This window comes from Myripristis murdjan, chromosome 24, assembly GCF_902150065.1.
Source record: "Myripristis murdjan chromosome 24, fMyrMur1.1, whole genome shotgun sequence".
In the NCBI taxonomy this organism is placed as follows: domain Eukaryota; kingdom Metazoa; phylum Chordata; class Actinopteri; order Holocentriformes; family Holocentridae; genus Myripristis; species Myripristis murdjan.
The window spans coordinates 25,644,487-25,769,486 of NC_044003.1; the positions used below are offsets into that span (position 1 = coordinate 25,644,487).

At 40.8% G+C, this 125,000-nt stretch overlaps 2 protein-coding genes across 6 annotated transcripts in view; one reads left to right on the forward strand and one right to left on the reverse strand.

Annotated features, from left to right (window-relative positions):
- Positions 1 to 29,365: 29,365 nt before the first annotated feature.
- epb41l2 (erythrocyte membrane protein band 4.1 like 2) lies at positions 29,366 to 91,476 on the reverse strand. 5 transcript variants are annotated; one of them, XM_030047516.1, is made up of 25 exons: positions 91,320 to 91,476; positions 71,821 to 72,056; positions 71,380 to 71,568; positions 69,268 to 69,516; positions 64,598 to 64,702; positions 64,335 to 64,377; positions 59,562 to 59,637; positions 59,264 to 59,360; positions 58,975 to 59,099; positions 58,075 to 58,162; positions 54,260 to 54,412; positions 53,936 to 54,033; positions 53,519 to 53,691; positions 51,907 to 52,001; positions 46,757 to 46,807; positions 46,513 to 46,545; positions 45,501 to 45,560; positions 43,425 to 43,598; positions 40,132 to 40,200; positions 39,002 to 39,667; positions 37,066 to 37,194; positions 36,578 to 36,676; positions 36,175 to 36,255; positions 34,438 to 34,552; positions 29,366 to 33,951 (listed from the first exon to the last, which is right to left on the reverse strand). In XM_030047516.1, the coding sequence occupies exons 2-24, from the start codon at positions 72,040 to 72,042 to the stop codon at positions 34,448 to 34,450; spliced, it is 3,180 nt and encodes a 1,059-aa protein (XP_029903376.1). In that variant the 5' UTR covers positions 72,043 to 72,056; positions 91,320 to 91,476; the 3' UTR covers positions 29,366 to 33,951; positions 34,438 to 34,447. The 5 variants fall into 5 exon arrangements, with proteins under 5 accessions (XP_029903376.1, XP_029903377.1, XP_029903378.1 ...); XM_030047517.1 differs by lacking the exon at positions 45,501 to 45,560; XM_030047518.1 differs by lacking the exon at positions 40,132 to 40,200.
- Positions 91,477 to 102,305: 10,829 nt separating this feature from the next.
- LOC115355886 (inositol-trisphosphate 3-kinase B-like) overlaps positions 102,306 to 125,000 on the forward strand; it is a 36,465-nt gene continuing 13,770 nt past the window's right edge. The window contains exons 1-6 of the mRNA XM_030046810.1: positions 102,306 to 102,860; positions 107,816 to 107,992; positions 108,889 to 109,054; positions 109,399 to 109,677; positions 110,543 to 111,004; positions 111,068 to 111,550. Coding sequence (XP_029902670.1) covers positions 107,946 to 107,992; positions 108,889 to 109,054; positions 109,399 to 109,677; positions 110,543 to 111,004; positions 111,068 to 111,550 — 1,437 coding nt within the window. The 5' untranslated portion in view covers positions 102,306 to 102,860; positions 107,816 to 107,945. The remainder of the gene's footprint in view (positions 102,861 to 107,815; positions 107,993 to 108,888; positions 109,055 to 109,398; positions 109,678 to 110,542; positions 111,005 to 111,067; positions 111,551 to 125,000) is intronic.

Genomic DNA, 125,000 nt, shown 5'->3' on the forward strand with positions numbered 1-125,000 from the left:
CCCGTGGGCGCAAATTTAGGGGGGGTCATGGTGGACAAGTCCCCACCAATATTTATAAAAGATAAATTTGTCCCCCCCCAAAAAATATCATGAGATACAAACCCCTCACTAATACAGGTAATATAACAATACAGAGTGGCAAAACACACTCATAATTGTTTTCCAAAAAAGCCTTACACCCCTATGCTTGGACCATACCATTTTTACTTTGGCACCTCTCTTGACCCCCTGACCCCCCGCTAAATGTGTCCCCCCCAATGTCTAAGAGAAATTTGCACCGCTGCCACCGCCTCATGTCGTAAAGCTCTTGATCTGACCGACACAGCACCATGCATTTTGAATAACTACACAGAAATGATGGTCTTTTTTGCTCATGCAGGTCATATGGATACATCAGTATGAAGGTGAGACTCTTTCACAACCAGTTAAAAACTCTAAATGCTTTAAAAAAAAAACAACAACAACAACTCTATTTTTAAAAATAACACAGTGTCCACAGTTACCGTCACTGTGGATTATACATCTATTTCACATTTATGAATGCATCTGTTTTTCAATCTGTCGCATGGCGTGACTTTTGCACAAGGTGGGGCGAAGGCCAAAGGCAGCTCTGTGTATTTGGGCTGTTCATTTGCACTAACAGCTCGGCTAGCAGCCTCTAAATGATTAAAAAAGTATCTTTTGTTGGCCACTTACCAGCTGCTTCCACTTTACACTTATCACCACAGCACAAACAAAGGACTCCGGACATTCAACAACACCGAAAACAATACATCCCTGTGGCAGAAAATCATCCGATACCATCCAGCACTGTTTGGGCATAAATGTTCCCGTCCCAGATCCAGTTATTTGCAGCGTGCAGTGTCAACCAATCGGGGGCCACCAAGAAAAGCTGCACATATTACACACATACCACCATCAGATGGAGAAAAGTACACTCTTTGGCACGCAGACAAAAACTGCGGGCGGCGCTTTCTCATTAGTCATCGCATGTTTCTGCACTCATGTATGATTTATGTGAGAGTAACAACTGAAATTGATTCACACTCACAAGACAATAACAAGAGCTGTTTTTCATTGCAGTACATATTTCACAATTGGAAATGCAGGAGCGCCGGCGCCCTATAGTGCCCTTAATGAACCACGCGTCCCTTGTTTTTAACCGCTGATAGTTTTATTGTCGCTGAACTCTCTGGATGCGTACGCACACTAAGTGGCCACTTCATTACTTGGTGCTCCTCTCCAGCAGACATGAGTCATGTGGCTGTGACTCAGTGCACAAAGTACGCAGGCAGGGTCGAGAGGCGCAGTTGCTATTTAGCTAAACCAGCGAGTGTGATTTATGTGACTATCGGTGGTACCAAACACACCAGTTCAAGCATCTCAGAAACGGCTGACCTTCTTAAATTATCGGCCACTATACTGTCTGTCTGGTGTTTACTGCGAATAGTGGGGGGAAAAAAAAACACACACACACACAAAACATCCAGGCGGCAGCAGATCCTGAGGGAGAAAATGCCCTGTTGATGGGAAAGGTCAGAGGAGAATGGTGAGATTTTTATTCAAGCTTACAGGCGAGCCACAAAGTGTGCAAACAATATTTTAGCACAACGACGGTTTGCAGAAGAGGGCAAAAGTCAGCCAACCTTGAAGCAGCAGGAGACCGTGAAGAAAACGAGGCAGCAAAGAGCGCATGTCCAGCCCCCCAACCCCTCACCTGATTCAAATCCCACTTGTATGTGGATTCAAATGCAATTCAAATCATATTTCTTGACTCAGTTTGAAAGGTCAGATTGGTTTCATGTTTTATGTTTCATGTTTTTTTTTTTTTTTTTAAATCTCAGTATATCCCACATATCCCTACCAGTCATCACTTCTCTGACATCTGATCTGCATTATATCCACAGATATTTTTTTGCACATTGCGCTGTCCAGATGTACCATCATGTGCAGGCAGATGGGAGCATCTGAGTAGCAGCAGCACTGGGAGTCGTAGTTGTAGTTGTTGTAGTGGTTGTGGTAGGAATATTTCATGCTGAAGTTTCTAATCCGGGAGCGGCGGGAAAGGGGACACACCCCAAATCAAAGACTCCTCCACTGTTTGGACCACCACAGGGAATATGTTTCTGCTGGTTGTATGTGTGAATTAAAGTTCAACAAACATGAACTCTCACCTTAGAATATGGATCCAGTCGGCGCAAAACGTATCTGGGGGCGTTTTGCATTTCGTTTTGTCATTTGCACTGATTTTCAACTGAAATGTATGGGAAATGCAGCAAATTTCATCATGTTTATTGCTGATCTGACCTCACCTTTCCCTTGCTTGCTTTTATGATTTTATGTTTCTTCTATGTTCTGATGTCTTTTATCCCTATGTACAGCACTTTGGTCAACCTGGTTGTTTTAAGTGTGCTTTATAAATAAATTTGGATTTGGATTGGATTGGATTGCTTTGCTGATAATTTTTAAAGTGGCAAAAAACTGTCTGTATTATTCCTGTAGTATTTATATAATATATATATCAAAACACATTTGTTCACTTTTAACTTGAGGTTTGGTGGCAGACTAAAGTTCGGATTTGAGGTTTGCCATGTGATCTGAATAAAATCTCGGCAAGTTAACCAAAAGCGATTGACTAAAGAGGAAAGGAAGAGGAAAATATGCCACCTTGTCCAATGAGGACAAAGATATACTGTATATTCAGTATACACATATGTTTCCACAAATCCACAAAATTCTGTACTTTGCACTTACATTGGAAAAAATAAGGGATCCAGAACTTCGGGATGCTAAACGAAGTTTGTAGGAGAAAAAAAAAAAGACAGGAAAAAAACTTGACAGCGTGCCTCGCCCTTCACCGCAAGAATTAAGTGTGCAGATGAGAGGCTAGCGAGGTTTTGTCCCAAATATGTGCGATACTTCTATTCTGAGATCAGAGGAAATTCAATTTAAGTTGATTAGGGTGTGACGATAATGACTCTGTTCCATGTGGAAATATAAATAATTAATATGTGGTGTGATTAAGCACGGCTGTAAAACTCTGCGCCGAGTTTGCCTTTGCGCTGACGGAGAAAGGCACGGAGATTTAGAGGATGAGATTGGATTGAATTTGTCTCAATTAGTCAAACAGACCAGAGAGAGGAGTGAGGGGTAGAGGCAAGGCAGAATGATCGAGAGAGAGAGAGAGAGAGAGAGAGAGAGATATTTCTAGCTGTTTGCAATAATTGGTTCACTTGGGAGAAAGATTGTTCACCCCGAGCCACACACACATTACAATAACTCTAAGTGCTTCTAAATGCTAACAGAGGTGTCCTTGGGTTGAATCCAACAATTAGCTCTCTGGGACACACCTCACACACACATTCCACAGTCCAGACACACACACACACACACACACACACAGTCACACACAAACACAAGGATTGCTGATCTAAATACAACAGCCAAAGACTCTCACACACGCATACACACACACACACACCAGTGTTTGCTTACCTCAGCAAGAACATAACCACAAGGGGCAATGGCAAATCAAAAAGCAATACACAAACCAGTAGATGCCTAATGTTTGGAGTGATTTCATCAGAACTAAACAAAACAAAAAAAACAAAACAAAAAAAAAAACATCAGGTTTCACTTTAATATGCATTAGAGCCAAAGCAAGACAGAGACCAACGTCAAACCAAAAACCAAACCACCTATACACACTGCGCACAAAACAGAAAGACTAAATATGGCCTAAAACAAATTATGATTATCTATGAGCTGCAGGCTGAATTGCAATTTGATCGCCACTGGAGATAAAATTTCTCATTTCCTTGTGACAAGGCCAGGGATGATGTCAAACCGGAGGAGCGCCAGGCCTACGCAAAGAGAATGCACTCCTGAGGAAAAACAGTTGTTGGCCACCTCTATCTTGTTGTAGACAGAGTGTTTTCTGGAGGAGGGGGGGGGGGGGGTGGCAAGTCATGATTTTCACTGGGATGTTTTGACACTTGTAGAGCCATTGTGTTCTGGTTTACATGTGGGAGGATTGTGGTTTCATACTTTTATATATATAGAGAGAGTGATGTTTGTTTCCAAGCAACTTTTTTCTCTTCAGTAAGGATTTTTGAATGTCAGCACACAAATGATCTGGCACTATATATTCCAAAAATGAATACATCAACTACAGTTCTCATAATAAGTGGCAAAACCAGAGGTCAAAGTGCTATAACAGCCAATACAACTGGGCAAATTAGCTCCATTTGGGCGTCCCACTCCAGTGGAAACAGTGTAGGTTCACATTTAATGGAAATATGGCTGATCGCATAGGAACCAGGGCCGGTTAGGTGACTGAGAGCTGTAGTGCTGTTTTCAGGTCTGTGGTCAGTGTGGGAAATGTGGATGTCAGGTCATACCCACAACACGTGTGTGTTCCTGGAAGTGCCCTGCGTTTAGCCACACAGAAACCATGGACAGAGCATTAGAGAGGTGAAAGGCTTCACTGCTGACTCTGTTTTAGATGTGACTTCTAAATAGATTTTGCGCACATTTGAGTTGGAAAGCAGTTCAGTTTCAGCAAAACAAACGGATGAATGGATCAAATTTGGATTCATTTAAAGCAACATTAAGGAACACTATGGGAATGTTTTGTAGTATAAAAACCAAAATGTGAGAGCCATCACTGTGGCCCTTTTCTTATTCTTACTTTCTTATTTCAAGTCAAAATGTCTTATTTCTAGTCAAAATATCACATTACACTTAAAATAAGATACGATCACCTAATAAATAACTTGTTTTTAGACAATTTTCACTTGTTTCAAGTGAATTTTCACTTGTTCCACTGGCAAATTTTGCCAATGAAACAAGCAAATTTTTACTTGTTGCAAGTAAATTTTCACTTGCAACAAGTGAAAACAAAAACAAATATTCTTGGTAAGATTTTGAGGTTTTGCAGTGACAGTTTATAGCCAGCCTGTTATTTCTTGGTTTTAGCTTTCTAAATTTCTGTATCAGCCCAAGAAATAAGCTCCTCTTCTGTGTCCTTGTCAAAAACTTCTCTGAAACCGTGCATTCTGCAAATAAATGTATCCACAGTTCAGGGAAGTGCCTGATGAATGAGCAAAGCAGAAAGAGGTTATTCAAAGCAGCTTACCTTGAAGCTGGTTGCAAATTTGCAAACTTTACAGTCTCCCAGAGAATTTATTTCTCTTAACTTTTTCCAACTATAGGGCATAATGTTCTGTGTTGAACCCTAAAGACTTTGAGAACAAACAGCTGCAGCTGATGTTGAGTTTGGCTGCTTGTCTAAAGAAGTCACAGTACTTCTTATATACAGCAAGACGCCCTTCCTCCACAAAGACTGGGACTGCAGGACAGATTGTGTGACATCATGTGACAACTTCCAGCAACTTTTTGCTTATTTAAACTGCCATTATGCTGTTATTTTCTTTGTAAAAGACCTGATAACACTGTAAACGCCCTGCCTTGGCATCAGCAAGTAACATCCATGTGAGTCTCCATTGCTAGCTAGGCCTTTTTGGAAGATACTTCAAAGCAAATGTTTTTCAGGCAAATGTTTATTTTTTTATTGCGCAATAAAAAAAGGAAAGATAAATCTTTCAAGCACATGAATTTAAAACTGCTGAGGAAAAAAAAAACTTTTCTCTAGGTTGTTATAAGCAAGATTCACTAAAAAAAAAATTCCAGGCATAATTTTCACCAGCTGAGTCATTTCTTGTAGCTTTTAAAACCCTGATGAGATGCATTAGAGGTCGTGTAAAGTTCATTTTGAAGAAAGTAATGACCACGTGGAGGCCTACCTGAGTCGGAGTCAGACTATTCTCTCTCTCTATAAAAACTAAACACTGCTAATAAGTTGACATGATAATAACATATTTGACTTACAGCTGATCAATTTCTTTACCTGTTGCTTTAATAATGTGGTACAGGGAACAGAAAAGGCATTTAGTAGGAATGTTATGGCATCCACACACACACACACACAGTTTTTCTCTTTCTCTTTCAGACACACAAGCAAACACACGGCTCCACTTTCACTGGCATAATAATGCATATTTGATCTGAAGTCACAGAGTCATGAATTATGCAGACAGAACAGCCTACACAAGACTTAAAAGCTGTGTGCGTCAGAGAGTGCGGGAGAGACGCCGAGAGATTGACATATAGACACGGCAAGCCATCAACACTTTTGTCACGAACAAGAGAGGAGTTTTAGGCCACTTTCCCGGTGGCTCCGCCGGCGAAGATGCAAACCGCGTAACTGATGTGTTCTGGGTTTGAATCGGATGCCAGACCCTTTGTCACAATGTTGTTCTGCTTCCTCCTCCCCCCCTTTTGTGTCTCTCTTCATTGTAATCGATCTAATAAGGCACACACAATACATGCCTACATAAATAATCTGTGGGACTGATACAGATGAAATGTAGGTTACAGGACAATACCTTGCAGAGCAGTCACTCTGTGTGCATGTGAGCATCTTGTGTATTGGTACTGTCCCTGCATGGTGGCTTTCAACTGCCCATGCAAAGACACACACACACACACACACAAAAAAAAAAATATTTGAGTAGGTTTTGCACAAGAAAGTAGAATACTCAATATAAAATGCATGGGAAAGTCTGACAGCTGAACAAGCCGAGGGACATAAAACATCGGGTATATAGCAGGTAAATGTCATCCAGAGGTGAAGAAGAGTTCTACTTTAAAACACGGTGTGCCCATATTGTAAATAAATAACTAAATAAGACAACTTTACCCCAGACGTCATCATTCAACAGCTCTAAATTACAGTAGCTCCGGTCTGTAAGTAGTCATCATCAGTAGCATCAGTCACTTTGAGAGTTCTCACTTGTTATGCTTGGTGAGTATCTCACAAATGAAATCTATTCCTCACAGTTAAAATTATTCTCGCTGCAAAATTATAAGTTTCTAAGCAGAAACTATATATCTCCAAGCTTTTTTACCGGAACTAACTGTCTCCCATGTGAAGAAAATGTTTTAATGATCCTGAGACCAGCCAAAAACCATTCATTATGTATTGTAGGATTTCAAAAAAATACTATGTGGGAAAATCAATTTTATTTATTCATGAAAAGATGATCTTAGCTGATCTTATTATCCACCGGAGCGCTCCTCATAAGGTGTTGAAACATGGGTGGCACTTTTAAGCAGGAAAGTCGAGATGGCGATAATAAAGAGGATGATACTGCGTTTTGGATGGACAGGGATTTGCAAGTGGGATTAAATCGATGACGACAATAGTGGGCTGAAAGAAAACTGTCGAATAAAAACACTGCTGGCAGACGTGCACACACCTGAAGTCAGTTTTACTCGTATTTATGTGTGGAACGGTGTTGTCTTAATTTGAAGTTATGTTAAACTGACAATGATAGCTACCATGGACACTAATTAACATTTGTGTCCAGTGTTTGGAAAGTTATGTTCGAGTACTTTTGAAGTTACCTACTTGAAAGTGAGTTTTTTTAATTCTGAAATTTGGTGATGTAATCACTACGGTTGAGAAAGAAAACCTGACTAATTGCACTACCAACTTAAAAGTCATTGCAGGCAGGAAAACTCTCACTTGAATGTAATGAACAACTCAGACTGAGCAAATGTTTTCAGTGTTTATTGACAGCAAATGATAATGTGCTTTGAATCAATTTATTCTCCGTTGTTGGGGTGCTTTCACACCTGGCGTGTGTGGAGCCGTTGTTTCAAAAACAGGAACATTTCCCTCCAAAGATCGGTTTGTTTGGGTCAAGAAAGGCTGGTCTCGGGCCGCTTCCAGTCAAACCCTGGAGCGGTTTAGTTGTATGGGAGCGTAATTTTTAGGAAACTGGGTTGCAACCACACACACACACACACACACACACAAACCAGAGAGCTGATGATCTCTAAAGGTCAGAGCAGAGTTAAAATACATTGATGTCGTTACAAATCTCTCTGTGGGAAAACAAAAGAGCCCTGAGGAAAATCCTTCAAGTAAGATTTCTGACCAATGAGAGAATGGCGTTTGTTCACAATTTTGGACGGCTGTCGAGTGTTGCCATGTGAACACAAACAAAGCAAGGGACAAATGCAACAATTGTATCTGGTTCGGAGGCTAACTCTGAACCAGAAACAAAGATTTCTTTTACTTTTTGCATCATGGATTCAAATAAAGAGGTAATGAAAGTAATGTGTTCAAAAACAATGATTAACTGAGTACTATATTGAAAACACAAACAAGTTACTGGATACTGCAAAAAGTAATCTGATTACTGTAACTCGTCATTTAGCCAACACTGGTGTGTCATCAAGTGAATTTCAGGCAATTATCATTTTTCCTGCAAAGCTGACATTTGTCTTCATCATAACCAAGAGACACCAGCTAAGACAATGTCAGCAGTGCAGTGGAAATATCTTTCTACCGAGAGACACTAAATGACAACGGTCATAAACACTCAGTGCTCCTGATGCTCGTGTCACCACTCTGACACTCTTATGTTAGTATCATGAACACGACTTCAAATAAAGTGCTACCCATATCCGTGTACAGGATGACACACATTTGTATGACTTTAATGAATATGAATACAATATGAACATATAACCTCTATGAAGAGAGTCTCTCTAGAAACAATAGCATATATTAATACTTTTCTGAGTATATTTCATTAATGAATTAGATGCAGTCCCACAGCTTATATGGACTGGCTAGTTTATATATGTATATAAGCACATTTTTCCCATAATTATAATTTCTTGTAGTAGTTTCAGATGTAAACAGTAACATCAGTAGTAGTAGTAACAGCAGTGGCAGCAGTCGCTCTGGTTGCTAGTAGTAATTAAGTATTTCTATAGCATGGGGCCAACAGTGATCATATTAAGATTTTGAGATTTTGACCAAACTATATTCAAACTATTTTTGAGCATTTTGGAATATTAGGCTGGAAATCCCACAAATTAATTTCTCAGCAACTTCTTTTCTATAGTCTGATGTAGAAAATGTAAATGTAGAAAATGCTCATTCATTATTGCTCAGCAAAACATGCAGTTTTTAATTCTAATAAACCTGTAACAGTAAGTTCAAGCTGTGCCCTTATCTCTAACCGTGGCCTGCTGACGTCTGCTCTCGCCTGTATTTTCTCTACTGCATCCCTCCTTCCTTTTGCTCTCTCCTCCTTGTTCCTTCTTTCTCTTGTCCGCTTCATCCCTCCATCCCATCTCCCTCTGCCTTGTTCTCTCTTACCTAAACCTTTTTCTGTACTCATCCTCCTGCAGATTTTCTCCTCATTTTTTTTCTCTTTTGCCTCTCTTTTTACTAATTTTCTCTCCTTCCCACTCTGTCTGCCTCTCTCCACGTCATCCCTCCTCCCGCCCTGTATGTCACTGCTTTCCTTCCTAAAATCCTCTATCTCTCCTCTGTAAATCCCCTCTCAAATTAGTAATAAATGAAACACAGAGGATTAGAGACACTGTGATCCTCCATTTAATCCACCATGTATCCTTAAAGGGATACCTTCATTAGAAGGATACCTTCACATTTGTCCTCGCTTGCGGTTATTGAATGAGATACGCTAACCATGTTAACAAGGTATTTTTAGGGAAACTCAAGGGCAAACGTACAAGATGTGCATGATGTTACGAAGGGAAAAAAGCACTTTAACTTAAAATATCCCAAACTAAAACGTCATCATCCATTTTACCTGTTGCATCCTGACACTTAAAAGAAACTCAAAAACAAACAGATGAATGGATGAAGTCTCAAATCTATTCTCTATACTATGTATACTCTCAAACTTATAGTGGTCATACAGTGGCGGATCAGTGGGGCACAGCCTAAGATTCTTATTTCTGCCAGTCAGAGATGACTAGTGGGAAAAAACTGAACTTCATTAGTCGTAGGGTCAGTAAACAGCATTCAGCATGTTTATGAAGGCAGCTGGTCTGGAGGCAAAAGCCCTGTTTAGTTTTACAGGGGGGCATCAGGTTTGACAGTGATTGTTACTAACATTTTGACTGCTAGTGGATACCATAGGCGATATTTGATTTTTTTCAGTTTTTTTTTTTTTCAGTTGAGTTCTCTTTGAGCACAACCAATATACCTTTCACAGGAATATGTAGGCTACATAGACATGTAAACAGTCTCTCATCAGTTTAAATAGCTAAGACTAACAGCACTGCCTCTTGGGAGTCTATCTTCAAATGTGGGGAAAAGCAAAAGAAAAAACCCCTAAAGCTGCTGTACTGACAGCTTCAGGTAGCCACTCCCATCTCTATAATACTGGGAAGAAAATACTAAGAGTCTGATCCTGTATGTGTACAGGTACATGAAACTACAACATACTATGTCAGCAGTTAAAACTCAAAGTCCTAATAGGGCTGAAGAGGCTAACATTGGTGAGTCTAAGACCCCTTTTCCACCAAGGGAGCTGCTCCCAGAACACAGGAACCCTCGCCCCTTGGTTGAGCTCCTGGGCCACAAAATGCTTCCTGCGACTCTGAGTTCCTGAGGACCGTCAGGATGGAGTTTAGTGCTGAACATCCCAGATTGGTTCAGCATATGCACTGTGTACACCTTAGGCTCAGAGGTGCAACCCGTGCTGTTTTTAACAACATACAAAGACAGTTAAAAGGCCCTTCTATCAAGAGATCGCCCAGCTAGTGAACGAAATGAAAACACACAAGAGCTCAGGGTCCTTGCTTTGCCCTGGCACCCCTTTTCCAAGAGTAACAACCAGGAACTTTGGCCCAGGAATGTTTTGGTGGAAAGGGGGCAAAATAGTCCCTGAATGGAGAGTTCATCAGCTGCTGTTTAGGAAACAATTTAGGATCTCGCCTGTAAGTTTCCATTCATCATATCATGTGGGTGAAATGTCCATATCTGACAGCAGCATTTCAATAGATGAACAGGGCAGAATGAGTTTAGACTGAACAGCTCAGTTTTTATATGAAAAACCTTGCCAGTAGTGAAGCCTTGACACTGCAGCTCCTATCAGCAGCCATTTGGAAACTGCCATTTACAAGCCACCCAGCACACATCCGACGCAGTTTTTCACTTCCTCCGGTGTGTTTCTGATTTTCAAAATTAAAAGAAAGTGTCACGCAGGTTAGAGAGATGAAAGCGCAGGGAAGGAAAAGACTCAGAAATTGGATGAAAGAAATGACTGAAAGGGTGAAGGGAGACGGGGAGAGAGAGAGAGAGAGTTAGAGAGAGAAAGACAGAGAGAGAGAGACGAGAACTAATCCCCTTTTCCATCTTCCTGCTTCCCGCTCCCTTTATCCCTGCTGTCTTTCATTGTATCGTCCTCAGCCTCGGCGCCAAGCCCCTTCCTCTCTCTCCATTTCTCAGCCTCCTCCTCCCAACTCTGAGGTTAAATGACCCCACTCAGTATAAGAGCACCATCAGGGGGATGAGATAACCTTTCATTCTATCCTTTTAATCTCTCTCTCTCTTTCATGTACACACACACACACACACACACTTTATCTCTGAGTCCCCTTCTATTCCTCCTTTCTCCCTTTCTGCCAGTCTCTGTCTGCGTGTGTGTGTGTGTGTGTGTCTGTGTGCGTTTGTGTGTGTATGAATTTAAGCGTCTCAGGTTTCAATCCCAATAATTAATAGAGACTTCAATTACAAGCCCCCCTTCCGCGCTTCTTCTCTCCCCGCCTGAGATGAAAAAAAAAAAAAGCAGGGATGAATATTACATTAAAACTGTAAGTTGTTTTCATCACCGCCTCGTCTTTATTCCCTCCCCAGGAGGTGATTATTATTTCTGGTCACGCAGGTGTGGGATGGCTCAGGAAAGTGCTTGTGTCAGAAACAAATTTGATTTTCATCATGTCTCATCATATCGTTGTGTCCTTATCTCTGGGCAGCAGTGAAAGACTTTGGCTGTGCTGTTGGACTGGCGGTCAGCTCCCCGGTGCGAGTGTGTGCACACACACGCATAACCTTGTACCCGCAGCCGCCCCCACAGCCAACCCTGCAACTGCTCCCCAAGGCTGCCGCTTTAAATAAGAATGTGTTTCACGTCGCCTGGTTAAAGGAAGACTGAAACAGCTCCCTCAGTGCACTTCTGAGCTTCGACTTGAACGTGTTTGATTTATCTTTAGCGGAGGGACGAGGTGGATCTGTGGTGTTGCTTGTCTGTATTTTTAGAGAGATAGACTGATGGACAGACAGACAGACAGACAGACAGACAGGGATGTCTACACATAAATACATGTGTGTGGGCAGGAAGGTAATTGGCAGAACACACTGTCTCCCTCACATGTTAAAAAGATCCTCATGATCTCGGTATTCAGATTCAATATAATTGGGCAGCAAAGGAGAAACCAGCCACTTCTTCTCGGTTCCTATTATTAAGATCTCCATTGTAAGTGGGTATTGTAGATATGCAATTTAGCCAGCAATTAAGTTTATTAAAGACTGGGTAACTTTTTTTTTTTGTTGTGTTTTGTTTTGGGCCAACATGACAGGATAATGTTCCCTGCCAACAATAACGGAAGTGAAATATAGAGCAAATATGCAGGAGGATGTCTGTGTATGAAATGCCACACGTTGTGACACTAAAGGCTTTAAGACCAACAGCAAGATTTCACCACGATGTTCTTCCTCGAACAGCTCATCCATTTGAGCCGTGCGCTCACTGGCAATATTGTGTGTTTGATATGTTTCAAATGGCTGCCCATTTGTCTCCGTCTTGCTGATGACGTTTTGTCAAACACATCTCCACTTGGAAGCCCGTGACCGTCGCTCTCCTTGAGGACTGTAATTCATCACCGGGATTACGGCGGTGTAACCATGTCCGGAATGCAGATTAAAGGATGCAATAGTCATGTTGTTAAAGTAGCCTCAGCTTTGATGTTTGCCTCTGCGCACACACACACACACACACACACACACACACACACACATGTTTAAATCCTCTAGAGTACACATACTCAACTAGTGCACGCACCACAAATGCAAATACACATACGCACATCAGTGATTGGCTGATGAGGACCCTCACTGTGTGGAGCGTGGACCGCAAAGCATGTGATTGGCTACTCTTACGTAACAACTTCGCTGTCCCTGATGCTAACTCGTTACCATGGCAACAGAATTAGCTGCTGGACCCCTTTCTCTCTGCGTCCCTCTCTCTCTCTCTCTCTCCCTCTCCTCACCTTTGTTCCAGCGTCTCTCTCCCAGTTTGAACACAATCTAAATGGGCTTCATTGAAATGAAATATGCAGGTGCTCGCTCTCCCTCTCTCTCTCGTCTTCCTCCTTGACTTCCTCTCTGCCACCCCTTCCCTTTCCCCTCACTCAATCTCTCATTCCCTCGGGTCTCTTTCATCACTTCTTTTTAGTCACTTCCGCCCACCAGGTCTCTCCACCACTGACATCTCTCTCTCTCTCTCTCTGTCTTTCTTTGTCTGGCCTTCTTTCTCCCCACTCCTCTCTTCCTCATCCGTCAGTCCATTTTTCTTTGAACAGATTAACAGTTTCATTCCTTTCTGTTGTCGTTCGCTCTCTCCCTCTCCACCTCCCTCGCTCATTCTGTCTCTCATGTACGTCAAACCGGCCCCACACCAAAGCAGATGAATGATGGAGTGATCGCCCGTACGTCTCTCTGTCGCGTGGCCTCTTGCTTCCTCTCTTTCTGGTCAATCCCTCGGCTTGACCGAGCGACATAAATTAACAGATTAATTGGCAAATCTCTCCGTCTGTTGTCTGATCCTCATCTTTCTCATCCTTCACCCTTCTCTCGCTCGGTCCCTGTCTTGCGCTTCCACCCACCTCCCCTCAGTCTTTCAACACCTCTCCGAGCATGTTCGTCTCTAATTCTTTCTTCGTGTTGTCTGTTATGCATCTCTCTTCGCCTCTCTCCCCTCCTCTTTGTCGGCCCACGTCTTTCCAAACAACAAATTACTTATAGACTGATCAATAATCTATCGACTAATCGATAGATTCATCTCTATTCCTCCTGCGCGTTGCTTATTCTGTTTCTTTTCCCAAGTCCCTGTCAAGCCACCTCTTCCCAACCACTCCAGACTAATTAACTGCACATTAATTAACAACAAATTAATCTGCTATTATCTCATTGTCCTTCTCCTTCATGCCAGCTTTGCCTTCATGTATCAGAATGTGTGTGTGTGTGTGTGTGTGTGTGTGTGTGTACACGTGTGTGTGAGGGAGGGAGAGAAAGAGAGAGAGTGAGGAGTCGTACGCATACATATGTATCTGTGTGTTCGGGCCCTGCAGGATGAATAATCTGCAGGATTTCCTGGAGGAGTAAACTGATTTCCTCCTTTCTCCACACCGCGTCTCCATGTCCAACCACCCTCTCGCTCGCTCCCTCTTTCCATGCCCATTTTTCCTCCTCACAAATTTGAAAATTATTTCCGCTTTCTTGCATCTTGCTCGTCCCCTCACGACGCTCGACAGAAAATCTTCATCAGCAGTAATGCGCGGAGGCACGGGCAGATCGCGCGTGTTGGGAAAACATTGGCGCTTTAAGACGAGGGCGAATGCAGGGTGTGAAAGTACAGACTTCAAACGGAACAGGCGAACAATTCCATGTCAGTCAGCATTACAGACGTAGAGAAGCGGGCCTGATCGTGCCTAAGCCAAGGATCCATTTCACAGGGGCATTATTACACCCCGCAGAAGATCCATCCCAGGAATTATGGGGTGTCAAGGCATTAGCATTTTATCAACAGCATTGATGCAGCAAAAAAACACTGTAGAGAAGATGGAAATTACGCAAAAGAAGGAAAGTGGGTGCATCGCACTCTTTTGTTGTGATCGCCGGCTTCTCACTACATTAAGTCACAATCGCAAAATATGCAACTCCAAGCAAAGTTTGGGTTTTGCCATAAGCTCATTAACATAGCAGCGAACATGACAGCATCTATACAGCAAGGGACCCTTTACAGTACATACAGTGCACCAATTAATTTGCCTCATGACCTACATAAACGGTTTTAAAGCAGTATGTTCTGGTAAGGGTGGACAAATGCAATGGCACAAACACAGCAGACCTTTTTCACAGCCGCCCCTTGACATGAACAGCAGGTAAACCCAGATGTTGACATTAATGACATTAATTAAGATTCTCTTCCATTTAGGTCTCACAGAGCCGGGGTCCTGCTAATATTCACGCTGGCAACACCTGGGTTTATCTGCCAATTTATGTCAAAATAGCCACTGTGAAAAAGTTATCTCGACAACATGGTTAATTATGGAAATTTAGCGCGTGCAGTGACGCTGGATTTCAGTGCTGCTTTTTTTTTCATCGCTCATCTTGAGTTACTGCTACACAAACGGAAATAATATAGGTTTTGTGATGCTTAGTTCCTGTTTACACTTGGTTTCAATGTAAGTTAAGGCTGAGTCCTTATCGCAGCGGTCCAGGTTTGATTCTGAGCCCTCGGCTGCGTGTCTCCCCCCCCTCTCCCCCCTGCCTTTCCTGCCTCTCTCTACTATCACTATCAAATAAAGTGGAAAAAAATGTATATATATCTTAAAAACTATTAGCAAGAGTTACATTCTTAGGGTCGAGAAGTTTGAAGGGTCAGGTGTTGTTTTAGGCCTATCTATCACTTGACTAAGATTAACAGGCCTATATTTGCTTGAGGGTAAGTCCAACCAAGAGTGAATGTTACAGTTGCAGGCCAATTCAGCCCAGCTTAGCCAATAGCCATACTGCCAAAAGGTGAACAGTAACATGTCATCGAGATTATTACAGGACATGGATGATGTTGTCAGGACTGCATTTCCCCATCTTGCACTGGGACCAGTACAGTATTCCTGCTTGAAATTGGATTTTTCACCCAGTTTTCTCTGAGTTTAGACTCTGTAAGTACCCTTCCATGGCAAATTGAACAACTTTCCGGTGACTTCCTCATGAAACTAGGTCCGTTTATCCTGAGCACATAAACCTTGTCTGACCTAGCAACAGTAACTAAGGGGGACGGGGCTTAGGACCAGTCAGTCGTAGCAGTTCAGTTCATAGAGAGCTTAAGTCTTAGGCTGTAACCAGAAATACTACCACTTTGGTCATGTATGCTGATGATTCCACATTTATAAGACTCCACCATCTTCATTGTTGGTGCCAAACAGATGAAAGCCTGATGTTTTTGTGCTGGTCTGCCGACTGTCAGCCCCTCGGGACTTTCTGTCTCTGAGGCATTTATTGACAACACCATCCAAGTCACCGGGCTTCTAAGGTTTCTCTGTTGTTTTTCTGGCTTTCCTCCGTGTGTTCACCACTCATCTATCTCTCATGGAATCCCCCCTTTACCAGTGTGGCTGTTTGTAGGCAAATGTCACACATCTTACATAACACCGTAAATACAGAATCTCATTAACAAGACCCCGGTAACTATAGCAACGAGCATCATCAACGACCCTCGGTACAAGTTATGCTAAAAAGGCCAAGAGGTTGCCATGACAACTGGAAGGAAAACAAGGAGCGAGAGAGAGAGAGAAAGTTGGAGCTCGTTTCATGACACAAATATACACACAACAAGGAGAACGGCAGACACGCATAAACACATCTGTAATAAAAAAGGAAAATGAGCTTCTTGATTTTACTTTTCCATTTCTGTTCTCCTTCTTTTATTATCAGTCGGGGCTCTAAGTCCATCCAACAACAAACAAACAGGCAATCAGCCAATAAAGCTGTTCCTTTCTGTCAATTCAGGCAGTGGATTTTATATTACCTGGATATGTATGTGTTGCTTTCCTTTACTCTCTCTTTTTTATTTTTCTTTCTCTCTCTATTACACTCTCTGTCTTTCAAAGTGTCTCTTTAAGATTGAATTTTTAGTGCATTAATGTACTGCAAGACCTCATTCGACCTGTTCTCTCTTAAGCCTGTGCTTTAGGAACCAATTCTCAAAAAAATTTATCATAGGCTCACAGGACCCCATGTATTCCCTGCGGCCCGTCTGGGCCTGGTACATCTGACAGGCTCCTGCCACCTGTGTGTGCTAATTAGAAAATGAAACAGCAAGGAAAGTGTCTCCCCTCATCTTTTAATAATGCACTGCACCAGAGAGAGATATTAAATTTTACAAACATACAGATCATTAATTACAGGGGGGAAAAACAGTTCACAACGGCGACCTTATATCTCTGTCGAAAACAATAATGAGAGCCAAGATTTCAGATACATGTAGCTAATGCATATGAGTCACAAGAATAACGAGCAAAATTAGGAGCAAATCAAAGCAAAACCCCACGCCAACACTCATGCAGAGTGTCACCAGGAGAGGAGTGGCTATTCATATGGAAACGGTTGCTACTGAATTAAAACATGCAACTGAAAAACAGAAGTCAAAATACTCTGGTTGCAAAATGACCAAATAATTCAAATTTAATATGACCTTATAGTTTCCAGATTTTTATATACTGTGCTCCCTCCTCTCTCCTCCTGTCGCTTTCTGCAGGTATTTCCATGCTGCGGAGTCTAGATCTGTGATTACAAGCCAACTACTGCCGCCATGATCCTACTCAACACCACTTCTGCAATTATTATTAGTGCAATTATTATTAGTGCAATCATTATTATTATTATTAGTAGTAGTAGTAGTAGTAGTAGTAGTAGTAGTATTCCGTCTTGCTATGATTAGTCCTTTTATCATTATCATTATTATTACTTAATATTACTATACATTTCTATGTGGAACTTGCATCATACTATGTTCCTTTTCCTCCAGCTCTCTCTTTTCCTCTCTCTCTCTTTACCCTTCCGGTCGAGGCAGATGGCTGCCCACCCAAAGTTGGGCTGTGCAGGTTCTCTACCAATTAAAAGGGCTTTTCCTCGCCACTGTTGCCAAGTGCGTGCTCACTGGGGAGATTTTGGTTCAGGGCATGAGCCAGAATTTGCTGGGCCTCTGTAAAGTGCCTTAATTGAGGTAACTTGATGAGATGAGTACGATTTGACACTACGAATAAAACTGAATTGAACTGAATTGAATATATATGCCACCATCCACATCAGAGATATGGTCCCTAAAAAGTCCTATCTCTGCGGAACAGCATGATGATTCAGTGTTAATGTGCACAAAATTATATAACAATAATAGAACAAGTTGTTTATTTTATGACCATCGATGTGGCTCAGTAATTACATAATCTGTAGAAAACGATTTTTTTGAAAAGCCGTAAACAGTGATTAACTGAAGGGATGAAAGTGAAGTGACTTTACTGACAGTACAAATAAACTGCCCTAAACAGGTAACAGTTAAAAAATGGCATATATAATTTAATCCATAAATCATTTGCACCGTGAAAGGATGAGATCAGATCAAATCAGAATAAAACTAGGCTCTGCGTGGTTTCCCCCTGTTTGTGAGGATGTGAGATGACTGGGTGAGAGACAGACAGACAGAGAGAGAGACAGACAGACAGAGAAGGTTAACTGTTTTTTTATTCTCACTCTGATGGATGAAACAGAAGACCCGTTCCCGCAGCTCTGACAACACACATGCAATCATCCACCCACACAACAAACCCACATCAAACAACATAAATACACACATTTACTCTTAGCAAAGTGGATGTTGCCTGTCCCACAGCTACACAAGCAGACAATAGAGAGCCTGACACAGGTCCATGGGCTTTAAAGTTTGCGTTTCTGCGATTTGGTGTTTAGTTTAAAATCCCAATGGAAAATATTAATGGGACTACCTTAAATGCCAACAAGTAGTTGTGCTACACAGATTTCTGAGTTTTACCGGTGACAGTACACTATATTTTGCTCCCAGTGAAATAAAATGCATCAACGTCTCCTTTGTGAATTTTTGCGCCTCAGTTACACCACTTTATATATCACTATTTTGAAACTATTTTGAAAAGAAGACAACAGTCAGCTATAGTTGGTCTGTTGTAGTAACCTAAACAAAACACTGTCGGCGCTATTTTAATCATCTAAGTGCACTGAAGAGCATGGCACAAGTGCATTTAGGGTGCATCCAAGTCCACTTTCTCTATTTTAACGGTGGAAAAAAGGGTCACTGTGCCAGCTGCATGTTTCAGTGGGATGGGAGTTCCATCTCCCCTTCCCTTTAAAAGCCATGTGCGCTTGCACCTTGGTGGATTGCTATTATAGTGGTGCATTTTCCAGGTAAGAAGGAAGGCTTGTCTGCAGAGGAAACATCTGCTCGTGCGCTCTCACTTGGTGCACAAGCAGCTCTGACTGTCTTTGGCAAAGTAGGATTCCACCAAAGCTCCCTGAGGTGAAGCAGGCGTCCCTGTGTGTGTAAAGGCATCCCTGTGTGTGGAACAAGCACAGTGTGCACTCGTTGTGCACCCGCCTATGTAGACACACATTATTATCTTGATAATGCATCCTGAAAATAACAGTGAAAACTACACCACTGACTTCAGATCTGAGTTTTGTTGGTCAATTGCAAAGTCACTTTCAACTGTCTCAAGATGACAATGCACCAAAAGTGTCCCTGACCACAGCTCATTTTAACACCAACATGCCCGTGGGCAGACTCAAGTGCATTTGCTGCTTCCTAAGGTGGGCGATGGATGGGGAAATGACAGCTGCACCAGTTGGTAACTAGCAAAGATGCTTGTTTGGGGCTTGGCACTGCTTTTGCCGGGTGTAACATAGGGCCTTATAGTCATTTGATGCCACACTGTGGAAATGTGGATAATCTGAATGCACAAAGGTCAGGAGAGTCACTTCTGGCGACAAAAACGTGCTTAAAACACAGAAATCATACATAAACGAGAACAGGCCATCAAACACACTGACTGGATTTCTTTTGGTGAAAACATAAGTGTCTGTCTGTATGACTCATACTGTCAAAAAACAAATGTAAAGAACACGGTGGTGCTTACATTAAACCTTGTACTTCCGCATTAATGTACGTTTCGTTGAATTCCCATTCACAGGGTTCTCCCTACACCCAACCAATGAAAGTGCGGCATTGCGTAGACTTGATGATGTTGAGATCCTTGGGGATGTACATGACAGACAACATGAGGACACTTTTCCACCCAAAATATACACCAAGCAGCATCATTTTACCTGCAGTCACTGTCAAAGTCACATCAGAGTCCCTGACAGCTGTAACTCCCCAAGCTATTGGCGGTTTGGTATTTATTTTGGGTTTTACCGAGTGCAGCACTAGAGACTGTTAGCCTATCATGACGCCTATCAGCCGACTCTTCACTGAAGACAGTGAATAGTTGGTAGGTGTTGTGATATTATTTACAAAATGCAGTGTCTTGTGGCTGCATTGCATCATGGTCCATTGAGGCTCCTGTCTCCTTGGATGATGAAATGTCGGTGCAAAATGAAGAAGAAGTCCTTTTTCTTTTGATTGACGAGTTGACACCAGAACCTGACGTTCTAGGTAACTCTGTGCTATTTGACTGAATTGGGGCGATGCCGGGAATATCTCATCGTGACATCATATCAGGTACATCGTCACCACATCGCCTCACTTCATTGTGTCACCTGTCCGCTGGGAGCCAACAAATTGGCCCCAGAAATGCATGAAGCATCAGCAGTAACTCATGTGTTTTTGATAAAATCCTGAAATGTTTTTGTGGGGTGGATTTTCACTTTTTCAGGGGAGAGGAGGACCAGTACCAGGCTCAGGAACATTACTTTGAAGACGCAAGAAGCAGCACACACACACACACAACCTGTTTTACACTTTCATTTGGCGTTTCATGTTCTAATATCTTGATCTGACGTGAGGTTGCAAACTCAGTAAAGAGATGACATTTACCAAAATTAATTAGACCTTTGTAGCTGTGCTGTTATTGGCCTCTGCCTGCTTCGTCGTCATGTCCACACAGTACAAATGATTGTTTGGCAAAAATCTCTTGTGTTTAAATATCTCAGGAAAACCTGAAAAGCTGGTATCTTGCCTGTTAGCAATTTTACACCATTTGTCATATGTACCTGATATTAAATGTACCTTTGATGTTGTTCTGCCCATGTTTTACACTGGACAGCCGTTGTCCACTCTGGAACAGTAAAGCTGACTCCTCCTAATACTACAGTGCAGCTTCTGAGAAGTGACGATGTCATTTACCAACTCAAGAAAATGATCAACCCCAAAGCAAATGGCTCCATACAACGACGTAAATCAATACAAAAGTGCAAAATGGAAATCTTTACAATTATGATTCAGACCAAAGGAAACAAACAACACATCCTGAGACACTGAGCTGAGACAACACAGTCAGCCTGATACTCTGGCATCTTTATCAGGCTTCCTGTTGTTATACACAGGGCTGCTATAGGGCTTCCACATTACAGGAAGATGTGGAATTCATATCAGCAAATTCACAGTTTTGTACATGTATGATAGAGTCCAGACTAAGAGCAACAACAATGAATACTGACTGACAAAAAAAAAAAAAAAAAACAGCTTAAAAAAGATCCTGTAATTTGTTTTTATGTTAATTTGTTCTGTTAAAGTTCAGCTTTAAATATTTTATGCATATATGAACTTGTTAGGCTCATTTTCTCTTCATTCTAATTAATATTCATGAGTGCTTTGGCAATAAACAAAATACACAAGAGAAAATAAGAGACAGAGCAATGTGACTGAGTGTCTTGTTGGCTGTGCACAAACTTTGAAGCAGTAAAGGCCAAAAAAAAAAAAAAAAGACAGTCTTATCACTTTTGTCATTTGTCCAAGACCAGAGGAAGCTTAAGTACCGATTCACATCTCCTCCGAGGCATCGGGGGAACGATTTAATCCGATCCAGAGGAAACATTTAACCGGAGCTGAGGCTGCGAAGACGAGATTTTCCAAGAGATTCTGAATTAGAGGTTCACTTCCCTTTTCCACAAGAGGCACTTAAATGTTTCATCACTTTTCTACCATAAATAATGAAGAGCTCTACATTTTGTCCGTGCGTGCATTTCTCATTTGCAGCGCATTTCTTTATTGCCGTGACTGTTGTCAGTTCGGTGCATGGGTTTTGTTGCTGGCTCGGGTTTTTTTTTTCCAGTTTGCAGCTGATGATGTGCTTTCTCTCGTAGTTTCTCAGTTCAGTTACAAAGACGCTTTTTAGCATGGATATCATCTCAAATGTGTGTAAATTTAAATGTAGACAAATGATCAACACAATAGGTCTATAAGAATTCATCTGGGTGAACACACACAAACACACACACCAGAGTTCAACGCTGATTTAAGTAGCCCCCTCATTTCCCTGATCAAAGAACACACACATACAGAGCACACACACAGAGTACCCCCCACCCACACTCACTCACTCACTCACTCACATAGAATCAGGTACACACACATGCACACAACAGACAGCACTCACTAGTGTGCAAATTCTCCAGAAATAGCCTCACTGTGTCGTAATCAATCAGAAAACACACTCGAATACAAGAGCACAACACACACACACACACACAGGCCTCTAAATTTAGGTCCATTATCTCCTAATCAATCAGACCAGCAGTTGAGAAAATCAATGGCTCTGATGTTGATGACATCATCACCCGATCAATCAGCTGGCACCTCTCACCAGCCACTGTTTACTGGCCTCACATCAACACCTACAGCCGGCTTTGTTTAAACTTTAAGCCTCCACACAGGGAGCAGACCTGCCTCGGAATCGCCTCAAGAAAGCAGCGCTGGTTTGTTTCAATGAGCCGGAGTCGCAGTGTCAGTCACTGCGTCTCCCCAGCCGGGCCCTCCGCACGGCATCGCAGAGGCTGATTCTGAGTGAGGGAGTGTCAGATGACGCCAGGAGCACGGAGAGATCATCCTCAGAGCTGTGCCGCACTCTCTCTGTTTCTAGTCAGTGTCAGTCGTTAGCTGGGAGATCTAATTCTCCTCTGCGGCTCTGTCATGACTTCCGTGGTGGTGGAAGGCAGATTTATGTTGTGTTTTAGTGCTCTGGAAACATGACGTGAGAAATGTAATTACAGAGCCCCTCCGATGGCTCTGTAACAGTCTGTCTCAGCACATGAAATGAAGCAGGCACTCAAAAAAAAAAAATTTTACTCGTTCGGTTTTTTAGTTTGATTATTTGTTTGTTTTTCTTCAACTTTGAAGACTTTCAGCACTGCCCCACCCACCCACCTACCCACCCACCCTTTATTGTGATAATGCAGTCGAGGTTCATGCGATCAATTGTTTCTCAAGGCCGTGATAATCCTGCTGCAGACGTCACGGCAGCTGAACGGTGATTTAATCAATACCACCACGGATCAAAAAGGTATTATTATTTGTAAGTGTGAATGCTGGTGAACAAACAGGACAGACAAAGACAGAGAGAAAAAAATGGAATGTATTTTCAATTGAGAGGGAGCAGCTGTTAAAGAGAGACACAAGATACCTGCAGGAACTGAGTGTGTGTGTGTCTGTTTGTGTGTGTTTTATGACACAGAAAGTATGAGGGGTTAAGGATCAACAATCCAAATGTCTGCCCCAACGCACACACACACACACACACACACACACACACACACACACACACACACACACACACACACACACCCACACACACACAGAAACCAATCTGGCACCAATGTCCATCTTTCCAGGTTTTTCATTCTATTGAGGACATTGAACCCGCAGAGAGCCCCACACTATCTCTCACTTATACAAACAAACACACACACACATACACACACACACACACACACACACACACACACACACACACACACAGAGGCCTGTATGGCTAATCTTCTTAGTAATCACAAGGTTTGACTGTTGGAACAGAACAAAGTTCATATCAACAACAGTAGCGGTGTTTCTACACATGACAGAGAGACAGAGGGAAGGAGAGAGAGAGAGAAAGAGAAGTAAGGAAAAGAGATAAAGAGGTAGACACTCACTCAAGAGACAGAGAGGACATTACAAAGAGTCCCAGCTTTTACTTGTGTGACTGGACACTGGAAGCTGCTCCCCTCTTGACTGGACATGCTCTTTTTTCTTATGCTCTAATCTGTGGTTCTCCCTTTGAGTTTCACCTCTAAAGCCTCATGTTATTGACACCGCTTGGCTCAAATGTTGAATCTGCACATCAAAGCCGGGTACATTTTACTCACCATGATTAGCGGTGGAACGTAAAAACTTTGGGAACTCGCCTAGCAAGGCTATTCAAAATCCATGGCACCTCCATTTACCTCCATTTAAACTCTGGATACTGAAGACAATTCTGCCTCACTGAGGACGCTCTGGGAGGAAAAATTACTCACTACCGCGGTGACAATATTTGTCAGCCATCTGCCGCCCATCTCCACAGATCTTCAATCAAATTCTGCACATTTGGGAGCCTCAAAACGGTAAGTAGACAGACCTCCCTCTGTTTCTGCCATGACTTCAGCTCCAGCCTGATTTGGGGATGAACAGTTGAGCAAAAGATTATTGAAATCACAACATGGCCAAGTGCAACATCCAAATCGCTGCAGCAATTTTTTGATAAAGGTAAAATCTTTTTTCTTTTTTTTTTTTTTTTTTTTTAAATATCATTATAAATAAAGTTACAGTCCCGAGATGCCCTAGCCAACAAATTCTATTTTTCAGATGTAAGAAAACAAGTTTCTCTAGTACAGAGCCCAGCGAAAATCACATCGTGATCATTTTATTTTCTTTCCAGTGAAAATGAAATGTGATGTAGTTCTAACCCACGAAAACGGCGAAACATATCAAAAAATGGAATATGTGTTTTTATACCATATCACTGAGCCCTTGCCTGATTTGTGTTATAAGTGCAGATATTTTGGATGTGTGTACAACTGCTCCTTTTATGTCATTTATCCGGTCCACATCCTGGCCGGTGAGGATAATTTTGGGAGACTCGTGGGCCTGCAGGGTGTGTTTTCACACCTGCTGTCGTTAACGCACGAAGGAAACCGGGACGGAAATCAAGACGGACACATATGAGTTGGACTTGTCAGTCAAAACTACGACAACCATTATGGTTGTTATTATGGTGGTTATTATGGTTCATGAGGACACAGTGTTCTCATTATTTTAGCCCTCCTCAGTACCTCACTCAAGTGTTGCAATGAGCCACAGTTTTTTCGCCATAAATCAGGATAAACAAGATGACAGTTAAACGAATGCAAGCTGCGGCTACACTACCTCGCCTGTCCCAATTTGGATAAAGTGCCGAGGGGAAAGTTTGTTTTGTAGTTTTGCCGGGATCATGGCCACCTGAGCAAATCCAGCCACCGACCAACATTTCGGCCCCCACCTCTCCCATCCGTTTGACAATCGACTCATTCTATCAGCGCCAGAGTTCAGCACTCCTTTCTGTCTCTATTTTGCTGAAAACCAAAGTGAATTAACTGTTAGTGTACTCGAATCACTCTACTTGACTTAGAGTGCCACAACACCTCCTTACAAAGACTTCTGTTTCTGAGGACCACTGTCGAAATCTGCTTTCAAAAGTCAGTGCTGCTGGGGTCACTTATGAGTTGCACCCGTCTCACTGCCTCTGCCCTCCTCTTACCTTAATTTCTCTTCTTGGCCTGCTCCGATCTATTCTCCATTGTACCTCTCACATGCTCCTCTCTCTAACAATCTCTTCTGGGAGGTGCAGCGAGACCCCAGAACAGAGCCACACCGCCAATTATAATTTCCTGCAGATGGCAATAAAGTTTTCTCTGACTAAAGTGGTCCTGACTGAGCGGCTGATACATATACCGACGTTTTTGTACAAACTGGAGTACAAATGCAGGTGTAAAGCTCATTCGGCTTTCCAAATGGGCTTTTGTTAAGATAATGAAGTGTTTTGTGACCATGTTGGTTTTGCTCTGTTCCTAATTTGACAGTTGTATGCCGTCGCACACCCCTAGAGAAAAAGGCCACAAAAATATCATCAGCGCTAACTTATTACTTTATAAAGCTTGCATCGCCAGATCATGAGTCTGCTGATATGCTCGTCCGTTTCTCCTCCTCCATATTTCCTTTCCTCCCTCAAGAGCCAGCTCACCTCTGATCTCCTCCTTTACTACTCACCTTTCTTTCCCTTTGACCCCTCCTCAGCCACCGTGACTCCTTTGCTCATCTCGCCATTGTAACTCCCTCTCCAGACTATTTCTTATCTCTATAGTGTTTGTTCATTTTTTACCTCCTGTCGAAAAGAAGAACTGTTAAATTACACCGTTCAACAGTTTCACAAAATATGCACTTTTCATAACCGTGCACCTCCTCTCTCCTCCTCCTCTGCTTGCTCTCTCCCATGCAGGAGCTGGATGGAGGTGCTAAGCGGTCCCTGGGCTGATCTCGCTCTCCTCCTCCGACAGACAGTCACACAGGCAGAGAGGGAGACAGACAGCTCCCTGCCTGTCTACCTGCTGGGCTTGGTGCTGTTCCTGTCTGTCTGCCTGCTCCTGCTACAGCTGACAGTCTACCTCAGCTGGAAATTCAGAGAGGGTAGGCACTTCATTAACTTTTCACGTCGAGCCCGTGTCTGGACCTCTTGCTACATTATATTTACTATGCCGCTGTAAATGGATAGACAGCAGTAAAGCCAGCAGTAAAGATTTGCATACTGCGAGGGTCATTCATTCTATAAATATTAAGTAGGCACCATATTGTCAGGCACTATGCATAAAAAAAAAAAGAAAAAGCTGCAGCTAAAGAAACTCAGTCATGTCCAGGACTGGGCTGCAGCCATCCCATATCCCATCTGCACACAGATTACCATCAGTGTCCTGCAGGGGCCTTATATTTGCACTATCTTTCTAACAACAACTGACAGCTACTGTCTCTCCCATGTAGAAAAAAATGTTTCTGAACAATGGAGCCAAGCTGCATCATAAATAATGCATGAGTGAAAAACATAGGTGACAACAGCATCCAGAGGGGAAAGCAAATGATTTTCTGCCCACCTTAAAAAAAAAAAAAAAAAAAAAATTCCTCTTCTGGGATGAAGCAAAGTTTCTGCAGGAGCCTGAAGATGCACATTCCTCATGTAGGGTTTCGAGACATTAACAGAGTGTCATACACAACATGTTAAGGCCTCATCATCTACAGCACGGTGATTCTTTCATAAGCTGCCATCTAAAAATTCTTGAGTTGGAGATTTTAATGCAAGTAATAAGATTAGAAGCTGTGCCCTCAAATGTCATTTGCTGCATAAATCATTTTAAATCTACGGCCGCCTGATCCCACAAAACAGCACAGAGAAATCTTCTACCCATCTATAGCTGCAGCTTTCACTATCCAGCTGAAACACTGTGATGTTTTCCCAACCATGACTCTGCTGCTTGATACGTGACAAAACTGGAGACACCGCTGAAGTCGGCTCACCAGAAGTGATCATTTGGACACGTTTATCAACCACAAATTTGAAGCGACGGAAATTTCTTTTGACAAAATGCATGGAACGCTTGTTGACGACTCCCTAATTCCCAATGGGTGTGCTCATGGTAATGGTGTATTACCTGGAGGAACAGTGCTGGCTGGCTGAAAGCCACTGGGAGTGAGATTGCTTTATCTTAAAATGAAAGTAAGTCGTCATCAAGAGTAACTGGCTAATTAAATGCGGTCGGTATTCCAAAAATTGAATCTTAAATACAATGGCACCCAATGGGTGGAGCACAGAAAACCCTGGAACTCAGCAATTACATTTAATCACGGAGTAATTTTGCATGCAAAGTATGCCTGCTATGCACAGGGTTTAAGGCAAGAAGAATGAAAATCCTTAGCCTGAAATGTTGTCAAGGGGTAAATGTGGACACCGTATTAATTTAAGAATTTTATGAATCTGAAACAGCTGTATGCCTGAAGTCAGGCACAGATCTATAAAGCGTGTGATACAGTGATTTGGTCTGTAGTATTAAATCTGAGCTCCCTCTCAGTGATGTGTCTGACATGACTCAACCTCCTGAGAGGACCTCTGACAAACCAACAGCATCCAATACCTTTCTCAAGTTTTACATCAGAAATAGGTCTACATGTAACAGACAAAATGGTCCAACTATCATAAAAAAAACATTGTCTTTTCCCTGCCACTATGGTAACAAACATCAGTGGCAGCATAGCCTGTAAACAATGCAGCCTCCCTGCAGAAATTTAAGGCTTTAGTTACACTAAAGCCTTTAATCACCAGAGAGGCGGGGGTATTGTTTTATTATTTTATTGTGTCAAGCACTATGTTTTACATGGATTTGTATGAAAAGTTCAAATAAATAAAGTCTGTTTGATTGATTGAAGAAGTAGTAAACCAGCCATGGTATGCCAAAAGGCCTTTCATAGTGGAGCTTTTTAGCTTTCATGGGTTAAATTAGGTGACGCTAAATCTGCAGGTGCTCTATGTTATAGTTTCAGCTAACTGGGTGCTAGCTCTCTGATAGCTCCATGTCAATAAAGGGTCATGCCCAACAATTTCAGCAAGTTTTACATCTTGTCCAACTTCGACTACTAGAAGTTTTGGTTTTCTTTCTCAACGGTAATTTTTTTCTAAGCCTATGGTATAAACAATATAGCTGATTGGCTGGAAGGCCCACTTTGAACATGAGAGAGTTTGTGTGTCATTCTGAATGAATCTTCTGTCCCTAGAGGACATGCTTTTTGTTTTATACCACATTTATTCTTTTGTTTATGTTAAGCTCGCCTGTGTTTTTTCCTCCAGTTGAGGCTGAGCTGTCGGAGTTTCAGCAGGACGGCGGCGCCATCTACAGGCCAGCACACAGAAGCACACCACCAAGACGGAGGAGCATCGGCGCACACTCACACACCTGACAGGACGAACACACACACAGGGGAAGGACACACTTCACCAGACAAAGACAGACCTGGCAACATGGACAAACTGCTGAACTTGTCCTGTGCTCCTATAGCCAGAGCTAGCATGAGCTCCTGTTGTCTATTTGGAACATTTTTATTGGCCACCCAGTGACCCTGGGCTGCTGGGACGGACTCCTCACTGGAAGATGAAACATTTTCACCAGGCATTTTCTCTGTGGCTGCTAACACCATATTGAGGGTGCTCTAAAAAAAAAAAAGTGTATGTTGCACTTTAGCTTATGCATTGTGACTGGCCAGCTAAAATCCAAAAGTAGAGCAAAATCCCTGTCATCAAACTGATGTTTCAACTGTGCCTCCTAAAAAGCCAAAGGAAAAGCCTGAGGAATCAGTCAGTATTAGAAACACTTATTTTTGAATACAGCTACACAACTCTGATCTTCTCTGCAGGTTTTTTAAGAATACACTCTGTCTTTTAGGTTTTTGTGTTTCTGTGCTTTTATTAAACTTGTGACAAGACGCCCAGATACCAAATAGTATTGTGACTGGATCGTAACTACGCTGAAATTTCAAAGGCCACAATTCCTTGTGCAGCAAGATGGAGACTGCTGTAATGCTGCCACTTTTTCCCATTTCAATCACTGAATGAGGCAAATAAATGAAACCATCATCAGTTTCAGAGTATAACAATCCTTTATTTAAACAGTGTTACACAGGGAAGGAGTGGCTGTGTGTGTGGGGAGTGGGGGTGGGGCACACGACACAATTAAGAAGCTAGATAGAAAACACCTACTGGTGATCATTGGCAGACTGAGGAAACCCTGGGGCAGGCTGCTACCGGGCCACTCTGGAGCCGATTGGCCAGAGCTTCCCATATTAGCCAATGAGGGTGGTTAGTTTCCCAAATTCCGTTTGTACAGAGTTGTTTTGTTGAAGTTAGTCGTACGATGTGCACAGAATATGTATAAATTATAAAATTAAATTACACTGTCTCGTCCAGGCGTACTGTGGTACAAAGCTTAAGATAGAACTGCAAGAAACAAATGTAAGAACATAACTATTTCGATTACCATTCGCTTTTTAAAATTTTTTACTACTTCCTCTAAAGCCAGAGCCATAGATAGAGAGAGCGTGACATGGTTGTGAAAGGAGTAGCAGCTGAATACGTTAAGGGCACCATGGTGTTACCCCCTTCTATAAATAAGAAGTGTTGGCTACAAATATTTAACAGTGCTCTCCATAATGTCATCAAGTTGAGATCCCTGACATTTTTATAATCAGCTGGCATAGAATCATCAGTTACTTATCCATGGAGCAACATCATGGAGCTGAGCGGGCAACCAGTCAGTGTGTCTACGCATGGCTCTGTTTTATCTTTCATTTCTTAAGAGTCGTCTTTAACTTCAGTAAAAGTTTTCTTGAGGTTGTGATAGAAACCTCAAGATGATTTAGAGAGAGAGAGAGAAAAAAGCCACTAATATTTTGAATCACCTGCCCTCAGGGCCCCAAAGCTCCTGTGACTGCTTCAACCAGAGCTGAAGCCCCGTGACAGAGGTAACGCCTGAGGCTACAAGTACAAACAGGAAACGGTGGCAGAAATTTGATTCATAGTGGTGTTCCTTTTTCTTAAGTTGTCAAAAAAAAAAACAAAAAAAAAAAACACTCTGAAATATATTAAAAATATCCAAGAGGGGGCACAACAAATCCCACCTTTCAACAACTAGTTCAGTTTCACAGAGAAAGGACAACAAATAAAGTTTGTAAGACTGAAAAAAAAAGACAAAACAAAAGAAAACATCTCTACAAATATAGGTTCTTTTTTTGTGATATAACCGATGCTTTTGGAAAGAGTTTTTGGAACAGCGAAAGCTCCCAAGCTGCCTAGTGTTGCACGGTTTTGTTTGTTTTCCGTTACTTTTCTTTTGTCTCTTTGTAAAGGGGGGGTTTACACGTGAGTGCTCCCCCCTCTGGAATGTCACATAACTGCATAGTAGAGGTCAGACCAGTGTTTCCCAATAGAAAGCCTGTGACAGACAGAAACCCTGACCCGTCTGGAGAGGCCAAAGTCCAGACAATAACATTTCAAATTGGAGGAAATATTCAGAGAAATAAGTATTATCAGTCCATAGCTATTACATATATCAAGTTATTAAGAAATGGCCTTAAATTTAAGAATTTTTGACAGTAGATTACTAAGAGTGAATAGCAGTGTTATGTGGGAAATGTGCACCAAGTTAAAAAAAAAAAAAAAAAAATCTGTTCTTTACTCCAATTCAAAATGCTATGATCTCTACTTTCTAACATGGTCCAGCCAGACAAGAGGGTGCTGACAAATTTCGGCAGGCCCAAACGGACCTATTTATACATTTATCTGTGGCACTTTTTTGCTAAGAATCAGTTGAATTCCGTGGAATGTGTTTACTTTTTTTTTTCCTTTTTCTTTTTTTTTTTTTTTGGCTGCTAACGATTAAAAAAAAAAAAAATCTGTGTCAACTAAATACATTAGACCAAGTAAATTCCCCTTAATCTAACAAATTTAATGCCACATTCACTTACACAAGACCATTTTTTTAAACTTTTTTTTTTTTTTTTTTTTTTTTAAACCGTACCATTTTCAGCGATATAGGAGACAGAAAATGAATAAAACGCCAACAGATTCCATTTGGGGCTTTCAAGAGCACTTCAAACCCTCTTAGATACACTTCCCTTTAGGTTGTGTTTTTACTGTCATGCTGTAACTGTTGCAAAGTTCATTTCAGTTTTGCTGCGGTGAAAACGGTTCGGAATATAGCTTGATTGAACAGTTTCAGAGTGCTGTGCCTTTGTTGGAGAGTGAAGTTTACCATGTTGTTTTTCACATTTAAACAGGCCAAAAACACATGAAATGACACAACTGTTGCAGAGTACTCGGCTGCAGTGAAACAGTTACAACACAGCCAGCGTCAGGTCAAATATGAATCTTGACATACTGTACTAAGATGAGCCCAGATAGCCTTTTTACCTACACACACTCAAACCAATCAACACAGTGGCCATCTATCTGGACTTGCTCAAGAGATTCCTGCAAGGTAGTGCTGCAGGTCGATATAACAGATTGAACCCCAAGATAGTTGGGAGTGATGAAGACGTGCTAAATTCAAGCCCAGACAGTCTGGTACCTAGCAGGGTTTGTGGTTCTGCTCATTTAGCTGATCTGGTATGAAGCTGGAAGTGAAATCAGATAGTGAACTATGATGACACACAGGCTCTGATGCAGAGGGGCGGCAGAAAGGCAGAAGTGAGAAATTTTCATGAAGGGTCCAGACTCCAGACCGATTTCATGAGTGTTTTGCAGTCATTTAGATTTGCCTCCCCTGTCTCCATTTCAGCTCCAGTTTTGGTTCCAGTGAAGGTTTAAGCATAAAACCATAGCTGAATAGTTTTAATGACAAAAGCACTAAATTACAAAAATTGCCCTAGTCCTATTGGTGTTTTGGTGGGAAAATCAAAATGATACTGTAGCGCAAATGTCATTTTTGTAAAAATTCAACCGTTTTAATTCAGTACAGGTGAAAAGTAACATGTGAAGCAGCCCCTTGCCATAGTGTGAAACCTCAATTTCTTTTTCCACTCCTGAGTAGAGTGTGTCACTGGTACTGTGGATCAACCAAACAGCGCCATCTCTATCTCCCAGTCACCCACCAGTTTACTGGTCCTCTCTCCCAATTGAAATTAAAAAAAAAAAAAAAAAAAATGCTTACTGCTCCCTTGCTTTCCCTGTGGCCCAACAGGAATGGTTAGTGTCGTACAGTGGGTGGGCCCAGGGAAAGCGCTTGACCAATGAAATGCTGTCTATTGCTCCCATTAACAAATAACTTTCAGCTTGACTGTACAGAAAGTTGTATACACCAGCTCTGAAGTCGATTCATTTTTAGTTCAAATGGTTTTGTTATAGTACAAAAGAATTCTAAAAGTAAATTAAAACTCTTTAATCCTGACACCAACGATGGAGCAGTCGCTGACAAATAAATAATCAATTAATTGTATTTGTAAATTAATATCAACTTCATTGGCTTGATCAAGGATTCTTTTTTCAAATGGGTAAAAATTTCTTTTAGAGTTAAAATGTGAACTGAAAATGAATTCTTTCCAGCTGCTAGTAAACACACAAGGAATGTGGATGAATAAGAACTATTTTAAAAAAACAAATTCTCAAAAACCTGGTTGATTGGTTTTCCAGCAGTCCTTTAACGACAGCTCCCTTATTTCTGTAATTACAGTGTAAATACAAAATAACAAAATGTTTTAACATTTGAATTTGACACAACTGGTTCTCCCTGTGATTCATGTGACCAGGACTGTTTTCTTACTAGTCAGGTTGTTGGATTTGGTCACATCTTCAAAAAGGAGGTCAATCCAAATGCCCAAAACCACTGTGAGTGTCCTTGTTTCTTTCTTGCTTATTGTTTCTGCAAAACAATAATTTGTCAATATTGCGTTAGATTTTGACACAGTCTACTTACACCATATTAAGTAAGGAAGGGAGCTGGAATTCTAAGGACTGCTGTTTTTTTTTTTTTTTTTTTTTGTTAAGGATGCACAGATATCACCTTTCACCACTGATACAGATTCCAAATACTAGACTTCAAGCACTGTTCAATATCAAATACCAATGTTATGTCACGTTATGTCTACTAGACAATACGGAACAGAACAACATTAGTCTGATGTCAAACATCAAGATAATTTGCTGGTACTGGATTTTAGTATAGGTGAAAAAACAAAATCAATACAATAAAACTGGGTAGCAGTACACCCTATCCCATCTCATACCAGGAATGTATCAGTGCATCCCTACAAGTTTAATCATAGCAATAAAGGACAGATACACTATCTTCTATTTTTTTTTTCTTTTTTCTTTTGCAAAACAAACAACGAAAGAAAAAGCACTAGTAAAAAAAAAAATGAAAACACGCTACAAATGTTAAGCTAACAAAGTGGTTCTTTTTTCCTTCAGAAAGAGTGAGGACATGTTTTTTTTTTCTTCATTTTGGAGTGAGGGGTTTAGATGCACCACTGATGCATGAAGAGGACTGACTGGGAAGAGACGGCCTCTCTCCCTCCTCTCGTTGACTTATACTCTTCCATCCTTTCCTCCTCTCTTCTGATGCTCCTGTCTTCCCTCCTCTTCTCCTCCTCAGTCAGTCAAGTATGGTTGTCGTAGGGTGATGAAGGTCGTTCAGCGTCAACAAAGAAAGCCATCACGATGGGCCCTTCAGCTCTGGACACGAGGAAAGACATGAGGGCAGTGAGACGGGCTGTGTGGGGATTTCTCTTTTTACCACCCACAGCATTTGGGTAGTCAAATGATTTTTACACACTTGTCCATTTTGCATTATGGCATAATTTCCAGTCTATCTCCTGGCACCCCATTAAAATGGGGCTGGATGGGTATTCATTTGGGGAGCTCAAACCATCAAAACTTTACATGTTGTGAGTTTCATTGGGAACTATTTTCTGTTCCTATCCGCTTCATATCTGCTTTCCTATGCTCTCTTATCCTTTTTTCCTCAGAATTTCCCTCTTAGTACCTGTGTGATAATGGCTGGCAGTTTTCCTGTTTTTATGTGTGGAAGCACTTGTTCCGACTGTTCCTCTATTAACCTGCCAATGTCACTGATGAAGACCTCAACTTGTACTTTAGCACTACAAATAATAATACTATCAATAGTGTGACTATTATCATTATTATCGTTATTTTTATTACCTGAGTTCAGTCAATCCTCCTCCTCAGCCAGCTCAGTTTCTTTATGAACCACCACTCTGGTGACAGACATGTCAGGGTGTTGCTCTTTTGCCTCCTTAATGGCCTGGGCCAATGCCTGCAGTACCAATGGGCAACCACACAGTGGCAGCACCATGTAGAGCAGGTGGTGGAGGGGCAGGGAGAAGGAAGGGAAGTGAAACAAAAAATAAAATAAGAAGCACAAAGAAACGACCAGAATGCTGGATTTACTAACAGCCTTTTCCACTTGTGCTGCTTTACATCTCCAACTGAAAAACTGAATGTTATGTGGCCTATATGGAAATCTGAGGCATCAAGTGGAAAAAAGGCATCACATTTCCAGCTCCATGTGATCCAAATCAGTTTTTTTCATAACTGATTTAACACAAAGAAGCCATCAAACTGTAAAAAGGTAAACTGACTGTTTACCTTTTCCCTGGTGTAAATCCAGCCAGACAGAACAGACACGCAAATCAAATAAACCAATGGCTCCTGTCACACAAAGATCCAGACCATGGCAAAATATATTTTACTTTTTCATATATTTGAGCTATTTGAGGGGCACCATATCTCTTGACGTTATAATCCTCACGCTTTCACTTGTCACAGCCGCCATCTGTGGTGAGTTTACACTAACCATGTTGCATCCCTGTCTACAAGTATTTAGTTTAATCTGAAATGGGACGCCAACTGACACAAGTGAAAGGCATCGATTACACAGCTTCACTTGAAATAATATATCAGGCACCCATCACAGTCTTTCAAATATCTGAAATGTTATTTTACCAGGTCTGCAAACAATTTCACATAGACAGATTTACATAGATTTTTAAATCAAATAAAATTTTCAACCATCTGTGGCTCAGGTATAATTTTTTAAGAGCTGGTTTAGCATGTAGAATTCATCAGATCTGAGACACCATAAGTTCAAAATTTGATTTTCCGTTCCTGTGGAAATCCAGACATTCCAAGACAAAGACAGCAAATCAAACTAAACAATGGCAGAGGAACTACGGAAAACAGACAAGAATAGCATGGTTATTAAAAACAAACAAACAAAAAAGGACGGATGACATTGACATGACTAAAAATATAGAAGGATGGATGAACTGAGGGAGAGATGGACGGAGCAGATGGCAGCCAAGGGGTGGGATCTACTCTGGGATTGATAGATCAAAGATGTCTCTACTGAGGAATGAATAAACTGACTGTACGAGCACACTGTGAGCAACACGATCAACAAGTCTCCTGAAACCCCATCATTTTCCTGCAGTGCTGGGCGATGCTTTACTCATGTTCCATGAGTAAAGCATCTGTTGGGCAATTGCAAAGCGGGTAATAAAGTGATTATAGTCAACCAATGCTTCCAAGAATTCAATAACCTTTATATTCAAGATTATGGAACGTGATCTTAACAAAACAAGATGAATTTTGCCGGCATCCTTGGGTTGCTGGAAAACCAAAGAGCCATTTTTCTGCTAGATTTGTTTCAGGTTATTTTCAGCTCATGCTATCTAATTAGTGCTTGCCAGCTATATTAAGTTGCTGAAACAACATAATGTTGTGAGAGGGAAAAAAAAATACAAAATGTACTTTTTGAAAACTCTAGATTACTGTGTTGCACACAACTGGTCAGAATGGAGTGATCAATCAACCGAGCTGCTCAGAGCGTGAACGCCCGGTGTGGGTGTGGGATCTGCTATGTGACTGGCAGCTGACCTGATCGTGGTCAATGTCAGCGTCTCCGGTAATGACGATGCGTTTCTCAATCCTTGTCTCTGATAGGCCACCCTTTAACGTCTGGAATTAAAAAAAAAAAACAACAAAAGCCCTTTAATGCCTGGCATAAAATAACTGGTTTGTTCTAGATGCAGAGAGCCTGTATGGGTGCTAACTGATTAGTGTTATCATTCTGTCTTTTTTTTAAAGAATCAATAGTCCTCAATTCTTAGTTTTAAAAAAGGCTCACACCAGGAACACCTTAGCATGTCAACAAATATTATGAGTCTGACAAATATTTATGTAACTGAAAAAAAGTACATCGCTGTGCAATGTGTGTGACATTAGCACACATTAGAGATACGCAAGAGGTGAGTGTGTATTTGTATGTGTGTATACATACCTTGGTAATGTGTGTGGTTGTAGTTGTACACAGAGATTCAGAGGTGATTGTCTGAGCAGTCATTAAAACGCCAGGTTCACCGTCCGCACTACCATCCAGCTAAAAACAAAGCGAGACAGAAAGAGAGAGCACATTGCACATTATCACTGGCGCATCCTTGTTAGAAATTTAATACTGGAAATAATCACACAGTATATTGTCCTGAATTCCCATCCACTTTAGTTTGTTGAATTGTTATGTTCTATACTAGCTCTGTTACTGTGAGCAGGGCAAGAAATCAACTTCCATTGTTGTTAGAAGAGAAGTTAAAAAAACAAAACAAAAAAAAAAACCATTAACATTAATAAGGCTTACAATAATGGTGGAGTAAAAATTTCTTGTATATGATGGAAAAGACATGGAAAATTTTCATTTCATCATTTCCATCAAAACTACAAACTTATCAGATTGTATGATTTGGCAATGAAGCTAGTCTTTCAAACATGTACCTGTGCAGCTTCGTATGTGATGGTCTTGGTTTCCGTATGGACGATGGGCACTTCTTTTGTTGCTATCTCAGTTTTCTGGGCTGCAAACGTGTCTGATATGGTTACCATCTCCGTTTTTACCACTGGTGGCTGAGGGGTGGGGAGAGAGAGAAGTGAGGTGGAAGAAAACAGGGTTAAGATATCACAAACACAACCTGGGCAGACGGCGAAACACAAATACCCACAAAATCTGAGATCTGTTTGGGATTCAAATTCATTTTCAAGTCAATCAATGCAAGAAGTAGGTTTATGATTTAATTTAACAATCAGAAAATTTTTAGAAGTCACTGAGTGTTTTCTTTTCTGCAAATTAATTGCAATTTCAATTTACATTTTGAATTGATTGCATTGAAAAGAAGCTGAGCCAGCTGAGCCATACACGCGGGCATACACACAGCAGTCGTGACAGTCCATGCATGCAAACAAGCTCCTGAACGCATGCAAGTCAACATCACATACAGACACACAATATAAACATGTCGTGATAAAACAGTGCAATGCCTGTTCAACTACATGAGCAACCCAACATGCAAGAAAAATGCACACCACATTACAATGGCTACACAAAACAAAACGTAACGCAAAACAAGAGCCACAACTACACCAGCAGCGCACACCACTACAGAGACATCTTTGGTGCTGTCATGCAAAAGTACAAACAGTACAGACATGCATAAACCATGGCCCAATAAAACAAGCAATACTTAAATGACTGCCAAACAAAATGTCATTTGACATGCAAATAACATGCAAGAGATAACATTCAAATGAGCAGGTGGCAATTCAGGAAGTGGCTGGTTGGCAATGATGATTTCTACAACACTGTTACTATGGTGACTGTGACGAGCCAATTAAAAACCAACAGAATGGAAAGCATCACTGCCAAACACCAGGACGGCACACAAACACACACCAACACCAATGGTGAAAAGTGGCATGCAGAGCAAAAAGCAAATATACATCTAAAAGCATCATGCATTTCCCACTTATGCCCCATTTAAACTTCCAAACACAGACGTAAAGGACTAAAATCCATGCAGCAAGAGAGGGAGAAGATGTGTGTATGGTAATACATGGGCAGAACCAAAATGGAGGCAGTAACAGCAACACACCAAACTATGAGGGGTGGAAGTGGATTAGGTATGTTGATAATGGTGAAATTAAAATATACACATATGATGAAAAACAAACTCATCATCAATGGTATGATATATGTAAGGTATGGTAATTTCACACCAACACCAACACACCAAGTCACCAACACAAAGGTGTATCAAAAACTGCATTGTCAAACGATTCTTCTCGCTTTGCCCTTTTAAAAACGCCATAGAGGGTCTTACAGGTATGGGTAAAGCTTTGGGGACTAGCTGTTCAGGCGTAGGGATAAAGGGCTCTGACACTGTTTGGTATCAGTGCTGTCGTGTGAAAACCTTAGGGGCACTTTCCGCCTTGTTAATTTCCTACTTCTAATTAAAAGCTTACAAAACAGCAATGTGTGAGTTCATTCCATAATGACAGTACACTCTAAAATTTGAAAACGACATGGGTGTCTGTGAGTTTGCCACAAAGCTCAACTTAGTCTGTCTTTATGGATATGGACAACTCCTCCCTAAAGCTAAAAATCAAAGCTTTGGCAAACCAGCCATTCGAGGTACATAGAAAATTGTTTTGGGGGGATTTTTAAGCATTTTAGAGTTTTCACACAACAGATATGAGTGTCAGGGACTAATACACGGTAGACTGATATGAAATGAACACGCGGGGCTAGATATTCACACAAGCAGGAAGGAAACCCATATTCTGGTAAGCAGGAAGGAAAAAGTAGGTGTGTCTACAGTTGGTAGGAGGGATCAAAGCCCAGCGAAGCTCCGTGATTGGCCCAGAAGAAAAAAATTACCTCAGAGCAACAAATAACCTGTGGGCGTGGTTCTGCCTCAGCCAACGAGGTTTCTCCATTCATTTTTGGCTCCTTCTCTTCCTCTGCCAAAGCAACCAACGCAGCTGTTCCCTCCTCAGAGAGGGTGTGGCCATTGGGGGTTTCGTCAGGTGTCACCATTGGATCTTCTGTGCTTTCCTCTGTCTCTCTCTCTTCTGCTCTCTCCTCCTCCTCTGCGCGTTCCTTTTTCCCTCTCTCCTCCTCTCTCCTGGACTCCTCTGCTTCTGCAGCAGCTGCCTCTGCAGACTGGCTGGCTACAGTGGGAAGGGAAGCAGCGTCTGGGGTTGAGTAGGAGTTCTCCACCTTCATATCCTCTTCTCTCTTCTCTTCTTCTATCTCCTCCTCCTTCTCTTCTGGAATTTGTGTGTGAGAAATGGATGCAGCGACATTTGGATGGTACTCTGCTTCTTCCTCACTTTCACTTTCTGAGGAAATGCTCTCTTGCTTGCCTGCCTTTGCTTCCTCCAGTGCCACTGCCTCCTCTGCAGCCTTCACCTCCTGCTCCCTCACCTCCTGCTGAACAGGTGGGGTGACAGGGGGGGCCATGGTAACTGTGACATGTCCGGGTTTGGTTGCCTTGGAAACCTCTTGGATGACAACGGTTTCTTCGATTTCAACTTCAGTCGTCTATACACGCACATACACACGCACACACATATGTGCAAGCGCACACACACACAAAGATGTACACACACATACACGACACACGTGTGGAGAAAAAAACAAAAACAAAAGAGTAACATGACCACAGAACATAAAGTAAATTAAATGAAACAAGTTTGACTGAAGAGAAATTAACACGAGACCAAAATCCAGAATGAAGGCATGGAAAAGTCAGTTTAAATGACTGGATGTTCATCTGTGGACAAAGAAGGAAAATGAAGTGAGAAAGCAGAGGGAGGAACAATCAGTGAGACGGAGCAAATGAAGAAAGTCTGAGATAGATCTTTGCAAGCATGGATGGCTGGAATGAAAAAAAGAAAAAAATGAAGGCTTTCAAGTTGGCAGATGACAATGAATGGAGGGATGAGAAAGCATGGATGAAATGAGGAATGAATGAATAGATGGAGTTATAGGGAATATAGGACCACCTTTCCAGGTTCTTTGGTATCAGAGTTCGTATTATCGGCAGCAGCTGCTTCCGTTTGGGCCACACTCACCTGCATGACAAAGAAGTTACCATGACAACTGTCAATCACACATCATAAGCAACATTATAGCTGTCAGAACTTACTCTCACCATAGCAATAGTTTCTGTGATGCCTGTTACCATACCATGTGGAAGGGTGTGGTATTTAGTTGGGTGAAGGGTAAGGAAAGTCTCTGTGGAATGTGCTATACGTTGTTCTCTCTTTTTCTCTGTCTGTCTGTCTCTCTCATGCATAATCAAGTTCATTTCCATATAGTTGTTAACATGGATACAAGCAAGTTCACTGCAGCAGGCAATAGGAGAGACAAGATAAAAGAGAAGCGAGGAGAACAATGATAAAAGATGAATGGCAGATGAATGTTCACATCACCAGCCTATCTTAAGGACACAGAATTTAATGCACACATCTCATGTGATGCAATGCAAATTATCATATTGGGTTTAGTTAACTGCAAAATGCAGACCTTCAAGTCTTGTATTCCATTTTAAAAATCATATATACACACTACACCAGTGGCAAAAGGTACAACTCTGTGCCTTGTCTCCTTGCAGCGCATAAATATTCAAAAAAGCTTGTGGTCTAAAAATCTGTGGTACAAAATCTTGAAACAAGGGTCTTGTCTCCTTTTAAGATTTCATCAATTTCTGTTTTCAGAAAAAAATAGGATTAAGTAAGGATTTAAGTGTGAAGACATGAACAAATAAATTAGGTGATACTTTTTAAAGCATGCTGCTAACATCCTCCTCATTATTTTCAGCAGACCTGTTTTTTACAGTGTTCACTTGTCCTGAAGGTGGTGATGAGGGACAGATTAATGAATGAGGCAGACTGTCACATTTGCATAAAATCCACACATAACACTCACAGCAGCAAACAAACCAAGTAGATAACATTCATGGCATTCACAGTTGTTAGTTGCTTCAGACTGGCTTTACTATGGCCATTTGGCATTCATAATGCATTCAAGATTAATGCTGCCTAAGGAGAATACAAAATGGATTTAAAGGAAATATTACCATTCATCCAGCATTCACAACATTCACAGACAGTAGGCATAACTATGGGCAGCTAGTGCAGTCTGTAAAAATGCACCTTGAAGCATTATAAATAGTGGAAGCATTACATGAAGTCAGTTTACTTTCAGTGTCACCACATTTTATGCAGTAGATTTTCTTCAAAATGTAACAAAGCAGAACAACCTTCTTTTCTCTCTGCACAGCAACCTTTCTATGTCCATTTAGTAAAATAAAGGCAATCTACTGACAAATAAATCAGGAGATGCGAGTCTTTAACTTTGCATGTATTGGAATGAAAGTAAACTGTCTCATAAATGTTTCTGCAAACAGCAGTAGCACCTCAGTGGCAGAGAGCTTGGTTGTAGGGGAAATAACAGCCACTAGCGGTTCAGTTGTACTGCAGACGGTAGTAGTAGAAGTAGTAGTAGTAGTAGCAGCAGATGAACATGTGGACATAACAGCGTCTAGTGGTGGTTCAGAGGTACTGGAGGCAGCCACATCAGCTGAACAAATGCCAAAGCCTGAGTTTCTACTGAACAGAATGGAAGCGATCTCCTCCTCAAGGCTCTACACACACGCACGCACGCACGCACGCACGCACGCACGCACGCACAGATGCATGCACGCACGTCCACACACAGTTACAGCACAGAAAACAGAAAAATAGAGACAGAGGCAGAGGAAGTCACTAAGCAGATAAACACATCATTAAAGAACTACAACAAAAAACTAAGCTGATATATTTCAATCATCACTCATCACACAGGTGGGTGAAGGGTCAAAGAGAGAGAATGGCTTAGACTTTGAACTTTGAACACTGTCTGCTGTCATTTACTGTGTTTGTTATTCATATTTGACCAATCAGATTTGCATTTTGTGAACCAATCACTGCACTGCATCCACATTTTAAACTGCTCCGTGCTCCACTGCCATTGGCTGTTGTTTCGGTGCTGTCACGTCCTGCCTCTACCCCACCTCCTGTGTTGATATCAACGTGGTATCAAATATGCCCCCCTTCACAGTCCTCTCACCACCACAACCACCACCACCACGACCACCACCACCAATGTCTACGCCAATTAACTAGAGCTTTAGCTGTGCTTTCCCCTCATTTAAAAATAACCATTATTATAATTATCATTATCGTTGTCATTGTTGACGTTTGTTGTCGTTGTTATGTTATGTGTTGTTAAGCTTATTTTTTATAGTAAAACATTATTTTCACAGTCTTTCCTGATTGAAATATCTCTTAAACCAAACATATCTGCACACAACTGTGCAGTTTTGATTTATATGTGATGATATTTGAAATAAGTCAACTTCATTTTTTCAGAAAGTGGCCATTTGACACTACACGTGACATCACACATTCTAATGCACAAATGCAACAGTCATGGAGTGTAGAACAGACAATGGCCACGCTGTGCCTGTGTATTAATGTGCTAACAGTCTAGTAAAACTGTTAATGAGAGACTATCCCCCGCTGTGTGATTAAAAAAAGGACTATGAGAAGAACAACAAGGAAACCGGAATAAAACAACACATATCTGCACAGAAGACAGCAGAGCAGAAAACAGTATTGCAGTACGGCAGAAATGAACAGTGCATAACAGAATACAAGCCACAAAAGAACTGAAAGGTGATGTGTGTCCAGCTGAAAGGAGGAGTGAACAGTTAGAGCGGCAGGGAAAGTCAGCTCAGTGTGTTGAAAAACACACTGAGCTGACTTGAAACAGAAGACACTGAAACAGAGGTACCATCTAAAGTGCTGTACGATTCAAATTTTCCATCAAGAAAAAATGTTTTCCCATTCAGGATGCAGAGCAAAGACCTGATCTTGACAAACTGAAAAAAACATTGTGATGAGCAGTGAAAATTCATGGTGATTAAAATGTGAAACACAGCATAACGTAAAAGTGTGACCAATAAAATTCAACATGAAGTCATGAAAACTCAGCTCTGGTAAAAGCATCAAATAGATGAGAGAACAGAAGAGCAGAAGAGGAGAAGTAAGCACACTCCTTGCTGTACAGACCATCTTTCTGACATTAAAAAGCAGCAGCTTTAGAGCACTGTGATGTTCTGCATGAGGGCATTTCACCTCAAGAAAGTGGGGTTGTGTATGAGTACAGTTATTTAGTGAAATGCCCTCTTGAATTCATGTTTATTCTTTTTTCTCTAGGCGACAAGACGGATGAAACACCCAGACTGACGTACCACTTGTTGCTGTTGCTGCTGAATACGTAGCGTCGTAGCGGGAGAGGAGGTGAGACGCTTCTCCCACTGGTTGGGCTGAGGAGGAGAGGGAGGTGGCGCCTCCATAAAGGAGCGTTTTAGCTGGCTAATGCTAGCCTGGTGTTTCAGGACCTCTTCCTGGGTCTTATCATGGTCCTAATGGGGAGGAGGAGGAGGGAAGGGGCATGGGGGGGATAAGGGAAGGGGTGGGGAGGTAAATGAGGGATGGAGAGTGCAAGAGATGAGTAGGGATAAATGAAGGAAGGTGGATAGTAGGAATAAAGGAGACAGGTTACAAAACGGGAGGAAAACAGGAGAGTGGAGTATGGAGGAAAAAGGTGGGGAAAGAGGGCAGACAGAGTACAGAGAGGAAAGAGAGGAAAATGAGAAAGGAAAGGAAAGTTAAAAAGTTGGGGAAGAGGGAGACCAGAATGAAGAGAGAGGGGAAGAGGGAGAAAAGGATGAAGGAGGAGGGGGTAAGAGAAGGACAGAAGGAAAAAGAGGATAATGGGCAAGAGAGGAAATAGACATATAGAAAGGGAGAAAGGAAAAGAAAAGGAAGGAAGGGATAGAGGAGGGAGGGGACAAACTCGGTTCAACAGGTCACAAGAACATTAGTCTGTCAATCAGGAGGAAAACAAGATGGGAGCCAAGCCTCACTGGAGTAATATTCTTTGAGCTAAGTTTTGTTAAAGGGGCTTTACAAAAATGAATTTCACTTAAAATGGAACTCATATGGTTATTATGGCCAAGTGCTGTAACCAGAAATTGTTTAGCAAGGCTGCAGTGAAACAGGGCTTCTCCACCGTGTAGAAGAGTTTTAAAGTTTATTATAATGGGCCAGAACAGCGGGGCAGACAACAGAACATGGTACTGATAGTGCTCTCCCTTCTCTCCTTCACTCAAAAGCTCCATCTCACTGTCTCTCTTTTGCTCTGTTTACTTCATTATAACAGTCCATTTCTCATTTGCACTTTTTCCTTTCTCAGCAAGTATATTTGCCTCTCTCTAACTAATCTCTATCTGTCTCTCTACTTGTTCCCCATCTTTTTACAACCTTCCCTCTTCTTCACCTACCTGCTTGTCTACAAAAATGTATGTCGTCTAGTCACCGCAATAAATTTCATAAGGTTATTGTGTACTGTAGGTAATTAAATGAATCAGATTTCTTATATATTGTGGTCTCAGTAGCAGGATCAATGAGATATTCCTCAGAAAATGTGTTACTAGTGACAATGATGATACTCAGAAAATGTATGTATAGAGATAAATACGGCAGAATCACTGTTAATGGGCCTATCTGCTTGTTGGTTGTGTGGAATTAACTTGGCCTGTAGTTTTATTTTTCTCTTATGGTGAACCAAATTTTGAGGAGGATTTTCTGTGCATGTTACTATGTTAGTAAGTTCTAGTAATTCATAATATGTATTATATTGGTTTTAATGACAACCAATGCACTAACATCACTATCAGTCTCATGTTCCATCAAGGGATCTGTTGTTGTTTTAGTAAGTTATCCAACCACACATCAAACAACACTGGCAGCCAATCACAGCCAGCCAGAAAAAAGAAGAAAGCTCCTTATATGGGTTAGGGAGGCAGGATTAGTCAGGTTAGACACAGCTGTCTGCCAAATAATCCAACAATAATCAAACCAATAAGCGATTGAGAACACATCAAGTTCACAAAAATTCTGCATTCAACATGCACAGAGCATGCAAAAAAGTCTGCTCACATGCACGCTTGCACACACCATCAGGGCTGGTGTCAATTCACAAAATTACCTCCTCATATCAAAGGTTTCTCAGTAATACCGGAATTACTAACAATTTCTGCAATTGGCTGAACTGATAGTGAATTGAATCTAGCCTTGACACCCACACACACCCACACACACACACACACCCACAGGCATGCACACAGAGTCTGAGAGTGCGAGAGGGCAGCAGATTTGTACAGTATAGTTCAGAGGAAGTTGTAGTTCTGATGGCGCTGGAGTACACAGAAAAGATGTAGTTTGTATTTTCGGCCATCAGAAGACGCTAGTACATTACCAACCTCCAACATTAAATTACTGTGTCTCACATAAATATTGTCCCCATGCACTCTCAATGGACTCTGGAAGGCAGACACACAGCACAAAATAAAATACAGGAAATAAAATTTAAAAAATGTTAACAGTAAACCTCAAAATAAAAAAAATGAAAAATCAATTAAAAATGCATGAAAGAAATAAACTGATAACATAAAATACATAATCAATTAAAAATGCCAAACAGGCATGTGGTGAGGGGTCCAAAATGTATAACTGTGATACAGGCAGCAATATGGGTACAAGCACAAAACACAGATGCCTTACAGTCATAAACAAAAAACAAACCCTATTTTGAATATTACTCAGTAAGGCTGATTCAAGTGTGCCAGTGCTTGTACTCATGTTATCAAATGCATTAAAAGATCACAACACCAACACACATACACACAAACCAACAAACACCAAAGAGCTATTAACAAAACCTCCCAACCAGTGGTTGGAACCACAAAAATGAACCAGAAAACCATACTGAAAGAGTGACACTATGAAACCACGAAACCATAAGCCAAAGCAGAGCAACTGAAAGTGAACATTGTGGGTAAAATTGCCCATTCAGGATCATTTTTTTTCCACCACTACTGTTACAAACCCAATCTGCAATCTGAGCATAAAACACAGTGTGACACTGTAGCCCTGCCATCAAAAAACAATTCACAAGATTGAAGATATCTTTTAATCTCAAACTGATTCATTAAGCTTTTGATACAATGGCAGTATGAGGCTGCTATTTTGAATGTACTTTGTAGCTGCAAGATTTGTAACAATGAGCTGAGTGAATCTTCAGAAAATCCAGACTGGGTCTATAACCAGTAGTTAGGAAATTTCAAAGCTGACTTCACAGCATCATGTACAGGCAACTTCACCCTGGAATCAAAACAAAAATCAGTGAACCACTCCCAACGAACCAGGGCAGAGCAAATCAAATGATTGACAGACCAATACACGACCACATAACAAACGAGAGAGTATGTGAACCTGAGACAGGACAGGCTCGGTGGGTCCATGGGACTGTTGTCGGTGTAAAGTCAGAGAGAGTAAAGTTAGGTTAGGGTTACTGCACGTGTGCTCCACAACGCTGCAAAATTTGTTCCTGTCAATATTCCTAAAACTTGGTACTATTTTTCAGTTCTTAGCAAGTGTCATCTTTGATCATTCCATCTTTATTTTCCCAAGAATCTGAAAAGCATGCTGGGCAAAGAAAGGTATCAACCCTACAGACCTGTGTGGGCGTGGCCTCCACATCACCAAGGCTTAACTCCACCTCCTGAACCTTCAAGGTCGTAGTCATGGCGATGGTAATCGCAACAAAATGGGGAGTAGGGGTATGGAGAAAGAAAATGTGAAATGGATGATGGGAAATTCCGTTTTTTTCCCAGCAGCCTTGGTGGTAGGGAAGTACTGTTGTTCATGTAACCATTGCACCCCACCCACAGGAAAATTTACTCATGACAGGAAACTGAGATGTGAAGGACTATAATGGTAGACAACAGCTGCTACTGACTGCTCTGCTAAATATGTAGATATTAAGATTCACAATCTATGTCACAGCATATGATTCTTATACAGTGCTTTTTCATGCAGATGCATTTACAATTTCCCTGAACAATTCTGTGTGTACAGCATCTCTTACTGGAAAAAATATACACAAGTGTATAATCACACAATAACAGTCAATAACTACACTATACCACTGACTGCTCTACAGTAAACCACGTTCAAAACCAAGTCAATTTCAAAGCACCTACAACATGGAGTTAGCAAGTAACTTGTTACAACTTCTGTACAGACTGAACTTGTGTACATTTCAAAAGTACAGATGCTACTTTTTAAGTCTGTATTATTTTTTAACTTATTTTAAAATATATACGCTAGCAAAGCTTTTTGTCATTTGCAAGGATGAAGCCAAATGGAAAGATTACAGAATTAAGTTCTCAGTATAAAAAAGTTTTTTGTGAGCAACTCTCACTTTTACTTTAGTAGTTTTCTATAGTTAATTACTCTAACTTCGGTAAAAATTACCTCTGGCATAGGTGGATCAGCTTGCATAAAATGTGCCAACAGTGTTTCCAACTTTACTTTAATAGACTATCACTGCTGAGCTAGAAAATACAATTTGTATCTCTTATTTGCTTGAACGTGTGTGCCATTTTGCATCCCCAATTGACATCCCATCACACTATTTTCCTTAAAAACTTGCTGAAGACTAAGGGTTAGGGGTTGACAAGCGGGGCACCTAAACTTTAAGGATCAGGGGTAAGTGTAACACTGTTTATTTTTATAGTGATAAGCATGAGCTGTAATATATCCGACAGGGTTTAACTAGTATGCATCTATCTGTCTGTATAGCCGTAATATCTTCTACTCTAGAAGTCAATATTCACTGCTAACCTTTATCTTGTCTGCACTACAAAGGTAAAGTACAGTAACTGTTGTTGAAACTTGACTTATTGACAGTCACATATAATTTGTCATGTACACAATGTAATGCTACTTTGTTTTAAGACAGGGCCACTGGACAGACACACACTTTGACCAGTAAGAAAATTACTGTTGACTAACTTATTGTTTGGAACAACAAAAGATGGCCATTCTCAAAACAGCGTTTTCCTCATTGGTAGCTACTGTATCTCACCTTTATAAGGCAGCTATAGAAACAAAATTAACTCTATGCAACTCTGGCATTGCTTTACACCAACTCTATGTTTTATAATTCTATGAAAATCTACCAAAATTTTATATTTCATCACTGCAAGCTGTTTAAATCTTTTCTGTATTTCATATTGGTTGATACTTTTTCAACTCCACTTTAGATTTTAAAACTCTGTTTAGTCTTAATTAGCTATTCTACTCTGTCACCTTTATATACAAACAACACAGTGGGGTTGGCAAAGTGCAAGGGTGGCAAGAAGGAAAAAAAAACACCAGGGAAGGACAGTCTCTCACATACACAGACACACAAGTTTAAGGAGGGAGGGGTAAAGGAGGGGTGATGAGAATGGAGACAGGGGTTGTGAGTGTGTTTTCATGCAGCAGGATCGCACATCTCTTGCGTCCAGCTAGCACTTGTGTGACTGTAGTGTCTTATGCGTGGTGGGGTGTGTGTGGGTGTGAGAGGAGAAGGCTGCTCACTAAAACCAGAGCTTGAGCGATCCACAGATTGATCATTTAGCGTCTTGGTAACAAACATTGGCAGAACTGCCCTTTGCTGACTGGACACCATATTCTCTAGGTAGCAGAGGGTCAAGCCGAGGGGGGTGGCTAAAATCAGTGCTAAGGCTAAAGACTGGCTTGCAGTCAGCATCACAACCAGTAGGAAGAGAACTAAGAGACAGGGCAGGAACAAGGGGGAAGGATTTAGGAGGTAGCGATGCACTGATGAGGTTAGAAGAGGGAGAGAGAGGGAGGAGAGAGAGGAGAGAGAAGAATGACATGGAATAGAAAAGAAATAGGAGAAAGAGGAGAGGGAGGGGACAGAAGAGAGAGAGAAAAAGGAGAAGAAAGAAGAAAGCTTGGGAAGGGAGGTGAGAGAACAGAGTGAGGGGAAAAGTAGATGTGTAGGGTGAAAAGAAAAAGCACGAACCAAGGTGATAAATTTAGTGGGCAGATAGTGGGTAAAGAATGCCATTGAGCCTGTGAATTTCACAGCTAAAGCATTAACAATTTGATCCATTAATTTGGAAGCTGAGATGTTAAAAAAGGTAAATTTGGAGGTGCTGAAAGTAGAATTTTTTAACTTTCCTGCAAGCTTAGAAACCAGCATGGGCACAGTGAGAGTAAAAATGCTCCATGTCTTTGTTAGACATGAAACCAGCTTTGAAAGTAGGGTTTCTTTCTGGCCTGACAGGGACAAAAAACACAAAAGGAGAGAAACATATTTAACCACGGCTCTCAGAGAGAACCAGCTCAGCCAGTTTGGAGGTGGTGCTGTTGCTCTGGTTTCAGACTGGCAGTTCAGCTCCTCTCCTAAAAGCTCTGAGCTGCAGGTATGGAGCACATGAGGGGAACTTGTGACTGAGTCCTGAGGGCTTTGTGTTGGGTGTTCAGTGTTTGTGAACTGCAGATCAGAAAATGTGGAAGAGCTTGAGGTGTTTGAGGAAAGGGCCCATGGTGCGGGCGAGGTGATCATATCATCGATGACGTCATCATCTTCTGAGATGTCTGACAAGCCGTGGTCGAGCTCGGAGATGGAGTCAAGGGAAGGAGGGATGGAGGAGAGTGAGGATGAGGAGGAGAAGGACAGAGGGAACATGAAGATAGACTGATGGAGGAGAGTGGAAAAGGAAAAAGGAGTAGGTTGTGCATTCAGCAAGAGAGCAAGCAGAGATTGAGAGAGAGTGTGGGGAGTGTTGGGGAGCAAAGACAGGAAAACGCAAACATACATATATTGTGCAGGCGAGTAGCAAAGAAGTGAAACGAGTCAAACGGCAACTCAAAACAATCCAAGCAATGCGCACAAAAGAAAAACATCATTGAATTTTTCATTTTTGTGAAAAGATGAAAACATGAGGGCATGCAGGAAGGGAGTGAGAGAAAGAAAGTAAAAAATGGAGTGTGCCAGAAAAAAAGAGAGAGGGAGAGAGTCACGTTAGTCAGTGAAACACCACAACATACCACAATACAGTAGGTAAAAAATTTAACATAGCGGGGTAGAGCATAGTGCAGAATACAATATGCATATAGGTGTGTGCCAGAAAAACAGGGTGCCACCATCAAAAGGAGGAAGTCAGTTCCACAGTGCTAGGAGGTGAGCGAGGAGGAGAGGAGAAAAGGGGAGAAAGGAGTGAGGCGAGGAAGATGGAGCAGGAATAAGGGAGGCATGCGTCACATAATACTCTGTATTTATACATACTCCAATGCTAGGCACAGATAACAGCTTGGTTTAGCAGCGGACACAGTCCCACCAGTGAGCACTCAGTCTCGCTAGAGGACATCACCAAAGGGACATAAGAGTCACACCGAGAGTGGGGGACAAGTCTGTCCACTGGACAGAGTTAAACACTGGAGCACAGAGTCTCACCAAAAGACACCAAGTCACACCATCTCAAATCCCCCATGATGACACACAGAAATACTTGGCTACCTGTAGCTAATTGCTTTAGCAAAAAGTCTCTGCTAAGTAACAAGTTAGTTGTAGCTGCAAATGCTAAGTTAAAATCCATAGAAACCCATGGCAGTAATCACCCTTGCTTTCATTAACTATGCACAAAGTAAGGATTTCAACAAAGCCTACAGAGAAAGAAAGCCGAACCATGGCCATCAACTGGTGTGAAACAGAAAAGAGTGCAGTACAGTCTTTTGACCAACTGGGGCAGTGCTGAGCATTTGCTAAACAGAGTAGCATATATGGTGATCAATGGAACTAAAAACCAAAAAAATGATCACTACTTTTGATTCCAAATATTCATCAGTAGCTGGACTGTTAGTCACTGTTACACAGCCCAATATTTACAATGAAGACATAATTATGGCAATTTCAGAAGATTTCCATCACATTGAGGCTATGTGGTGTTAACTTGTTATATAACCAGAAAAACGGTTCAAGCTATCTATGCACATTGAAATGTGCATCTTCTTAAACTGCAACACCAAGGCACAGGAAATAAAATTATCATAATTAGAGAGCTGATTTTCTGGAAAAGTCCCATTTACCGCTGTTTATTTGGCTTTGTTAAGCCCATTTTTTTGTGCTCTACATCGCCCCCTGGAGGTGGCCTCACATATTCTTGTACTGTACGTAGAATATCTCCTAATGACTAACTGGTATTACCAGGACATCTTACACACACATGCGCGCACACACACACTGAAGAAGACAAAAACCAATGATGAGCACAAGTGTCTCTTGTTCCTTGTGGTCCACCTAGTAAAGAAAGTTAGATGTCTAAAGAAACCTGTGAGAAGCAGAAATATTTATGCAGAGAGAACAGGTTTCTCATCTTCCACATCCACCTAAGGCTGTCAGAAACCACCACAGGGAGGCACTGTAGGCCCCACAATACACAATTCACTTGTCCCCTAAAGTATACACACATTAACATGCTCTACATCCATGAAAAAGCAAGTTACAATGGATCAGTTCTGTTTATACAAAGACATGGATACAAAAGTACGCTATCAAGTGCTTCTGTAGATTGGACATGGTAACAGACTGAGGTCCACAGCTGGACAGGACTTTCATCTTTCCAATACCCACACACAGTTTCTCCCTCTCTCTGACACACAAATGTACAAAAAAAATCTCCAGCAGGTAAATATGGACAAATATGGACTCTACAAGACAATAAAACAAACAGACATCAAACATCATTTCACTCTTTCTCTGTTTTACTCTCTCTCATCTTTGCCTTTCACACACACATGCAAACACACCTTAGAGTCAGATGGCAGCTCCAGGTTGGGCTCGCGTCCATTCTCAGCAGAGGAGGCCAGGTCCCTGCCAGCCTCAGTTATGCTAATCACTGGTGCTAAGAAAAGAGAAATGATACAAAAAATACAAAGAGAAGTTTCAACTTTTGAGCATTTTAAGATAAAAACTATGTATATTGGCCATTTGACTATGCAATATCAATGGTCTGGCATAAACCTCTCTCTGTGAGTGGTGTCAGTAGAGTGCGGAATGTTATAGCAAAATGGCAAAAGTGGGGGCATATGGGACTGATTGCTGCTTTCATGCGCAGCCTTATCTTGACATGACCCTTTGTTGACACAGGGGTCATGTGTAAATGTTAGCTAAAGTTGTTATGCACACATTCCACAGCTCAAGTAGTGGTAACATTACCAGTAATTTTCTGTAACGACTGTATGTGTGAACATAACCATAACATTATAAGATGTAAAACTCTGATTGGTTTTGGTGATGACCATAAGTAGGAAAGGAAAACAATCCACTACACACAGAAACATTTTGAAGAAAGATTGGCAAAACCATTGAATTTGAGAGACGTGGAAATAAGGCATGTGCTCAGTGCCCAGGCAGGCAAAGACATTTACAGACTTGGATACAAAGGCTGGATGTTGCTTCTGAGTAATTCCATGATATTACCACAGAGGAGTGTAATGGTATGCCCTGTATTGTGTGACAAACTGCCACCTGTACCAGTAAATTTAGCACAGCAATTTCATGGTATTCATGGTCAGTGACAATAAATTAAAAAGGGTGAGGAGTTGTAGTGGAATAGTACGCCCAGCAGGGGGCAATGTTACACAGCTGGGAAATGTGTTCCAGTGTTTGACAGGGATGAAACAGATGTGTGGCACAGCTGCACCAAAGTGGCATCTGTGGACCAAATCTGGATCAGTTTGGAAAAAAAAAAAAAAAAAAAAAAAATTGCTCAAGCATTTCAAAGAGAATGAAATATTATGTAACAGAATATGCTGACTTAATAGTGTTAATGTGGGGGAAAATGTTTCCAAACACATTATATAAAAATAGTTATATAAAAATAAGATAACATTTTTACTTGATGCCCTCCTAAATAAGGACTTCCCTCATGTCCTGTTCTCATGTCCACAGTACATTTTGTATCATCGATGCCAAAGAAGTTTGACCATCCTTGCTACAGTTTTCTGGTCTGTTCCCTGTCATGTTGTGCATGTTGTTTTTTTGTTGTTTGTTTTTATTGTATGGGTCACTTTCTCTTAGATACCATACACATCCTTCCTCCTCTCGGACTCTCTCTCTCTATCTCTCTAACTGTGACAGGAAACATATGTTTCAGCTATTTCCTGTATCTGGTCAGACAACATCGCTCTCTCTCTCTCTCCCTCTCTCCCTATCTCTCTCACTCTCTCTCTCTCTCTCTCACACACACACACACACACACACACACACACACACACACACACACAAATCCCAGGCATTCTCTCCATCTATAATCCCACCTCCTTTCCTCAGTCTATCCATTCTATTTGTGTCTGTGAGTGTCTGTGAGTGTGCGTGCCTGTGTGTGCCTGTGTGTGTGCCTGTGTGAGTGTGAGTTACCTCCATCCAGACTGCGGCTGATGCGTTTCGATGATGTACGTTCAAAGGTAGGTGCAGGTCGGTCTATGAGTGAACTGGCCTGGCGGGTCTGGGTCTGGGTTCGTCCGCTGTAGCGGAACTTGGAGCCCAAAGTCAAGAAGCGGGCCTTGGTAGGAGGTTCTGGTGTGTTTAACCTGGAGGGAGAGCAGGGGAGAGAAAGTGCCAGAGTGGCAGTCACATTTTTGTGTGCACTACAAGAGGTAAAGGTTTCCAGGCATTTCCTCTTCCAACAGGATATTAAAGTTTGCTCCTCTCCCTCCCTCTGTCTGTCTATCACATGTTATATTACACTGAAAATGCCACAGCATAAATTGTTGGATAAATTCTTTTAATATTAAAAACTACTGATTTTGTTTTTCCAACAATCAATATATCTACCTGAAGAAACTGTGATTCTCCACACAAACTTTCCACAGCCTTTTGGCAGACCGGTGATTGGGGAGCTTAAATCCGACCGTGCTCTCAAACTGCTCCGCCTGTCAGAGATGCAACAAATAAACACAAACAGGAGATATCAGCATTGATTACACAGCCAGATCAAAAAAAAAAAAAAAAAAAAAAAAAAAAGTTTTGTATCAAACTGCACATTTTATGTGTACTTTGTATGTTAGATTATTCTACAGATGTTGCATGTGTCTATGACAGCTCAATGTGTATGCATTTGGTCTGTATCAACCTGTTTATGTGTGTATGTGTGTGTACCTCTCCTGGTCTGATCTTGATATAGAAGTTGTTCCTCTTGTATGAAATCTTGAGTATTTTGGGCCAGGCAAAACGATTAATCCGAAGTCTGTCTTTGTAGACCAACAGGCCGTTGGCACACACACCTAGCATGATGTCCACACCTTCAGAATCCTGTGACACACACACACACACGCTGACTGATTCAAATGTACATCTCAACCATTTTACAATGCAATTATTATCCAACTATTTCCTGCTTCATCATTTGTACAAACTCTAAATAGAATCATGTCAGTGGACTTCCAATTAAAAAGAATTGCGTTGTTAAAAACCATGAAACTTTTGAGTCAAACTGAAGGGTCAGGACACCATTCAATGTCTTAAAGACCACATGAAATGGAAACTTACTTTATTGATTTGATGCATTTCCTAATAAAACAGGATGTCTGGGTGGGATAAAGCCTAACTCTAACCCAAGATGATATCAGTTTGAAGGGATAGATGGATGTGAGAGGATGCTTAAAGATTTGTTATGGTTTTAATGGTTGAAATTTTAATCGCCACCCACTAGTGCAGGATGATGTCACTATTTAAAATTCTCTGTTTTACGGGAAGTAGAATTCATGTGAGGTAATTTCATGGGGACTTTATAAGTGATACATATCTCGGAAAAATATTGGATTTTATTTTGGACTTTGCAAAACATCATCTTGCCCAGAGATACAGTAATTAATACAATATACAATATTTCATTATGATAGGGAATATAACATATTCCATTGAGCTGGCCATAGTAGCCAGATATTCACTTAGTCTGTTTGAGGTCAATAGAAACCCAGTTACCACAAACACACACTCACTAACAGCCAACTGTAACACAGTTAGCTGGTAAACTAACTCACTAACAAAGCTTTTAAGATCAAAGACAGAGACAGAGGGAGAAAAAAAATAGTGGACAGGAAAAAGACAGAAATGGACAGAGCGAGAGAACATAGATAATATTGATTACAGTAGGAAACTAACAAAAGGAAAATCTGTTGGGCTAATGGAGAAAGCATTATGTCGATAATGGGTGCTTTTACTGTAGCACACCCAAACGCACACATGCACGCATGGCCTTGCCATGCTGTTAGCTAGCCATTGATTGATTGTGTGTCATGCTCTTATTTGTGTGCTGCAACCACAGAAAACATTTTAGCACTTAGGCTGTGATGACATAGGCTAAGAAAGGAATAGCATTGTGGTTTCAGAGCATAAACAATGATTCTTCAGTGACTGGAGTGCAAAGTGTGTGGTGTCCAACTATAGAACTTCCTGAGATGGGTTATGATTTTACTGATTATCAGACTGTATCATTAAAACAACTGCTTAGAGGCCGTTTGCCCATTATCACTATGGAACAGTCACGCCCTGAAGGCTGAAAACCAAGCTTTGAAAAAGCAGATATAGTGCACTTACTTTGAACTTCTAATAACAATATATAATACAAATGTATTTCATTTAGTTTAGTTTAACTTAACCATCTCTGATGCTTTGTTCTAGAATGTCTAAACAGGTCAAAAATACACAGCAAGAATATAAACTTAAGCCAAATGAGATATCCCGACGAAGGTTATTGGAATCCACCAGGAAATGCCGTAATGATGTGCTACACTAAGCTTTTTTGGTGTACCCACTTCCACTTAATGCTGCTGTTGAATAGTGATTTCTCTACATTTCCCAGAATGACTATAATCTCCAAAGACAGTGTGAACCTGCTGCAGTTGAAAGAAAAACTGGCATCTTTGCTTCTTGTAAGATGTACACCTCTCTGTATGACTGATGAGCTTCAGTGCAAAACAATTTGAAACGATTTGAAAGTCATTATTCTTTGATTTTGACAATTGTCAGATCACCACTGAAACTTAAAATGGACCTAAAATAGCTAAGGATGAAACAGATTGTGCTGCTCCACTCATCTTTTCTTCCACAACAGTTTAAGTTCTTAATATAGGGATTTCATCAAAGCAGTCTTATTTTTGACGCTTATGAAGATAAGATGAAATTTGTACCTAACTGAGCTTATCACTGGTGCAACTCCAATTGAGCATTTTTATTTCTTGTAAACAAGAGTGAATTTGAGTGTGTTCATGATTTTGATGATTACAAGTTTTGCAAATTCGGCATGTTCTGAATGAATGGGTTTCATCGCTTGACCATCATGAGGTTATGAGATATGTTTAGCACATTAATGGACAGAAGCAGATCTGTGCTTTGAATTTCCACAACTTTGGTATGCGACAAAAAACATCTGAAATGCTGTGTCTGATGCTCTCATCTTTTCCCCTGTTTCTCTCTCTGTGCTGCTAAACAAGTAGAGCATGCCCTTAAAGGGGAAATGACCTCTTTCTCCCTCTCTATTTCAGGACTGTGTCCCCATCTTGCTTGAGCCTTATCTCTCTTCCTCTGTCCCATGTCTCTGTCTCCCTCTCCCCTCAATCTCACATATGCTCTCTTTCTATTTAAAGACTCTCTCACGCATACTTCCCGCCTTTTTTGTCTGTCTCACTCTCTGCTCTCTCACACACAAACATACACGAACACACATCCTCTCTGGCTGACCTGGTATCCCAGAGAGAGAGAGAGACAGGCCGTTCCCATGGTAATGGCCTCTCTGTGTGTTTGTACAGCTGACACACACACACACACACAAAAGACATGCACTCTTCCCACATCAAAGGAAAATGTGCTTTTTGCCAGATATCAACAACAATAGAGAGGAGAGGAGAGGAGAGACAGTGTCCATGCTAAGAATTTAATGTAGTAAATTACTGGCTGGATTTGAGTTTGCTGGACAAACTATTAGATGACCTTTACTGCAGGACATCCTCTCTCCTATCCTCATGGTCACTCCACATTTTATACAATTAAATGAAGCAGAAAACTCATAGGGAGTATGAATTAAAATAAAATGTCAACCATTGACAGTCCAGGATGAAGGACAGGATCTTATTGATAGGTAAGCCTGTACTGTTTGTTGGGAAACTTTCATCCAAGTGTCTTAAGTATTATAAGGTCTTTTTTGAACTTCAAAGGGAATGGGGCCCTCAGTCTGGGAAATGTTGCTTTCATGCTCAAGCCTTTAAAAGAATGGTAAACTAAGGTACATCATTTTTCATTAAAATGATTTTCATTTCATAATTGAGTTTAAACACCATCATGAAACTGAAAGAATCTGAATTTCTTTCAGAGGCCTATCAGTTAATTTCTCCTTAGCCAAATGAGCAGTTTTTATTCCTCCTGTCCTCATTTGATCCACAACCTTCAACTGCACCTGTTATCCTAACAAAGCACTTCAATCTGTTATGGAGCTTTAGCTAGGGAAGTTGTCAGTCATGGGCTATCACATCAACTATACTACTACAAGCCCCTAAAGTTTTTCCTCTCCCGCCATCAGAATTTTTTGTTCACAGGTTTTTTTATGATTGTTACTGCAGAAAGCAGCTAATTAACAGAATAATACAGAGAGCAGAAAGACAACACAGAATAACTGGCAATGAATGGATACAGGTAATGCTTACTCTCATAATATAAGGTTGCTTACTCTCATAATATAAGGTTAACAGAAATAAAATAAAACAGCAATGTGCATTTCTTTTCTTCCACTGAATCATAATCATAATAATCAATTCCTGACAGGATCCAGTCCATACAAATAAGTACTGCAGGTAAGGCTACTAAGCATTGAAACCAAGTGTGGAAGGGTTGTATTCAGCCCACGGGCCGATAGTTGAATAGGCCTGCTGCAGACTCGCACCACACAAACATTCAAACACAGCTACATCCAGCCATACCTTAGCATGGTGCAGGTCCACTCCATACATCGAAAGCTTCTTGGCATTTTCTAAAAACTGGGAGTCAGCCTGTGCTGGTGTCATTCCCCTAAAACACAAACACATACCTAAATGAATGAAAAAAGAAACGTACTGTATTGTGTAAGTCCCAACCTAGAGCCAAAGACTTTTAGCATGATCTATATAATGACTGAATTGTAGCTTTATTCCCTCCAGTCATGATCCGCAATAAATGTTTCACTGCAGGGATTACAAATACAAAAGTTACAAAAGTTTTAAAGTACATGTAAACGTGTGTTAATCTGTGACAATTTCTAGGATCTTTTAATAAAAGCTCATAAAATCAACATAGCTGAGGAAAAAAAGTCAAATGGCAAAAAATTACATGATCTAATAGTTGGATCATATTGTTTAAACAGTAGACAACCTGATATTATAATAGCAGAAAATATTTTCATCCAAATGCTCACTCTCAAAGAATGCCATTTTTAAACATAAATTGTATGTTGGTGCTTTTACACACTGAGTTAGTTGTCAACTTAGTATTTGTTGATAGTGACTCATTTCCCCCCTTTGCCCCACAAAACATTATTTCAGCATTTTACTGCAGTTTAAAGGTTGAAATCCTATTACCTCACTACTGGCTTTGTTAGCACAAAAATTTATTGGACTGAAATTCCTTACTGTGGTTGGCCAAAAAAAATGAGACAGATTCTAGAACCACACAGTTCAAAACTATAAAAAAGACTGCAAACAAAAATGAGTAATTCAAGCGGCTGAATTTTGGTGAGTACAGCACACACTTGCCCAGAAATTGTGGCCCACTTTTCCTCGCTGCTGTATTTATTTAAAGTGTGTCAAACAGGCTGCCCCCGGCCACCTGACCCTGTGCTCTCTGACCTGTGGGACATGTAGAGCTCAAGGATCTTCTCCTCCATCTCTTTGTTCTGATTGGGTGCAAACGTCAGCTGACTTATGTAGTCCAGTGGCCGAGGTTGTTCAGGCTCATAGTCACCAAGCTCTGCCTGAAAACCAACGGGAAACAGCACAATTACATATATTTGTACACAAACATAAATGCGGCAGGACAGATTTTTAACTTTTTATTTTCAATTTTCTAAGGCTGACCGAGCATCCGTGCTCTTTTCAGCAATACTCAAAACACAGAAATACACGCACAAACACCTACCTGCAGCGTGTATGACCCCAGCAGAGCGTGAGTGACAAACGAGCAGGGCAGTCGACCTGATGCCACATCTTCACGGAGCTGGAGACATAACAGGTACCTACGCAAGAGATAATAAACATCATATCAACTCAGGCTCTTCCACCCCCACTTTCTCAGGGAAGTCCAAGCGTATGATAATGACTTCAGGAATCAGATTTATTCAATTTAATTTAAAATACTGACTTCTAAATCTGACAAAAGGCAAATAACTTTCTAAATGTGAAAGTCAGATATGACTTGTCTGAGTATGTGTGTGTACCTGGTAATGTCCTCGGTAAGCAGTGAGGGGTCAGGAGGGTAGAACTTGACGTTGAATGCAAACTGCCAGTTGTTACCTTGAAAAGGAGAGAGAGAGAGAAAGAGAGAGAGAGGAAAAGAGGACAGAGACAAGGAGACATTTTAAAATATGTGTATTATCCAGAATTACAAGTAGTCTAATACCATGCATGGATCATAAATTGAATGGTACCAACTACAAAAATATAGTTTTGACTGGGATTTCTGGGATTATTAGATTAGCATGCTGGATTATGATGGGACTCTACTATAATTATGGTGGACATGAAGTTATGGCACAGATTTCTGCCAGTTTACTGTATCTTTATCTACCCAGTTTTATCCTCCCATTCCATCTGAGTGCGAAACCTATGGTGCCATGTTAAGGATCAGTGACTGTCCATGGTATTAGAGCAGGGGTCAAAACACACACACACACACACACACACACACACACACACACACACACAGAAAAAAAGTGAGTGAGAGCGAGTGTGAGTGAGAGGGAGAGATGACAAGCAATGGAGCACGGCTTTTAGAATGCACTAAGCCTGGTACATTACACACATACACACACACACACACACACACACACACACACACACACACAGCTGATCTGGTGTTGCATAACCTCATTCTAGCTGGACCAAACACCATACTGTAATCTTTGTCATCAGGAGCAGCATCATAATCTTCCTCACCATCAGTATCAATACTTGCTTCATCTTCATCATTATTTTCACCTTTATCTTTATCTTCATCATCATTAATTAAAATGATCATTATCTTGTCATGAGACTTCTTTCTTTTGCATCCTGCTATGTTCTAGCAATCTTGATTTGGTTCCAGTTCCCTATTCCTATCCCTGCATAACACAATACAGCCATGCCCCTTATTTCTATCTTCTCCTTTTCTCAATTACTCACCCACACCCACCTACCATACACACACACACACACACACACACACACACACACACACACACACACTAAGATGGAGATCACACCATCTGGAAAATTCCATCCGGGAAAAGCTGACATCACATTAAGACCATTTCCTCCTCGAAGGTCACACACACGCACACACATGCGCACACACACACGCACACATACACACACACACAGTCGCAGACCCTCTTCCAGCCCCAGATGCTTCCCAAAGGGATAGGCAGGATAAGGGAAAGTGGGTGAAAGAAACAGAGACACAGTGAGAGGGAGAGAGAGTGAGATCACACCATGGATCACACACTGGCCACGCCTTGCGATTGGCCAAGAGAAAACTCTACACTGACACTGACTCACTGAGTGGCAAAAAAACACAGAGGGAAAATTGCAACACACTACATATTTAATGTGGAGCTTTTGATCACTGGACCACCATCACAGCTTAGCCTGCATGGCTGTGCTCTCAGCAGCTCCAGTTTTCTTCATATCCTCAATATCTCCTGTTATGAAAGTTAGTCTGGATATTATACATAAATGGAATTCCCCATGTCTTCATCTGTACCATTTAGTCTGTGCAAACTAGGCACATTGGCCTGCCTTTTACCTTAACAAATAAGTAATCGTTTCTCCATTCCTCTCAAAAAGCAAATCTACTTTTCTTCTCTTCAGAGTCACCATCAGATATGCTCATGTTTACCCTGACTTTGATAATGACGCCAGGTTCACACTGTACACTCAAGCATCTTAACACCATATGTTTTGGTTACATAGCTTTTAATTTGCATGCGTCTCCAAACATCCTTAAAATTCAAATTATATTAAACGCACCTCATCAAATGATTATATTGCATCAAAAAAATATAATTCATTCTCATGAAGACCTCCAAACAGACCCAACAGACCTCTTTTCCCCCCACACAAATCTCACGATTACTCCATACACACAGACACATCTCTGCATCACTGGCATTTTTGTCTAATTTTTGAGTTAAGTCTGCAATGGTTTAAATGGTGCTGTCATATTAATTTCCAGTGCACTCATTTTACCTTTTCTCCTCCAGCTTCCAGTGTTTAGCCAATTTTGACTGTTCAAATACCATTTCATACAGCTCAATATTTGATTCACCTTGTATCTTTTGTAAAGGTTTATGCATCTTCAGTGAAAGACACGCTGGTTCCAATTTAGGACACAAAGAGTGTGACTGGCTGGTAGGGGGAACGCCTCATGCCTAACAACTTGTCTGATTGGACAGAGGTTGGATCTGTGGGTGTGATAAGATTCTTGCCACCTTGTAAGAGGTCAAAGTAATTGCTCCTCTCCCTCACACAAGACATATTTTGGTCAGAGAAAGATGCAATTGACAAACCCACATCTCAACTGCCACCTCCTCTCTAAAACTAAAATCCTGAGGAAATAAATTTCTCAAAAATAAATAAATAAATAAATAAATAACAGCAGACAATTTTTACAGTAAATTTATAGAGCAAAGATAACAGGATACTGCATTTGATTTAAAAATCTTAAAATGATGTAACTGAACATGAGAACATAAGGATGAAACAAATCTTCAGGACATGGGAATGCCTGTGGTGTGGTTAGCTGTTGGCTGTCTGGATTCTCAAAAGCACACAGTTTAACACAAGGACGCTCACAGGGCATGGGAATGTGTGAGGTGTGGTCAGCTGCCAGCACGGTTATGAACTTGCAGCTCAAAAGACTGTGCCAAAATGTCACTGTTATCCTGAGGCAGCAGGGTCAGTGCGCAACTTGGTACAATATTTGCTTTTTGCCACTATTTTATTAGAGAAAGTAAGCTGGACATTGTTTGTGTTGTTCATGGCTTATAAGTAGGTGAAAATTCATTTCATTTCACATTTCATGCAGTCATACCAGCCCTATTTAGTCACATGAGAGGCAGTTGCATAGGTTGTGTTAAAGGCAAGCCTTAATTTAACGGAACCATGAGGAACATCACTTACTGTGCACCGGAGGATTTTTTCCTAGTAAAGACCTATGGACTAAAAGGTGTTCTGAATAGCAAATATAAAAAGCTGTTATGAACTGGATGTAACTACATTAACTACTGTGTTACATCCGCTGGCAATAATAGCAAAACGGAAGTTTATTTTTAGGTAAATGCTAAGGATTACTACTTTTAACTGCTAACCTACATATGCAGAAGTCCAGCTTTGCTCAGTGCTTGCTGAACCACCGGTGCACTTAAGCTACATCTCCATGAGGAATCGCTTTTTTTTTTGGAGAAAAAAGGTTACTCCTCCATTTAACCATTGGCAGTTTTGAGGTTAAGTGAGGTGATTAGGCGATTTAATATATGCTGATTTGGTTGTGCAAGCCTACATAACAAAAGACAAAAATCCTCAGCGGTACTAATGGAGGACAATGCATATAGGGGAACTTAAACAATGGTATTAACTGTATTTTACAAGGTTTTCTTTACAGGGACTAAGCAAAGCTTAAATAATACAGCATACACAGCAGATGTGATATCAATCTTTCCAAAATAATTTTAATCTTTCAGTGACCAAACATTAAATCCCAACCCAGAGATCAAAAATGCTGTACCAGAGTGCATAGAGATGGCCTCTACTATAGACAGATGGCAGGTTGGAGTAGAATGGTGTCAAACCTGTCATTAGTGTGGTATGCACAGATGCGCGCACACACACACACAAAGAGGCAGATGTATTTAACTCACATGGACACAGGCACAGCAATGCAGTCTCACTTTTCACACACAAACACACATGACAAATATAGGCAGATGCATATACCTACCACATGGACCACAAACACACAAGAGGAACACAGCCACAAAAACACAAGCTTGCATGCGCACACACATAGATACACACACGCTCTCAGGCATAAACACTTCACACAAGCTAATTCTAAACTGGTGTTACATTTTATGAGCCAAAATGACATGTTTCCAGTGAAAAGTATAAAGTCTGTTTTAAGCTACATTGTAAAAAAGAAAATGGAAAAAATAAAGAGAAAGAGGAAGGAAGGGAAGCATTTTGAAAAGATTAGCCTGCATGTCACCCATAGTTTTAAGCGTATTTTCAAAAACCTCCAAAATAATGATGATGGCAGCTCCTCAAACTAAGATAATGGCATGATGTCTTGCAAATTTCACATTGAGTAAACTTGAGAAACAACAATTTGATAAGGAATGTAAATTCCAGAAGGTTGTGTTCCCATTGTTTACGTCATGCTGTCTGCAGTGATAAATTATGTTCTGGTAACTGACAAAAAGGTGAAGATAAGTATGCCAATTCTGAATGCAAGAACACATGATACGAGTGACATGTTTAATTTCATAGAGATATAACACATCAGACTGAGCCAGCCTTCTCCGTGCCAGTAATAAGAAAAGAACATTGTAAAAAGAAATTCAAAAGCCATTTTTATATCATTGACAGACATGGCCTGCTGAATTTACTCTTTATTTACTTAAGCTCTTTGTATTGTATAATGACATTGTGTTACAATTTAGTTTTCCTTGCACTGGGGAACACTTGCCCTATTTTCTTTCAAAGTTTATATTTTATGCATGATTCTGTCATCAATATTAAAGGTGTGAGATGAAAAAAAAAAAAAAAAAAAAAAACACCAGCAGAGACTGGGCCTGGAAGCTATGGCTCCAAATCAAGCAGAGTGTACAGGGCAGGGAGAGATGGATGGATGGATGGATGGATGAATAGAGAGGCAGAAGAACAGACAGACAGGAAAAATAACATTGAAAAGAGTGCAGAAAGAGTGCGGGCATGATTTGACAAGTGTAACTTACTGCGTATCTGTCTTTTGATTTCCTTAGTGGGATCCAGCCAGCACTGGAGAGAGCAGGAGAGGAAGAGAAAGACAGAGCAAACAGAAACACATAAGGGGCATAGAAGATCAAATCTGTCACACAAACAATATGAGAGCGCATGCTGTGTGAGTAACTGACTTGTTTCACAAACATGTATATTACTATTTTTCCAGCTGACTCCAAAACAATTTCTCTCCATCGTGTGTGTATTTGTGTGTCTATGTGTGTGTTTGGATACATACCCTCTGTTCATGGTTGTCCTTGTAGGTCAGCCCAAAATAGTCTTTTTCCAGTAAATTGAGGTGCTCACACACCTTAAAGAATAAGTACTGACCCTTAGCACGTTTCTAGGGAGAGAGACAGAGACAGGGACACAGAGCATTAACCTTTGTCATACATGTTAGTCATACATGCACTGTTTGTTTGCCATGAATCCAAATATAAACAAATGATCAGTTCCTTCATGAATTAATTTCCAACAGAAGCTTGTTTATAATGATCACAGCATACTGCTGTTTAACCAAATAAATGTCTGGGCTGTTGATTTTGTTTAACAGTAGCACACATTAAAAATAAATAAAATCAATTTCTCAAACAGCCATCAGTGCTTAAAACTGTTAAACTTCAATCTCTCTTGGCCTTGTCCTAGGGCTGGGTGTCATGTAAAATGGTCAGTATTTGATTTAAATGCCAGTGCAAAACATTTTTGGTACTTTTCATTAGGAAATCGACTCAATGCACTGTCTCGGCTGGAAAGTGCAAACTTTGCCCTGTACACAAATGGGCAAAATTATATCTATTACATGGTGTTGCCAACACCCTCAGTGACATCTGTGGTGTAAAAAGGGCACATCTGATCGGACTACTATGCACATTAGTTTGCCAACATCATTTTAAAACTTGACAGCCATGATATTGAGAATAAGGCTATCCAGTGAAATGCCTCTCTTTTATGGTCAAGCAAAGCAGTGTTAGAGATATGTGTCTGCTTCCCTCTCTCTCTCTCCATCTTTTTCTCTATCAGTGTCTCTCTGTTTTTCTTTTCTGCTTTTCCCCCACTCTGTCTCAGTCGATCTGTCTGACTCCGGGCGATACATTCCTTAGTGAGCCCGATGGGAGCAGTAGCCATAAAATCCTCCAAACTCAACTATGACGATGACATTTAGCACACATCCATCCATCCACACACACAGACACACAGACACACACACACATGCACACGCATGCACGCGACAATGCCCTTTATACAGACAGAAGGCCAGACTGAAAGAGAGCATGTGAAAGGGGAAAAGGAGGAGAACGAGAGAAATAATGAATTAAATCACGCTTTTTCGTTCATTTCTGTTCGGTTAGTCAGAGCAACCTCTGTCCGATGCCGGCGCAGGCGCACACAGACGTGCACGTCCCAAACGATGATGGCATTTACACAGACAGACGGGGGAGAGAGCGTGGTGAAAGTGGAAAGGAGAAAAAAGAAAGGATGAAAGAACACATTTTTCTCCATGTCCAGGGACGGCAGAAAATATCTGTGGTATTTTCCTATACTTGGTCACACATACGCCACATACACACACTTGCAGTGTCGTTAGCATTCCCAACGCCTAAGGAATGTGAGAATGTGGCCTTTCGCTGTTTCCGTGTGTGTGCCACCGTGCCTCCAAGCAAGGCACACTACCTAACCCCAGATGCCCCGAGCAGCCAGCTCAGTTGGCTTCTGCCTTTGGCCAGCTCCTGCATTCTCATCCCTCCCATGCGACTGTACATCGGTATTTGTATGCAGCAATTCTTCATCCCAAAATGTTTCCAGGCAGGGTGGAAACCTTCAGAAATAGCATTTAGGCCATGTGAGACTTAAACTGACTGGGGGCTAAAGAGGTAGCCTGCCTCTGGGATTTAAAAAAAAAAAAAAAAAAAAAAAAATCTTCAAATTCTGTAAAACTGTATTAAGACCAAATCTGAACATCTGAGAGTCCGGTTCATATACAAATTCTTTTTCAGGTTGTACATCACCATTTTTCACAGTTCACTCCTGCTCATAGCTAGAGTAACTTACAGCAAGTCACCAGGAACCATGGCATCAACAATGTCACCATATTTGTAGTAACCAAGTAACCAATTATGTGGTGTCTGAGACATGTGAGAAGCTTACAGCTTTGTTCACCTGCTGGTAGCGCTATAGTGGGCCAATCAGGTTTGTATTCAAACTGCTGGGTCCCAGTATTGAAATCCATCATTTCTGCTGGCCAATCATAAGCTTCAATAATTACACCATCAACACAAAAAACACTAAAATGTAAGGCCTGCAAATTTCAGTAGTGCCCGGACACTCCTAAAAATACATAATGTAAGAAGTAAACACTAGTCAAAGAAATTAAGGACTGATGAGAGATGTAAGAAGGGCCAGATTCTTCCATTTTTCCTGCTGTGACTGTTTAACTGCTGGGACTATGTGTGACCAAGTATAGGAAAATACCACAGATTATACTTACATGTTAAATTTGCAAATACTATTTGACCCAGGTCTAGCAGAAGCCTGATGAAATGCCTTTAAGCCATGTGACACTAAAGCCCTCTGAAACCAATACTAATGAAATTCTTAGAAACAGAGCTGAGATCACGTGACACTAAGACTCTCCACTGAAAACACTCATAAGAGTCTTTTTAGATGATGACTAGGCAAAGGTTTCACTCAGTACCAATAAAATGTTTCTAGAGTATTACTTTGGTATAAATTTGATGACATTAATTACTTAATGGATTGATGGATATAAGGATGGAAGGATGAAGTTAGAGTATAAAATGGTGTGTGGGTGGCATTGTATGTGTTGGAGGCCTGCTGTGCAAAACAGAAAATTTAATCTCTGGAATGCATTGTGCATCTCACCCTCTCACAACCAAACTATGCCACTGTGTGGAGGGAGGGAATGATGGCTGTGTGTGTGCGCGCGCGTCCATTTCAGGACAATAGTAGTTAGTTGCAGTATCAGCATTATCTGCTGAGAGACAAAGCAGCTTCTGTTCAAATGGCCAGAGACACACAGGCTTGTTGTTGGGCGATGGCATATTGTAGATTAGAGAAGCAGGTTTGGGACCAGAGGGTGGCTGGTTCAGAACCCAGACCCAATAGGAAAATCAAGGTGGGGGAACGTGCTCCCTCTCTCCTCTCACTCCATTCACACTCACCCAGTCTATAGCACTGAGAGACCTTTGAACAAGGCACATAAAGTGATAGCTCAGGTTCAGTGGCATTTGCTACTCCACTCTTTTTTCCAGCCCTCCTGCTTGCCAACTGATGGAACTACTTTGTTTCAGTGTGACTATACAACAGCTCCCCTGAAACAGTAAACACTGTGTGTTTGCTTACACATAATGTTTCATACTGCAATTAATTTTACAGATTTAACAGATATTGCAATTGTGATGCGAGTCACGATTTTAGCAGGAATGATCATTTTTGTATCACAATTTTAAATAGAACAGAAAAACATAATAAACATAAAACAATGACAAAAGTGTGATTTTTGCAAACTTTTTTTTATATTTAGAAAATCTGATTTGTATGTCAGGGTGTCTGTGTAACACTGTAATACTTTATTTACAACAATGTGGTCACACATTTTACATTTATCAAAAGACTGCAGCTCCTGTGATTTGGATATTGATCATGGCTATACTGCAATTTCAAGATATTTCAATTTACTAATCAGCCCCAACACCCAGTGTGTGAAGCTGTTCCGTAGTGATATCAAAACAAAGTAGTTCCACCGGTTAGCAACCAAGAGGGCTGGAAAAGAGCTTTGATAATGAATCCCAAACAAACGTGTTTTTGTGCATCCCTCAAAATATTTTCTAAAAAGTTTCTAAAAAGTACCAACACCATTGTGAAGAGGGTAAGATTGTATTTGTGTGTGTGTGTGTGTGTGTGTGTGTGTGTGTGTGTGTGTGTGTGTATTGGGGGTCTGGGCCACATGCCTGTTAGGGAGGAGCAGATGCAGAACACTAATCCGGTGGGACCCCCTTAATCTGCCTTGTTTGTGCGTGTGTGTGTGTGTGTGTGTGTGTGTGTGTTAGTCACCAGACAAGCCTCTGCAGCGTGCTCTGCTTTATCCCCCAAACCACGCCCTAACAAGCAAGTGGGTGCTTCTTCCTTAACTGCACTGTGAGTCACAAGGTTAAATACCCACACAACACAAAAACAAACACACACCAGTTGTGATCCTATTAGAGCACTGCATCACTGACACACTAACACTCATATGAAGCCTTCTTGACTATCTTAAGAACACAGTCCAATCAGAACTGTATGACAGACACAACTTATTAGCGCTTAATGTCAGAGCATAGTGGAAACTTCCTATTTCCAAAAAGTCAAAGTTTTCAGAAATAGACAAATACTGGTTGATTTCCCCATGGATGCAAATGCATTTTGGACATTTTGCAACTCATTTTTAGAGGCTGGACTGGATCCAAGGGTCATGCAACACTTTTTCTGCACATGGGAGACAATGTCTCTTGGCAGCAACAGCAAATAAACATTGGAATTTTGGGTGAATTGTCAATCATGACTGTCCTCAAAACACAAATATCCTTTCTTCCTCTCTCTGAAAAAATACAAATGTTTTTGTGTCTGGCCTATCTCTCCCACAGTGAAGAATAGGAATGCTGCAAGTTAAAGAAAATAAAACACTATTGTAACTTTCACCACGTTACACTTTCAAAAAGCAATGAATGTAGAAAGCTGGAGACAGCACCAAGAAACCTCACAATGAAATTTTAAAGACCTCCTGAATTGAACATAAAATGCTAAATTTAACTACATCCAAACCTCTCAGCTCATTGAATTTAAATAATAAGATGTGTGGCACTGTAAGACTTTTAAGCATTTAAAAAGAGACAAATTCATCATTCTCACCTCCACCTCACAGGGGAATTCGGTCCCATCCAAGAGGGTCACGTGACACACAACTAACTTCATCTTGGCCTTCCTCACCAGACGAAGAGGAGACTGAAAGATGGAGGTGAGGGTTTCTCCCTCTCCTTCACCCTCCACCTCTCCTTTCTGCTCCTTCTTCTCCTCCTCTGCTCCTTCTCCCTCTGCTGTCGACTTGGCCTCTTCAGGTGCTTTCTCTGCGCTTTCCTCTACCTTCTCCTCTTTGGCAGGCTGGAACAGGAGGCATGGAGCGAAAGGGAAGAAAGATGGGTATAGGACATGGAAGATTAAACAAGGGACAGGGAAAGAGAGAAAAATAAAAAAAGAGGTGAGTGATATAAGTGGAGAGAGCACAACAAAATTACTAAAAAGTCAACCCACAGTTTGCTATACACCAGGTTCCCACTGTGGCCTTGATGTAAAATCCTATCACATATCCAGAAATTTAAGTCAGAGAACTTCCATTCCAGTTAAATTGTATTCCTCTCTGGTTTGTTCATGCAGATGAGAGAGTTCAGGTATATTCTTGTAAAAAGAATATACATGTAACATGCTGATACATGTAACATCCACAGAGCAATATGCAAACTCCATCTGGACGTTAAAATTCCATGATATTCCAGAAATGTGATGAGCAGTAGAGACCCAATAAACAGCCTTCAAGATGTCCCACTATGCTAATGCAGAACTCCTTATATCTATTTGGCTGGTCTTTCCTCAGCGTAACTGACTATCTGTCTGTGTCTGTGCCTGTGCCTTCAGTTGCTGTTTGTCCTTCAGTTAGTAAGCTAGTCTGCTGGTTTCTCTTTCCTCGCCTGCAGATCTTAAGCTCAACAGCATAGATGAACTCACACCTTTAAACGCAGAGTGTCACGTCTGTCTGACTTCCTTTAGCAAAGCAAGAACTGTTTTCTATCCCTCATATGTTCAGCCCGCACCCCAACTCTGTTATTTAGTTGTTCTCATTCTGCAGCGCTGTCTGTATAGACTAGCTTGAATTCGCTGTTACAAACTGCAGGCTTTTCTTTTGGCATGATTACTGACATGCTGATGTCACTGGGTGGGCCTGGGTGGGTAAATGTGATCACTGGTTGGAACGGCTTTTGTGTGTGTGTGTGTTTGTGTGTGTGTGTGTGTGTGTGTGTGTGCGTGTCACAACTGAGAATGACTGTGTCTCTAATCACTGGGCTAAGCAGGGAAAATGTGTGTCTGCATGTAGTATTATTCAGCACCATCTCCAACTATCTCCAACTTGTTTGATGTAAAAAAAAGAGATTTTTTTTTTAACTGTGTACATATCATATTGCTTAAGTAAACAACAATACCGGCTAGTTGAATAAGAGATGAAGTGTTGCATCAACTTACTGTTGTGCAACACTTTTGGTAGCAGTGTGTCTCTCAAGTGTGCATCTCAAGTTGGCATTATTTTAACACTTAAGAAGATGGAAAAAGAAGCAAGCTAAAATATTAGGATTCACCATGCAGCTTTGCTTATTACTGAACAATGTCAAAGGTCAATTTTAGCCAATATTTTCAAATTATCGTCAAGTGATCAGCTGAGCCTGCCACTGTTTACAGCTGATTTGCAGTCTTCTGCATAGTGCTTTCAACACCAAGTGGGATATAAATCAGCTGTCACAATGTGAATCAGACATATTGTGCTGTTGGCTGTGCTGGAATAACATTTAACACTACAGAGCCCAGAGCAGCCCAACCACAACCAAAGAGCTCATAAAATAAAGTCATATTCATATACAGTACATGATTTCTGTTAGTTTCACCAGCATAAACAACATGATAAGGCATGAAGAATGTATAAAGTTAGCATACCTAAACTGCATTAACTATGTTAGGGTAAATTAAATTACATTAAGTGGCAGCACTGCTCCTCTCTTCACTCAGTTTGTCATGTTTCAGAGGGGGGGAGGTTTGTATTCATGCACTAATTTATGGTAGGACTCTCCACTCATCATGTGAGTAAATACCACGTATTCTTAAATGAGCTGCCCGCTGATGTGTTGAGGGTGAGCCTTTTTTCTAAGCTGACCAGTAGTTGGTGACGAGATGGAAAGTGACCAACAGGGTGACCCATACCTGGGTGTCAGCACTGGCCTTTGACGGAGATTCTCTCTTTTGCTCCAACTTAACTTCCTCCTTCTCTTCCACTTCCTCTGGGTGACCGTTCACTGCTGGTGCAGGCCCCTCCTCTTCCTCTGTCACCTTGGCAACTGCTTCCTGTGTGCGTGGGGCTTCCTTGGTGGGGGAGGTCTCTTTGCCTGGAACCTGGTCAGTTGTTTTTTATTTTGAGTACAAAAAAGTCAATAATCACAGTCTTATCTAAAAGCATCTGTAAATAATTAGGTTTTGAACCACATACAGTTAGCTCTGCAGCTGTTTTATTGCTAAATAATAAAAGCCAAGATTCTCTAATAGTAGGTTTGTGCCCTCAGTTAGTTTGAAGGAAAATATTTCTACATCAGCCCAAACACACATATGCACACTGATGTGCAAACAAACACACAAGCAGGCACACACCTGGCTTTGAGACTTCTGCTTCTTAAGCCATGGCGGTAGGAATCGAGAGATTCCCTTCCCCTCTTTATCCTTCTCCTTCTTCTCCTCTCCTTCTGTCGCCACGTTCTCAGCACTTGCTACTTCCTGGTTTTCCTCTGTAGCCTTCTCTGATTGGTCGGGCTGAGCAGCTGATTCCTCCGATTTCTCCTTCACCTCTGTCTCAGTCCCCGCTTCTGTTGTCATGGTGACACGTCAACCTGCAGAGAAAGAGAGGAGACCAATAGGACTGTTAGATTAGATGAAGCTACTGATACCACAGATAGAGGCTACATTTATAAAAATGCTGACTTCTTTGTTCACTCCACTGTACAATTATTTCTGAGATGACCAAATACTAATTAAAATGACGTCTGTGGCATTTCTACCTTGAATTAAGACTGTAATTTGTTTTGGCTTTTGGTACGCCACAGAAAGACAGATTAAGCCAACGTGCCCCACTGACTTTGGCACTAAGATTAAAATTTCATGCCACAAGAATTGGATTTTAGTCATAGGAATCTTTTATAAATGAGCCCCCATAGTTTCTGGCTTTAGAAGGGATCAAAGTTTCCCCTTAAGTGAGAATAACAGAGAATGGCAATGAGTCAGACAAAGGAAATTGTTCTGGAGAAAATCTATGGCTATCAGGTATATTACATGGCCAAAGCCTTCCTAAGTCCAAGGCATGTGGGGAAGAATAAGACAACAATAAAACACTACTGTTTGGTTGCCTAAAGCAAAGTACATTTGTTTAAGTGTGCACAGCAGGCTGCAAAAATTACTTTCACAAAAAATGGAAATACAAGCCCTCGGGAAAAAAAAAAAACATATGAGGGTTATATTAGCTAGCCGATGCCAGGGTTTTTCCTGCATATAAAATTACGAGGCTCTCAAAACTCTGACATCGGGAAAACTGTTATTTTCTGACAAGCGTTGTGGTAGATGGATGTCATTTTAACTGCAGTTGCAGCAGTGCGCCGATGAGGTGGCGCTGTATCAACAAGAGTGCACCGGAAGTCGCTGCCAAAACTGCCAAAGAGAAAGAAAAGAGACGTGAAATTCCCTTCCTGGAGGATTTTCTTTTGTGTTTCGGTTTCTTCGCTAGTGTGTGTGTTAATCGGCATCCTGGTTTTGCGTGGCTTTTCTAGTCAAAATATCTCCTTGCACTTAAAATAAGAGACCATGGGTCCATTTCACGAAGCAGGTTCAACAAACTCCGAGTCTTACCCCGAACTCTGAGTTGATCTACTCTGAGATAGGAAACTGAGTTTTCGGTTCCAGAACAGCTGATTTGAGTTAGTTTTATCAACTCGGAGTAGTTTCACCTGGAGTTAAGCGCGTGCACCACAGCTCTTGCGCCAGACTCCCTAAACCCGTTATTTGCGGATTTAGGATTTAGGAAGAGGCGTTCCCCCGTAAAAGTTGCTATCTTGTGCACCTCCCGCTATCCGCAAAACACTTGCGCTACCCGCTATATTATGCATAGGTGTGTTTTGGGCGTTATGCCAGTTAAACCAATCAGTGTGCCAGGTGCCATTGCCTCTAAGGGCAGGCTGCGCTATCTTAAATCCTAAATCCTAAACCCGCGATGGAGAGAGGGAGGTAGATTTTCTCAGGGCTTCTACTGAGGCTAAAGCAAGTTGGCTATATACATATTATATATTATATTATAGGCGAGTTAATTCGGGAGGTGGAGCCACATGTGTCCAAGTGGACGTGTCACAAGATTGTACTGATTGAGTAAAATCCCCGGGTCACACCACAGACACACAAGAGGCAGAGGTGGAACTATGTGTAAACTAATTTATTGACAAGGTAGATTGGGCAAATAAATATTTAAAAATTAAAATATAGCACAGCTGCTGGCTTATGATAAAACAATAAAACGTGCTGGCGTAAGTGTCCAATTAAAACAGTCTTTCCTCTAAACAGTCTATATGAGTAATATACTCAGTGCATTCCGGCGGCGTCCCGGTATCAGTCCGACCATGTGCGTGGTGAGGCTCCGTCGGGCGCGCATTGAAGCTGCCTGGGTGCGCTCTCGTAACAGCCCAACCTTTAGGGATAGCGGATAGCGGGTGGTCCTGACCACCCACTATCCGCTATCCCTAAAGTGTGTGCGCAAGATAGCAACTTTAGGGATAGCGCATGAAACACGCCCACGGACACACCTCCAGGCGCAAATGACGGAGTCGGCATAACGGATAGCGGGTGGCACAAGATACCGTTTAGGGATAGCGGAAGTTCCTAAATCCGCAATTTGCGGGTAGCGGGTAGTGGCAGCGGGTAGCGGGTGGCACAAGATAGGGCCCAGAGTGTCCCTCATTTCAGGGTTAATAGACTCAGAGTTTTCACTAAACCTGCTTTGTGAAATGACCCATCACCAAGTAGTTTGTTTTTAGACCACTTTCACTTGTTACAAGCAAATTTTCACTTGTTCTATTGGCTTTTTTTTTTTTTTACTTATAACAAGCAAAAAACAACTTGTAGTAAGTTAAAAAAAAAAAAAAAAACTGCCAATGGAACAAGGAAAAATTATCTTGAAACAAGTGAAAGTGGTCTAAAAACAAGTTACTTTTTAGGCGACTGTCTAATTTTAAGTGTAATGAGTTTTGGTTTTTTTTTTTGGACGAGAAATAAGAAATATTCTTGGTAAGATTTCAAATTTTTGCAGTGAATTTAATGTTGAACAGGGCACCTTCCTATTCATATTTATTTTTTTAATAAAATATGCTTTAACAAGATAATTGTCATTTTCTTATATTAGACTCCTAAAACACAAAATACGTTGCTTGTAAAAAGTGTTTGCTTGAGCCAGTTGAAGATGAGGTATACGTGCACGTGTGCGCATGATCAGGATGGAACCACCTCTGCCTCAATTTGAGCCAGGAAAAACCCAGTGATGCTGCTCCTTTGGCTCACTACTGCACATGATCTCATAATCATTCAAAATGTTAGCTCATGGATTTTATGGTAGCTGTCCAGTCCTCCACAGTCTCTCTGTCTACCCCTCTGAAACAGAGTTTAGGATATCATTATGGCTGCATTCAGAAAGTCTTCAAATGTGACACAGATCTGACTTTTTAAGCCAATGTGAACAGCAAAAAACACAACTGAATTTGATATTTTCAACTCTGATTTGGGCCACTTGAATATGTGCTCCTAAATCACATGCATGATCTGATTCCTGCTGATGTGAGGGTTGTGTGAACACTCAAATCAGAATTCATGTGTTTTTTCCCAAATGAGCATGCGCACATCATTGTCAGAGCATCATAATACAGTGATTGTCAGTAGTGGCAGACAAAGCAAACCATGGAGGATCACAGCAACAATGACAGGGAGACAGGAGGTTACAAATTTAATAGGTGTATGGAAAGATGCTTCAATCCAAGCCCTTTTCTGCCTTCTTGCCCTCAGCCTGAACAGCTGACAGAATGCCACCAGACCATTGTTACTACAGCAAAGTACTCAAGAAATTCATGCCTGCACAACTATTTTATTAATTGTGATGACGGGCTGTTGTGCAAAGGACATTTTCTGTTGTTCAGCCATGTGCTTGTTGTAAATGTGGGGTCATGGTACAGATCTGTTCACACTGATGTCAGACAGGGGTCACATACCAAAATGAATATGAACAGTCAAGGCAAAAAGACAAAATCTGAGAAAAAATATCAGAATTAGGTCAGTTGAGTGTCATCTAGGTCAACAGCTTAACAGCTGGTTACATGCAGTCACAACCACACAAACACGCACACACACACAACGAAAAAGTAAGTGAATGATTCAATTTTAACCTCTGAGTCACACTTTTTGTCCTGCAGCTGTGGTCAACCCACCCACACACATACGCACCACACTCTTCAACCCAAATATCCATGACAGCGCTGTCCACACACACCCTATCACGACAGAGAAACTCATTCACCGTGACACTAATGAATCGATGACACTAGATAACAATGACATCGGTCTTGAGGGCAGATTGAGGTCAGATTGTGCAAGGGTACCTGTACAACAAGCCTGCATCAGGCTACATGCAACCAGCCAACCATGGTGTGTGTGTTCACGTGCATTTGAATATATGTCCACTGTCAGACTTGCACACCCAGCAGTGCTGGCTGCAGATGAGATATGATCTTCTTTCAATTCTATTCTATTCTTATCTCTCATCCTGTTTTTCTCGATCATTCACATCCCGTCTCCCTTGTCTTCTCCCTCTTATTCCATTATTTATTATGTCTGTATTTTTGCCTACCTAATTCTCTCCCTCTCTTTTTTCTGCTCTGCCATCTTCAATAAGAGAGGATGCATGTACGTGCACACACACATATACACAGCGGAGCAGTCAGGGGGACTTGTCTAGGGAGGGGGCGGGAATAAAAATAGAACAGGTCTCCTTACGCATGATTGGCTAAGAGAGAGGAGGGGGGCAAAGGCGGGAGGTGCATGTGTGTGTCACAGAGAATATGTGTGTTTGTATAGATGATTGGCTGCTGAGGAGAGGAGATGAGTCGATTAGGAGAACACAAGGCATTATTAATTCACTTATGTTGGCCCTCACCTTATTGGTTGCTTGTGATAACAGTGAAATTTGTGTTTAGTCTATTCTTGAACTGCAAGTCGCATTATTTTGTGTGTGTCAGAGAGACTCATGAGATTCAATTGCCAAGGCATACACAAACACACATACCCACATGTGGCACACCTGAAATCACACTCACACAAATTCACACTCACAATATAATTTATTTGCAGCCTCATATCAGCTTAAAGTCCTTACTTTGCAAGATTATGGGCAGATAAAAACCAGTCTAAAACCTTTTAGTAGACCTCAATTCATTTTATTTTTATAGTGCAAGGTCAAGAACAGAATATCGCATTTCTCCGTGTTTGCCTTAACAGGCCTTCATTTACAATCTTTATATTGTGCAACAAACAGAACACACATCAGATAAAAACACTGCATCTTAACACAAGGTGTGAGAAGTTAGCAAGTGCAGGCTTGTGCTCTTTGAATTTGTATTATCAACCCATGCAATACTGAAATGGGTAAGGGTTTTGAATTGCGTCTTTAGCATCCTGATGCATAATCAGCACAGAGCAGCATGTAATCTTTCAGTTTATTAAACAGAAAGATAAGAGGCTAGAGATTGAGTTCTACGGTCTTCACACAACAGCAACTAGAGATCATGTTTTCAAAAGCTTAGACGTTATGTCATTAAAATTTTGTCCTGACTGCCATGCAATCAAATATATATTCACCCTCTTATAGACAGTTTTAATGACGTCTAGCCTTTTATTCTTGTTTGACTGTTGTTTTCATGTCATTATTTCATTTGTGCTATTTGTAATTGTTTATATGTATATACAGATATAAATATATATTAATATAGTAATGTCATTAACATGATATTTTGCTGACTGAACTTTTGGCACAACACAGGGAAACCCCTTCTGGGCAGGTAGTGCAGTTCACAAAAAACAGCTTGTAAACACTGAAATAACAGGCGTGGACACTCATTAGACAGTCATAGTAACTGAAGCAGAGTAGGATTAGTGTACATTCTCCTGTCATCTAATTGTTATCACATGCAGCCAATCCTTGATGGAAATAGGCGATGGATTCAGTCCATGCCTCATGTATTCCTCTTTAAAGCAGTCATCAAAACATGTGTCACTACTCTTAGTGCTGCTCTCAGTCAGTGAGAGGTAGCCCATTGAGCAGCAGCGTTCTCAGCTATGTGAGTCTCTGTGTTTGTAAGAGAGAGAGTGAGTGTGTACTGGCAGCAGTGAACAGGTTTCTGCGAGATGTTCGTCACGGCTGCTTAGGCCTGTTTTAAGCTCTTTCTTTCTCTGCCTCTCTTGGTACAACTGTTAAACTCAGCAAACTTCTTTCTATCTCTCGCTAGTCTCAGACTCTGCCTCTCACTACCCTCCAGCGTGGGGTGCCTCTTTCTCGTTTTTGCCATTCACTAAATCTCCTCTCCACTCATCCCTCCCTCTCTCAATCCCTCTCTTCCGGGCCTCCTTTCAATCCTCTCCAATCTCCCACTCACTTTATCTCCCTCTACTCCCACCCCACCTCCTCTTGCTCTGTCCGTTTGAACAACAGGCCTGACATTATTACATCCCTCGCTCTATGCATATAAACTCTTAATAGTTTATGACTATAACAGCATCTGCATCTTATGTAACTATGTGGCAGCCATCTTAGAGAAGTCTTCCTGTGCATAAAAAAGCTACAAGTTAAACATGATAAAGTATGAACCAGCTAATCTGCATCTTGAATCTGAGGCTGCAAAGCACCTTTTAAAATATGAAAGGTGTTTTTGTACTGGTGATGCACCAAGACAGCATCTTGCCATACACATGAGCAAATTCTCCATGTAGTACCTATCTGATGCTGTGTGTTTCTGACTATTTCAGCCATGTCACTGTGTTCAAGGAACCCAGCTATCCAAGTAAAGCAAGAAAGAACCCTGCAGATTCATGATTAACACACACTGTGATGTAAAGCTGGTCTGGCCAATTGAATTACATGAAGTATGCTTTCTTGTGTATTTCTGAGTGGTGTGAGTACACCAGTGTCTTTATGACTCTGAACTCAACTGAGCTGATCACTATCTATCTCATCCCCTCCCCCCATACTCTCATTTTATTACTTATTATTTTCTGCCTCCAGCAGTATGTGTTTTAGTATCAGAGACATAAAAAAAAGGTCGGTAAGTAGTTCCCGGGCTAACACACAAGGCAGAACAGCAGCCAGTTCCATTTATAATCCAAGTTTCACTTGATGGATGGGTGCATGACAGAGACAGTGAAAGATAACTAACACAGATGAAACATTAACTTATATAGTGCTCAGTAACACTGATTGGACCCTTTAACTTAGCAGTGGTGCCTGTCCATAAAACAGTAAATCCATCCATCTGTTCTCAACCAAGAAACCCTGTCTCAAAATAACCCAGGGAACCTCATGTAGCAACTGACCCACTACTTGTTTCTTTAAATTGAGTATGTGTGTGTGTGTGTGTGTGTGTGTGTGTGTGTGTGTGTGTGTGTGTGTATGTATGTATGTATGTATGTATGTATATATATATATATATATATATATATATATATATATATATATACCTCCTGTCTTCTTTCTGAGTTGGTTCTCACTTTTGTTTTCCTTTCTCTGCCTCTCTTTAGTTCTTTTTTTCCTTCTTTCATTTCCTAGCTTTGTTCCTTAGCTGATGCCTGCCCTACAGACTGTCATTGCCATTTTCACTCCTCTGTCCTCCCCTTTCTTCTTTCCCTCGGTGCTCAGCGTCTTCCCTCAAGACCAGCGCTCCAAGAAATGAGGGCAGAAAATTGAAGGGCAGTGGGGGGGCAGTTAAATGGGAGAAAGGTAGAGTGACAGGCAGATAGAGAGAGAGGAGAGAGAGAGAAGGAGAGAGAGAGAGAGAGAGAAAGAGAGAAAGACAGAGAGAGAGACCCCACCCACTGTAAGTGTGACAGAAAAGAGACTAATCGTGAGCATGGAAATCACACTTGTGCTTCATTCCTCCATTCATCTGTGGACACTAGCATGGAAACCACTTCACTTTCATCTCTTCATTCTATCTATCCAGCCACGCTATCTGTTAATCCCCTCTCTTACTGTTACTCCAATATGTGGCTTTTACATTTTAGATGTCGGATGATTTTCAGGCAAATTCAACAATAAGTCAGTATGAAGCCTAGAATAATCTGACATTTGACATCCAGAATTACTTCCAATTGATGAAACAGCAAGTGAAGCTGAAATTCCTAAATCATTATGTTTACAAGCATCCAATATCAAGGAGTGCAAAGGTCCAACCCATAATGCCATAATAGTCCTGTGACCGCAGAAAGAGAGTAGTGCAATGAAAAGACAAATGAAATAAGCAGAGGACAGGTGTAAAGGGATCTTTTTTTTTTTTTTTTTAAATCAATGTTAAGATGGCAAAATATTAGGAAGAGAAGATTTTACTGATCTTGGGAAATTCTCCAGTAGTTTGCCCCTTTTACCGAGAGGTCAGAACCCAGGTTCAGAACGCATGCAAGAGTCCTGGAGCTGGTAGGGATTCAGTGTCTTGCTCAAGGACACTTTAGTAGGGCAGACACTTCCTGACAGGATAATGAAACCCCTCTCTAACCATCATGCCCGCCAGAAGGGCTTGGATGATTTTTGGAAAAATGTGTTAAAAGGACTTGTACCTCCATCAAAGATGCCACTGATGTAATTTTGATCAGCAGGCAAAAGCAGAAAAGCACACCTGACTTTCATATACACACAGACTGACTGTCCATTCTGCGATCCATGTCCATATGTCCATTTGTCTGAATGTACACTCACAGGAGGAGCATTATACTTTTTACCCCTCAGATTTGCACATAACAAAACACACACTTACAGAAATACTCAGTATGTGCTGCTTCTCTCTCTCTTTGCAGCAATGAGGATCTCAAAGTGACTGAAAGAAAAAAGCAAAAGAGTTGAAACTCATACCCACCAGTCCCATTCTGTGAGGTAGAGTTAGGGGGGCAGACAGGGGAGGGGCTGGTTGCCATGGCAATGGCATTCATAGACTACAACAATAAATCCCTGTGGAGACATGAGATTACCGCAGCAAAAATACAGATTACTAGGCAAGCATAGAGATAACAATAGAGATTATGACCGTGACTAAAAGCATGTCAAACTACAACACGTACAGCTGATATTACATGGAGGAACTACAGTTACTATGGCAACTCCATTTGCCTCTCTCCCTCCTCTCTTCTTACCCTCAGACTGATGTACCACACCCACAAGAAAAGGCTAATAACCTGACAGTGAGTCTGTGTGAGTGTGTGAGTGTGTGAGTGTGTGTGTGTGTGTGTGTGTGTGTGTGTGTGTGTGTGTGTGTGTGTGTGTGTGTGTGTGTGTGTGTGTGTGTGTGTGTGTGTGAAGACAGAGACAGAAAAAGAGAAAGTAAAAATGAGTGAGGAAGTATTAACTGGTGTCAGAATTTCATAACATTAGAAATAACATTATCCAGGGGCATGGGTGTTATCTCTCTGTGTATGTGTGTGTGTATGTCTATGTAGGGTGGACCCAGTCAAGTGTATTAGCAGTAGAAAGCAGCTGTTTGCTCCTCACGCACCACTGACATGAATGCACATGCACACACACACACACACACACACACACACACACACACACACACACACACACACACACACACACAAATACTGCCCACACCCAATATGTAATGTAATGATATCATAGCTAAAATCCCCCAATACACACACACAAAAAGGACAAGCTTGATTTTAACTACACTTCAACAAATATTTGCAGCTAACTGATTCACCATCTAACAGCTTTCTAACCTCACCACAATCTGACAGTGACAGCTTCTGAGGCCAAGTTTGTTTTTGAAATGACAGTGCATGACTACACACACGCACACATACACCCAACCACACACAGTGCAGAATAATAATCCGTGCTGGTTCCCTTGTACTATCAAGTCCATCTGTCATGCTGTGACACATGCACACATGCACAGAGAGACCAACACACATAAATATACTCTCCCACACACACACACACACACACACACACACACACACACACACACACGACAGGCACGTGTTCACAAGCGCATAATGAAAAGTACGCAGACAAAAATCAGTCACATTAACAAACACACCATACGCAGAAATAGTACACACACTCTGATATGAGCTTTTCCCTAAAGTCACATTCGACCTCACATACACTCTGGTTTGCTCTCTCTCTCTATCTCACATATACATACACACACACACACACACACACACACACACACACACACACACACAGTTTTGGTGTTAAAATTGTGAACATCCCTGCCCCTTACACTGCCCTCTGACACTCAAATTGAGGATTACACACAGGATTATCCCTGTGTATATTTGTCTGTCTGTCTGCCTGCCTGCCTGCCTGTCCGTCCATCTCCTCTTCTTACTCCTCATCTGTCTCTGTTCACAGATATATCTAATTTTCCACACTTCTTCTCCTGGAAACAGTGTATTCCAGCTGTTTAAAACTGCAGTCAAACAAGAAAAATAGTGTAAGTTTGAGCTGCTTGTGTCTTTGCAGATAAAAAGGTCAGCTCACAAGTGATGCCTTCAGTCTCAAGTCAACTTGTAACTACTATTGACTCTTGCAAAATGCACCTATTTAGTGACACAAAGACACCCAATTTAACTCTACCATTCTAGTCTGCTATAAAGTCCATTTGTCGTGAAAGCTTCTTTGAAGTTTTACTCTTTTCAACTCTAGTCTCCAGCAGCAACATTATGTATTCTAATTCATGAGTACTATTATTGATGTCATGTTGTACTATTCTTGTTTAACATTTCTGGCATTTAGCTAAAGCTCTCAGCCAAACCAACTTACAATATTCTATTCATCTCACTCTCTCTCTCTGTTTTTCTGAGAATAATGGGTCAGCTCATAACTACTATTGTTAACTGCTAAACTCCCCTATTCAACGATTAGGGCAGTCAGCCGCAAGTGCCCTGTCTGTGTGAGTGTGTGTGTCTGTGTGTGAGAGAGAGTATGAGAGGAAAAGAGAGAGAATGAATAGGTGGATCACACAAGTGCACATGCACATGAGAGGCGATACAGTTTACTCTATGTGAGAGGGAGTGGAAAAAGATGAAAACGGAGAGGAAGAAAGCAAGCATTAGCTGGCGAGGGAGAATGTGTGTGTGTGAGCCTGAGTGAGTGAAAAAAACAGAGAGAGAGCGAGAAAACGCCCAAGTCAACATGATGGTTGCTCCAACACTGGTGGGTGTGGTGTTGCCATGCCAACGGACATCCCATAGAGGGGGGAAACAACAGGTGTCTTAGCAAAGCAAATTACTTCATGGGCATCAAAGCTTGTTAGTGTTGCTGACTGGCTAAGATGGCAGGGAGGCTTTGTAAAATTGATGAAGGTGAACTGAAAAACATGCTATCCCTCTGGTATGGTGGACAGAGCAGATGTGTGAATAAGAAGTCACTGACCGAGAGCCTCACAGTCACTCTCTATCCAAAACTGATTTGTCCATTTCCTGTTTTCTTTTTATCAAACATCTTTTTATATAACTTTTTATGACCTAAACAAAAGCTATTCCTCAGCTATAGTAAAAGCCAACAGAAAAGTGTGCAGTCGTTTAGTCTGATGATGAGAACCATGCGCCAGCAAAATATTATGTATAATACAAAGTGGGCTGATGAACATCAAATTTTGGGTAACTGATGACTCTCTTATTCACAAGAGGAATGTGGAGGTGTGTTGATGTCAACATAGACTACTACAAATCTACTAAAATTGCACATGTTGCTTGATAACATTAATACTATGAAAGATGTTAATTGCATTTCTTTATTAATATGCACCCTATGTCTGGGTCAGAAAACATAATTTGACTTGTTGAAAAACAAAAAATGGGGAGGACTGCACTGGAATGTAGAGTAAAACACAGGATTAGATTAATCAGGTGCTCTTCAGGACGGGCAATCACAACGGAGACACACAAAAAACTCCTAAACTCTCTAAAAGGAGAGAAATCTGAAAATATGGAGAATGGAGAAATTGATCTATGTCACTTTGACGATAAACAAATAAAATGCCTTTATTAAATTGTTAAACAGTTATTATTCACTTGTCAGAGTGCCTTGGATCTTTTTCTCCATACGCTCAATCACATGGGATGTCACCCTTTAAGAGTTTTTTTTTTTGTATCTCCTCCATACATTGACTTGCTCTCCATTGGTGGAGCAGTGCAGCCCCAGTTACAGCACATACAGTGCAGAACAGTACACATACACACACACAGAGCTGACATACATTAATTTCCTGACCACTAAATACATCACCATGACCCTTTACCCTCATCCCTAAAATAATAATTTCCGCTTGTGAGGACCATCAAAACAGCTTCATTTTTGGAAGATTACAGTCTTTATGAGGACATGTGGTTCACGAAGTTGGAACACAAACACACACACACCATTACGTGACATACACAGTAAACCCCTGCTCATCCCAGGCAGCAGGTTAGGTCAGTGACATGGCCAGTTGGATTCTTCAGACTCCTGGTATCAGCCAATCCAAGGCCAAAGACCCCTGATCCCTAATCAAGAAACACAAAGTCCACTAATGAAGCAACTGCTTGCCCTCCTCCATGTCTATGTCTTCATTTCCCATTTTTGAGCCTCATTTCTCTCTCACTCTCCATGCTCCAGTTTGATGAGGAACAAGTCTCTGTATTATCATAATGTAAACAGGACATGACAGCATGCAAAACATCCATAGAATCATCTTATTCTTGTCCTCTCCAAACACTAGAGTTCTCTGACCGTTCTCTCCCTGTTTTCCTAACACACACACACACACACACACACACACACACACACACACACACACACACACATACACATACACACATACACACATACACACACACCTGATAACCCTTCCATATGGGTTCACAAGGTTCACCCTCCTTTTAACTTCTTTACAACCCTGGGAATTTCTCCAACACTAATGCCTAACTTTTGGCAACACTAAATGTGTTGCCAAAAGTTTGTGTCCATTCCCCTCCATTCCCTTCCAACCTCCTTGCCCTTGCTTCCTCTCACCTTTCACTTCCTTTTCCTCCTTTCATCCCTCCATCTTTGTCTCCCTACTCCTGGTATTGACTCCCTTCCACTCCCCTTCTCCCCTTTTCTCCTCTCATTGACTTTTTTTACACAGTCCAAATAACTGAATGAATTAATTCAGCAAGTGAAAATGAAAATGAAGAGTGAAAATGAATGCATAAATGAACAAAGAGAAAATAAAGGATTCCACACATCCTCCCAAAAACCCAAATGGGAAAAAAACTGAAATACCCCAAATCTGTATATACACTTTAATACTCTATGCCTTTTTGAAAGGCTTTTTATAAAATGGTTTTGGATCAGATGTCAACATTTAAGGCACAATGTTAGCCATTTTTCTGTTGTTGCAAACTGTGTTAAGATGCCCTTGCATTGCTCCCTCAGATTGAGCTTTTAACAGATGAAGGATCTGCCGGGTCCGAGCCTGCTCCATTCAGTCCCTCTGTGAGAATGTGACCCTGTGCTGATTAATCTGTTTTTAACTATGTCTGGCCCCCTGCCAACGCCACAGGACTGCACCCTTGCTTGCTTTCTCTCTTTCATTCTATCGGTTCTTTCAGAGCAGGACACTCGCTGGGGGAGAGGTGGCCTGTCCTCTCTCTGCTAAAAACGCTACTCTTCAACACAAGGAAATTCAATTGTCCTCTACACTCTCCTATTCAACAACAAAACATACTAAACCCCGTGGTTCAACAATGTTTACAAGTTCTACTCTATTCTGTTCAACTCTATTAAATTCCTTGTTAAAATACTTGAACGATATGCTCCTTTCATCCAAGAGCATGGAAAAGAATGGTGATAAGCAATGTTGCCAAAAAAAAAAATACTGAGAGCATTAGCTTAAAAAAGAAATAATGATAATTAGAACAACAATAATAAATTAAAACAGAAATTGCAAAAATACATGAATACAAAATTCAGCAGCAAGGGGGCAATATCATTTCAAATGGGAAAATGGGAGTCTAGAGCTTCTTGAAAGTCAACTTGTGAATCCAGAACATGAAAAGGTTTGAAAATCCCTGTTCTACATCTCTATTCCCACTTTCTCTTTCCCTGTTTCACTCTCTCAGTCCTCCTCTACCCCTCCTTCCTTAACTCTCCCTGCGGCAGTAATAAGCTGAACATAGCATTACAGTTTCCATTCATCCATGCCTCTCTGATCTTCTCTGCGTGAATGCCGGTCCTGCGGTGCCAGCATTGAAAGCTAGAGGCTAATACTCGCTGGTCACGGCTGACTGCCACGCTGTAAAATATGCCCATTAGTAGCTGTGACTGTCTCATTGTTACTACAAACATTGCCAAGCTGAAAACTCTGTGGATAACTTATATTTTTAGTTATCGTTCACCAAGAGATATCTGTGACACCTGGTCAGAGGAGGAGAGAGGGGTTATTCATACATGCTTCACTTTTCTAACAATGTCAGCAGTAATCATTGAAACTCAAAGGCATGTCCAACCACCTCCCCTCCCACACTATCAGTCTGGAGCACAGAACATGAATGGAGCAGAGCAGTCATTGTAGGGGTCTGATGTGTCATTTGGCTGGTACAGAATAAATTTACAATAGCAATTTGCTGTGCTGTGTCAGCATGGCTGCAAAGTGTGTCAAACATTAAAAAAAAGATCACACCATGATTATTTTGACACTTTGATTATTCTGTGAATCTTGCTGGGGTTTGTACCAAACCTTCATGCTTAGTTTTGTTTTGTTTTGTTTACATCCAGAGAGTGTGATTTGTTGGCCAGGGCATCCCTGTAGTGCCACAATACTTCATTTATCATGGTATATTGTCACATTTAACCTTTATCAAAAATTGCAGGGGTAGCAATATGGATACTGCAATCATTTATATTGCAGTTTGGATTAATTGTACAGCCCTAATGGTGAACATCTGAATCTCTGTGTGTTGTATGAGGTTTGCATAACATTAGCAAAACTGTGACTCTCTTATTAACTCACCCAGTCAACATCTGCAAACTAACAAACCTAGCTGGTAAGTTCATTAAACATACGTTTTAATTAATATAACCCATAAATACTACTAACTTTTATAGTTTAGCTGAACTGAGAACTGTCTGTTAACTTTAAACGACTCACACCGGCTGAAAGGCTAGACATCTTTCCACTGCTTAAGTCCTTGCTACAGAACCTCTCATCTCAGTGAGTTGCAACTTGCCTGAAGATGGTTTATATGGAGGCTAGCCTAGTACCATAGCAACGATACACATAAAAATGGCTGCCATCCTGATATGCTGATTTGAATGGAAAGACTGTTCTACTCCATTCAAGGTCTGTGGTCTGGACAGTGTATGTGGGACAAATGGGTTATCTATGTGTGCGAGCTGATGTGATGTGTTCTGCTGAAGAGACAGGGTCAGAATGAAACACACACACACACACACACACACACACACACACACACACACACACACACACACACACACACACACACACACACACACACACACACACACACACACACACACACACACACACACACACACACACGGATGTTCCCATAGCCTTTCCGAATGGTTAGGCAATATCTTGCTCTCTCTCTGTCACTCTTATTCAGTCTTTCACACTCTATCTCTGCCCCCTCCTCTGTCTCTCACTCACTTCATCCTTGCTTTTGTTTCTCTTTTTCCTCGCAATCTCTCTTTCTGCTTCTGTCACTCCTCCTCTTTGTCTGTCTCTTCCCAGCTTGCCTCCTCCAGAAATGTCCAAAGGTGACAGTCAGGTTAAAACTAAAAGGTGTGTGTATGTGCATGTCACTGTGTTTTCCTGGTATTTTTTTCAGTAGCAAGAACAAAGTAGGGACTGATGGGACTAGCTAATGTCCTAATAAGTAACTCCGCTGTAATAAGTCACATTATATCACAGAACACACATTCAAACACACTGACTCACAAGATCTGTTCTCTATCATCAACATGTCTTCTGCGGAGATGCCTTTTCATCATAGGGTGAATATTGCTGACATCCTACAGACATCCAGCTTTTTTCTGTCATCTTCAATTTGCACTGCAGCTGACATTATCTGAGACATCTAGATAAAGTTGCATTACACTGGGACCAAGCCACTGTCAGTGCATTCCAAAAGTTATAAAATACACTCACTGACATCCAAAGTTTTATAAATATAATGTTTCTGCATGACACCAATAATGTTAAGAGGAAAAAAGTTAATGCAATCCTTCTGGTTAGCCTAGTGTTAGTTCCAGCTACTTTTAATGAGGAGATTCTCCCACCAGAACAACCAATTAAGGCTTCTCATTAGTGGCTTTGACAGAGCCAGCTCACAGAGTCCCACTGTTCCACGCATCCTGAGAGTCTGAGAATGAATATGGCAGCACAGATTATAGATACACTACACACGGAGAAGAGCTGAGCAGGAAAGACAGGCCAGCGGGATGTAGACTCGTTCAGCACCAGCTTCCCCTTGTAGCTTCCTCTTCAGACCAAGAAAATTTACTGTCTGTTTACATTTATTCCATGACAAGCAGATCCCAGACACTCCAAAATAGGTTTTAAAAAGCCTTCATTCAATTTGGCTATTCATAAGATTTAAAAAAAAAAAAAAGTGTCAAATTGTTCTGGCCATAACCTGATGACCTTCCCCAGGGTAAGTACTGAACAATAGACACAGTTAAGAGCAGGGGCTATCAAACTTTTTCATGTTCTGGACCCCGAGCTGACTTGAATTAAATCCCAGACCCCCACCTGAAGTCATTTTGCCCATAGGACACTGATATGAAAATATATTTTCGCTTGTCTTAATTATGAAATTGTGAAGGTGTCACATTTGACAAACACATTCAAACTGGTGAGATTAAAACACAATCCCATATTTTTGTGTCATAGCAATGTCCAAAAAAATAAACCTTTGAAACCACAGCAAATTCATGTTCTTTCTTTTAAAAATATGGGAAATAAGGCAAGTTGCAAATCAGCAAAAAATAACCGGCACATTAGTCTTAAAAAAAAGGGAATGATCAGAAAATACACATAAAATAAACACATACACCAGAAATTAGCCAAAAAATTACCTGAAAATTATAAAACTATATTTACAATCATTAAAATTATATATATGTTAGATCAATGATGCTGGCCTGACATTTGATTTTTTTGTGTTGAAAAGTTTGTGAAAGGCATCCCAGAACCCCATTTTCAAAGCCACTGGTCTATAGAGTTAGACCTACTACATTTAGGCAGTCATGCCTCACAAATAGTCATGTGGACTGAATATACATAAATTTATGATACAGGCCTAGCCAACAGTCTACTGCAATAGCAGGAACATAATCAGTGCAAGATCAAAAGCAGAAAATAACTGAAAACAAAAAATAACCAGGAAAACAGAAATCTCCATAAAAATGACTGGGAGGGTTAGCTCCAAATCTCATCCTCTCATTATTGCAGCAAGTGCTAAGCCAGCTGGAACTGGCTGGGTGAATGGGTGGATAACTTGGTAATATAATTTATCAATTTCACAGCGATTCCCTTAGGCTCTTAGAGAACTTTGGGCGGTGACATCTCCAGCTGGGATGAAGTTTGTGCAGACAGCTCTGTCTTGTCCATCTTATTCACACAACCTGCCAAAGCTACAGAAAGACACACATCCACCACCGTTGTCCATAAAATGAATTAACAATAGGGTGGTAAGGTAATGTGGTTTCTCTCTTCTCTTTCTCCAACTGATAACCCTTGTGTCTCTCCCCCCACTGCCCTCACCAAACTACCCCCCTTCCCACCCAGAAGACACTAAAGCTAAGTTGTGCTGATTAAAGTGATGAGTAGTTGGCCAGACACACACACAACCAACGTCAGGGTTAGATTTAGAAGGTGGTTGTTAATAGCACAGGTGTACTGCCTGCTGCCCTAATCTTAGGGTGTCTGTCTGTGTGAGTTATTCTCAACTGTGTAATGCTGCAGCAGACATGAATCACTGACTTTCAAGACTGCCAAAAGCTCATATAATTGCACAGGGGCAGACAACATAAAGACATGGTGAAGTGCAAGGGTGAGGTGGGGGTCTGCCTTAAGTTTGAAGGTGGCAAATGGGAAAGTAAAGATGAGGGTTGAATGAAATGACGTAAACACACCTACTGATGTGCTACACGTCAGCAAAATCCTCAGCTGAGTTGAATGCATCTGTCAACTTGTTACCTTGCTTGTCAGTCTGCTTGTCTGCCTGTCTATCCTGTCTGTGAACTTGTTGAGCCCCTTGCCATCTGTCAAACAATGTATGGCTTCTATGGATTTGCTAGGAAACACACACACACGCACACACATACACACATGCATGCATGCACACACACACACACACACACTGACATGTTCACAACAGAGACCTACATTTCACAATTATAGCTCATATTTCTAGCAACAAATGCATGTCTTGACATCACGATTAAACCATGATCACAATAAAAGACGGAATCAATTTCAAAATGTATGTCACATATGATTATTCATAGTGTAAGCAGCTGTGGTCAGAGTTGCCATTTTAGAAAAGCAGTAGTATTTACCATACTAAAGGTCAAGTACAGCAGTTTTTGTAAGTAGACAAATAATTGCAATAGTAATGAGGCAGTAATTCTATTCAGACAGAAACAGCGGTTCAGTAGGGGGGCAAAACCTTACAGCTAACAAGCAGTCTACCAACCTTTTTAAATTATTTGTGAGCCTTTGCAATAGAAATGTACCATGCAAAGTATGAAAAACAGCACCTCCCCCACATAGCTGGTCTAATTCAATGAAAATATATCTAATTACTGCCAATGCTGTTCTCAAGAATCATTGCCTCTACTTCACATGGAGGTTAATTGGCCCACCTTCTTCTTACAGCAACATCACTGGACGCACCCATCCGTAATACAATCACGGAGTGCTCACAAATAGTGACGTGAGTCCACTACACAAAACCATCAACAAAACCCAAACTGCATTTCCCAGACAGCTTTGCAAAACTATATCACTGCTTTCAAAATAATAAACCCATGTGTACAAACGACCATATGGCACTGCTAACAGTTGAGGGAAGTGGCTACCTCCTAAACACGGGGATTGCACAACAGACAAAACCGAGTCGACATGATATCATGTTTTTCAACAGCTTCATGTGTGTAGTGACAACCACTTGGTCTTCAAACACGGCTAGCTGCACAAAACAGATGTACTGCCACGGGAAATGTACACCGTTGTCCCCCAAAAAACGACTGTTATCTTTGGTTATCGACGTAACGTTTACGTTAAGATATTTAAAATAACCAACCGCCAAACGTTACCGTTACCGTTAAGCAGCAGAGTCACCTAACGTTAGCCACTACAAAGAGAGATGCAAACACCAGTAACGGGGTCTTTTCAGGTGGCAAAGATGGATTTTAAACACACACATTGATTCAGCGTTAAACATTTCGACGAATTTTTGATTCTAGGCGAACAAAACCAGTCGTGGCGACGAAACAGCACTGTGTATGTTAAAATAATGAGGATAGTATGAAAGACAGGCGCCATGAAACGTTTGCATCGAAGGTATGACTGCAACGGCGAGTAGCGGATTTCACTGGGAGGCTTTGCTGCTCCCTTGACCATTTTAGAAAGCTGCTACTACGGCGGTTGTTCATTAGCAACGTGAGCTGAAAAGCAGGCGGAGGACCGATCCATTTAACGCGAAGCATCGACTGTTTACTTCTCAAGAAATGTTCAAAAAGAATCGAAACAGCTGCAGTCGCTGATGGTAGTGATCACGTGGTTTAAATTGGTTAAATTAAACGTTACCTGGTGTATTTTCCAGCGATGTGTAAATTAAACTTTCCCAAACGTGGCTTCTCACTCTATCCCCCTCCAAAAAATGCGTCCCACTCTCACTGCCTCCAAAAATCTCAACTCCAGTAGTCCACACCGAAAATCTGGCCAGAGCTCAAAGCGAGCTTGTCCATCATACTCGAGGCCCGCCCGATACAGTGAAAAACATCTTTCGGTCGGTTCTAATTGGCTCAGAGAGGTTACTGTATCAGATACTGAGATGTGATTGGTTTAACGAGCTGTCCGTTTCGTATTGGGGGGACCTTGGATTCGGATGTGGCAGTGCAGTAGTGATGAGGTGTCTCCCTCTAGAGGACAAATGGGGTCACTGCATGATGTTGCTGCTGTAGTTCAGTGATTTTAAAGTCCCCAGTGTGTGTGTGTGTGTCTGTCTGTGTGTGTGTGAGTGTGTTTTAATATATTTTCTCGTCACATCCAAATCTCCTATTGCTGGCTATCAAGCAGCTCTTCTGCAGTATTTGAGAATTAAGTGCCTTGCTCAACAGCAGCTCTGTAGTAGTTGCTATGGGAGGATATAGTATTAGTCATTCACTTTACCAAACCACATTTATAGTCCAGTGTAGAAATTCAGATAAATGTAATAGAATTAACTACTAGGTTAATGATCCAAATCACAAATTTCTGCTTTCTAAATCTGCACAGATAAAAATATAAATGTGTAGCCATTTGATAAGAAACACATCAATGGTATTTTTTTTTAGAACCACATATAGATGCCTACAGATTATATTTAATGCATACCTGAAATCAAAGATGAATTGACTCATCACTGGATCATTTGACTGTCATTTGCGTCTTCCTTTAATTCCATACTGCATGGTTTACAACTGCTACTACTGCACACTGCCTTGCTGTCTCTCTTACACCCGCTCTCTTACGCAAACACACACACATACAGTGTACACACACACATACAGATTACTGAAGCTCAGTCAGTCAAGCTCTGTCAACATAATTGGCTTACAGGGGGAGGAAGCATGGCGATTTGATAACTAACTGTGGTGGAAGAGGGAAGAGAAGACAACAACTACTAAGAGTGTCAGCAGAGGCCTGGAGTAGAAGGACAATAGAAACCACAATGGGAAGATGCTGAATCAGCAGAATGATATTAGAAGCCTCTCAGAAACCATAATTTTGTAAATGGCCTTAGTAGAAACACTGCAGAATGACTGGTGAGAGTAGAAACATGAGAGAATGACTATGGAAACCGCCACACCTGTAGAACCTGCAGAGGCAACAATGGTAGAATCACATCGGTGACATGATAGTTTGGAAACATCCACAGTAGGATGATGATAGGATGACAATGGCATAAAAATGACAGCAGAAACAGGCATTTTTGAGATAGAGTAACACTTAAAATCATAACCATGAGTCTGCAGCCTGGTTTGATGTGGGTTTTCAGGGGACTCACCATCCGCAGAACAGTATGGATCCACCAGAGAGGTCCCGCAGGCCAGCACACACACACACACACACACAGGAGACAGAGACAGAAATGCAGGGGATCAGCCTTCAGGTCACATCATTGCAGACACTTCTGTTAGAATCAATGCATGGTCATCAACACCAACTCTGCCTCTTTAGACATCCTCTAAAGGCAATGTCAAGGCTGTAGAATGATGTCACACAATTATATTCCATGCAAAAATAGATTTTCCTCACTAACTGCTTGACAAATTTTTTGAGTATTCAGTGGCAGCCGGCATCCAGTCGGCACATCGGTGAGCGTGATGCAAGCCACTGACGTCTAAACCTGATCTGTAATGTGTCACTTCAGCCATGCGGTGTTCTGAGGAGGAGCAAAAGTTTCCCTTTAACCAGTTATAGCATTGGAAAGACTGATAATATGCATTTGTTTTTTGTGTGTGTGTGTGTTTGTTTGCTTGCTTTTTTACTTTTGCCAGTAATTGTTGTTTTTCCCTTTTATTCTCATTTACATCGCAACCTTTTTCCTTTTTTAGCTAAATATGTTGTGCATTTTATTTCCAATTTGTTGCTGTTTAATTTTATCAATTGTCTGTGTATGGTGCTATTGTTTTTCATTTTATACCGTAAGGAAGAAGAAGAAGAAGATTATTATTTCCCCATCAGTTTTAATTTGTTTATAATGTGGAATTCATATAATGCATGAAATATTTTAGATAAGTTATTCCAAAACTGCACAATAATCATATATTTACATGAACATAATCTAATGTAACTCTACAACAGTCACACAACCAGAAAGCCCTGAATAGCTGCTTCTTTACACCTATAAATAGGATGTTATATATTCTGTAAATTCTGAATGCCGCTGTTATTTTGAATGGTTTTGCATGACGTCCTTTTCCAAGTGAAAGGTGTAGCCCGATCTGAGGTTTTTTGTTGTTTTCTGTTGATATTTGTATTCTGTAATTACTGTTCCTCCCCTCTTTGGAGTGCACATGTATCCTGTTAACTGCCCCACCTCTGACGCAGGTTGAGGCTGAATTTTTTTTTTTTTTTTTTCGAGCTGCAGTCTCAGGGTTGGCAGCGAGTCACACCAGACATCCAAGACGGAATATGCAAGAACAAGAACAAACATTCTTGTGTAAGCCACAGCTTATTGACATGATATCCTCATGTAAAAAGAGAGGGGAGCGACACACCCAGAGAGCTACATTTAATCAGACACACTGAGTGAATTAAAGCCACCTCCCTCGGTCTCTTAGTTTACAACCTTTTTGCCTTACGGGCTTTTAAAATGATGTCATACACGACTTCAAACCACTAAAGAGGATATATATAGAGTTATTTCTGTTGGTCACAGTTAAAATCATAATAACAAGAGTATTTTTTTAAAAGGGGAATACCATTTTCTTAATGGTATTTTTGTGAGCTAAGACTAAGTCTAATGACCATTTCCAAAAAAGACTAAAGTATAATCTGCAACACAAACAGTGAATAGAGACTAATTTTGTGGAACTACAGTGTTGTTATTTAATATACCTAAATAAGCTTCATCTAAGTAAGTACTGAGACGGAAAAACACACCATTCCCCTGACGGTTCTTTTTCTTGGTTTTCTAAAAGTCACTTTCACCCTCTGGTTTTTCCTGATCTTACATGCAGATTAAAATGGAGACAACACTGGATGTTGCAATAGACTGTTTTTTCTCCCCCAAGAAAACTAGCACAACATGAAACAGAAAACAAAGTCAGAAAAAAGTACCTGACGGTCAGAGGCCTCACGTACTGGAATTAGTTCCCAGATAAAGTCGATCATAAGTCGTGACTGTGCAGCTAATCAGCCTGATCTGATCTACCGCTGACCTCTCTCACCTTTCTCTTCCTCTTCTTTGTAATGTCTCTCATCCCCCCTCGGCATGCTATGTGGTCATTTTCCCACAGTAAAAAGTCAAGCTGTCACCATGCCTTTTGCTGACTGGCTGGGTTGGTGGTGTGTAGCTGAACATCCAAGCCAGGAGAATCCCTGCTCGTGTGGAGCTAAGCTCGCAGACTTGACTATCAGAAGCACCGCGCTCTAAAGCTGAGAGCCGAGCCGTTGAGTTTCTCATGCAGGGATGAGATCAGGCTAGTACAGATTCCCTAGAGGATTAGTAAAGAGCCCTTCTGAGGGGGAATTACCCTGACATAGCCATCTGGACAGCAAAACAGAAAACTGCTACCCAGATTACCCTGTACCCAGATCTGAAATACGGTAAATGATCACCCGGGGAACCCTGTGCCCTGATCTGAGAGAGATGCAGAGTAATCTATTACTACCAAGTCACCTCTGCACTCAGTACTGAGAGACACAGAAACACTTTAAACTACTAGAAAACCATCTAAACTCCAAAATGAAAACATAAGAATGACCATTCCCTCTCTTGTTTGCAGTGCAAATTTTCTACTATGTCAAATTTAACAACAACAAAAAAATCCCCTCAGAAAGGAGCGTGTCGTACAAAACAGCTTATCACATTTATTCCGAGGTTCTCAACACTGATTAGAGAGAAATAGTGACAGAAACATTCATTTTCTCTTCTCGCTTAATCCCTGCCAGGGTCACAAGGGGCCGGATCCTATCCCAGCATGCACCGAGTGGATAGGTCGCAAGTCTATCACAGGGACAACATAGATAAACAGACAATAGTGTCCAGTCTGCCTGAGTCTGACTGCTGGAGGAAACAGGAGCACCCACAGCAGAGTCACATGATCACCCCAGCTCCCCACAGAGAGGGCCGTTTGTTGAACCTGGGACGCTCTTGCAGTGAGTCGAAACTGAGCCAAGAGTACAGTCAATATACCAAGCTAATAATTAGAATGGGAATGAACGTAAAACAAGTGCTCCCATACAAGTCAGCTGATTTCTGTGGGAAGTGTTGCAGAAGAGCTACCCATTCTCACATGTCATTAGACAGTTTGCTTAACTGTGTTTTCCAAGAGTTAAAGCTGCAAAGGTGTGGCAGGTGCACCTCCCCCTGGCTCCCAAACATTGACGAAGACATTGTGACTGATATTTTGATGCGTATTGGGTGTAGCTGTTCTTAATTGCACAGCACCTCCAACACACACGCACGAAGGCTTATGCCAAATGACATTAGCCGGAAATGGAGATCAATTACAGAAAGAGTACAACTGAATCAGACTGTATATAGTGACCCAATGTTTTGAGTAACTCTTTCAACCTTTTTGGGTAACAAGTGGAGCACTTTTAGATAATCAGCAGGGCCCTCAGAAAAAAATGTGGACAGTATATTGATGTGGCCATGAAATAAGAATGGCAAAACGATTTAATTTTTATTCTTTTTTTTTTTTTTTTAATCATTTCAAAACATTTACATTTTTTTTTTCATTTCACTATTCTCCAAGTTTTTAATTTTTTTCTATTTTTAATAAGTAAACAATGTAAAAAACATGCTTTTTACATTCCTTAATTATTTTTTCAAATTTCATATTTTTCCAAATATTTTATATTTTTCCTAGTTTTAGTAGGTAACCGATGTAAAAAATAAATAAATAAATAAAATACATTACTTAAAAAAAAAAAAAACAGTTTTTTTTTGGAGTGTTGTCCTTTCCTTGTTTTGCATGGACTTTTTGTGTGTGTGTGTGTGTTGACACATAAAGAATCCAGTATGTAGTGAAAACACAGCTACTAACTGCAGCACAGAGTACACACAGTATAAACACCATCTACGCTGCATCCATTCATTACATAATGGTAAAAGTATGCCAGAGAAATACTCACCTCATCTACTTAATAGTGCTCTTTATAAACCCACCGAAACATAACTCTGAATACAAAATACAACACAATACAATAACAATGCTATGACGGTTCAATAATTTATTTATAAAAAATAAATAAAATATTAATACTGTAATTGGCTGTTGAATAGTGTGCAGTGTGATCTGTGTGACCAGCCATGTGAACACAGTGTAGAAGTACTGCATCAAAACATCATGTGATACCCACACACCCAGCCTCATGACACGTAAAAACTGTCAGCCTCAACAGTAATGATACAGACATCATGATAATTTCATGTACACACTCAACAGAACACACACTAACCAATATACATGGCATTTATCATTTTTTTTCCAGTAAAGCTTGTCTTATAGTCTTAGTTATAATATTTCATACACACATACAGTGTTTTACCTGACAATCAGCGGAGCAGGTGACAATCAGCTGGAGCGAGTGGCTTGACTGGTCTGACCCAAACCCCCTGTTACACACAGTGTGTGTGTGTGTGTGTGTGTGTGTGTGTGTGTGTGTGTGTCTCCCTCTCTGTCTGCAGATATGTTCACAGCACTGAGCAAACACTTCCCATGCACACCTCTGTTTGTTTTCTTGGTAATGATATGCACCAACTGCATCTCTCTCTCTCTCTCTCTCTCTCTCTATCCCTCGCTCTCTCACACCTTTGTGTGTGGTAACTCGACACCTCAGGATCAGGTGTCAGATAAGGCAGGAGTGTTAAAGATAGAGGAGAAAGAGAGAGAGAGAGAGAAACCACCTAAGAGAGAGAGCCAGGAAGACATACAGACAGATGTAGAGAGAGGCCAACAGACGCAAACAATGAGATGAAAACCTGCCAGAGAAAACACTTGCCAGAGAGAGAGAGAGAGAGAGAGAGAGAGAGAGAGAGAGAGAGAGAGAGAGGAGGGTGTGGTGCTGCAACCTTATGGTGCTGTGCTCCCTTATCATTGACAATAGAGATTACAAAATGTTAGTTACTATGAAATTTCAATACCGCCCACGCTTCTCTCTCTCTCTCTCTCTCCCTCTCTCTCTCTCTCTCTCTCTCTCTCTCTCTCTCTCTGTGTGTGTGTGTGTGTGTGTGTGTGTGTGCGCGCGCAGGGGTGTAACTGACCTGATCACTACCTCATAGAAAGTTTCCCACATCACCATGTTTTAGTGACTGAATTATTTTATCCCATTTGTGTCAACATATGGTATGTTTTCATACTTACTGACTTAATGACTGACTTTTTCCAGAGCTGAAATAGTGGAGACCCCTAGTGGTGACAATACCAGTGGAAATGACACATGCTCTGCGCCTTTCACAAAAAATAAATTAATTAATTAATTAATATGTGCTGCTGTTAACTGTGACAGGAAGGATGAACAGGTAATAGACAGGCTGTAAGGAAAAACATGCAGCTCTTGCATCTTTAACTGCTGTGTAAAAAAAAATAATAATAATAATAATAATAATAAGTTAGCTCTTTCCATCTGTGCTCAGTCTTGCGACACTCCCTGGCAGGCGGCATCTGATCTGAAGGTTGATGGTGCAGAACCTGAAGGCTGCTTTCTCATCAACTTTGAACAAGTAACATGAAGAGACAGGGACCTGCTGATTTATTTGTGCATTGTTCTTAATATTGTGATTACTTTTAAATTACTTATTATATATACCAGTATTTATTACTATTTGTACCTATGTACTCATGCCAATGTCCAATATTTATTCCAGTGTATAAATAAACCCCATATATGTAACAATAAATGTTTTACTTGTTTCACATAATAAAGGATTGCCTTATTGAATTAATTTATATTTTAAAAAATGTAGAAATGATAGCAAGAGCAAGTTTGAAAACAAAAAAGCAATAACAGTTTACATTGTGGGCACTGCAATAGGTCTATTGACAGACATGTATTCTAAAGCTGGTGTCAGAATACACTCCTGTACACTCTTACACTCTTGTTCAGTCCTTCTGGTGACAACTACACATTTCTTGGGAGGGGCTCCAGCAAGCACAAGCCTGATTGTTCTAGTTTTGAATTATGAAGCACCTATAAAAATGCACAAAGGTGCTGTACTGCTCCTATGTACACAGAATTTATTTACTTTTTACGTCATTCAAGAGCCCACTTAATATGTGATCAGGACATGTGATGATTAAATCGTCAAGCACAGTGACAAATAATAACCAACAATCCATAATCAGTAAACCTGTAGATCCAGTTTAAGAAGCATTAGAGATCATTACATATTACATTACCAACCAATAAATCCACTTTAAGCAGCATTTAAGACTGAGAGCATTATTGGAATTACATTGCAGTCCATTGAGATCTCTTTAAGCAGCATTAGAAATCAATGAAAAAGAAAGATATGATGCAGAAAGCTGAAGAAACCTCTCTGCCCTGTAATTTAATTTTGATGTACCTTAATGGCATACAACCTTCACCCTTAGTGACATTCACAGTGCCATGACTTTGTTTACTTGTTATAGTTTAATTAATCAAACTGGATAAACTTGAATTTTGATGATGATGATGACTTTTAATTATAATAATTATTATTACTGTGTGTTATTGTTAATGCATTATTGTTATGTGTAAGCGTTCTGCAAAACGGGAAATGATGCAGGCCTTAAATCCTGTGACAGTGATGAATACCAAATAAATATAAACTGTACAACACAACAACAGATCTACATGCTCACCTCTTGGACAGACTCAGGTGACGACCAATGATAATGCCTCACTGTTGGCTTGTGATGCAATGACTCTGAGTGACCACTAGAGGGAAGCATCACCTCTCTACGCCGCCAGTTTCATCTGAAACCAGGACAACAGGAGGGAAATCTGGATCCTTGGATTTATGGATTATTTTGGCAGACTGTCTACAATAAAATCAAAAATTTAAAGGAAAGACCTGATGGACAACAATGACAAATGTCGAGCCGGAATAACTTTGGGCTCAAAAATCAGCAGCTCCACTTTACATGCCATCACACAGTCATTTTTTTTTTTTTTTAATTAATCAATATGACACATGAAAAATTTCAATCAGATCTCAGAGCTTATAGACCGCTCTCCCCTGTGACTAATGGTCTTCTTTTAGCAGCCCTTCTTTTTGGCATATCCAGCCAATTTATTTTGAATCACTGTGCATTATATACCCAGTCTGCCAATACTGCTTATACCAGGAAAAAGAAATTTGGATGGTAGAAGTTCCATAAGAATGCTAATTTTAACTTTTTTTCACTGAACTGTGCATTGCTGTTTCTTTCAGTTGAATAACTCCCGGTTTAAGCAGGAATTAAGTGCCTAATTAGGTGCCTTGCTCCACAGAACCTCAGCATTCAGATTGACAGCTTGTTCTCCTGATCACTGAAGCCCACCAAGGCAAACTTGAGGTGGACAGTGTCCTTACTGAGGCTGGTACACTGTAGAGAATGTCACATACACAAGGCAATTATTTACATATCAAGGTTATTGTAACATATGACCAAGTCCCAAAATTTCAAGATTTACATGATCATTTCTCAATAAATCATCATGCAACAACCTCCTTGAGATCGGGGCAGTCATTCCTTGAGGACAGTGTGTTGAAAGAGTCATGAATGTCAGTTTCTTTAAATAAGCTTGACCAAGTCTTCATACGTGATTTAAAAAAGAACCCGCTTGGCTGCTCGTTCTTTTCAATGCAATGACCTCAGGCTGGTATGATTTTCAGTGGATGGAAAAATAATTTTACTACGGCTCCAACAACAGAACTGCCACATTCAAATCAACACCGGGCACTCACCTGACACTCCTCACATGCTCACATATAAACACAAAGTAAGAAGGCATAGATGTAAACATGCACAACACACACAGGGACAGAGAAATGCCACTAATTAGACATTTTATTATACATTAACCTGCCAGGATAAATTAATCAATGTAATCAATTAATAAAGGAGAATAACACTACATTTCTGCTTTGATTTATCTTATACAGTGTTGTCTGTTAATTTTTGAGACATGTAACATTTAAATTCGTGTCTCCTATTATAAATAAATACGTTAGCACAAAGGGAGTACCATTAAATAAACTTTGTCATATGTTAGTTCAATACTGATCATGGATTTGTTCATGGCCAATACCAGTACCAATTAGTAGGAAACAGACTGAGCCAATAATTTAAACCAACAATCAATAACAGTAAATGGAAAACTATCAGTGTAGTAAATAAAATGGCATCAAACTACATTTTAGCCCTCCTGGTATATTCAGATTTACTAACTTTTTTTTTTTACCCTTGGAGTTAGTTTGACCCTTGTGATTTAAACCTCCAGAAAATGACTATAATCAAAAGTGTTTTGTGTCCAGGACTTCATGTTTCTTCCTACTACCTAAATAGCCCTTTAAATAAAACGTAACACATCCTCTTGCCTCAGTTCTTGTGGGAGTCATATTTATGTTTATGTTACCTCCCAAATGTCACATTAACTATCAGTGGTTCTCAGTGGCTCACTACAGGTGTGGTTGTGTAAGGTGAGGGCCCTAAAGCAGAGGGAAGTTTTTGGAAGATTATGAATGTCATGTTATGGTTCCTCAGTGTCATCCACATCAAATACAACAAATGTATGCAAAATGCTGATAATTCCTATATGTTGTATACAATGTTTTTAACATGCATTGACAGCATAGTCACTGTCAGTGAACATTCATTACTGTCATATAACCAGGAGAGACAGACTGTCCCATAGGCCTTGTTGTTACATGGACATCTTTAAGGAGGATAAACATGGAGAGGTGGAAACTAGGGGTTTAATAGTTCAGTAAACCCACAATTAGGTTTTGAGGTCACAATTTCAGTATTGGTTTGTTTTTTGAGGTCACAATTTCAGTATTGGTTTGTTTTTTGAGGTCACAATTTCAGTATTGGTTTGTTTTTTGTACATCAGTTAAAAAAAAAAAAAAAAAAAAAAACTCCACCACTACCTATATTCTCTGTATTTTATCTTATTTGCAAAAATAACTTTTTTCATTCAGAGACTTTGGAGAACATTATAAAATCAATAAATATTTTTTCAAAGGCAAAACCCCTCGTAGACAACGTAAAACAAACATAAAGAACACTTTCAGTATATTCTTTAATTCATCAGCTCAGTGTGTGGTTCGACGGCTGTCATACATGTAACTGTACCACTGCACTCGGCAGGGTGTATTGAAAGGTCCGTTTTTTCATACGTTTATTTCAGTGTACATGTTCTTGTTTGCATGTGAAATCACGACCAGAAGACACACACCGGGATGGGCATGTATTCGCTGGAAACCCGTGAGCACACAGACAAGCTCTGTGGTGTAGAAAGGTCTGGAGAAATGTTGTGTATGTCTGTGTGCTCCAACTCCATCTGCCAGCCACTGTTAATGGGGCAGCTACGGCGCTTTCCTTTTTTTGTCAGCCACGCTGTTGGCTCGTGCGCTGCCTTTAATTAGACATGCACGCGCGCTTATCTGAGGGCTTTCCCAGCGCCGAACGCACGTGCACTCGAGCGCGCGCTCACAGCAACTGAGTTTCCCCCCCCCCCCCTTTTCCTGTGAACCGAGCCTGAGAGAGAGAGAGAGAGAGAGAGAGAGAGAGAGAGAGAGAGAGAGAGAGAGTTGTCGCTTCCGGCTTCAGGCACAGACAGACGCAAACAGCGCTTTACTATAAGTCGAGAGAGGTGCCGAGCAACGCACATGACAACACAGTCCTCCGAAAACTATTCATCCCGAGAAGAAACAAAAGAAGGCTTTTCACGTCGCCTTGCGTGAAATACGTTGAACTACTTCTTCCGACATAGTTAGAGCCAAAAAAATATCAACCTCGCTGAAGAGAAAGACGTTTGGAAATCTTTTGTGGAGGAGGATGTTTTGTGAAAAGGTGAAGAAGAAGGAGAAGCAAGGATCAACTGCGTCGAAGAACTAGCCTACTTGTCGGAACAAACCTCAAGAGCAAGAGTTTTAGTTTTAGTTTTATTTTCATTTTTATTTATTTTTTGGGGGGAGGTTTGTAGCCTTGTGTCTCTCACAGCCAAGACCTGGGAATAAGTTGGCACACAAGGAGGCGCAGCCTGTGTGTTTGGGCATAGTTGGTGTGTGTGCCTGTTCCCTCTCTGTGTGTGTGTATCTTGTCTCTCACACACAGAGAGAAGAGACTCATCCTCGTTTTTATTGCTCTGGATATCAGGCCGAGGTATTACAGGCCAATAAAAGTGTCCTGGAGGAGGCTTGGAGAGCTGGGAGGTGAGGTAAGACCCAACACGGCCTGCTGTCATGTCATGAGATTGAGTCCCATCCGAGATGATGATTATGCTTGGATGCAGTTTATTACACAGTCATACATTACACAGTTGGCTGGACTGTAGATTGGCAGATAACGGGAGACAGTGGATAATGATAAAAAACAAAAACATCTTTTGCATAGCAAACATAACAAGCCATTCATGCTTTTACAGAGATTAACATTCAGAAAATTAATAATGTTTAAAAAGATACCACATTCATTCTAGGGTCAGCATCCGGGAGACCTCTTAAATACTGTTCTCCAGATTTCTTCCTTAATTTATTATTATTTTATTTTTTTTCATGACTACAAATGTGGTGGTGACCATTAAATCAGGCCCAACAAGAGCTTTCCAATAATACCACAATGCTCACTTTCAGTCAAAATGTCGTTTATGATTTGTCTCTTTATCTCTCATTTTGCTCTGGAATCCCTCTCACATATCATGGACCCCACTGAGGTTACCGCTGGGTTTAAAGTATGGTCAGCTATCTCTGCTTTTGTGAAATTCTCCTTTTTTTTTGAAAGTCAAGAAATGCTCTCTGAGGAGCTCATTCCATTTTTAAGCAACTTATTTTCCTTTGTACGCCTACAGTATGTGGGTAGGCTGTAGGCAGTGTAGTTTTCAGCAGAGCGAGTACTAGAATTGCCCACTTGGAAGCCATCTAAAGCTTTTGTAAATTCGCCCAAATCTGATTTTTTTTGTCTGATAGAGCAACCCTGGCACGTTTCATGTACATGTGCTGTCATCCCAGCATTATGACCAGTACAGCAATCTATATACCAATTGATTTTCAGTCTCTCTCCCTGTTGAAGGCAATTCTCATGTATATTTCCTCAAAAAGTTTCCCTTTTTTTACCATTATAGTAAAAACCAGGATGAATATTTTGGTTTGTCAGTTTACTCTTCATAAATTCACTGTGGAGTAGTGTAAATGATGCACAGCTGTGACTGTATGCATGTAGTAATAGAGATTATGGTGGCGTTTGAGATGATGACCGAGGTGATAATGGTGCTGCTGATGGTTTGCCTCGCTATCCTGCTGCATCGCTGTCCGTTTCTAGCGCTGGTGTTATGTATCTTCAAAATTTTTGGGCTTTTCATCATAGTGATGGTGGGTGGTCTTACATTGCAGCCAACATGTCTTAGATGGAAAGAACAAAAAGAAGCTGTCAATCTGGTTGTCTGCCTCTGCAATTTTACCTTCAAGGGAGATGAAAATTAGCCAGCCAGACAAAAAACTGAAAGTGGTAGGCTTTAAGAAACAGAAGTAAAAGTGGAAAATGCTGTTGGTAGTAGCAAAACAGCTTGTAGTTGATATTCCACAAGGTTGCCAGTGTGCTCTCTCATGGTTGAATATACAGGTATGGATGCTAGAGCACACAAAGGTTAAATTACAGTGCTATTGGTTTGTTTTCTAATATACAGCTTCTGTTTAACAGGGCTATTGACAGTCAGGTCAACCCAGTTTACAGTGCAGGACTGTTAAATAGCAAATAACCCAGGGATTCAAGAGATTAGTTTGCCCAGGGTTAATGGTTTTCTTTGTGTGTGTGTGTGTGTGCAGTTTTTTTGCATTATGTTCACTGAAACTTAAACAATCCCTATAGGGCAATTAGGTCATATGAAGAGAAGTGAGTCCACAAGCTGCAGGGTGAGAGTTAAAGTCAAACAGAAGGCAGAAAAAACAAAACAACACAAAGTCTCTAGGATGCAGTTAGTCCTGTGCAGTGTGCAGTATGGAAATGCTCCCCTGGTGCCCACTGCTGTTTCACTGACTGATTGATTCAGTAGTTCTGCAGAATTTCAATCTGCTACTCCTGCACACAAGACACAGGGCTGTAAACCAAGATAAAACAGCCTATAAAAGTCGCTCTCCCTCTCTTTCTCTCTCTTTCTCCCTCTCACTCCCTCTTGTCTTTCAGGCCATGTCTCCTGCTGTCTCCTTAATTCCCTCCTGTTTGTCTCTCAGCCTCTAAGGATGTTTGTGTCTTCACAGAGACAAGTTTTTAATTACAGTGAAGAAAGCTACACTGGCTTTACAGAGAGACATCATACTTATTGTTTCCTGCCTCTCTCTCCAACTTTACTCACCAACAAGGGGATCCCATGTTTACCCTGTCGTTCATGATGTAATGTTCAACTTGTCAGTCAGTAATCACAGTTCAGTCAGCTGGTCTGGGGGTGAAAATTGTTTGTGGAACCCTTGTTTTGAAGAGACTGTGTGGGCGTTTTAGTGTAACTTCTTTGGTGAAAATGAGGAATAATAATAATAATTAGGATGTAATGATATTAATAATAATAATAATAATAATAATAATAATAATATTAACAACAACAACAACAATAATAACAACAACAATAATTATTATTATTTATGTATGTACTGGTTGTGTCTTTTCCTGTTCAGCTGCATCACTTGGTAGCAGGAATCCCATGATGACCAAGACATTGAAATATTTTACTCAAGTAAGAGGAAGAGTTGTTTTCTACAGAATACTCAGTAATTGCACTGAACTGTACTGCACTTGTTAGACGAGTTCTCAGTGGGTAAGTCACTTAAGGGCTCATCCATTTGTTATTGATGTTTCCTTGTAGAAGACCTATTTTGTCACAGATTACATGTGTTTCTGATGTGCCACAAAGACATATTTCTAATCAACATGTCTTGTATGTCCGGAAGCATTTTAGCCAGTTTTGTTACTTTAGCCACCAAAACTGCTTTTTTAAGTTCAGGAAAAGGTTATGGTTAAGGTTATGAAACCTTTGCTAATATGAACGTCAGCTAAAGTAACTTTATCTTAAAATGAATGCCACTCTTGCTTAACACAGATGTTGGACTTGGGTCTCCCAAGTGTAAGTTAATTAATGCCATTAGTAACACCTGTGTGTACCTGCTAGCCTATTTCATGTCAAAATCATTGTTGGGAAAATGGTCTATTTAGTGAGCATAAAACTACTGTCTGTGTGTCATTTTGCATCTCTGTATGACAGAGTGGCTTCCCTTTCTGTGGTTAACTCCCAGTCAGGAGCTAAAGGAGGCCACAGGCCTGTTTCTAATAGGGGTACTAGTTTCTTTTAATGAGCCTGGATCTCTGATGCCGCAAAAACTAAGCAAGCGAATTGAATTCTGACTTAAAGTGCTTATTTCATCATATTTTAAGTCAAATGATTGCTTGTAGCCAGCAAATGGCTTTTAATCTGACTTACTCTATGAAAGTAAAACATTTCAGAAGTAACAGTGCAACAAGTAAACATGGTGAATTTGAATACAGGGACGCGGTGAACTTGCTACATTTCACCATGTAAAGAGAAGTGCTTACTCAATGATTGTATGAAAGCTACGCTTGGTGTCCCCGCTTCTCTGGCTGTGTCACTCCACAACAAGGAGATCCCATGACTCAGCTATAGTCGTCTTTCCCTCCCTTTTTTTTCTACCCTCTTCTTGTCTGTCTGTCTTTCTTCGCTTGACTGTCCCTCCCCCCCTCACATTTCTTCTCTTTATCTCTCTTCCTCTCTCTTCCTCTCCCATCCCTCTACATGTCTGCCTCTGCATCCTTCCCACCTCCTCCATCTCTTTCTGTGTTTCCCTCTCTCCCCTACGTGTCTCCCGCTTTGTGTCTCTGAAAGAAACGTTCATATTTACATCAGGCATATACAATTGAAACTGTGTTCAGTGTTTAAGATGTCATAGAGGTTAGTTAAAAAAGAGGGCCTTGATAGACTTTCATTTTCATGGAAAAGATGACCAAGTGCATTTGATTTAGTAGTGGATAGAGCATTTTTCTGGAGAGAAAACTGTTGACAAATCCAATCCTCCCACTGGAGCATCAAGGTAAATGTTTTAGGACAGGTGGAGGAGACTAGAAGCTTGTTAGAGAGCTTATTTCAGTTTTCTGAAATATTCTAAGTATGCATTTGATATTACTAATGAGTATCTAATTTTGTAACAGTAGACGTTTCTGGATTTTGTTGGATTTGGAACTCGATTTTAGAGGAACTTGGAACTTGGACTGGGCTTAAAGATGCCTGCAGCCAAAACCTAAAAAGAGCAATTCACTTAGCCTAATTACTGTTATGTCCAGGAGAAAGCTGACGCTCCGAAAGAAGGGGAGATGTTATTGATTTATTTGGTTAAGAGGTAGCACTTTACATCCAAGCCTAATGTTAGGCATGTGAATTGATGTTACCTATAGGAGCTGAGTCTTGTTAAATAATCTAACTTGTCAAGGAAGAATGTAAAAAACACGAGGGAGCACATTTCAGCTAGTAAATACATTTATTAAAATGTAAGTCACTATAGGTTTAAAATGGTAACAATGCATTTACTTACCCATCACTGCAATTCATGAGCGATTACAGTGAGTGTGCCAGTGACAGAACTAGTGCTGCGTCATTGGTGAAACACTGATGACACAAAAATATTTATGTGATGTTTGAGGAGTGGTATCCGCCTCAGTTTGAATGAAACATTGGCTCTGTGCCGCAGGATAGAGCGGAGCCATAAATAGCCAGAGGTTGTTTTTTTTTTTTTTTTTTTCACCATTTTCCTGCTCCTTCTCTATAACTGCAAAGTGTTGGCCACAAATGCCTAACAAGAACACATTGCTGAAGCTAAATATGTAAAATATACTGCAGCTCCAAAGACCATGTGGCATGTAAATCCCTGTTATTTAGCTTGACAGGTAGCAACAAGACTACCAAAAACCTTTTACAGGTCTGACATGCACTTCAGTAGTGTGATGAATTTTTTTTAAATACAGGAAAGTATTTTTATTTTCAAATTCTATCATCATATATATACCATTTTAATTGTTCATTTGAGGCTTTTGGGGCCTCTTTTTTACCCTTTACTATAAACACAAAGATCAGATGTCATTAAATTTGATTTCCCTTTTATTTTTTCAAAAATTTTCTAGCAGTGGAAGGCTACCGCTGCTGTCTGAGTGCAGAGGAAACTGAGAGCCACCAGACCAGACCTCCATGCAGCTCTAGGGAAGATTGTCAGATGTGTACCCAGCCCTCCAAGCCCCTGGCCTGGCCGCGGGGATGGCAGCCTCTGCCCTGAACCTCAACGGCCCTGGAGTCATGAACAGGTGAGCTGTTGGCATGTCATATTTTTACATTTAAATACTATTTATACAGACAGTTTTTATGGAATTTTCGACATTTTTTTACAGAACGTTTGCAATCTATGTAGATGGCTGGCAAGCTGTTAAACAGGGCTGGCAAAGTTACTTTCAAAATGTAATTACATGCTTAAGATCACTGTCTGTGATGTATTCCATTTAAACACTCAAAGTCAGTAATGTAATCTCCCAGGTATGTTCTAGTTGTAATGTGTGCAGAAATATGTTGAATGCTAATTAAAATCAAGAATTCATAATGTTATCATCATCTTTGACAATCAGTACTCATCTGTTGCTTATTGCATTTAGATTTTAGCTATTTAGGTGATGCGCCTTTTATGAGTGACATACCAAGTTGGGTTTGTTTTCATTTTAATTAAGTTAGTTAGTAACACTAAAGTTTATTGATACATGTTATTGATAGAAGTTCAGAAGTTCATCCTGATACTCATAATGTCTGTGATTTGCCTTCACAAATCATGTTTAGTTTAGTTTAGTTTCCATAATATCAGAATCTAAACTCTGTTTTTTTTCTCCAAACTATTATAAATTACTCAAAAGGCCTTGATCTTTTTCTGTATTACCTGCACTATGAGTGATTGGAGCTTCTGAGCACAGAATGGACTTTTTGCGTTGTTGTTATTCGATTACTCTGTAATGGGAGTGACATGATGTTGTTAGTATTAGTAAATGATTAATATAATGAATATGTCTTAGTGTGTACAGTATGAGGCTCTGTGCACTGTGGTGTCTGCCTGTATGATGCTTTTAAGATACTGTATATTAAATTAAATTTAGGATTCTAACATGCATGGTGTTTTCTTTTTTCTGTCTGTTCTTCTCCTCTCCTCTCCTCTCCACAGCAGTAATAAATTTCAGACCCAGCCAAGCTCCTCCAGTACTGCCTCCAGAGCTCGAACCAGCCCAGAGGGTCGACAGGTCCTGCCGGTCCAAGATCCGAGCACCTACTGTCAGCTACTGGGTGGAGGAGCCCTGGGTGGAGGTCTCTTCAGCCCAACCAGCCCCAAGGTATCTCAGCTGCAGTTACAATTGCAGGAAGTGGTTTGCAGAAGGATGTAGTGAAGGGTAAACCCTTAGTTTACCCACATTTTTTATTTGTAGCATTTACCCACCTTCACATGAATATTTATGAGATATATTCATGTTATATGTTATAGTAAGCAGTATCAAACTGAGAGGATAGGGTGTTATGAAGAAAAGAAAGCAATCATTTATGCTTCTTTGAATTTTTGTTTATGTTTGTAGTTTTCATTTATTTCTTTGTTTATTGACATTTACTTTTACATTTATTTCATTTGGTATGAGTGCATTAATTTTGTCCCTGTCGCCCCACCTTGTTTTTCTTCTCCCAGACAAGTCCCAGCCATGTGTCAGGAGCCCCGGGCCGGGCCTTTGTCTCTACCCCCTCCTCCTCCCCCTCCCTCTCCCCCAGCCCCACCCCAAGAGCTCGATCGCCCTCCCCACGAAACCTGGAGCGCCTGGGAGTTAATGTGGGCCAGCGAGTCCGACGTCTGAGTTCTCCTGGCGGGGAGGAGGAGAGAGGAGGAGAGACATTAGGAGGAGAGCGACGAGGGGAGCAGAGACGCCAAGCACAGCTGCTGCAGATACACAGAGAGCTGCAGAATGTAGAGGTGGTCCTACGTGTGTGTGTGTGTGTGTGTGTGTTTGTGTGTGTATGTATGTGTTCTTGTTCTGTCTCTACCTCGCTCTTTCCTTATTCCCAAATCTCTCTCCCCTTCTTCTCCTGTCTCCCTTTTGCTCACAACCTGTGCCTGTCTGTCTCTCTCCATCTATAGGAGCATTCACCCCAGATGTGTTTGTAGCGGTTCAGTCAAACCCTGAGTGTTGACTCCTTTTAATTTGGTTTATTTAAATAGGTGAAAATGATGCCAGTCAAACTCGGGTAGCAAGATATGGCCACACCAAGACACCTGATGAAATGGGTGTCAGTCCTCTTCTAAGTGAAGTGTGCTGCAGTTGGTTAAGCAATCCAAACCAATTATCCAACATCCAGGGAACAGTGCCAAAATTTGAGGTCATGGATGTTGAAATCTGGCAGCTAATAATGCCTCCTACTTGGAAAGCCAATAGTGTAAGAAACTGAGATCCAATTGCAATCTGGACGGATGCTCATATTCTGCCTTTTATTGATATTCTTTCCTGGTAGGAACATCACAGAAGGAGAATTAGGCCAAAGAGCGCGGACAGTCCATCATGCATAGTTTAACTTACAGGAACTGGAATTGATTTTGTTTTGACTGCTCTGTGCCAGAAAAATCTCTAACCTGGCAGGATGACAGGTTGCCAAAACTCTGTGCAATAAACAAGCTATTTGTGAGTCCATGACACTTTCGTTCACCAGCCCTCGCTTGCTTGTAATCGGGCAGTGTGAATCTAAACAGACCGAATACCAAAATGCAGTGGCGTAAACATTTCCACTGGAAAGAAAATGAACTGTGGGTATGTCAACAGGCTAATTGTCTCTGTGTGTTCCAGGTCAGGGGAAAAGTGGGCATGTTTGAGGCCCACATTTCAGGGATTCGCACCCAGGTGCTTAACAATGAGCTCCAACGCAGCCCTCGGTCTCCAAGACGACTGACAAGCAACTCCAACTCCCATCACTGCCAGCCAATCACGGCCCCTGACAACGTGACGCACCACCCCAAAGAGAGCAAAGCTTGTTCTTTTCTCCAAAATGGCAGAGAAAGGGAGGAAGAAATGAGGAGAGAAAGGGTAGAAGGAGAAAAGAAACAGAGCGAGAAGGACAGAAGCGCTAACAGAACGAATATGGGGGACACGCAGCCAATTGGTCAAAATGTGAGCCAGTCAGAGACGAGAGCACTGACTTCCTGTGTAGACGGACTACTTGGCATTCAGGGTTCCCTTGAGACACTGAAGCCAGATGGAGGAACAGACAGGGAGTGGGGAGAGGAAGGAAGAGAGAGAGAGGAGAGAGAGGGAGGAAGACAGAGAGAGGAGAAAAAGGGAGGAGGTGAGAGAGAGGAGACAGGAAACAAAATGCCGGGAGAAGAAAGAGGAGCAGAGAGAGGAGAGATAAATGAGAGACAAGGCCAGTTGTGTTCTGAGATGGTGCTCCAGGCAGAGAGGGGGGCCAGGACTGAGGTTAACCCAGAAAGCACTGCTCCACCTTGGGCACAAAGCAGTGAGAGCCCCTGTGGTTTGCTGGAGGAAACTGACCAAACCTCCAACCACTCTTCCTCCATCCCCGCAGTCATAATAACCGACCATGGTCTGGAAGGCCCACCACACATTTCCGAAGGCCCCAACTCAGACCAGGGACTCAGCTGCAGCCCAAGCCCCAGTTCTAGCCCCATCCCTGGGCCAAACTCATCCTCCCGCTCCCTTAGGAAGCTGTCGTCGTCCTCCACCTCCTCAGCTGGCTTCTCCTCATCGTGGGAGGAATCAGAGGAGGATATTTCCAGCGATACCGAGAAGGGAGAGCAGCTTCTCAACCCTGCCGTCCTCACTTCCCAACAGAAAGCAGTGAGTAGCACCAAGCACGTGTGTGTGTGTGTGTGTGTGTGTGTGTTTGTGTGTGTGTGTGTGTGTGTGTGTGTGTGTGTGTGTGTGTTTGCGTGTTAGTTTGTGCTCTTGCATGCAGACATGGCAACAACCTACGTGTTGAGAAGTGATTCAGGAAGCTTTTTTAGTCAATCTTTTGTTGTTTAAAACGGTTTTGGTCATGGAATTCCTGGAATATCACTGGATTTTAGAGGCATTTTCCATACACCGAAAGTCAGGGTGGGCAATCAGACAAAATAAGACATCATCACAACATCTTAGAACGGATACCTCAATATTGATATTATAACAACATTATAGGGATGTCAATTGGTGCTTGGTGCTTATATGATACCTAAACTTATGTCATGATATTGATGTAATTTTGAGTTATCGGCCAACCTTGATGCAGACATTTCCACAACCTGTGTGACGATAGGCGATTCAGTAAACTGGTCCAGTAGACTTCTTACTGTTAATGGAAGGTCAGGTCATTATTGGAAACTGTGTCCCCAAGGATTCCCATTCCATTGTTCATGGACTTCCTGGAATAACATTGGATTTTCAGAAGTGTTTTCCTCCTCAGGAAAGTCACACCATTTGCTAAATTATGTTGGGTTGTCGGGAAGTTTTACAAATGTGTCACTTTACAGGAATCTATCAGAATGTCTTTTACCGGTTGTGTCACTCATTCGTTGAGTTCAGTAGTGGTTTTCTTTATGAGAAGCTAGACATTTACATTGTCTGGTTACTCCTCCACACCAGCGTCTATACTGATGTAGACGGGGGTATTATTTATATTTATTATTATTTATTTATTGTTTTAGGGACAGAAACAGTATTCAGAGATAAGCTATAAACAGCTTTCTGATGCAAAAGATGAAGCATCACAGCGATATATGCGGTGCTAATTTGCAGCACTTGTCCCTTGAGGGGCTTTTGTGAAGATAAGATGTTAAAAACAGTAAAATACTGAAAGAAAAAGAAAGTAAAGGAAGGAAACAAAGTACAATAAGATATAGCAAAACATGGCCTTTTTACCTAAAGAATTCAAGGGATTTTTGTTAGTAAAGATGTAAAAATGTGGTGTAACAAAATTTACTTCAGTGGTTTGGGACAGGGTTTTTTTCCTTTTTTTTTTTTTAAGCAAAGCTTGTGATTGCCAGTCCCTGGAAAGATTCTGCCTGTACACAAGTCTCTGTTGCCGATCCTGGATCAGAACATGTGTGTGTGGTTGTGTCTGTGTGTGTGTCAGTATGTTTGTGTGACCGCCTTCGTGTGTGTATGTGTGTCTGTGAATATGTCTGCGCATGTTGCTGGGTGCTACTGTGTCATGTGTCAAATTGGCCTGAGCTCTCTCCCTGAGTAACGGTTGACATTCACAGTAACAAAGCTAGCTCTGTGCCCCGACCTGTGTGTGTGTGTGTGTGTGTGTGTAGGTCTGTTTTACTGTGTGGGTAGGTAAGTGTGTGTGTATGTGTGAGTGAGTGTTTGAGAGAGCGAAAAAGAGAAAGCAAGAGGGATTGCTAGTCACACACAGTTAGGCTTTGCCTGCAGTTGGACACAGTTCAAAGAGGAGGCTTAGGCCTGTTTGACTGTGTGTGTGTGTGCGCGCGTGCATGTGTGTGCGTGTTTGTTTGTGTGTGTGGGTGGGTAGGTGGGAGTGTTTGTACATGTAGTTAGCATTAGTCACATAGCCAGTTCATTTTTGCTTTTAAATATGATTGAACATGATCGGTCCTTACATCACAAAGAGTCTTTTTCCTCAGGTTTTTGGCTTTGGCAGAGCGTTGCTCACGTTCGCTTAATATCAGCAAAACTGTCATGAATCATATATGAGATCTAAAACGGAGTGGTATTCCCCTGAGAGTACAAGACAAATGACCATGCAGAGCAAATGCAGTTTTACTTGTTTCAGGAATATTTCAGGGAACAAGTATAAATGTGTTGAAACACAGCAGAATAAAGTAGATCAGACCAAGAAAATGACAATAAATTCAAGAAATTTCTGAAACCAGGTTGATTAGCACTGGAAACAGCTGGAATTATATAATCCCACTGGTAGATTTTTTAAGAAAAATCGTATTAAGAAAAATATTACAATACTAATTGGAACAAATAAAAACAAAAAAGATTAGGAATGAAATGGAGTTAAAATGCAGATTTTAACATGCTGTTCTTCACATGATGAAAATCTAAATGTCCATGTTTCCATTTTCTGTGAAGACAGCAATAAGTAAAAACAAATTTTCTTGTGCTTTAGAGGAAATTAATGGATTATTTTTTAACAGTTAGAGTTGCTCTGTGATGTTGAGAGCGTCACCAATTTCTATTTTTTTAAAATATATAATTCTTTTAAATGTATGCATACATTTGCCTTACATGGTGTCATCTTTTATTCTTTATTCTTTATTTTTTATTTATTTAATCTTGTAATCTGTGGATACTGTTGAAAACTGTGAATTTCCTTCGGGATGAATAAAGTATCTATCTATCTATCTATCTATCTATCTATCTATCTATCTATCTATCTATCCTGTTTCATTGAATGACCCATCTCGAAAGGGAAATCGCAGTCACTGGCATGGCTCTTAGCTATTTGTTTAAATGCATTTGCCTGATGGATTTGAACAGAGTTTGTGTTGTTTGTTGTTTGCATATTTCCCTTCATCTTTATCGCCACAAATTGACTGTCGCTCGCATTGGAGATTGAATAAACTGACTCAAACACACAGTTTACAGTATAAAGTCTGGGTACATCGTGTTGTATCACATGAATGTAGCTCAATAATGGGTTTTGACCCATAGATTAAGAAACTGTGGTACATGTGTGCAGAAGGCAGACATGCAGAAACACATAAAGCATGCTTGGCTGTGTGGGTGGTATGTAGGCTGCAAGAGAGAGAGGGAGGAATGGAGAGAAGATAGGAAAGAACAAGAGAGAGAAGCTGTGAGAGAGAGGAAGAAGAGGAAAGGGAGAGAGGCACAGAGCGAGACAGACAGAGAGAGAGAGAGGAAGGAGAGCTTTATATGTTTTGTACATTAGCTAAATTTATCTCAAATTGGAAGTCGTGTAGACATGGGACAGATCTGATCTTCCCATGGCTGTTGAGACAGTTTGGATCAGGTCTCTACCACAGTGACAAAATCACATCTTGTGTACCCGTAGAAGACCAGAGCCACACTCTTAAAACAAATGGATAACACTTTACTTTACAACGCCCTTACTCTAGTGTATTAACCTGTGTGCTAGCCTATGGAAAAATATTGCTAGTGCCCAGTATTACATAAAAATCTCGCAGAAATACAGTATGTTGCATACCACGAAAATGGCTTCATTAAAACACAGGCATCACATTTTTCAGCAGATTTATTTTGCTATGGCCATCGACTTTTGGGTTATATAAGAGTGTACATGCTTAGCTGGAAGAAGCTGAGATCTGAACAGAGCCATATATAGACCGTGTTGGGCCATTGCGGCTGATCTGTTGAGTGTTGGGCATCTCACCAAGGTGATGTTGTTGAGGTTATAGTTACATAGGTACAGCCAACGCTTCTCGGTTAAAGCGAGGGGAGTGCAAGCCACTTTTAATAGATTGTAACAAAACTGTGAACATTTTCTTCTTCTGTTGAATTGTTGAGCTGTGATATGAATGATACAGAGAGAAACCTGCAGTCTTTGACAGCTGTGGTGAAGCTGTGCACAAGGTGGGATGACAGCTCAACCCCCTTGCTTCCTCAGTATTTTATGTCACTTGTCAGCTCCATAATGCTTAAGATTAAGCAAAACACTTGAGAAGTTAATTTCACTATTTGCTTGCTGGCCTTAAGGCAGTAAGAGTTTTTGATTACAAAAGGACTTCTGAGCATTATATGTGCCTGTCTAAATAGCATTGAAATGAAGGACAATATGCACAAAAGGCTTTAGTTCTTTAGGTGCTTTTTCAGTGCAGTTGAAAATCCCCTCAAATTAAAGCTTACAGTCCACACTTCCACATCATCATTATTGTGTCATTTAATATCCAGTGGTGTAGAAAAAGGTTACATGTTCACACAACTGATACTCCTGCATTTGCAGTGTCTAAAGTAGAATACATAGGAAATAGAAACAGGAGAAACTAGTTCCCTGGTTAGCACAGGAGCAGGTATAGTCAACAGGAAGCTAATGAATGCAGTTGATTGGAATAATCAGTGACTCAGATTGTTTGACTGAAACTACAGCATGCAGAGGGTGTGCAGTTTGACTCATGGTGTTTAAGCTTCAGGATGGATTTGAGATGTACTGCATTGTTTTTGGTACATTGTGATACATGGCTGGTGTTCTTCTTGGGGGTGTTTGAAAGTTCATGTAAAAATCCATGAAAAGATCCATCCATGATATATACAGAGGTGTCTTTTTGGAATGAAAACTTGTCTTCGCCCACTCATAATGTTTCTATAAAGCAAACACACTCAGTTGCTCAACTCTAAAGTGTAGACACACACTAACACTGACGCAGCCTCTGAATGCGCACACCGCACTGCAAACAGCTTGTTGCATGCGGACAAACACTTACACATGCACAGAATCAGTTTTTTTCAAGTCACTCATATGCACTCACGTTACAGACACATCTTCATAGTTCTATGCTTTTGGAGGTATATTGACTTTCCCACACACTCACATGCTGACCGAAACATTTGTTTGAAATTAAAGACAAATCCTGTATGTAAAACCAAACAAATGAGTATTCTTGCAGTGAGGACTGGGCAGAAGGTCATTTTTATGCCCTCTAACTCTAATCCATGGCGATCCTTGCAAACTCATCACAAGCGTACACATACACACACACACAGACACAAGTATTTCAACTGCAGTGGAAAATCTTCACTAACACGGCGGCCAGTTGCTTAGCAACCCTGTGACGTCAAACTGAGTTTCCCTCTCACAGCTGTATGTGTGTGTTTGAGAGCGAGTGTCTGCACACAAGTGTGTGTGTTACCTACTATTTGGCTTACTGCTAGAGGGGAAACACCAGTCAACTCTTTCTCTGGTGTTACTGTGTAAACTTGTGCTCATGTGAGAATGCATGCATGTGCACACCAGTGTTTTCCCGGCCATGGTAGAGTAAGTGTGGCCCACCAGCCGCTTTGCATAAATACAACTTCTATCATTTGATTTGACATAATTCCCCAAGGTAAGGTCCATACTTTCAAAACACTTGACACAGTCATTTAAACCTATTATATTTTTGCAGAATTATTTGCACATTTTCATTGTTTTGTTTTCACCAAAAATACAAAACAGCATTTTTCCAAACACCACAGCCAAAACTCTCTAAATTCAGGTCCATGCTCTCTGAACAGTTTTAGGTGTCCAAAGTCTTTATAATTTTGTGAAACAAATGTTACTTCTAACTAATAGTGTAATAATACATTTTTATTATTTTCAAACATATCGCATAACAGCATGCTGCATATTGTAAAGCAGTCTCTGGTTACAACAGTAAACTTGTGTGGTTTCCTGTAATGGAAACTGTGATTCAGCGTGTTCATCAGTGCTTCTACCTCCTTACTGTATCACACGTGTAAAAGTGTCATGTGAACATGACATGTATTTCAAAATGTCAGAGAGGACATCACCAAAACTGACATGCCAACATATGAGTCTGGGAAATGTGAAGTGTGAGGAACAGGTATTTTGCGAAGAAAACCTTCCAACAACATGTTATAAATCAAGTTCCACCATAGATAATAGAAAAGTTTGTGGACCTTTCATGTGTGATTATGTCTAAATGTATTATCCATCAATGGATGAGTGTAGTTTTGATGGTAAAGGTGTGATCTGAAATTAAAGCAGCACTTCACTGAGTTGGACTTTTTGCAAAATGTTTCCATGGTTCTGAGAGCAGGAACCATACTTTAGAGAAGTGTCAAATCAGTGAGAGGTGAGTCCTGGTTTCAGTGCATAACTATGGTTTAAAAGCTGTGCTGTATGCCTGGAAACATTCTTCACTGGGGAAACTGGTGCTTTTGACATATGTATGTTAAAGCTGGGCAATATGGCCAAAAAAAATTTTTTTTTTCAAACTTCTCATGATTTTAATCTAGATTTTCATTTATTTTTTTTTTTCACTGACTACAACTGCTAACTGATGGGAATCTTAGCAGGCATGATCATGTGTCTGGTGACTGAGGCACACATTTCTGGGCACGTTCTGTGTCGATGAGTGAATCGTTTGGATTCTTTGACAGAGTGCTCAGCCACTTTTATAACGTTATAACATGCATAATGAAAATCTCAGTGTTACAAGTCAGCTGTTTTTTTTGCATAGATATACAACATAAATCCAAATGAACTGATTTGCCCATAATTTGTGTTCTGTTTTTTATATGGGTGTTTTTTCCCTATATAAGTCCCCTACTGTATGTTTCTATTGCTATTCATCTGATAAAGGTCAGTCAACCAAAGCATAAAGATGGGGTAAATTTTATTAGATAAACATTTGTTTTAAGATCAGAAGAGTATTGCACTTTCCTATTTTCCTGGAAATAATAATTTTATCACTGATATATCCAGTTGATTTTGGGTTTAGATAATGTCAGCTTGTTACCTTGTAACCCTAACCCTAGCTACCCATAGTATCTGGTCTGCAAACCATTGTTGTAGATACCATTAGCTACGCATTGTTGTTAACTCTTGGTAACAGGAACATATCTATGATATGTTTCTAGGCAACAGGTACACCACTTACTTCTTGCTGCTTCCAAATCTGTCACTTTTGAATGTTTGTTTGTGTGTTAGCATGATATCTCACAGAGATAAGAACTGAGTTGCATGAAAAAAGCCAAAACAACAACTATTAAACAGGGCTGACGTGCCTCACTGTAAGTTCAGAGTTTATTCTGACAGCTTGCTGTTCAAGTTCAAGGTTCAAGGTAACTTTATCACATATTATTATTTACATACATATTTTATTTATTACATATTTATTACAGCCAGAACTTAAAAATACTGTTACAGTAACCAAAATTTGGAGACAAATTTGCCTTATCTCATCATTTACTTTGACTCAAAACATTACTAACTTGACCTTAATTAAAACCATAGTTATTTTCTTTCAGCTGTCTCTTTCTCAAGACTAGTTGCTCTATATTTAGCCTTTTTTTGCGCGCCAACAAATTTGCACAGCAGTTTTTTCTGCACACCATTAGTACATGCCGTTTGTGTTTGGTGTGTGTGTGTGTGTCTCAGCCTAAACTTTGCAGACTCAGAGTCTGCAGTGTTTTCGTCTGCCAGGGGACCTTGTGGTGAGCGATATCAGTGCTGTTGTTTCCTCAGTACTTCTCTGTTGAAAACATTAGAACACATCAGTGTTTCCCCTGCTAGAGTTTTTTTTTTCACATTGCACATTTGTAACCCAGGGTTACCCTTAGCACTAGGTTTACACTCTTCTCACCACTCTCCACCCGTCTTCGCTCCTCCCCGTAGGCATCGAACGGCATCTGGCTGCCCTCAGCCCACCATTAAGAGTCACAGTTGAATGATTTTCAGCACAGCCGTGATGTGTTTTGGACCACTCCCAACTTGTGTTATATTTCAGTGCAACATGCTGCTAAATAATTCATCTTCAGCACGTTGCATGGAACCGTAGCGGCAGATGTGTATGTGTTTAAGATGATGCATGCTTTTCAAGATTGTAATCAGCGGTCTGGTGATAAACTCTTTCTCTCAGTGTTTCTTTTTTTCTCTCTGTGCTCTTTCTGTTGTTTACAGAGGGCAAGACACTTTTTTTCTTTCTTTTTTTTGTTTGTAGTCAGCGGCGGATGTGGAAAATACTGTCGCTGAGGCAAACGGCAACCCCCCCGCCCCACTTCCTGTCTGCAAGAAGTTCCTTTGCTTACCATTTCCTCTCTCTCTCTCTCTCTCTCTTTCTCTCTCTCTCTCTCTCTCTCTCTCTCTCTCTCTCTCTCTCAGTGGAAACTTTACTTTTTTCCTCCTCTCCTCTTGTCATCCAGCTGGTCTGGGGATAGAGATAGGAGAGATGGAGAGCGAGCCAGTGTGAGTCTGACTTTAGGGAGAGTTTGGGCAGAGAGTGTCAGTACATTTATGCTGCGGATTCAAAGTTAACCCATTTGTCAAGACAGGTTTTATTTCTCCCACTTTATCTGATGGAAAGTACACCTGGCAAAGACAGTTAAAGAGCAAGGAGAACAAGGAGAACACCAGTGTCATTTTGACTTGTAGCCCATTTACTTGTGTCCACTTTACATTTTCCTCAAACATTTTACTGCAGTTAATGGGATTTTTTAAAGGGATAATTCTTGTTATTCTTAAAATAAGCCTTATTTTAGTTTTTGCTATCATGACAATTGCCTTTGTTCAAAATACAATATAAATTGATGTAATATGTAGTGCAAACCTAAAGGTGAAACAAGTGGATTAGCTCTGAATGGTTAGGGTTAGTAAATTAAGAATTTCTTTCCATGTTATGTATGAAAAAAAAAAAAAAAAAACGGGTTGTGCATTTACTTATTTATTGAAACCTAAATATTTGGTTTAGTCGTCAGGTTCTCTTAGGCAGTTTTAAAGGGTGCTATTTAAAGAGGCTTTTCTTATAAACTGATGGGAAAAGTGTGCTTGACTTTAAAAGTGTGTCTGCTGACTCATACATGTGTATTGACACACTCCAAACAGCGTATAACTTTGAAGCCCTCACTTTCATAAGCCATCACTTTCAACTTCACTGCTGCTCAACACCAATATCAGTATTTGAAAAGGCTGCAGAGCGCTTCTCATGTTATTTCAGAGCGCCTAACCTCCCCTGCACACTGTGCACTGGTTAGTTTTAGAGATGATTTAAGATTTTGCTGATGGTTTTTAAGGTGCAGTGGTCTTACCCGCAACATGTCAGACCATATGAGCCGGAGCACAGCTCGAGGTCAAAAACTGAGCAGGCCTTTACTCCCAGGAGCTCCCAAACTTTGGACTGTCCTGCCAGAAGAGATAGAAAAAAAAGAAAAGAAACAAAAAAATGTATTGTCCTCAAGTGGAAATTTGTCTTTGGCAGGCACTTGAAACATGCAGACAAACCTCAAAATTCAAAATGTCATTAAAATAAAACCAAATGAACACATCGGGAATCCTACCATTAGATAAAATACCCAAGAACAAAAGGCAGCCAGATGAGTATCATCTTGTAAAGGCTGTTTAGAAAAGTGCTATACATAAAATTTTGTTTCTTAGGAATATGACGATTCCAGCAGTGAGTACAGATAAAGTAGAAATGTCTGGATGAAAGTAGGAACGCATGAAAAATAGCTGCATTAGTGGCAGTAGAACTTCCAGATACAATGAAGTGAAATCTGTGCAGTATGTAATTAGTGGAAAATCACATCAAATGAACCACTGTACCACCAAGTCGCAACATATATACATCTACCAGATATCTACCAGAAAAACTAATTGAAAATTGCAGCATATACATATGATGTGAGAAAATGTGCTTGTATTTGCCAGTGAGTGTCTATGCATGTAGATGTTTGCTATTTATCATTACAGATGTAGATGACATGTACAGAAAGTGTAAATTCACGTCAAATTGTGCATCCCTGACTAACACCACATGATCAAAACTGCAAAACATCTATACAGACTGAGTGACTGTGCTAGGTACACGTGTACTTTGTGCTGACTTGCATCAAAATGCAAAGGACGGACAGCAGAGTGTATAGATGGTTTGGCACGCTGCCTCAGCACCCCCCTGGTTGGCTTGAGGTGTCGTACGGCCTGATGGCTGTTGGCATACAATGTGTGTAACACACAAGCTGCATTAACATTTAATCACCAAAGGAAATTCAAATTATAGACAACCAATATTCATGTTGAACTAGTCAAAAATTGCAATCAAAATATATTCAAAGCCTTGAACTCTGATTCTCTCTGATTTACTTTCAAGTAGCATCAAAGAACACCTGTTTTTCTACATTGTATAACATTGTCACATGCAACTTTGCCACGCTTTATTGAAGCTACATCACACTTACATTGACTGACAAAGTCAAATATGCCATTGTTTAATGGCTGCAGTATTACATCAAATAGAAAATATCTAGATGTCTTGTAATCCCTGTTATCCATCAAAATATATCTGGTACCTCTGGAAATATAATAACTCCACTAGCATTTCAAATAAACGTCTGTGGGTTTGAACAAAGCTCGGCCACACAGCAATGATAAACCCGACTATGGGACTTGCAGGGTTGAAGAGGTATAAATGTAATTTTTACTGGCTTTATTTTAATCATACATAGCTAAAATTACATTATTGAAAATGTTAACATTGGATATCAAGATTTAAATATTCAAAATTACATACCCATTTTCAATCACTGAACGCAGAAACTTTGTTATATTCATAGTGGATATGTATTGTACTGCATTAATCCTGACTCGCAGAAATGATTGAACTTGAGCGATTAGATATCATAACAGCTTGCCATAGCTGAAAGCGCTGTGTGCTGCTGAAGGCTCAATGGGAGTGGGAGGTGTCGTTTCAAACGAGTTCATTTCAGTTGAGCTCCGTTCTGCTGCAGCGTGGCTGAGTGGCCATAACAGATCGGCCATAACAAGCGGAGTCTTTCTGACTGCAATGCATGCATGTATGCTGTACACAAACACACACATACACTCATGCACACACACACACACACACACACACACACACACACACATAGACACACACACACACACACACACACACAGACACATCCTGTAAATATAACACATACCAGCTAATCTGTCTCCACAAGTTTACACACATACACACACCATATGTGTGCACACTGTCAAACACACATGCCTATGACATTTTCTGAACATTTTCTGAACATGTGTTTTGTTTTCTTGTGTCTTGTTTTCAGTGCAGCATACAAACACGAGATTACAAAACAAACCCACACACCCACATCCACCCACCCACATACACACACACACACACACACACACACACACACACACTCTCTCTGTCTCTGTACCTCACACGTTTTGACCTCTGAAGATTTGCATGGCCAGATTGTGTTTGTTCTTAGTTTTGCCAATCAAATGATCTACACTCGATTATTCCTGCGCACACACACACACACACACACACACACACACACACACACACACACACACACACTTGTAGAGGCACACACACAGATGTACCTTGTGGGGCATAGAGAAAGGAGAATGCGAGCCTGAAGTGCTAGTTTTTAAGAGAGAGTTTTTAAGCGAGAGACACAGAGGGACAGTTGTTTGTTTGTGTGTAGCAGTCAAGCAGGCCAGTCAGCCGTAAGTCACTCTCTTACTAAACTAGTCCGCTGTTTATAAAGCCATAGAGTCAGTCCGCCGTCCAGCCAATCAACCAGCCCGTCAGCATGTGCTCTTCATGGTTGTTTTCAGTGTGGAGTATTGTTGTGTCAGCTGCAGCCATCTTTCTCATCACCATCATCCTCCTCCTCATTAACCACTCTCAGGTACTGTCACTCACACTTCTCGTTTTACTATTGCACACTCAGCTTTTGTACCTGGATTTAATCTTGCGTTTGACATGGCTACTTTTTGTGCTCAGATTTTATTGAACTATAACAACTCTGGTGTTATCGCTGTGATGCTTGTAGCTGCTCCTCTCCTCTGTTCTTCTTCCCTTTCTTCTCTGATCTCCTTTTTATGTCTTTAGCTCCTAAATTGCAGCATCGTGACAGGGTCTGCTGTTCATCACACACGTTGAGGTAGACCAGTCATGCACACACACACCAGCTGTTAGTGGGCAGCATGGAAGATGGATGAGAGTCAGAGAAAGTACAGAGCCTGGCTATTTTCCAAGCTGTAGTCCGATACTCCTTCTCTGCTACTAACTGGTGGAAGATGGTGGAAAAAGTTGGGAAGGGGAATACCGCCCTGTTTAATGTGTAAATGCTGTCCTTGTGGTCTGCAGCAGCCTAATCAGTGTTTGCTCTATGAGGACAACTGTTTCCCAGAGCCAGAAAAAAGAGATTTAACTCTCTCTGGAGCTCTGCCATGGACAGTGAACCACAGATCAGATTTTTCAGATTTTTTAAAAATTTATTTCAGACATTGTTATTATTAGTTAACAACTGAATCCAACTGAGCACACTTGCACTTTTCCGACAGCAATGAGCAGCTCAGCTGGACTAGTTGGAGTTTGGTCTCTTGCTCAAAGGCTCCTTGTCAGTAGTTGTGGATGAAAGGAGTGTTAAACCTTTTCCAGTCTTTTTTTTCTCCATATATGGCTGTACACATGAAGACAGTCTTCAGCTTTAGTTGAATGTTGTAGTGTGGACGGGGAAAATGGAGCGTTTTGAAAACTTGCAGGTATGAGTGTCATGTGATTATGCTCAGGCTTTTAGCTGACATTCAAAATGCTACTTTCATAGTTACAGTTCAACTTTATTGTCAGTCCAGATAAAGAGGTCTGGTTTTTGTCCATGTTGAGTCTTGATTTTGACTTCCTGCTGACATTTCACACACCTTTCACAAATATTTAACTCTCTTAAACCTGAGAAGAAAAGAAGAAAAACAAACAAGGAAATGACCTGAAATTAAGCAGCCAAAAAAGTAAAAGCAAAAGTAGGAAGTAGGAATAAAAGCAAAAGTACTGAAATTAAAAAATAAAAAAAACTCACTAAAACAAGCAACAACAACAAGAAAAACACATGTAACTATTTAAATATATAATTATAATAATTATAAATATGGTTTTCTTGATTTTTTCCCTCTCTCTCTCTCTCTCTCTCTCTTTCTTTGTCTTTCTTTCTTTCTTTCTTTCTTTCTTTTTTTTTTTAGCTAATTTCAAGGTCATTTTCTTGTAACCATTTCCTGCAAAGTTGCTCATTGCCGTTTTTTCCCATGCTCTTCAAAAGAAATCAAGTCATATAGCTTGTTGGGTTTCAATGAATTAATGCGGTTTGACTTCTGCAAACAGTAGAAACATAAAAGCCGTGGGTCAGGGGCGCCCCAACGTGTAGATGTTACTGTTTCTGTCTCTTCTGTTGAACAAATCAGTGTGGACAGGAAACTCTTTGAAAACGGTCCTAGTGTGAACTGAGAGTGAAAGACTTGTTCAGATTTAAGGCGCTGGTATAGGCTACTTGGTAAGAAGTAGAGCTTTTGGGACAAAGAGACGTCTCATAATGCAGAGTGACTTCTGGAAACATTTGGAGCTCTTTCGCTGTTTTCGGCAGGCACCTCTGCCAATCTTTGTCTGATATCTTTTGAAGTTGTTTGACCTCTCTGCTGTCCACAGTTGCTCCTAATTCTGTTGAATGTCCTTGAGAAGATTTTTATTTTTATCTATCGTGCTGTGCATTTGACGGTCCATCAGATAATTTAATAATTCGTTTCACCAGCTCTCCCATGGAACTGCACTGTAATTGTAAAACCGTGTTC

Bases quoted from the DNA above. Each gene is read 5' to 3' on its own strand.
- epb41l2 (XM_030047516.1), bottom strand. From the start codon at position 72,042: ATGACAACAGAAGCGGGGACTGAGACAGAGGTGAAGGAGAAATCGGAG. The intron at 64,378-64,597 runs GTATGTATCCAA...TGCTCTCTCCAG, and splicing joins AGGACAACCATGAACAGAGG to TGCTGGCTGGATCCCACTAA. The intron at 54,413-58,074 runs GTATGGCTGGAT...TGTGTGTCACAG, and splicing joins TGGACCTGCACCATGCTAAG to GATTCTGAAGGTGTGGACAT.